Below are 121896 nucleotides of genomic sequence, written 5' to 3'. Positions count from 1 at the left end.
TGTGCCCAACTGGGAAGAAAAAAGCTAACGTCGGAGATTAACTCAATTTAAAATTGTGGGAAAAACTGACGGAGACCGTCTATAGTATATTCTCATTTTTAAAATGGGCGTTAGGCCTTTCTTTAAAACAAATTGTGTGGATTCCAGGAAGAGTAAACAAGGAAGGGTGTTGTGCGTAGCTTTCTTAAAGCTGAAAAATACATAGTCAGTAAAATGGTCATTTCCGTTTTTGAGCATCCCTTTGCCAGGGAATGGCGGAGTCGGCGGGGTCACTGGAGGGCAGACTTCGGAGCGCAAAGCTTTCCCGCCGGCTCGGTGGCACTTTCCCCCGGGTGGAGCGGGAGAGGCGGCGGCGAATGCAGAGCCCGTGACCCCCGGCGGAGCTGGGCGCGGGCCGGGGGCCAGACCTACAGCGGGCGGCCGGGAGGGGCGGTGGGGCCACAAGGGCGCCCGGGGACGCCGCGGGCCTCGCGGGGCGGGGCGGGGCGGCGGCGGCGGGTCGCGGGCGGATGACGCGCGGGGCCGGCTGAGGAGCCGCCACTTCCTGGAGCCGCCGGCCGGGGCCGCTCGCTGCACTCAGCGCTGGAGCCGGGAGCCCGCGGCCGCCGCCATGTCCCACCAGACCGGCATCCAAGGTAACGGCGCCCGGCGCGGCCCGCGGGGAAGGGGCTCCCGGGAGGCCCCAGGCGAGCCGGGCGGGCTGCGGGCGGGCAGGGCCAGAGTCGGGCCGGGAGTGCAGGGAGTCGCTCCCGCGGGGCTTGAGGGCCTCGGCGTCTCTCCGGGCTCCGGTTTGCCGGGAGCTCCCGAGCTGGGCCTGGCCGCCGCCACGTTGCAGACGGACCCGAAGTTCGGAGGAGCGAAGGAAATTGGTTTCCGAGGCGGCCTGGGTGAAGGGGGCGTGCCCTCCAGGGCCCCCGACGTTAGGCCAACTTTCCCCTTTTTTATCGGGTGGGGAAGAGCTCTAACAGTGGAGGCCACTGGGGCTCCCTGCGCTGTAGAGAGCCGGGCGAGTTTTCCTTTTCACCGTTCAAGGAAGTATTACAGGACTCTGATTATAAAACGAACATGCCAGAATCTTATTCACATCAGTAGGGGTGCTTCCCAAACTCTTACACATTTTCTCCCCAAATGGGAATGGGAATTAATGTTCTGAGAAATCCTTAATGTGGGGTGTGTTTTGGTCTTGTTTCTAGGTACTCTCCAGGAGAACTGAAAAGTCTGATCTGTGTGGTTAAATGTAGTCATCCTGTGCAGACAGTTGAAAGGGCAATTTTATCCGACCTCCATTATTTCCTGGCTTAAAAATGGACAGCCTGGAAGCGCTCACCTCATCAGAGTCAAATAATATATCCCGGGGTTACTTGTGATCACTTCATGAATTCCAATATAAACCCAAGCTCCTCCTGTGAATAGACAACGAATCTTTTCCCCAAATGAACACTTAATTGTGTGTTCTGTTCTTAAGGGTCTTTTACAGCACCCCGCCCCACTCCTGCACAGGCACACAAGCAAAATATTCTCAAATCTAAAGCATTGTTTTATTTGCCCGCATTAATTTTGACATATAAGTATGTAATTATTGACTTTCATGCTTGAGCCTTAGAGCAAGCACTACTTATTAGTGTTTCTTGCTGTTAGTAGACAACACAAGAACGAAATGGAAGCTTTAATAAGAAGACAAGGGTCAGGTTATTAAATTTATATTTGCTCAATGAGTTTACTTTAGCTTTTTGAGAAATGCAGCTTAGAAAAAGATAACCAGAAGTATAAGATTGAATACATTTTATTGGCTTTTTTTTTTTAATCAGTTTGGGATAACTGATAGTTACTGTTGTTTTTAGTGGGAAAATACAGAAAATGAATTGATGAAGGAGGTGTCTTTTTCATAATCTTGAAACTAAACTAGAAGAGAATGAAAGCAAGTTTTCAACACTTTTCAAACAAGCAATAAAGGTGTTTTTCAGAATTGTATTTGCCCATCATTGGGTTTGAGTAACTTCAGGGTATTCACTCCAGTGTTGTTTTTGCTACAGAATTATCTAGCTAAAACAGATTAGAATGAATGTTAACATACTTTTCAAATATATTAATATTTCTTAACTGTATACAATGTCTGCTATCTTAGGCCTTTAAAAGTTTTATAATACTGATAATAAGAGGATGATAAATACTTCAGATTTTTTGTTTGTATTGTAATTCATTTTTTCCCATATAGGTAGCAAAAGAAAGTATTCATACATAAGTATAAAAAAATAGGTTTGCTTTTCTTTATCTTTTTCCACAGCAAGTGAAGATGTTAAAGATATCTTTGCCAGAGCCAGAAATGGAAAGTACAGACTTCTGAAAATATCTATTGAAAATGGTTAGTTAAACATTTTAAAATATTGTTTGTCCCTGGATTATTGGGTATTATATTTTTAAACTAAGTAATGTTAGTGTTTTGAACTTTTTGTTAATGTGCAGTATGCAGCTTACCTTAAGTAAGGTAACTTGGATTCCTCACATTTTGTGCAGGGCCTTATGGTCCCTGTTTTCCTTCTGAACTAGCTATCAGGGAAACAGAAAGATGTTTTTTAACGTGACGTCTTCCTCTTTTACTTCTTCTGTCTCAGTTTCTGCGCCACAGTCTGTTTCTAATGTCAGTGCTTCCATTTCTGGAATGGAAATAAGTTAACAGGTGATTATCCAAAAAAATAGTTACTTGTGAATTATTCAGTAAAGTTTGTTTTAAAGTAGAAACAAAAGATTTCAAACTCTCTCATTTTCTTCACCTGATTGCAGCCTATACCACAGGAATGATTATTACCCTTTCTTGTTTTGGGGAAATTCTGAGAATGTAACAAATTATCAATTGATTCTTTAAAAATAAGCAGGGAAACTGGTTGGATGGGAGAATCTTTTAAACAAGGCAGATTTACATTTGAGTAATTACTGTTAAAACTACCTGATCACAAATGAATGTGTTAACATATTCAATTGGCTTAATTCTTTTACCTTGAAATATTTTGCTTTGGAAAAATAACTTGTTCTTTCATAAACTGGAAGTAAATCTAATTTGTTTTCCATTTTCTGCTTATATATTAAAAATACCAGAATAGTTTATAAAATATGCTTTTGTTCTATATATATTATAAATTCAACAAGAATAAATGTATACTGTAAACCAGCATGTTTTAGAAATAATGAGTTAAAATTTTAAATGCCATCACTTACTGAGTGACTACTTAAGTAACTAAAATGGAAAAGTTAATCTAACTAGCATCTTTACAGAAATAAAATGGTATTATTTCCTAAGTCATTATTTTCTGGTTTTATTTTTTGTTTTGAGAAAATTTTTTAACAAAGGAAATCCCAACGAATAAAATAGTGTCATAAATACCTATGTTTCCCCTTACATTAGTAACTGCTAGCATTTTATCATATTTTCTTCAAGCATTTTTGAAAATGTGATATTGTTCTGATATAAGAGTATCCCCTTTAAACAATTTTACTTTCTGACCTTTCCCCTGAAGCATCTACAATTAGGAGTTTTTATATTTGTGCAATCTCTTTTTTACGTGTATCCCTAAAGAGCAGATAATGCTGTCTGGGTTTTTAAGTTCACATAAACTGCATGATGCTATCTTATTCTGTATCTTTCCTTTTCTTGTAAATGTTATTTTTGTAATGAGTTTTGGTAGAGAGGTCATTAATGCTTTCAAAATACGAACAGAATGTTATCAAATGACTATGCCACATATTTTTTGTCCATTCTCTTACTGATGAACATTGGGGTTATTTCCAGTTTTCTCTGTTGCTGTATAGTGCTGAAGTGAACACCTTTGTACATATGTGCAAGAGATTCTCTATGCAGAGAACATTCAAAATTTTACTGTATTCTGCCAAATAGTGCTTCAAAGTGGCTGAACCAATTTATGCTTCCAGGCAGATTTTTAATCTGTAGCATCAGCCAAACAGGAGTTAAACCTTATTTAATATTTCTTACTCTACAATTCAATGTTAATTTCAGAAATTATTCTGAGTGGTAACACAGTTATTTAAATGTATTTTATTGATAATTTACAACATAGGCATTTTGGAAAATAGAAATATAATCACCCATTATTTGACTATTCAGCTCAACTATTATGATCATTTTATATATTTTTGTGCTGTGTATCTATAAAAAATTTTAATCATGCTATCCATAAAATCTTCCTGTTTTTAGTAATACTTTATATCATAATTATTTTCTGTGCCACTTTTTTCCTTTTATGTTTTTGATGTGCATAATATTATCGTAATTGGGAAATGACTTTAGGTCAATTTATTTTTCTAGTCTTCATGGAACTACCACTTGGTCTTTCAAATCATTTACCTATCTTTTTAAAAATTATTTTTTATAGAGCAACTTGTGATTGGATCATGTAGTCAGCCTTCAGATTCCTGGGATAAGGATTATGATTCCTTTGTTTTACCTCTGTTGGAGGACAAACAGCCTTGCTATATATTATTCAGGTTAGATTCTCAGAATGCCCAGGGTTATGAATGGATATTCATTGCATGGTCTCCAGATCATTCTCATGTAAGTAATTTTTTAGTAGTTTAACATTGAATGCTAGAAATACTTTTTTAAAAAATAGTTCTAGGCTGATTAAAGTTTAAAAGGCAGCAGTCATTTCCCATAGAAGGGAATGATCATAGGGAAAAAAAAATCTTTGGATTAATAATGTGAAATCAAACAAGCACTTATATTCAGAAGCTTTGTCCTTGAAATCAAAATTATTATCAATTTAAAAATTTTAAATCTGTGGCAATTATAAATGATTCCATGGACCTCTGAAGAGTGAAGCTAACTGGCTTTAAGAGTAATAATTTTAATAATTCTGAGAACTAATTGAACGTTATATTAAATTATGTTAATCTTCACCATATATTAATCACTACCATTCAGGTGGTAGGCATGCAAATATGTATTTCTCTTAGCAAAGTTAGTAGTGGACAGACTAAATAGAGCAAAAGACAAAACTGATACATGAATATGCCAAATTTGTTAAAGATTCTCATAATTTCTTGCAAAAAAAAAAAGTAATAATTTTTAAAGTTATTTAGATAATCATTCTGAAAAGATTATCCCATCTTCTTTGACTCCATACATCCTGTCTGAATACTGGACTTGACTGTGCAAGATTATGAAGTTATTTCTGTTGGTAGTTATCTTTAGTTGCATTCCATGGATACTAGTAGAATATTAATAATAGTATGTTTCTTATAATCCTGTGTCCCTCACAGAATGGTATATTACATAGGCAAGCCATGAGTATTTGATTCTCAACTACTTAATTAGTAATATCTGATCTAGCTTTGAGTAAAATGTTATCAAGGTTACTTCACTTCAATTTTTTCCTCCTATTTTAAAGTAGTTATTAATCATTAGACTCATTTTATACTTTGAAGAATTTTAAAAAATTTATATATTCTCAACTTTAAAAAAAAAATGTGACTTACATTGTAAATTGAAATTTACCTTAATAGCTATTACTACTTTAGATGTTCATGTTAGGATGGTTATTTGTACACACATACTTTAAGATATTATAGTCAGTGGGCTTCTGCTTTATCACAGTTTATTTCATTTTTAATGTGCTTAAAGATTTTAATACATTAGAATGTGCTTTGTTTTGTAATAATATGTTTTCATCTGTAAACTTCTAAGTAAACTTTCACAACTGAATAGGTTCGTCAAAAAATGTTGTATGCAGCAACAAGAGCAACTCTGAAAAAGGAGTTTGGAGGTGGGCACATTAAAGATGAAGTATTTGGAACAGTAAAGGTATAAAACTTATATTTTTATGTGGATTCTATATGTTCTAATTAAAATGATTAAAGAACTTCTAGGTAGTAGGTAACTGATATGAATTCAGATGGATGAATCTGTAAACATAATAAGAGAGAAAATATTGTTATATTTCATATGATATACAAGTTAACTCTAGTGGATCTGTAACTTTGAATTCAGTCAATTGTGTCTATTGGACATTGAGAATAAATGGTATTAAAATATACATATTCTTTAAAAATTTAAATGGTAAATACATGTATTTATACATATACACACAACATAAGAACATTTAAATGTATTTTTCAATATATTTCAACTTTTTTATTTGTTTAGAGCTTTTCTGACTCAGAAAGTAATATAATCTAGTGGATAGAACACAAGACTAGATGAGAATATGTTGCTTGTTCACCATTAATTGTGAGAAGGGCTTGTTTCAATTGTGTGAGTTGCAGTCTTCCAAACCACAAAATTTGGATAAGTAGACCTCTGTGGAGTATTTTTTCTTTTAATGTAAAAACTATCATAATTTAATTATATAAATCATTATAAAATAGAATCAGAATCTGAATAGGCTGATTACTGAATAATTATAAGGTAGTTTTCCACAGGTTTGTTGTAATTATCCTGTAGACTTGAGGGTTGACCAGCTTCATTATTTTGGTGGCATCAACACCACCAAACTCAGACTGAAGATCTAGTAATTATAAAACTTCAAGAAATGAAGTTAAAAAGTTTTGAAACTTTTAAAATAAAGGAGTAAAAGAAAAGTGAAAAGAGACAGTAAAATTCTTTATGCTATTTATTTTCATTTAAAATCTTTTTTGTTAAATTAATGATTTTGTTTTTCCTAAAGTAACTTTACTCTGGTTTTATTTCTAGAGAATAACTGATGATAGTCCATTTCTGTACTTACAGGAGGATGTATCACTACATGGATATAAAAAATATTTGCTGTCACAGTCTTCCCCTGCCCCACTAACTGCAGCTGAGGAAGAATTACGACAGATTAAAATTAATGAGGTAAATTATAACTTTGAAACCCTTGCAAGATTTTAAGTGTTTGAAAATATCATATTTTTAATTAGTACATATGTAGGTAACTAGAAAATACAAAAGTTAGGTAGCTTAGGTTTATTCTGTTTAGTTTAGAGATAAGACTGTGCTTAATGTGTTTTCAGAAAAAAAGTTAAAAATGAATATTAAACTTCATATCAATTTGATAAATAACTTTCTCCTGATATATACATGTCAGAATAGTAAATCCATCTGTTAGAAGTACAACTTATTAACTTTGTGCTTTGAATACTATATAACTGGGAAAAGTGTGTATTACCCCTTTAGTACAGAGACTCTTACAACTAATAAGGTTGCCTGAAACATGTTATTTTTGTTTTGTTATGTTACTCAAAGAATAGTTATGACTAAATAGAATAAAATATAAATGCTGTAGGATGTTTAAGTATTATAGAAAGTCTACAAATTTGGAGATATATATGAAAGATTGTTATTTGAGTACTTATTGAGCATATTGGAGTCAATAAATTTCAGCCATATTATAGTTATCATATTTTTAATGTGTTTTCTGCAGCCATTCTAATTATATGCTGGAACAGCTACTGCGTTTCTACTGGCATTTTACAGAAAAGAACAAGTAGCCGAAACCACTATTTACTAGCCTGAGTAACAGGCTAATAGGAATCAGTCTGGAACATGGTTGACTATCATTTAATATTAAACTGGTAGCAAGGATCTATCATTATATTATTTTAACTCAAGTTATTTGAGTAGGACTTTTTATGTGATTTTTTTTTTTTTACAAGTTTGATAGTTTGTTTTATTCCTTGCAATCAGAACCCAGAGGATCGTATTGGGGTATGCATTTGCATATGTTCTATGATGTTTTCATTATCCAATATCATTTATGCTGTAGAATCTCCATTCATTTTTTTTAAAAGTAAAATTTCTATTGGACTTTCTGTTGCAACACTGCAAATGAGACCCTATACTAGCTATCATTTATCAAGTATAAAAATCTTAAACATGTGCATTGAAAGCTTTCTTAAAATATCCTTCTCCTTTTCCAATACATGCACACTTATGTTCTTAGTAAAGAAAGCTCTAAGTCTGGAACTTCTGCAGTAGTATAACTTGTTGAGCTGTGTTGTGTCTTTGTATAGTGTTTGTACTACTTCTCAATTCAATGCATGGTGTTCGTTTTGCATTTTATGTCCAACAGAACAAAGTAAAGTTCTGTACATATTGTATGTACATTACTATTTATAAATTCTATCAAGTAAAATTTTGTGATTAAAGGTATAATCTGATGACACTTTAAAGAGCTTATGTAGCTCACTGAAATTGTGCTGAACCAAACATAAAAGCAAAAAAAAACCCCCAAACCCCACTAACTGCACATTTATTCAAATGTTCACTCCCAACATTTTCATAAAGATGTCTCATGCACTTTGCATGTCGACAAAAATGTTAGCAGGACCATAAACAAATGTATAAAATAATTTGCTTTTAAAGTTCATAATGTTTTTTAAGTATTAATTATAATTTGGGCAAGGATTGAATGGTGCTCACTATTTTATAGAGGTTGGGTCTTCTTATTTTTGCCATATGACATAGCTAAATTTTAAAACTTTACCAGTAAATTAAATCTGTCATACTTAGGTACAAACTGATGTGGGTGTGGACACTAAGCATCAGACACTACAAGGAGTAGCATTTCCTATTTCTCGAGAAGCTTTTCAGGCTTTGGAAAAATTGAATAACAGACAGCTCAACTATGTGCAATTGGTAAGAGATATATAATGATTATTATGAAATGGCTGCTCTTTGGTAGTTTACAGCTTGTATAAGGTTTATTTTTAATGGATTTTAAATTTTTTAATTTGCTTCCTGATTTTTTATTCATTTTTTAAATTACAAAAGCAATATATGTTCATTGTTAAAAAGTCAATCCAGAACTATATAAGTTCCCTGTTAGTTTTTTTTATAAGATTTTAACTTAATTTCTGTGTATTCGTTTGAATGAATATATTTTGTTTCTTATTGACAGGAAATAGATATAAAAAATGAAATTATAATTTTGGCCAACACAACAAATACAGAACTAAAAGATTTGCCAAAGAGGATTCCCAAGGATTCAGCACGTTACCATTTCTTTCTGTATAAACATTCCCATGAAGGAGACTATTTAGAGTCCATAGGTATATTATACATTATTACATATTATTATACATATTATACATTATTTTTAACACTTTACATTTAGTTTGCTTATTGATATTTCAACCTTATAGTCTTACTTATTTCTTGCCCAGAAGGGTTAACTCTAGTTTTATGAGGTTTATGTACTTGCTTTAACTAGTATGCTGCTAACTGTACTTGTTATTATTTTAACTTACAGTTTTTATTTATTCAATGCCTGGATACACATGCAGTATAAGAGAACGGATGCTGTATTCTAGCTGCAAGAGCCCTCTGCTAGAAATTGTAGAAAGACAACTACAAATGGATGTAATTAGAAAGGTAGACCTACTTCTTTTAAAATCCTCAGTTTTGGCTAGATTTTTCTTATCATTTCTACGTAGCTATGTATGATATATTGTGATTTATAAATGAAAATGTTTATTTTCTTTTTCTCATCCTAAATCTTTATGCTCTCCTCTAAGTGCCTAGGGGAGACCTAGGATGATCCCCTTCTCTCTATAGATCTCTGCTCTCTCATAAGCCAAATGTGGCCATTTAACTTTAAATATAAATTTAAATAAAATTTAAAATTCAGTTTCTTAATTGCACTAGCCACATCTCAAGTGCTTATTAGCCATATGTGGCTAGTGGCTATTGTATTGGATACTGAAGAATTTATAGAACATTTCCATCAGTGCAGAAAGTTCTATTGGACAGTACTGCTAGAGCTACATACTTGGGATTGCTTCTAGACTCCTTACTAATAAGGAGCTACAGTCTCCACTTATTACTGTGAATCATGGGATGGTGTGGAATCTTTCCAATTCCTGGGGAAGGAGAGAACAAGCATAAACATTTGACTTTGGGGAACTAAGCTACCAGTTTTCTTAAATTTATATTCTTAAATATAGACAAGGCGTGGGGGAAAGACAGTTAATTCTTGAGCCCTAACTCTTAAAATACAGGTCCTTACAAATTACCAATATTTTAGGTACTTGACTTTTCAAGCTTTTTAAGATTTTAAGAATCACTTTAGAATGGGTAGCACCGGCCGGGCGCTGTGGCTCACGCCTATAATCCTAGCTCTTGGGAGGCCGAGGCGGGCGGATTGCTCAAGGTCAGGAGTTCAAAACCAGCCTGAGCAAGAGCGAGACCCCGTCTCTACTATAAATAGAAAGAAATTAATTGGCCAACTGATATATATTTAAAAAAAAAATAGCTGGGCATGGTGGCGCATGCCTGTAGTCCCAGCTACCCGGGAGGCTGAGGCAGAAGGATCACTCGAGCCCAGGAGTTTGAGGTTGCTGTGAGCTAGGCTGACGCCACGGCACTCACTCTAGCCTGGGCAACAAAGCGAGACTCTGTCTCAAAAAAAAAAAAAAAAAAAAAGAATGGGTAGCACCTTTTACAGCAAGGATCAGCTGACTTTTTCTATAAAGGACTCGATAGTAAATACCCTTAGGCCTTGATAGGCCACATAAGGTCTCTGTTACATATTCTTTTTGTTTTTAACAACCTGTAAGACTGTAAAACAATCTTAGCTTGGGCAAGATTTGGCATGTAGGCCATAGTTTGCTGACTTCTGTTCTAGAGTGATTCTGAGTGGCCTAAGTGATGAAGGGGCCATGAGTAATGTGTCTTGAATATATAATGTGCCAACTTGAGAATACAGTGTTGGCTTCTGCTTTTAAACATTGTTGAAATTGGAGCAGTAAGGGGGAACCAAATAGAGGTGATTATAGCTGATTACATAGTCAAGCAACTCATTTCACCCTTCCCCCAAAAGAAGAAAATGAAACTATTTACATGGTCCTTGATTCTGTCTTGCCGGAATAGATGTTATGTACTTATTTGTGAGCATCATACCTGAAAACTGGATTGTTGATTGTATTAGATTTTAAATGTGCTTTTTTTTTCTTATATTGTATTATTATACTACTAATTTCATCTTTTACAGATTGAGATAGACAATGGGGATGAATTGACTGCAGACTTCCTTTATGAAGAAGTACATCCCAAGCAACATGCGCATAAGCAGAGTTTTGCAAAACCAAAAGGTCCTGCAGGAAAAAGAGGAATTCGGAGACTAATTAGGGGTCCAGCTGAAACTGAAGCCACTACTGATTAAAATCTATACATTAAACTTTGCAATACTAGTTTTTTAAAAGTCTGGCTTTTAGTACAGGAGAACTGAAATCATTCCACATTGATATATAGTAGGGAAAAAAATTGTACTTTTTGAAAAATAGCACTTTTCACCTCTGTGTGTTTTTAAAATAATGTTATATAAGACTCATTATTTCTATTTTTGAGTTAAAGTTAGAAAAGGATTCAACATAATGTTTAATTTTGTCACACTGTTTTCATAGAATGTTGATTCCACACTTTCACATAATTATTAAAATTTTATACAGTTGGGCCAGTTCCAGAAAGTCTGATGTCTCAAAGTAGGATATACTTTTTATTACATTTTAGTGAAATATCTGAATTCTTCTTTAAGAGAGACAGAAAGACCTTAAGATATTCATTCTACTTAATGAATATGTTAAGAACCAGGTTAGATTATTTTTTAAGCTGAAAATTCAGTGTGCCTAGGAAAAGGTGGGAAGTTGGCTTACTTTGAGGAGCTTTGCTAACTCTGTCAGACTGTGGGATCATGTCTGCAACCTTTAGAAACAGTACTTCATTGCAGCAGTCTTTTCTATTTGACATTTGGTTTTTTTAATGGCATTGAAATTTCACAAGATCGGCTTATTCTGAAACTTCAAGGGTACTAGATATTTTCTATACTGCAGGATTTCTGATGACATTGAAAGTCTTTGAACAGCCTTAGTAAATTCTCTCTAGTGCTTTAAAAAAATTGCATTTCCAAAGTAAGTCATTTCATTATAAGAACTATGGGGCCAAATATTTATGTTCAGATTGAAATTAAGTGAATATCATTCAAAAGGGAACAAAACTAAAGTAAAAAAATGTGGAAAAATTTTAAACATCAAGATTGACTTTTGCCCCCAAAACCATATATTTATAGGCAAATTGTATTCTTTATCACTTCTGAGCAAATATTCAGATTTAAAATTGTTTTAAAGTCCTAGTACTTGGCCTAACACAAACACCTTAAGAATCTCGTTTCAATTAATATTTTATTTCTAAGCACATTTAACTTTTTTCTAAAGCTTTGCATTTTCAGTTACAACCTAGAGAGATTTTGAGCCTCATATTTCTTTAATACTTGAAATAGAGAGAGCTAGAACACTTTGTTAAACCTGCTGCAAGAGCCATAACTTTGAGGCATTTCCTAAATGAACTGTGGGGATCCAGGATTTATTTCTTGATCTAAACCTTGTGCTGCATTAAAAAAATCAGAAATGCACATTTTGCATAGTATAAAGCACTCATTTCTAAACCTTGTTATCTAAGGTAATGTATGCACCTTTCAGAAATTCAATGTGTGTTCAAGTAAGTAAAGTGTATAAGAATAATTATGAGTTGACAGAATTTTTAAAATAGAATTTAGAGTATTTGTGTGGGGTTTTGTTTACAAATAATCAGACTGTAATATTTAAACATGCAAAGTAATCAACAACAATGTTGCACTTATTTACTAAAGATATACTTTAAGTTTTCCATGGGTGCACACATAGACATGCGTACACACAAATTATTACATTGAAAATCCTGGAGCTATGTTGCAGACCATAGCTGAAGCTGTTAGTTTCAGTCAGAAGAATGCTACCTGTCATGACGATATATAAAATAATTTAGTAGTGAATGTTTTTTTCTATCATCCATGTGCAATTATACTCTAAATTCTACTACACTACATGAAAGTAAATGGACATTCCAGAATATAGATGTGATTAAGTAGTCTTAAACTAATTATTAATAAACCAATGATTGCTGAAAATCAGTGATGCATTTGTTATGGAGTATAACTTATCGTTTACACTATGTTTTAGGTGGCATTATCATAACTAGATGGTGAATAACATATTCCCAGTAAATTTATATAGCAGTGAAGAATTCCATGCCTTCTGTGGACATTTTATAAGTGCATTTTATATCACAATAAAATTTTTTCTCGTTAAGTTGTGTATGTTCTAAGTTGATTTTCTATAATTTTTTAATGTTTGAGTTATTTTGCATAATTTAATACCTGGTGATAGTTTATTGTTTATTCATTTGTTAATTAGCCTGCCTGGGTCCAAAGAGGATTTTAAGTAGCTTAAAATTTAGGCAAGAATAGTTATGACTATAGGGTGCTCAGTTTAGATTAGAACTTTGCCACTGTTAACAGCAGTAATGAAAATGCTATTAGTTATGCAGTTCCTCTTGTGATAGAAGCATCCCAGTATAATAAGGTGACAATTTACTTGACACTAAACTCTTAAAATGTTCAGTGGACTTCTGTGTGCAATTCAGTATCATAGATCCTTTTTATTGGGGGTACATTACACAATGAGTGTCTTTGGTAGCAGTTTTACAAAAGGTACAGAAATATTAATAGCTTTAACAGGGCTGATTTTAAAACTTTTAAATATATAAACTGTCTAAGGCATTTCTATCCAGAACTAAAACAATGTCTTGAGGTGTGCATTTTAAGTTAGTGTATATACTTTCACATTTTCTTTGGATAAACCATCAGAGTCCACGATGGATCAGTTATCGTCAGGCAAAGAGACGAAACAGTGTATTAAACATCTGATTTGTTATCTTAAATTTACTGTATTATTGCCTTCAAAAGAGTTAAGGTACAGTCTTATCTAAGAAGGAAGCTAGGCCTAATTTTGGTAAATTTGATATCAATTCTATTTGACGAAATGGAAACATCTATCATATTGTAAAATTTTTAAAGTCAATGAAGTGGTTTACATTTAAAAGAAATTTTAATATGGTTTGCTCACAGTCCATATAAGCTATATATATACTATTTTACACATGTATTTCAAGAAATAGGTAAATTATTACATTTTAAAATAATTATCAGTATTATAAACCATACTGTGTCTCAAATTATGTGGGTTCCTGCTTAGATTTGGGCTAAATCATTTTATTTTCCTTTTCCCTCCTCAACTAGCAAATGTTTCTTTCTGCTTAAATATTTAATTTATAAACAATACACAATAGAGGATGATCCTCTTCTGCTACAGCTCACTCTACATTCTCTTATTCTGGGTGTGTTAAGGACACAGATTATTGAATGAATGAATAGGTATTATCGAATGAATGAACAGACATTAGGTATTCCTTCTATGCATAGCAGTTTTTCTATCACTTTTATGTTTAAGTAAATTCCTTCTCACTAAAAGCTGTAATGCATCTTCATATAAATCAATTAAGAATTTTAAACTTAAATAGTTAAAAATCATTAAAAATTTGCCACTACTATCCAATGGTCTCTCTATGGTAAAACAAACTACAAAAGACTAGGGGCTGATGAAAAGAGAAATCCAGTGAAAATCAGTATATACACTACAATCTGGTGTACATGCTCTATAATTTCTATATACCCCTCAGGTGTGGGTAGAACCTGTAAATATGAGAAATCATCATGGGAGTAGTCTATATTCATTCTCTATTGCTGCATAATAAATTACCATAAACTTGGCTTAATGCAACCCCATTTATTATCATCTCATGGTTCTATAAGTCAGAAGTCCAGGCAAGCTCAGATAGATTCTCATACCAAGAGTCTGGCAAAGTTGGAATCTAGGTATTAGCCCAGGCTGTGGTATTACCTGAAGCTTGGAGTACTTGTCTAAGTTCATTCAGATTGCTGGCAGAATTCAGTTCCTTGTGGTTGTACGAATGAGGTCCAATTTTTTTTCCTGCTTGCTGACAGCTGGAGGGTGGTTCTCATCTCCCAGAGGCCATCTGTAGGTTTTAGCCAATGTGGCCCTATTACATCATGGTACTTCTTCAAGGCCCAGAGGAGAATCTCTGACTTCTTGTAAAGGGTTCACCTGATTAAGTCAGACCCATTCAACACAATCTCCCTTTTGATACTCAAAAGTAGTTGATTAGGAACCTTAATTACAGCTACAAAATTCCTTCAAATTTGCCATGTAGCATAAGATAATAACAGACATCATTATGGCAGCATCATTAGGGGATATTTGGTTTGTGGTGAATGACTGCTTAAAATAACACTGAACATAAGCCTATAAACATACTGTTGTAATAGGACTTTATAATTGTCTCTATAAACTTTAAATTTCATATCAATTTATCATTTACAAAGTGCTTTTATATATTCTGCATCATTTGATTTTTATGACTACCTGTTGGGTACAGCAGATGCTAGTCCAATGATGTAAGTGAAAAAAACCAAGGCTCACAGCTGCTAAGAGTTTGACCAAAGCTTTACAGCAAATTAGTAGTGGAGTTAGGCTTCAGACCAAGGTCTTTTCATGCTATAGCCTGTTTTCTTTTTGCTAATCCTATAGTTTTCAAACAGTGTTTGATGATGTTTAAAGGTGATGTTTCAGGGATTATTTCAAGAATTGAGGGTGATACTAAGTGGGTAGTGCTAATTGTTGATGTGGTGGCTCTACTTTTATTTGTTCTTTACGTTGTAAGTTCAACCCATGCTTCAATAACCACTGCACTGCACCAGGCTCCTTTGTTAAAGGTAAAGAAGAATGTTTAAAAAAATTAGTTTAAAAATGGTTTAGATAGCTGAGTATAAAAAGTCAAAAGTCTATTCCAATAAAGTTCTAAGAAGCTGTCACCTCTTGCAGCAGCTGTTGAACCTTTTAAAAAGAAAGATAGAAAAAAACAAAACCACATTACACAGTTGGTTTGAAATATACACTTAGGAAAAAATGATAAACCCCTCCCCTTTCACTTTTTAAATAAGTGTAAAAAATTAATACCTGCTTAATATCTGGTCTCTTATTTTTCTTTTCATGCAGACATTGACTAGAAACAGAGTATACAGCTTCAACTGAAGTAGAATCAGCATCATTCATTTTTGTATCAATATAATCTTCAATTGTCTTTTCTTCATCTTCAATTTCTTCTTTAATATCTAGCTTTAAAATGAGGGTTAAAACTTTATTAAAAGCTTCAAAAAAGTGAAAGAAATTAGAATATAAATTTATTTAAATTAAGCTACTTTGGAATTACATGTATTCTCATTTTTACTATCTTCTTTTATAATCTTATTAAGAACTGAAGGCGTACAGGACAAACCCTAAAAAAATAAATACAGTCATGCACTGCAAAGTGATATTTTTGGTCAATGACAAGCTACATATATGATGATGGTGGTCCTGTAAGATTATAATACCATCTTTTTATAGTACCTTTTCATGTTTAGATATATTTATATACATAAATACCACTGTATTAAAATTGCCTACAGTATGCAATACAGTAACATGGTAGAAGTCTATAGCCTAGGAGCAATAGGTTATAGCATATAGCCTAGGTGTATAGCATGCTATACCATCTCCATTTGTGTAAATACACTCTAGGATGTTAGCACAATGATGAAATTGCCTAATGATGAATTTCTCAGAATGCATTCTGTCATTAAGCAACTTGACTACATATATACATATGTATATATACATACACTCTCCCATATGTATGTGTGTGTATATACATTTGTATGTGCATGTGTATAAAGATATATATTTTTATTTATAACTCCTAGATATTTCTACCCATTTGCCTTCTAATTTTTATATTTATGTTATGAGCTAATTGCTCTTATGTTCCCATTGCAGCTTTTACTAGGCCTACAGCACAGGGTGGGCTGCTTCCTGATGTGTTTCTAATAGTGCAATTCCAGCTTCTGGACTCAGACACCTGCTCCCTGCACCTGACAAACTTCTCTATGGGTAATCAGATTGTTGAATGAAAGAGAAAAAGGGAGGGAGAAAAGGGGGAGAGGGCCATGATGAAAACATAATGAGTAAGGAGAGAGGTGTAGGACTAGAATGGTATAGTTGGTTGAATGGTAGCCCCCTAAAACATATGTCTATGTCTTAATTCCTGGAACCTGTTAAAATGACCTTATCTGAAAAAAGGGGCCTTTGTAAATGTAATTAAGTATCTTGAGATGAGATTATCCTGGATTATCTAGGTAGGCCCTAAATCCAATGGCAACTGTCTGTATAAGAGACAAAAAGAGAAAGAAATCAGACACCAAAGAGAATGTCACCATGGAGGCAGAGATTGGATTGATGAGGTTGTAAGTCAAGGAATGCCACCAGAAGCTAAAAGAGGCAAAGAAGGATTAACCCTAGAGCCTCCAGAGGAAGCATGGCCTTGCTAACATCTTGATTTCAGACTTCCGGCAATCAGAATTATGAAAGAATGACTTTCTGTTGTTTTCAGCCACCCACTTTGTGGTAAATTTTTATGGCAGGCCTAGGAAACTAATAAAGATGGAAAAGACTATGAGACGTAGAATGTAAATTCTCTAAAAACCCTTTCACAAGATGAATTTTGAAAGTGGTTAGCAATGGCAGAATCCATTAATAGTGATATAAAAGTTCTTTAAAGGATCACTCCCTTTTAACTGGACTTATATTAAAATCTTATTACTTTATAGTCATACTACAGTCAATCCTTAATGGGTGAAAAAGTATAACCTTCCCTGAAGTTTTATGACTTTTGCTATTACATGCGAAAGTGCAAAACTTGTAAGTGAAATAGGTCCTGTGTTTTTCTGCATTTCATCCTTACTCAAAGTTTTGAGGCTTTTATACATTCTGAAGAGAAACAGTTTTAGGCAAAAGGATGAAAAATGTAGGCCTTTAGACAGGAGTATAAGCTGTAAATTACTGAAACACTGGGTTCCATCTTTAGCCCTCCAATGCCTTTTTTCCTTGTCCTCCTGTATTTCAATCTATACGCTTTCTCTGTAGTAATTCAATCCACACCCAAAGCTTTATCTATACTTGTATTCCTCCTGACCTCCAACTACCAATGGGATTGAGAATTTTATTTCTCTGATTAAGATTTTACTTTTAATGTACCACTGCAAAAATCTAATTATTATATTAAATATTATATTAAATAACTTTTTACAATATTATCTTCTATTAATATACTCTAATGTGAAATATTATATTACATGTCATATTATATTATTGAATTTCCAGTATACCATGAAAAGCTTTAAAAGTTTTATACAGTTTTATAACTAATATCTGTAACAATATTATAACAAATAGATATTATACTTATGACTTTTCTCAATAAAGTATGGCACCAGGCCACTGAACAAATAAGTTATACTTTTTGACTTTCTAATCCCCATTCTAGGGATACAATCTGGTACATGTACATTGTCTAAACCCTGGTTTGTCCCATTAGAACACATAACATGGTTTTCCTTCCTGAAAACGCTATCAGTAACTACCCTGAAAGTAGCAAAATAAAAATAAACCAAAGAGACCTTGGAAATCATTTAGTTCTATTCTCACTTTACCTACAAAGAAACCAGAACAAAGAATACATAAATGACTTTTCTAGGCTTCACAAATACTTCATGGCAGAGCTGAGATCAGAAATATTTAATGCATTTTCCACATGCTACCACGTAATTGCCAATGGAAAGACTGCCAGTAGAAAATGTCATTTCTAGATGCCAAATTTAGACTATACATGCAAAGAGAAAAGGATTAGAAAAAATTAATCTTTCAATTACCAATAACTGAGGTTCACGGTGTTCATCTACAGCTGGAAGTCCAGTTATTATTTCTAGTAAAACCTATGAAGACAAAAAAATCCATTAATATAATACCCAAGACAACATATAGGAACTAGAAGGAATATGGATCTTGATTATAAAATCTGATTAATCATTTTCATTCAAAGCCTATGTCTTTTTAGGTATTAAAATGGAAAGAACGTGAGCTATGGGCATTTCTCACCACCGCTCTTCTGTGGACACCTTAGGGTCTCACCATGCCCATAAACAGTTCTTTTTTTATTGGCAACTTACTAAACAATCAGCTTTACATAACATGTGTTCTAGGAATTCCCAATCCTTTTCTTGCCCTGCAGAGGATTCTTTACAAGAATAATTTTCTATGGCTCTCAGGAGAATATTATTTTCTAAACGTCAGGCATATTCTATCACCCTGTGTCTTAACTTTACTGTGCTATGAAATTAAATTTACACAGATGAAACACATCTGAAAAAATAAGATGAAGACATCTCCCACTCCCCAATTTCTCCAACCACTCATACTTACCACTTATTCTATCTTAGTTTTTAATTTCAAAATGTTAGGGGGGTATGAAAGTTTTTGTTACATGGATACACTCTATAATGCTAAAGTCAGGACTTTCAGTGTGCCTGCTACCAGGACAGTGTTCATTGTACACTATAGGTAATTTTATGTCCCACCCTCCCTTCTTCTTAGTTTCCGGTGTCCTTTATGTCTTTTTGTACCCACGTGCACCCATTTTATAGCTCCTACTTATTAGTGAGAACATGTGGTATTCGTTTTTCTATTCCTGAGATACTTCAATAGGATATTGATCTCTAGTTCCATCCAAGTTGCTGTGAATGACATTATATCATTCCTTTTATGGCTGAGTAGAATTCCATGGGGTGTGTGTGTGTGTGTTTGTGTATACATACACACACATATATATACATATATATGTGTACATATCTATATCACATATATATATCACAATATATCACATTTCTTTATCCACTCATGTATTGATAAGCATTTAAGTTGATTCCATATTTTTGCAATTGTGGATTATACTGCGATAAACATTTTAGTGCAGGTGTCTTTTTGATAAAATGAGTTCTTTTCCTTTGGGTGGATATCCAGTATTGGGATTGTTGGATAGAATGGTGGGTCTACTTTTAGCTTTTTGACACCATATTTTTTAAAATGGTGTTGAAAAAATTGGATAGCCACATGCAGAAGAATGAAACAGGACCCATATCTCTTGCCATACAGAAAACTTAATTCAAGATTGATGAAACACTTAAACATAAGGCATGAAACCATAAACATTCCAGAGGAAAAGGTAGGAAAAACTCTTCTAGACATAGGCCTAGCCCCACCAAAAAGTGGACAAAAGACATGAACAGATTTTTTTCAAAAGAAGGTAGACAAATGGTCAATAGACATGTGAAAAAATGTTCAATATCACTAATCATCAGGGAAATATAAATGAAAGCCACAATGAGATACTACCTTACCCCTGTCAGAATGGCCATTATAAAAAAGTCAAAAAACAACATAGCTGCATGGATGTTGCATGGATGCAGAGAAAAAGGTACACTTATACACTTATTCTATCTTAAAAGTTATTAGGAATAGATGGGTACATTAGAAAATGCCAAAAAATATGATACTAATCATGTGTGACATGATTCCTTTAATGCATTAAGTGTCATGCTAATTCATACAGGATAGATGGCAAGAAAATCATTTCTTGCAGTCATTTCAAACATCAACTAAAAAGTTTTACACATTGGGAGAAATTTTTATAAACTTTCTAGTGTAGCTAGAGGTTAATGTGAGCAATTTATAGTTACACTAGAGAGCTAATCGTGACAGGTATATTAAAATAATATTCTACTTCAATTTCACAATTACAGCAGAATGATTATTTTTACTATTATAAACATGGAACTTACCACACCAAAGCTATAAATGTCAGATTTAGGTGTGATTTCTCCTCGCAAAGCTTCAGGTGCCATATACGCTGTTGTTCCCACAATTCTGCTCGTCATAACCGTATGGGCAAACTTCTCAGAAGCCCGCGCAAGCCCAAAGTCAGATATTTTGGCGGTAAAGGCTTCATCTAGTAAGATATTTGCACTGAAAAAAATTAAAGTTTGGAGGAAAAAAATGTTTCTTTTTCCCAAGGAAGTCAAATGTTTCCTCAAATAGATTTATGTATGTATGTATATATGCATACATATATGTACACATGTGTTTCCAGAGTATACCATTTTATAGTATGTATCATAAAAGCCTGAAATTTGTGGAAATAAATGTAGAATTCAGATTACAGCTAAAAAGAATTGCTGTCTTCTTTTCCTCTTTGTTTTTTAAGGAAAAATTTTAGAAGAATCAAAATAAAATAAAACTATCCATGTCAGTAAGAGGTATTTTCATTATTCCACAAATAATTTACTACAGGATAATTTTCCACGAAGTCTTCCAAAGCACCTTTCCTAATTTTTTTCGTAACATTTCTCATTTAACTCAAATTTTTAACCAAAGTATCTTAATTCTGCATATCTTTAAACGATTCCAGGAAAAGTGTGATGACCTTGAAAACAAGGAAAGTGAAAGAAAGACATTTCAGGCAAATGTAGTAACATGTACAAAGTGATGAAAACATAAAAGCACATGGTATATATGATCAATTTCAAGGAACCAGTGTCCATGGAACATGGGGAGTATTTTAACTTTATCCTATGAGCAAAAGGATACTAGCTAAACTTTCCATAGTAGGGAACTGATGTTATCAGACTTGACTTTAGGACCATAACCTGGTAGTGTTATATTGAATAAATGAGAACAGGTACAGATTGGTTTTAGGTTAAGTAGAAAGGCTTATAATAAAGCAAATGAGAAATAACGAGAATCTAAACAAAGGCACAGTCCTGCAGATAAATGGAAAATGAAAATTTTGAGGCACACTCAACAGAACTTTGTAATTACTATGATATAGGGAATGAGAAAGTCCTTGGCTTGGGAGAGAGAATGAATAGTGACTTCATTTGATCAGAAATGAAATACAGGAAGATGACTTTGGGATGGAAGAGATGATGAGTTTGATTTCTGATAGGTTGACTTAGAGGCTCCTGTGGGACATCTAGGTGAAGTGTTTTTGGTATGGATTACTGAAAATACAGGATTGGAAGCTGATGACACAGATTTGAGAGTCACCCACATATAGACAGCAGTTAAAATCAACATAATACCACTCATCAAGAACATGTAGAAGAGACAATGAAGTAAGAACACAAGAGAATACCAATACATAAGGGAAGGCAGATGGTGTCTCTTCTTACCTAACGTCAGTCCCTCTGCGTGGGCTGTTTACTACATTCTCAGGAACCTTACTCTATAAATTACCTCACTCTCTTTTCTACTGTAGCTTTTCCCTCTTATCTGGATCTTTCCCATAGACATATAAACATGCTTTAGTTTCTGCTATCTTAAAAAAATGTTTACCAAATGAGACATCTATGACACATCTATTTCCAGCCATCAACCTTCATTAGTAAAATGTCTTAAAAGACTTACCTACACTCACATTGAAGCTCTCTATCTCCCACTTTCTCCTCAACTGCCACCTGATTTCTGACCCAATTACTACGTGGAAATGGGTCTCCATAAAGTCACTAATGACCTGTGTGATGCTAATCCAATGGTTAAAGCACTTGACTCTTTTGACTACTCCCTCTTGGGAAATGCTTTTCTTGTTTTCAAGGTCATCACACTTCCCTGGTTTTCATCCTCTCTTTCTGTGTGTATATACTTTTTTAGATTCCTCTAAAAGATCATTCTCTTTTACATTAAGTCTTATGGTCCCTCAGGTCTTAATCTTAGGACCTTTTCTTAATCTATAGCTATCCTGAAGTGAATACAACCCTATGATAACTCTTCCATTATCATCTTATGCAAGTAATGCACACATCTATATTTCAGCTCAGTCTTTGTTCAGCTCCAAATCTATATTATCACACAGTCTAACATCTCCACTTCTATATCTTAAAAGAACCTCAAGCACAACATATACAAAAGAGAACTCATATTTTCTAACCACCCTTCTAACCCCAGCCCAACCTGGTCCTCTTTCAGTCCTTTCTATATAAGTGAATCATGCCACAATCATTCCAGAATGCAATTCTGGATGCCATAATTCCAAGAGTCATTCCTGATACTTTCTCCTCCACAGCCAAGATATCAGCAAGTGTTGCCATCTTATACTCTCACTTCTCTTCATATGAACTGCCACCACCAAGACTTCTATGATACCCTACTAACTGCTTTATCTTACAAAATGTTCTCTACACTGCAGTCAAAGTGATCTTTGCAAAACTTAATCTGATGCCACATCCCTACTTAAAATTTTCAAGTGTATCTCATTACATTTATGACAAAATCTAAGTTCCTTACCTTGGTCTATTAGGTCCTAAGGCACCTATCTCCCTGCCTATCTTTATAGTTTTATCTCCCATCCACTACTCCTTACTTTCGATATGTCAGTCATACTGCATTTATTTCATTTTTCATTCATGTTCTCATATTTCCTCTCACAACTAGTCTTACAGAATGCAGTTCCTTCTGCCTAGAATGTTCTTTACCCCATCTTCTATAGTTACTCTCAAATTATGCCTACTAATTTCTTACTCATTCTTTGGATCTCAGCTTAAATATCATATTCTTGGGAACCTGTCTTTATACTAATCTTATATACTATACTATACTATACTATACTATACACTAACATTCTATTATTATTTTGTGATTATTTGATTGATGTCAAACTATATACACTACTTTTACTAACTATATTATATACATTACCTAGCATATAATACGTAAATGTTTAACTAGATAAATACATACAAAGGAAGAGAATCAAAAAGTATTCAGGGAGGACAAAGGTGATTCAGAAAAGAGGGTGATCCAGAAACTAAGAAAAAACCTAATTTCCACAAGGAAAAAGTGGCAAGAAGAACAGAATAACATGATATTTAAAAAAAAAAAGTTCAAGTGGGGTGAGTACTGAAAATAGGTCATTGGGTTTGGAATAAAGGAGATTATAGATGTTTTTAGTGAGAAGAACTTTCATGGAATGATGAGGGGAAAAGTCCAGATGCTGTACATTAAGACACACATGTGAATAGTGAATAGAAGAGTGAGAGCAAATTATTCTTTAAAGATGGCTTTTCAAACCCTTTTTAACAGTAGCATTTACCTTTTAATATCTCTGTGTATATGATGGTTTTCATGTAGAAAACTGATGCCATTAGCTGCACCCTGAGCAATCTTGCATCTCATGTGCCAAGAAAGAGGTGGAGTACCATCCTTATGAAGAAACAAATTGATTTAAAAAAAGGATGACAAAAATCTGTAGAAAATATCTAACACAGAATATTTTTCTAGGCAACAACTGGAGATGATATTATAGCACTAAGAATTTAGGACTACAATTATTTAACTTGTTAAAAAATAATATCCAAATAAGATCAAATAGAGGTTAGCATTTCTTATTTGAAGATAAAAATATATAAAAGCAACTTCATAGTCTAACCTTGACTGATAATTTTACATTTTAGATTATTACCTAAGAGAACAGCAATCCCAGTTGTTTACATATTAACTGTATACTTCATAAAGCAGGAAAAATATTAAGTTTAATATGGTTTAAATGATTCTGTCACAAAGAGAATATTAGTATTCCAACATAGAAATACAAAGCCAAACAATTTGATGAACAAATATCTTACCAGGCAAGACAGTCTGTCTAGCAGTGAACCATTGGGCATGTAAACATATACTAAGCAGAGGTCATCTCCATCACTTGAGAAACCAAGTAGTTCTACTAGGTTTTCATGTTGACACCTGTGACAAATAATTTTCCATTATTTTAATAAATACTTATACATTCATCTTTAGGTTAGAAGTTATTCAATTTAGAGTTTTAACAGAAAAAAAGAGCAAGAAAATGTTATATATCATTTATTATATATGTTTATTGTTAACTGTTTATAATTTTCTATAGTTTTTTTTCAGCCCATATTGATCAACATTAGAAGCAAAACTTTCTATTTTATGGTAAAAGACAAATAATTCAGATCATTGGAACTTGTGGTAGTTTGGTTAAGGACTAGGCTAATGCTTACTTTTGTTTAGCACAATTTTCAGTGATAGCACAAATAAGATTTCAAGAAGTCTGTTGAAACTTTTATAACACTTTCAAGAATTCTCTAACATACTAAAAGTACTGATTTATAGACATGATCTTTCATTACATCCAATTTAGACATTTCTGATCTTTAATCACATCTAATTATTTATAACCTAATTTGAATTTCTTTATATACTTGAAAGGAATAAAATTAAAGAGACCTGCATTATAACAAAACTGCAGGCATCTGTGGTACAGCAGAAAGAAAACAGAGCTCAGAGTTCAAAGTCCTAAGTTTAAAGTCCAGCTCTGCCTCCTCCTGGATATATGACCTATGACAAGTTAACAACCTCAATTAGCCAGGTGCTGTGGAAGCTACTTGGGAGGCTGAGGCAAGAGGATCCCAGGAGTTGGAGGTTGCAGTAAGCAATGATGAAGCCACTGCACTCTACCTGAGGAGACAGAGTGAGACTGTGTCTCAAAAAAACAGAAAAATCTCACTGAGCCTCAGCTTCTATCAGTGGTCCCCAGTCTTTTTTGGCACCAGGGACCAGTTTCATGGAAGATAATTTTCCATGCATAGGGAGGCAGAGCTCAGGCAGTAATGGGAGCCATGGGAAGTTTCCCTAGATGGGAAGTTTCGCTCACTTGCCAGCTGTTCACCTCCTGCTGTGAGCCCTGCACTTCCTAAGTTTCACGAAGATAATTTTTTTACAGTGCCAAGTCTAGAAAATAATGCCTATTATGTAATATGGATGCTGTGAGAATTAAATGAGCACATATATGTACGAGAGCTTAGAAACATACCTTATAGATATAAGTGTTCCATTCAAGTGTTTATTCATTTTGTTCATTCAAAATGATCTATAATTCTAGCATCTTGTTATATTAAATCAGACTTCCTCTACTCTCAGATATTTTAAGAAGTGTAAATTAAAGCAATAAGTGTTCCATTTTCCACCAAATTGGCATATTTTAAACATGAATAACTCACATTTGCTGGCTTTATATGATATACAAGGCATTGTGGAAAGTGATTTAAATCCTTTTTAAAATTTAACCCTCACAATAACTTATTGAAGTAAGTACTATTATCATCATCCCATTTTATAGATGAGAAAACTAATAAATAGAATGGTCAAGGTCATTCTGCTAGTAAGATCCAGAGATTGGCACTTATTAAAAAATAGTAATAATATTCAGTGGTGGTGAGAAAACAGTGAAATTTGAAATTGTAATACATGGCTGGTGGGAATATAAATTACTATAACTTATCTATAACGTCATTTGGATATATATTAGGAAAGTCTTTAAAAAGTTCATGCATTCCTACTTAGTAATTCTTCTTCTAGGACTTTATCCTGATGAAATAAGTAGAAATGCATTTAAAAATTCATGTACAAAGAGCTTTAAAGAAGCTTTAATTTGTAATATTGAAAATTCAGGATAAACCTAGTAGGGTTATACTTAAATAAAATATGATCCTCACATATGCTAGCGTGTTGTACAATAATTTAAAATGCTTTTAAATTAATCTTTATGACATGGCAAAAATGCTATGTAAACATGAAGCAAGTATATCAAATGTTAGTAATGGTTATTTCCAAGTGGTATATTTGAGAGATAGTTTAATTATTTTAAAAACATTTTCCTGTATTTTCCACATTACCTACTTTGAACAAATTACTTTTAGGATTGGAGAGTGGGGGTAATGGTGGGAAAAACAAATCCTGAAAAAAAAAGAGATTTGATCTTTTTTCAGTGTGTATTACTTTTATTGTGCATGAATCAAATTTCAGTCTATTCTTTCCTGCTTACAGTTAAGTAATTGGAACTGGTGATTTTACAGTACTGGGTCTAATGCTATAATTTGGTAAATCCCACCAGGATTCCGACCAAAAGCTTAGGCTCTGGAATCAGACATCTGGATTTAAATAATTTCTCTAATATTTACTGGCTATGTGACTTTGGCCACGTTATTTAATGTTTCTAAATCTCAGTTAAGAAAAAGAAGGGAATTTGTAACAGTTGTGAATGTTAAAAGAGATAATTAAAAGACATAAAAGAGGGTTAAAACAAGTACACAGCACAGTGTCTGGTATATTGTACACACTCAAATATCAATCACTATAATTACTGAAATAACTTATCTATAACTTATTTGTTCCTCCTACTCTTCCTGATGATGACAAACATTTTTCAGCATACTGGGTCAATGCCTTCGAAGCATCTTTGCATGGAACACTTCCCTATTGCTTTATGGATGCTAACTTACAATGAAACGCCTATTATCCTATAAATAGTTTTTTTTTAAGGTATCCTTATAATTGATATCCCCTGAATCCTGGGAGCAGAAAGCATGATAATGGAAGATAGTTGAAATTCCGTATAACCTTCTGTGATTTAAAATACTGACTTAAATTAAATTGCTGTTTAATCTACAGATACATGAGTATATGTAGTCATAGAATTACAGAGCCAAAAGTACTTTCAATTCCTCTAATCTAAACCCTTTATTTTAGTTTCATATATTTGCAAATATCACTAGCTAATGGCATACTCTAGAATGAAGAAGGTTCCTTACTTTTCATCCTTTTCTTTTTCATTATATGACACTGCCAAATTAACACTTACTTTGCCATTACTTTTATTTCTTGATCAAACTGTTGTTTTAGTTCTTCAATACTAATGTCAACCATCTGAAAAAATAAAGTAGCATATACTATGTAATACAATACAATAACTCCAAAGATCCTAAAGCTGGAAGGGAGCTCAAGAGATCAGTCGCCTGATCTCCCTTTCTTTAAACTAATAAGATTTTATTTTTCCCATTTCATAGAATAACTGAGGTCTAGAAATAGTAATGATTTGCTCAAGGTCCATGGCTAGTTAGTGAAATAAAAAAAATATATAAATTTCACTGAGTTGTTATAAGAAGAAAATGAAATAATAAGACTTTACTGCATACAAACTTTGAAAAAAAATCTGGAAAACAGAAAACACAAGTAAATTTGAAATCAAAAAGGAAAACAAAACCTGCAAAAGCATATGTAACATATATTGCAGTGACTCTCATTATATACACATGTATTTTATTTATTTTTTTGTTATTTTTCTATGGATATTTTTAGGATATAACAGCAGATTCAGAATATAATAAATAAATAATTAAATGGTGAAAACTTCAATAGAAATGGGAACAAAAGACACAGACAAGAAATTTTTCAATCTCCTTTTTCTAAATGTACAGTTTATAAACTTAATTATTTAATGGAAAAAGTAATGCAAACAAAGTTGTTTCATAAAATTTTTTTTAGTATCTTACCATTTTAATACTGATTATGCATGAAGCACTCTGTAAAGCAGGGCTTTTCAACTTTATTTTGTGAATTTCCCACAATTACATGAATGGTTATGTGTATGTGTACATACCTACATTTTTCTAGGGATAGGGCCCATAGTTTTCAATGGATTTTTAAATGTCAAGAACTACCAGCTTAAAAAGGTGTTTATTTAAAGACAATACTTACTGAAATAATAAATTTCCTCAAGATTAACTTAAAACCTATTACAAAGCACTAGGAAGCAACTCTTCCTTTCATTCTTTTTATTTCTGAAAATATAACTTACTGTTGCAAGTTTCTTCACTGCCACAGTTGTATTGTCCATTTGGCCTTTATATACAACTCCAAATCCTCCCTCTCCCATTTTATTACCACCGACAGATATGGGTCGTTCATCAAAGTTATTTGTGACATTCTTCAATTCATAAAATGAAAAGTTGTGAAAACCTATAATAAGGTTAATAAAATAAGAAAAAAATTGCTTAAAAAAGAAATGTCTTTTAATAATTTCAGTATTTTCTCATTTGAAGATTTCATATATATGTAAACGTTTACAATTTTAGATTAGGCAAGGTGGGAGAGCGCAAAACCATGTTGAAAATACAAATTGTAACCTAGATCTTGAGAATTCTGTTTGTTGATCCTACCCTCCAAACACTGTAGTCACTCACCCAAAATTCTAGTAGCATTTTATTTTTTTAAAAAGTGATTCTTTCAAGTTATATAAATATTTACTTATTTTTTTTCACAGCTTCTGTGGTTGTTTGCAAGTCCTATTACCTCTAATCACTGATAATATGCTAATTAATACAATAAAAATGGTACTTAATAAATCAGAAGAGGAAAAACCCACAAAAGAGCTACTGTCGGTATGCCTCTGACTGCTGCACAAACAAATGAAAGAGAGTTTTACTTTAAAGCAGTGATAGTCTTAATGATAAATCCACTAGTGGAAAGCACTGAAAACGTTACTTACGTATATCACTAACTTCTAAACTTTTATTTTCTGGACTTGAGGAGTCAGGGGGTGTAAAGTTTTGTTCAGGATTCTGCACCGATCTCACAGATGTCCTATCTTTGCCACAGAAAGGCATCTGCGTCTGCTGAACTGTTACAGCTTCTTGACAAGGCAACTTGTTAACGGTTTTGGGGATAGCATCTGTCAAATGAAGTAAGATACAAGTTGTTCTTCCACAAGAAAAAGTGTTTGTGAAAAAGTTAAACTACAAACTTGGTTCATTTAACATCATTCCAGTTTCTACAGGGTGGCCCATATTTTCACAGCATACACAAGAATCTACCTAGACAGAATCTGTAAGTTGTGATAAAGATGAATAGGGAGGGTAAGGCAGCGTTTTCAAAAAGTGGTCCATGAGCCACCTGCACCAGAGGCACTGAAGCACTTTTTTAAGAACACAGACCTTGAACCCAATTCCAGAATTCTGATTGAGCAGGTCTGCAATAGAGCTCAGGAATCAGCATGTATGAAAAGAAGCCAAATGATTCTTATTCACAATAAAGGTTGAGAACCACTGGTGTAAATGGCATCAATGGTAAGCAACTAGACACTAACACACTAGAATACAATCTATGGGAATCATGATCATAGAGTCCCATCAGGATAGAAATTGAAGGTAAAAAAAAAGCAAGAGCTCAAAAGAATAATTACTTTCTTACAGCCTAAGCTATATTCCTACAGTCTGTATCCTTCTAAACTTCCTAGTGACACAAAATGACCTAACTTTAATCGCAGGATAAGACTCATTCATGAGGATTTCATCACCTTAACAGCAGAGTCCACAATTGTCCTGTCTGGGGGGCTTGTTATAGCCAGGACTCAAGCATTACAGAAATGGTCCATGTAACCTAAAACATTTGTACCCCCTTAATATTTTGAAATTAAAAAAAAAGAGTTGGGGAGAGCTGAAAGAACGAAAGGGACTCTCAAGTATAATGTTTGTCTACTATGAGAAAAATGTAAGCATGAGAAGAAATGTTTCTATTTCTGCCATTTGTCTTTCCACTCTAATTGTTGACACCCTGGTCACAGTTTACCTGGGAGCAAAAGACTTGCAGGAGCAAAAAATTCATTTTGGACCAAAAGATCCACAAGATCACCAACTGTGCAATTTGTGGTACCCCAGTCAAAGAGTAATTCACAAGTGGGACTTTTTCCAGTTTGCAGTAATGCTTCAAATCTCCTTAAAAGCAAGTAACAAAGAAATAAAATTAGTCTATTGTCTTAGATTGTTTTGTGCTGCTATAACAGAATATCATAGACTGAGTAATTTACAAATTATAGAAGTTTATTTGGCTCACAGTTCTAGAAGCTGGGTAAGTCCAAGATTGAGGGGCTGCATCTGGTGAGGACCTTCTTGCTGTACCATTCCATGGTAGATGGATGGAAGGGCAAAAGAACATGCACACATGAAAGCGAGAGAGGAAGCGAGAGGGTGGGGGAAGGGAGGGAGAAAGAGACAGAGATGGAGAGAGAGATAAAGGGGGCTGAACTCCTCTTTTTATCAGTAACCCACTCCTGAGATAACTAACCTACTCTGGCCATATAGGGGACACATTCAAACCATAGCATCTATAAATTGAGTTCATGTGAAAATAGGAATTGATCCCCTTGCCCCATCTCACCCACAGCACCTCCTATAGTATTAAGGGAAATGAAGAGCAAGTGAACATGCAATAATTACAAAGAGACAGGAAAGACAGACAGAAGGAAAAAAAGATGCCAAAGATGATAATAAAAGTTAACATTTACTGGGTATTTATTGAGTACTTAGTGTGCTTCAGGATACACACATATGAACTTGTTCAAAGAGACTATAATTATCATACTATTCTACTAATGAGAAAGCCAGGCTTAGAGAGTTAATCAGTACCTAGCCACACAGCCAATAAAATGAATTCAAGTAGAGGTCTAAATTCAGATCTCACTTGACCTAAGGGTATGCTCTCAACCTACTTAGCTATATTACTTCCTATATGACTTCTTAACTCTGTTAGTTATATAAGTTTAATAAATCAGCCTGCTTAATTAAATAAATAGAATATATATAACATTAGGGAATTATTCCTGAATCTTAACTATATTTCAATTAAATTGAAGGAAAAACACAGATTCATTTTCATTCCATTGCTTTAAAATTGAAAATTAGTTTTCAAAAGTACATTTAAAAACTTAACCAATATAGTTTTTCTGCTTTTCCTCTAAAGTCTTTATTTTGAAAAACTTCAACCTTACAGAAAAGTTGAAAGAATGATGCACAACCATTTATCCTTCGATTAGATTCACTAATGGAACAACGGATAAAATTTTGCCACATTTGTACTCTCTATCAATCTGTGCCTCTGGGGCGGCAGAAATGTTTTAGAGTGTAGGCCAGATGTCTTGGAGAATGTCTCATAGTCTAGATTTATCAAACTACTTTCTTACGATTAAATTCAGATTAAAATTTTAGAACACTACTTAGGTGATAATGTGTTCTTCCTACTATATCATATCCAGAGGTACATAATGGCTTTTTGTACCATTACTGGTGATGTTGAAGTTTGATCACTTGGTTAAGATTTCTTCATTATAAAAGTTCCATCCCCCTTCATAATTCATAAGTAATTTGTGGATATTTTGAAATCTTATGCATGTCCTGTTTACCAACATATTCACCTTATGCTTTTAGGCTCACCAATGAGCCTTGCATGAATCAATTATTCACTGGTGGTTGCAAATTGGTAACTTTCTAATTCTATCATTCTTTTAATAATTATTTGCTGGCATTATTCTGTAAAGAAGAGCTTTTTCTTCCTGTTGCCATTGCCCCAGCTATCCTCCATAAGTTTTTAACAGTAATATCAACAAACTATCTTTAAAAATTGGCTTACAAGGTTTCAACTGAAGTTCTTTCAAGTAATTTAAAATGTTCACCCTTCATATGAGGAAACACTTCCTGGAAGGACTACTATGGGAGCCAAGGCTTTAGGTTCTTTACCAGGTCAATGCTGAAAACCACAAGTAAATTTCTTTTCCTTTTTTCACCCAAACCAAATTTTGACTTAGGTTTTTGGTTTTTTTTAAATCAGGTTTTAACTGCAATGACTGATGAAACTAAAATTGGCATTTATATTTTAGATTAAATCAAGCAGAGATGAGTAAAGAGGAAAAATGGAAATTATCTGAAAATAGCATTGAAGAATCTTGGCTAAGATCTAAGAATTCTATTCATAGATGTGTGTACAATTATAAGCAATAACTTTAAAAAGTTGATTTGAAAAATTCCAAAAAGACATTGTTAGAGTACATTAGAGATTCACACACTTCAAAGTTTAGGCTCTAGAATTTTACTGGAGAGTCTTACAATATTCTCATGTTCCTTCAATCTGGAAATGAGAAGTATGAAGCAGAATGAACTGTACTTGATTTGCCAAACAGAACCAGAACAAAGGTGAGAATCTTGATTCTAACCCCCAAATTTATTTGCAACATCACAATATTAGCCCTGGTGACATACTGGGGAATGAAGCAAAAATTGCAAAAAGAAAAAAAAAGATTACTTATTACTACTATCTTCTCCACAGTGAGAGGTTCATTTTCTAAACTACAATATTAGACAATTTTATTTATACATATTGATCACTCTGGATTATGATATAAGAATTTAAAAAGAAAAATTTTTATTTGTTACCTTATATGAAACTGATTGTATCTATCATCACCAGATGGTTTTTTAATAGATGCAGCTAACCTCTTCCACCCTTCTTGAGGATCAATAAAATCTGACAGCTTCCTAATTAGTCCAACATTGAGGCAGCGTACATATGTTGATGATGTTATGGGTTTGTTCATCTTCTATTCCTAAAATATGGAAAATTCTCATTAAAATTTTACAGTAGTTTTAGATATGACATCTGTAAGCTTATGCATCACACTTTGCTATATCATATGAAATGTTGGCAATTGATTAATAAAGGAGTGTTCCAAAGTAAAGTCATTGATATCCTGAGAAGATGTTAAAATTATTAATTTATTTTTCTAATTGTCTTTTGAGTTTACTTCTTTTCCTACCTCTAAATATCAATAAAAACTGGAGGACTTTTTTCTGACACTCATATTTTCCAAGTGAAATTTACAAAAAGAAGCAAAATGTTTATCTTATCAGAAAAATTCCTGTGAGCATATTCAGAAAACAAATCTATTAGTAAATTTTTCTTTTAATTTAAACTATTTTTTTCAATAAGTATTAGTACTTATTTACTATTAACAACTTATATAATACTTTTTTGGTAGAAGTAAAAAAATGTACGAAATAATTTGTATAGCATTAAAAGCGAGCCACCTACTTTTCACTTAGCATGCTCTTCTTTGACCGCTGCACATTTTGAGTCCATGAGATCTGCCTGATCACAATTCATTTCCTACTAGGCCAAAATCCATGGTTCACCACTTTACTCTCTAAACAGAATCATTATTTCCTCAACCCCCTTTTTCTTCTGCCATGACAGCCTGGAGAGCTGTAGTCGAGGATAAATCTCATAATCTATTTGTACATCAGAGCTTCAGAATACAGCAGTAGAACACCAAATTAACTCAATAGACTGATGTACATACAAATTTACGGTAACATTTTTCCACTGGGACTTCCACTGCTGTTACTCTTTTTGTTTGTCTTCTCTCATTGTCCTTAGTGACTATTTCATACCTTTACATTTCTCTACATGGTTTTTATTTGTTCTCCATGTCCCTTATTCTCAACAAGTGGTGATCTCTTCTTCTAATTAATCAAGAAAAATAGACTCAGATATTCTTATGTCAATTATTTCTGATTCCTTTAAGTTTTTATTTTAAAAATACAATTAATTTTTGGAGTAAATAATACATTCATAGAGAACAAAATGCTAAGACTATAGAAGAGTAAAAAGCAAAAAGTGTCTCTGTATCCTAGGTTTCTATGATAGTATTCATTTCTTCTTTTTGGCCTTCCTTGCCTACCACATCTAAGTAGGTTTACCTGCCCTATACCTAATTATCTTTCATCATTGTACAATGTATTTCTAATAATAAGTTTGTTTACTATTTATCTTCCTCATTAGATATTAAGCTAAGTCCAGGGACCAGGCTCATTTTATTCACTAATACTTAACTAGCGGCTTGTACATCATAGATATTATTAGGTGTTTATTTTATGAATAAATAAATTATTGTCCAGTACCTTAGTAGGTGATTTATGTATTTCATTTAATCTCGGTGTCTAAAGAAGTTTTATCATCTCTCTTATTACCTTCACAAAGGTAATAAGTAAAAGATCTAGGACTTGAACTCAAGTCTGACTCCTAGATTCACCCACATGACCTGATGCATTGTTGATGTTACTATCTTTTCTATAAAGACCATTCTTTTCCTTTCATTCATTCATATATTCAGCAAACATATGTGAGGCTTTGTCTTAAGTGATGAGAGCACACAGAAGAGTAAATGTTTGCACCCAAGCTGTTAAGTCTTGCAAGGAATACAAACAATTACAATGAGTGGTAAATTGTTGCAAAATAGGTATGTTCAGGGTGCTATGGGGCCCAAAGAAAGAGTGTCATGAAGAGGCAATCTGAAGTAGGAATATCAATACAGATTTGGTTGGAGTGAGAGGTTGAAAGTATGAATGAAAGGGAATGAAGATAAACTCAAAAGAAAATTCCACATAGAAGGAATAGTATGGGAAAAGGTGAGAACACATGGGTTAATCTCAGGCAAGGAGTTGGCAATAGCTAGACCATAGGATGCATGTAATTAAGTGAGAATAGATGAGGTTCTTAATGTAGCAGGGCCAAATCATCCTGTGCCTCATATGCTAAGACAAGAGTTTAAACTTATACTAAAAGTTACAGGGAAGCCACTTCAAGACTTTAAGAAGGGGTGTTATATGACCTTATTTGGTTAATACATATTCCTCTGGATAAAAAAAAAAAATTATAGGAATGTACACTTAGGCAAGGAGACCAGTCTGAAAATGTCTGCGATAATCTAGGTGAGCAGAAATGAGAGACTGGAAAAAGTAAAGGGTCAAGAATTGAGAATAAAAAGATTAAAAGATTTTGGAGGCCAAATGAAAATAATTCCATAAAAAATCAGAAATTAAAGAAAAGGGAGAAAGAGGGAACAAGGAAAATGATTCCTAGGTTTTGTTTTGGTTTTGGCTCATGTTAAATAGGAAATATCTACTTCTCGTACCATCTAGGGGAGTTGTCACCAAGTGTGTGTGTGTGTGTGTGTGTGTGTGTGTATGTGTGTGTGTGTGTGTGTGTGTTTATGGTCTGGAGCTTAGGAGAGAGGTTTCAGTAAAGAATGATCACAAGAATATGTAAGTATTCTAATATACAAATTGAGAGCATATAACACATATATGGTTGAATGGTAAAAATGAGGGTGCCTATTAGGAATGGTTAGAATGGAAAAGAATAAAGTGAAAGAAGAATTTTTAAAAGTATTGAGGGCAAGAAGGTAAAAAGATAACCAGGACACTAGCATATCAGAGATTTCTAGAATGGGGAACAGGTTGGTATAAAAGACCCAGGAGGTCAAATAACTACTGACAGGTATGTTAGATTTGAAAACCAGAAGGACACTATTGACTCAAGAAGAGTTGTAGTGGAAGAGGGAGTAAATGGCAAAAATAGATTTTCCAAGAAGTCTGACTATGAAGGGAAGTGGGTTGGAGTGGGGGAAGAGGGAGAGAAGAGTAGAAAGGGGGAGAGGGAGGGAGGGGGAGAGAGAGAGAGAGAGAGAGAGAGAGAGAGAGAGAGAGAGAGAGAGAGAGAGAGAGAGAGAGAGAGAGAGGTGTTCTGAAACTTAGTTTCAGGACCCTTTACCCTGTTAAAACTTATTGTGGACCCCAAAGGGCTCTTGTTTATGTTGATTATATCTAACAATATTTACCATATTAGAAATTGACACTGAGAATTTTTTAAATTACTTATTCTTAACTCATTTAAAATAACAATAAATGTATTACATGTTAGCATGCATTATATATTTTAATAAAAATAACTATATTTTCCCCCAAATCAGAAGAGTGACATTTTTTTACAGTTTTGAAAATCTCTTTAAAGTTTAACTTAATAGAAGACAGCTGAATTCTCATATCTGCTTCTGTATTCATTCTGCTGCAGTATGTTGTTTCGGTTGATGTAAATGAAAAAAAATCTAGCTTCACACAGACATAAGCTGCCATGTAGAATCTGAAGCTGTATTAATGAACTTGCACATTAAAATCTAATGCATTCTGAATGATTCACTTACCCATACATGATTTTGACTGTATAAACTTCCTGAAAGAATCTTGGAGACACCAACTACACTTAGAGAACTGCTACTGTAAAGGTTTAAGACGTAACTGATTGGCAATACAAATGGGATAGTGAAGAGTATAGATGAAGAAATCAGCCTTAGATAGAAGGAAACTTCTGAATCTAGAAAGAAGGAAGCAGAAGTTTGAATACAGATATATTTGAAGAGAGAGGGAGAATTCCCACACAATGTTATTTTCTCTGTGAAACAGGAAGTGAGGTAGGTCATCTAGGGCTAGTTAAATAATTGCCCAAGAACCTTAAGGGCCATCTAGTAAATGCCTGCTGCTCCTCTAAGCCCAACTCAAAAGGTACTATTGGCTTTTCCTGATAGTCATCTCTTTTGGTCCAAAAATGTCACCCAGTCTTTCTTCTATTATTATATTTTTTTGTTTATGTGCCTGCCTTCTCTGTTAGACAGCATGCTCTCCTAGGCAGGGACCCAACCAAATTCACTTTAGCAGTTACTGAAAACATTAGTGCTGAATGAAAGACTGATTTTTCTTTTAAATTAAGAAATTGTATTTACCTAGGAGCAATTGCTCCCTTTTCAAGTTATCCTTTCTTATTTGTTAAGATTCTTTTCTACTGAGTAAAAAGTACAACATAATTGTCAAAGCTAGAAAAGACAGAACTGCTTGGTAATCCTAAAAACTACAGATAAAATACATGCAATTAAGAATAAAAACAGATTATCTTAAAGCCAGGGATAAATTTTGGTAGCTCTTCTGCACCCAGATTTCTTCCAGAAGTAATGATGTAGGGATGTCAGGAAGAGGAAGGACTTTTGACAACTCATCCATACATATGGGCCCAAAAGTTCAAAATCTCAGAAATTAAAATTTTAATTTAAACATAAATTCATAACCCACTCCCACCACACACTTGTAAGAACATAAGCCAAAATGTTAACAGTGGTTATTCCTTGATGATGGTTTTTATGGTGGTTTTGTTTTCATTTTGTTTTTCAATAACAAAAATAGACCATGTAGAAAAACTTAAAAAGTGTCATCATTTTCAAATTGTTCAAGATTTTACTTTAGTACACTTAGGATTAATAGAAGTGGAACAGGATATATTGCTTACAAATAAATAAATACCTTCATGATGTTTTCTCACACCATTAAATCTCACAGTAAAGGAAAACCATTCATATTTTCAAATAAGACAAGTATAAAAGGTGGAGTGGCAATTGAGAAGTATACTAAAATCAGTGCTTGTGGAACTTAATGCCTTCCCACACATGTGCACATTCTCAAAGTACTATGCCTGACACAGGAGTGCATAACATTCTTGTTAAATGAATCAATAAAGTTTTAAGACTGTGCTTTCTTAGCATTCTGATCAGTGGAAGAGATTGTACAGAGATGGAGGGAAGACGGACTTTGAGGTTCCATGGGCATGGGTTTTAATCATAGCCAACTGTGACCAGGACCAGTAAATCAATTTCTCTGTACCTTGGCTTCTTCATCTGAAGAACAGAGATAGTAATACCTAAGCATTGATATGACAATTAAATTCCACAAACACAAAGTGCCTAACCTTATCACAAATAGGTGGTCAAAAAAGTAGCAATTATTATTTTCTGGCAGAAGTTATTCTTGTATCATGTATTTTCTTTTTAAAAAAAGAAATGTGCAGAGTGTATTTAAGTTCAATTTTCAGAATTGTGGTGAGGGGCTAAAATTGTGGAGAGTGTATAAATAACAGATCTGAGAATACAGCTAAATTTTTAGGTGATGGCAGTCTTATTTTATCAATCACAGTACCTTTCACATATTTAAAATATTTCTAAAACATATTATTCACTTCCATGTGTTCCTAGAAAAACATGCTATATAACCATTAACCTTTATTTTTGGATACTTTAATATCATTATGAACGAAGGCTGGTGATGCCTTCCAGATCTATTAAAGTATACAGAGCTGCCTTTCTCAAATTGGGATATGTGCTGGTGTGCCATAAATTAAACATAAAATATTTTTTTCAAATACTGATTTAACTTAATGGTAAGTAATTTTAAGTGCTTTGAATATATTTTAGAAAAATATAATATTATTCATTCATCAAATATCTACTGTCTAGTTTGTGCTAGATATTATTCCAGGCCTCTGGAGAGCATTAAGAAAAATAGAAAAGGAAAGAAGACCTGAATTCATGGAGTATATGAAGACAGACAATAAGCAAATAAATAAACTCTGTAGTATGTTAGATGGTGCCAAATGGAATAGAACCCTCCCCCCCCCAAAAAAAAAAAACAAAAACAGAGAAGGGGTTATAATTTTAAATAGGGTAGTCAGAGTAAGCCTCAATAAGAAGGTGCCATTTGATTAAATGTTTGCAACAATGAGAAAGCCAGTCACTGAGATATCTGTGGGAGTAGCTTCTGGGCAAAAGAAATAGTCAACTCAAAAGTTGGAAGTGGGCCCATTGAGAACCAGCAAGGAGACGGTGGGACTGCAGAAGGGGGGGGGGGCAGGCAAGTAGTAGATGAGGTCCCAGACGTAAATGGGCCATGTCTCCCAGAGCCTTATAGCCTTTGTATTGACTTTGTTGACTCCCTGAGTGAAGTTTTCACAAGAGAGGAGACAAGCTCTATTATTCATGTCTTAAAAGGCTACTGGGGCTGTGAGAATAAAGGACGTTGGAGTAACGACGTACAAGCAGGAAAAGAGCAGTTAGGAGAGTGTCCCAATAATCCAGGTGGGAAGGGCTGAAGGCTTGGACTAGGGCGGCAGAGCACCGGCACAAGTCCTGGGAATGCTGGATAGATTCTGAGGTAGAGCCAATAGAATCCTATGTGCTGATGTGGAGAGGCAGAAGATGGCACCAAGGTTTTTGGTTTGAACAAGTTTCCTGACATTTACTGAGATGAAGACTGTGTGTGGAAGGAGCGAGTTTGGCCAGGTAAGAAGCAAACTTTAAATGAATGCTTCGCAAGAAAACACAACAGAAGAAATCTGAACTTTCTGACAGACCTCTTCAAGGACTGCTCCCAGAAAGGGAAAAGGGAGATTTTAATATCCTCTTCTTACAGGCGCCTCGGATTTTGAGGCGCTAATAGTTCCCATTCGAAATAGCTGGAGGTGCTTTCCCAGGGTCTGCTTTCATCCTTTCTCTCTTCTCTCACTTCCAAGCTGTCAGGGACACCCCCCCACATCTGTTAATGTACTTATCTGACCCTGAGACCCCCTCCCCACTTTCTAATTCCGGGGAAACCTGGAAGCCGCAGAAACACGCTAATTAGAATTGAGTGGAGGCTCTGGAGGCTGTCCATGAGACAAGCATCTCTGCCAGGTGCCGGCCTTACTTCCTGGTTCTCAGGAAAAGAGATTTCATTTCGTAAACGGGCTCACGGGACACACAGCCTCGGGAGGTGAGAAACCTGAGGCGAGGTCCGACTACGCCCCACAATGGCTGGGTGACGCCCCTCCGCGCCTCAGGTTCAGCCTTAGGTTCACCCTCAGGTCTGACCGGACCCACCCAAGTCCTTCTCCTGGAGCAAGCTCTGCGCACGCAACCCACTTCCTCTTTAACTTTTTCTCACTGATGAAAAGCAGATTTCCGTTCCGCAACGGTCTCCTACAACCCGGGAGCAGAGGCACCGAGGCCTGGACACGGACCTCGGAAAACCTTCCAGGAAGGAGACGCGCACGCCGGCACGCCGGGAATCCCTTACCTGCCCTGGCGCGGGGCGCGAGGCGCGGGGTGCGGGCGGGGCGCCGCCCGGCGGAACGAGTCGGCAAACAACGAACGCACTCGGAAGACCGGGACGGGGCGGGGCCAACCCGGCAGACACCACCCCGTCCTTTCTCGTCACGGCCCCCATTTATCTTGGCACCTCCCAGTGGCTCCACGAAGTGAGCAACTCCTGGTCTTGCGTAGGGCGCTTCTTTGCGTGGGAGCCTGCTCCTTTAAATACGCCACTGTCGGGGGATAAAAAAATATAAGGCTTCCGGGCATGCGCACAACGTTGAGGACTTCCTTCGTCTGCACTGAGGTAGACCGGGTCGAGCTGCTAGCGCGCTGTGAGGATTGTGTATGAGGCGTTGACAAGGTCGGCATTGAGGTTCCCAGCCGTTTTCCCCGAAAGACGGGCGAAGCGGGCTAGTGTCGTGCCTTGGGGCGGGAGGGGTTGGGGAAGGGAGAGGAAACAAGTGGAGCTGCTGGCCGTGTCAGGATACCTTCGGAAGTGCTGGAAGGCATCGCCGCCTTCGTTCTGTGGAGTGGCAGCTTCTGCATAAGTGGGTTCCACAGAGCTTGAGGGATTGGTGACGGAAGAGAATCAAAGAAAAGGAGCTACTTTTCTCCATTTCTAACACCTTCCTCATTCGTAATTCCTCATCCATGGGCCAGCCAGTCTACCCTCTACCTGCCACTCTTCGTCAGCAAACTGTTGCAAGGGAAACTGCACCTTCATGCCTAACGCCCTGTGGGCTCCTTGGATGCCCTCCAGTTCAGTTCCACCCTTCCTACAATGTTTAGCTGGAATTTTCACTATTACTTTCTCCCCTATTCTCTCTCACTATTACTTTTTCCATAGCATAGAATGTCTTCGTAACTTCCTCTTTTTTTCTGGGGAAGGAAAAGATAATTATTCTTTCAAGGCAAGTCCCTATAGCTGTGCTCATGATCACATCCTTTTTCAACTCCTCCAACTCTCACTCCAGCAGATACATCCTGCTTAGGTTCATCAGTGGCATCTTACTAAAGCACCTTTTTGGATTATGTCACACTTTTACTCAAACACCTCCAGTGGCCATTCATTGACCACTCAATAGATTCTAAGTTATTAACAGGGCATTCAGTGTCTTCCATAGCCTGGCATCAATCCAGCTGTATTTTCCAGAACTGTACTCATCTCCCCCCCCCCCCCCGTTCTGTATCTAGGCTGCTTATTTTTCTCTCACACGTTGTGTATTTTATTTGTACATTAGTTATGATGTCTCTAACTCATTTCTATTTCTTGAACCATTTCAAGGACTTAGATGACCACTTCTTGCTTTATGCCTCTCCTGATTATCATGGGCAAAAGTGATGCCTTCTTTCTTCCACTTCACTCCTACAGCACTTATTCTGCACCAGTTTCATTTATTCAACAGTCAGTATTGATTGCAGACCTACTATGTGCTTGATGCTGTTCTAAATGTGGGATTACCACCAATGAGTAAGGCAGACAAGGTTTCTGCACACATAGAGCAAACTTTCTAGTTGGAAGAGATAGACAATAAATGATAAAGAAAAACATACACTAGAAATGCAATGCAGAAAATTAAATAGGGTTTTGTGAAAGAGGTTGCAGGTTCCTATAGATTATTGGTCAGGAAAAACCTCTGAAGATATGGATCCCAAAAGATGAAGAAATATGATTGGGGAAGGAACAATGTAAGCAGCAGGAACAGTTAGCATAAAAGTATAGAAGAAGGCAAGTATAGCTGGAGTATAGTGAATAATAAAATGTGTAAGAGAAAGTCAGGGTCCAGAATCTTAGGTGTTTTTGGAAACCAAGGTAAGTAATTTGGATATTATTATAAATGTGATTAGAGAGTTCAAACCGGGTTGTGATATGGTTTAATTTACCTTTAGAAACACCATTCTAGCCTCTATGTGGAGTTTGGACTATAGTGGGCTAGTAATAGAAGCAGGAATTAGAGACCTTCACAATATCTAAAAATTTTTGGAATGGAAGTTTTAAAGTGGAATTGTTGAAGGACTGTGGGAGTGATCAGAGAATCAGATGCTTAAAGTTGATATAGTTTTTGGAGATGACAAAGTCAAAGTGATGACCATGAGAGGTGATGACCATGAGAGTGGATTACAAAGAAGTGGAGATGGGAGGTTGAGGTTGAGATTGAGGAACTGAGGAAGCAAGATGTGACATGGATGATCCATATGGATGATCACAAAAGTCATGCTGGTTAAGAAGATAGTGAGCCAGAGGTTATGAGGGATCGAAGAGTCCTCAGAGGATCCAAGACAGGATAGCAGCAGATGGTAAAGCCTGATGGCATGATCTTCAAAGGAATTGGGATTTTTGGAGGTAAAGGAAGAAATGTCTTGGAAGGAGCAGTGACAAGTGTAGAAAATATTTACTGCCTCCAGGTCCTAAGGCAGATTGGGTGTGAAACTAAAAATAACCTTCACTTGAGAAGACTAAAGAAACAGCAACCTAGGGAAATAGCCAGGTTTCAATTAAGGCAAGAAATTGAGGGAACTGTGAAGGAAATTAAAGAATTAAAGAAAATGAATATATCCTTGTATATTGTCTAGGAAATTTGGATGTAGAGAATTTTCTGTAATTTCTACATGATACAATGGAAAGGATTGAGAAAGGGGATGGTTTGCTAAATTGGTTCAGATTAGTAGGATACATTGCAAAAATGGGTTGAAGGTCCAGATAATGATAAATTACCTGGAGAGTGTGTGTAACATGAAGAACTGAGTAGTATGAAGCCCCTGGGCTATTTGTTTTTCCTGCAGCTCCATGTGGTATGGTAGCTATGGGTTGTGTGAAAGTGTAGTGAAGGCTTTCTCGAGTACTATACTCTTGGACACTGCTTCAAGAAAGCTCTGTAAGAGTTTCTTCTCTCTGATGCCAATGATACAGTTGGAATTTTCCTCTGGGTCAATCTCAAAAATTTCTTTTTATCCCAAAGTGGGCTTTAGAGATGGCTTAAAGTCCAGAGCTAACTTAAGCATACCTTGAAATGTAATCAAATTGAAAGTTGGTATTTAGAACTTCATTCACCTATCAATTTAGACCATTTCTTTCTGTCTTCTTGTCCCCTATTCTGTCTCTAACCTCTAATATATAAAAATCTAGCCACAAGTTCTCTGAAATGAACTGGAAATTTTAGGGTCCAGGAATGGGATTTGGACAAGTCATTGTAAATAATCCTACGTTTTCTTTCATCTCTTTATGGGCCTACAAACGGTTTTTTTAAGGTAAACTTAAAATTGACCCATTTTAATCCTGAATACTAATGGAAGCCTGGAAAGAGTGGAGATTCAAGTTACAAATCACTAATTATACCAGAAATAGTTTGCCTATTAATTCATCTTGTATAGGAGAATCAAAGTACACATGATACATTATCATAAGTTATTAATGCCATTTAAAAAGACTCAGACTTAAAAAGGAGACAGAATTAAATAAATCCTGCAAACTTATTTCTATCTTGTTATCCACAATTTCTTGTTTTGGTGACTGCCTCTTTGTTTCTTTTATAGGCATTACTATTTAAGAATGGAAGAGGATACAGATTATGGAATCAGGTTTAATTCTCTGTGTTTTATTAATGATCATGTTGGATTTCATGGCACTGTGAAAAGCTCACCAAGTGACTTTATTGTTATTGAAATTGATGAACAGGGACAGTTAGTTAATAAGGCCATTGATGAGCCTGTTTGTGAGATTAGTGAAATACAACCTGAGCCAAATAGTTTTCCCAAAAAATCAAAACTAGATGTTCAAAATCTGTCCTCTGAAGAAAGAAGTAGCCAAGAAGTTAATACTTTGGCTAGGGGCTCTGATAGCAACCAAAACCATAAGTCTGGTTCAGAAAAGGAAGATACTATCAATAACAGGACTTCCAAATGTGAAGAAAAAGCTGATGTACTAAGCTGCTTTTTAGATGAAAAAACTAATGAGTTACTGAATCATTTTGCCTGTGATATAAAAGAGAAGTGGCTTTCTAAAACTGAGCTAATTGGACCATCTCCTGAATTCTCAATAGGCAGAATCCTTGACAAAAACCAGAGGGCTAGTTTACATAGTGCTATTAGGCAGAAATTTCCTTTTTTAATGACCGTAGGAAAAAACAGTGAAATTGTTGTAAAACCAAATCTTGATTATAAAGAACTTTGTCACTTAGTATCTGAAGAAGAAGCATTTGAATTTTTTAAATATTTGGATGCAAAGAAAGAAAATTCCAAATTTACCTTTAAACCTGATGCAAACAAAGACCACAGAAAAGCTATCCACCATTTTATCAACAAGAAGTTTGGAAACCTTGTGGAAACCAAATCTTTTCCTGAGCTGAATTACAATGCTAATAATCTAAATGTGGTGATAACAGTAAGATTTCGGGAAAAATCACAAAAGCATGGGAAAAGGTCTCTTCTTGAATGCCTGGAAAGAAAAGATATATATACAGGTAATTTAATAAATCATCATCATTTTCTTGGATAAGCTTAGTTAAATTTAAAATTGTGTGAGAGCTGAATAATTTCAAATGAATTGAATAGACTTGGCTAGAGAAATATTATAAATAATAATGTGCTTTACATGTAAGGAGAGGGATTCCTGATAAGTGATTTCATCAGCTCCAGGAATTCTTATTCATTCTGTTATTTAGTGGAAAATAACACCTTTCAAATTGCACTAAATGTAAAAATTAGCCTTATTGATGAAAGTATGGTTAACACAGGCATTTACAGTTAACATAATCACAAATGTGTAAAGTTGGAGCAGTTATGTTTAGTAAATTTTTATTGAAGGCAAATCTTCATTTTATGTTTTGAAAGTCATCTTAAATTACAATTAAGTATTTGGAGATAAGAATATATTTGCTGTATTTGGGAGAGTGAAGAGAATACTTTGTGTACACAAAGTAGGGAACCTGAAAACTTGGTTCTGTCAGTCCTCTAGAGAAGATATGCTCAGACTTTAACATGCATTATAATCAGCAAAAGGTCTTATTAAAACAGGTTACTGAGCCCCATTCCTAGTTTCTGATTCAGAAGGTTTGGTGTGGGGCTTTCACAAATGCCCAGGTGATGCTTTTCTGCTGGTCTGGGGCCAACATTTTGAGAATCACTGTTTTAGGGTATATATATATTTAATTCCCAGGATGAACTTTCACTGTACAAGTGCAGCTGATCAGGTTTAATTGGCGTACGTCCTACTTGAAGGATGGGAAGTGTTTGGATCCTCAGATGATGATCATGTTTTATAAATTTATTTAGCAAAGCATTTTAAGATAAAACCAGCAACCCAAATTTGCACAGATATGTATGGCACAGAAACAGGATTATACTATAAAGGGACCACAGGTATAAATAAAAAGAGTTTAGACCTTGGAGCTATGTGGGTTTGATTTCACATTATGACTTTAGTTCACAAAAAGATTTATGAAAATTAAAAAAAAATTTTTTTATTTTAGCGAATTATGAGGGTACAAGTGTTAAGGTTATATATATTGCCCATGCCGGACCTCCACCCTCAAGATTTATGAAATTTTTAATGTCATTAAGATTTGATTCTACAAATGTAAAAATAGGAAGAATAATACCATGAGCAAGTTACTTTACAATTCCATAACTTTGGGTTGTACTTGAAAAAAAGGGTAATAGAAAAGCCTAACTCATAATTATATTCTAAGGAATAAATGAAATAATGAAATTGTTTAGTGTGTAATACTTACTTAAACATCTTTTTTCCTCCTGGTAATTTCTGTCTGGTTGTATATATATCTACACACATACACACATGTATAAAGTATAGGACTTGACACATTAGGCATGTAATAATGTTAACACATAAATCTATTTTCAAGGAAACAATACTAGCTTTACATGTGGTAAAAGGAATTACTGATGAGTGATTTCAGCAGCTCCAGGAATTCTTGATTTTTAAACATTTTTTATTTTTAATTATTGGTATCTAATAGTTATATATATTTATAGAATACATGTGATGTTTTGATATAGGCATACAAGGTATATTAATCAAATCAGGGTAATTGGGGTATCTATTACCACAAGCATTTATCATTTTTTTGTGTTAGAAACATTCCAGTTCTAGGAATTCTTATTTATACTACTTGAAATTCTAACAGTATTAATCTGGGTTAATAAGTCAAAAAATTGTTGAAACATTATATATTAGTTTAAATTAGTTTTTCTAAGGTTGTGAATATTTGGAAGGATATGTTAAAAGGAGGATTTGATGGCTCACCAGAGGCAGTATGAAGATACTGGGATAACTTCAAGTTTGAGAACAATAAAAAAGACAAAGATAAATTTTGCCTAGCTTAGATTTTGTGTAGGCAACCTTTTATAGGAATCAAAATAATTCACATGAAAACATTTAACCTTTTGCACTCAGATGTCAAGTGTGGATAATGAGAAAAAAGCAAGCGAGTGCAAAGGGTTAATAAGTAGACTTACATAAAAAATAGAACACTTTAGGAAAAAAAAACTTATTCCAGAATTTTTCTTCTTCCCAAACAGAAACTCCATACCCATAGAACAATCCCTCCTTCCTCCCAGATCCTAGCAACCACTATTTTGCATTCTGTCTATGAATTTGACAATTCTAGGTTCCTCATATAAGTGGAATCATACAGTATTGTCCTTTTATGATAGTCTTATTTCACTTAGCATAATGTTTTCAAGATTTATCCATATCATAGTATGTGTTAGAATTTCCTTCCTTTTTAAGATGAAATAATATCCCATTGTAAGGTATATAACACATTTTGTTTTTCCATTCATCTGCCAATGGACAGGATATAATGGTCAATAAAGCAAGCATGATCCTTGCTTTGAAAGCATTCAGCCTTGAAACCTAACAAGAATTTGAGGGAGAACTGCATGTGTGATGTGATTTCTGAGACTAGGTCATAAAAAGTATTATACTTTTTGTCCATTGATCTTGGATTGCTCACTCTGGGGAGAGCTAGCTGCTTTACTATGAGGATGCTCAAGCAGCCCATTGGAAAAGAACTGAAACTTCTCACCAACAGCCAACACCAACTTTGCAGGCATGTGACTGAGCCCCTTTGCAACTGGAGGCAGTTCATTTCAGGCTTTTAAATAACTGCAGTCCCACCAAGACACATCCAACTGCAACCTCTTGAGAGAGCCTGAGCCAGAACCACCAAACAGGTGCTCCTGATCCTGGATTCCTCCTCCCTGTGCTACATATGGCCCAGAATGTACTTCTAGGCAGAAAACCAGGGCACTTTAGGATTCACCTCATTTGTTTTTCTTTTGGATCACAATTCTGTGGTACCTGTTCTCCAGTCTCTAAAAGCAGCTGTTTAATATGTTTTGTCCAGTTTTATATTTATTTATAGTGGGAGGTCATCTGGTATCAATTACTCCAACATAGCTCAAAGTAGAAGTCTCCAAAATTGAATTTTAAAATTTAGTGCAATTAACTTTCTTTTTTTTTTTTTTATTTCGGCATATTATGGGGGTACAGATTTTAAGGTTTCAATAAATGCCCATTTTCCCGCCTCCCCCCAAAAGTCTGAGTCTCCATCATGACCATCCCCCAGATGGTGCACATCTTACTCATTATGTATGTATATACCCGCCCCCCTCCCCCCTCCCACCAGCCCAATACCCTATTACTGTAGTACCTATGTGTCCACTTAGGTGCTACTCAGTTAATACCAGTTTGCTGGAGAATATATCTGGTGCTTCTTCTTCCATTCTTGGGATACTTCACTTAGTAGTATGGGTTCCAGCTCTAACCAGGAAAATATAAGATGTGCTATATCACCATTGTTTCTTAGAGCTGAATAGTACTCCATGGTATACATATACCACATTTTATTAATCCATTCTTGGATTGATGGGCACTTGGGCTGTTTCCACAGCCTTGCAATTATGAATTGTGCTGCTATAAACATTCGAGTGCAGGCATCTTTTTTGTAGAGTGTCACTGGATCATTTGGGTAGATGCCCAGCAATGGGATTGCTGGATTAAATGGTAGATTCACTTGTATCGCTTTAAGGTATCTCCATATTGCTTTCCACAGAGGTTGAACTAGTTTGCAGTCCCACCAGCAGTGTAGGAGTGTTCCTCTCTCCGCAACCACTCCAGCATTTATTGTTTGGGGATTTTTTGATAAAGGCCATTCTCGCTGGGGTTAAGTGATATCTCATTGTGGTTTTGATTTGCATTTCCCTGATGATTAGAGATGTTGAGCATTTTTTCATATGTTTGTTGGCCATTCTCCTGTCGTCTTTAGAAAAGTTTCTGTTCAAGTCCTTTGCCCACATTTAATGGGGTTATTTGATTTTTTCTTCCTGATTTTCATGAGTTCTAAGTATATTCTAGTTATCAGTCCCTTATCGGATGCATAGGATGCAAAAATTTTCTCCCATTCTGTAGGTTGTCTGTTTACTTTCATGACTACTTCTTTGGCTGTGCAGAAGCTTTGTAGTTTGATCATGTCCCATTTATTTATTTTTGTTGCTGCTGTGATTGCCTTTGGGGACTTCTTCATAAACTCTTTGCCCAGGCCGATGTCTAGGAGAGTGTTTCCAACTTTTTCCTCTAGAGTTCTAATAGTTTCATACCGTAGGTTTAAGTCTGTTATCCAGCGTGAGTTGGTTTTTGTGAGAGGTGAAAGGTGTGGGTCCTGTTTTAGCCTTCTACAGGTGGCTATCCAGTTTTCCCAGCACCATTTATTGAAGAGGGATTCTTTTCCCCAGCGTATGTTTTTGTCTGCTTTATCAAAGATTAGATGGCTATATGAGGATGGTTTTATATCAGGATTCTCACATCTGTTCCACTGGTCAATATTCCTATTTTTGTGCCAATACCATATTATTTTAATTACTACAGCTTTGTAGTATAGTTTGATATCAGGCATATTAATGCCTCCCATTTTGTTTTTGTTGCCTAGAATTGCTCTTGATATTCGGGGTCTTCTTTGGTTCCATACGAAGCGTAAAATTATTTTTTCTATATCTGTGAAGAATGCTGATGGGATTTTAATAGGTATTGCATTGAATCTGTAGATCAGTTTGGGTAGTATAGACATTTTGATGATATTGAGTCTGCCGATCCACGAGCATGGTATGGATTTCCATCTGTTTACATCCTCTGCTATTTCCTTCCTCAGTGTTTCATAGTTCTCCCTGTAGAGGTCTTTTACGTCCTTGGTTAAGTATATTCCTAGGTACTTTAATTTCTTTGTTGCTATTGTGAAGGGAATTGAGTCTTTGATTTGGTTCTCAATTAGATTGTTGTTGGCGTATATGAATGCCTCTGATTTCTGTGTATTGATTTTGTATCCTGAGACTTTACTAAATTCATTGATCAGTTCCAGGAGTTTCTTGGTTGAATCCTTGGGGTTTTCTAGATACAATATCATATCATCAGCAAACAGTGAAAGTTTGATCTCTTCTGCCCCTATTTGGATACCTTTGATTCCTTTTTCCTGTCTGATTACTGTAGCCAAGACTTCCAGCACTATGTTGAACAGAAGTGGAGATAGTGGGCAGCCATGTCTGGTTCCAGTTCTAAGTGGGAATGATTTCAATTTTTCCCCATTCAGTATGATGTTGGCTATGGGTCTGTCATATATGGCTTGTATCATTTTTAGGTATGTCCCTTCTATGCCTATTTTCTTAAGTGTTCGTATCATGAAAGGGTGTTGAATTTTGTCAAAAGCTTTTTCTGCATCTATCGAAAGAATCATATGGTCTTTGTTTTTGCTTCTGTTTATGTGGTGAATTGCATTTATAGATTTATGTATGTTGAACCATCCCTGCATCCCTGGGATGAAGCCCACTTGGTCGTGGTGGATTATTTTTTTGATAAGTGTCTGGATTCGATTAGCTAAGATTTTGTTGAAAATTTTTGCATCTATATTCCTTAGGGATATTGGTCTGTAGTTTTCTTTTTTTGTTGCATCCTTTCCTGGTTTTGGTATCAGAGTAATATTCGCTTCATAAAAGGTGTCGGGGAGGTTTACGTTCTTCTCGATGTTGTGGAATAGTTTCTGCAATAGTTTCTTCTTTGTAAGTATGGTAAAATTCGGGTGTGAAGCCATCTGGACCGGGACTCTTCTTTTTAGGGAGATTTTTAATTGCTGTTTCTATTTTAGCTGTTGAGATTGGTCTGTTCGGGGAATCTATTTCTTCCTGGTTGAGCCTAGGGAGGCTGTGTGTTTCTAGAAATTTGTCCATTTCCTCCACATTTTCCAGTTTGTGTGCATAAAGATTTTTGTAGTATTCATAAATTGTATCTTGTATCTCTTTGGGATCAGTTGTGATATCTCCTCTTTTATTCCTGATGGAGCTTATTAGAGATTTCTCTTTTCTGCTTTTCCTCAGCTTAGCCAATGGTGTGTCAATTTTGTTTATTTTTTCAAAGAACCAACTTTTTGTTTTATTAATCTCCTGAATAGCTTCCCTGTTTTCAATTTCATTTAGTTCTGATTTTATCTTGTTTATTTCACTTCTTCTGCTGGGTTTAGGGTTGGTCTGTTCTTCTTTTTCCAGCTCTTTGAGTCGTTTCATTAGATTGTCTATTTGTGATCTTCTTGTCTTTTGGTTATAGGCATTTATGGAGATAAACTTTCCTCTCAGAACTGCTTTAGCTGTGTCCCAGAGGAGTTGATAGCATGTCTTTCCATTGTCGTTTTCTTCATAGAATTTTTTTATTTCCGTCTTGATTTCTTCATTTACCAAGTAATCATTTAGTAGGAGGTTGTTTAATTTCCACGTTTTTGTGTAGAAATGTGAGTTTCTGTTAGGGTTGATTTCTAGTTTTATTCCACTGTGATCTGAGAAGGTACATCGTATGATTTCTATTTTTTTTAATTTCTTGAGATTTTCTTTGTGTCCTAGGATATGGTCAATCTTAGAGAATGTCCCGTGAGCTGATGAGAAGAACGTATATTCAGTGGATTTTGGGTAGAATGTTCTGTAAATGTCAGTCAGACCCAATTGTTCTAGAGTTTTGTTTAAGTCCATTATTTCTTTATTAATTTTCTGTTTGGAGGATCTGTCTCATGCCGTCAGTGGGGTGTTGAAATCTCCGGTGATTATTGAGTTGCTATTAATCCACTTGCTTACCTCCAGTAAGGTTTGCTTTATGAATCTGGGTGCACCTAAGTTGGGTGCATATATATTTAAAATTGTTATCTCTTCTTGTTGAACTGTGCCCTTCACCATTATATAATGACCCTCTTTGTCTTTCACTACTTTTGTTGGTTTAAAAACTAAATCGTCTGAAATTAGAACTGCCACGCCAGCCTTCTTTTGGCTTCTATTTGCTTGGAATATTGATCTCCACCCTTTTGTTTTTAGTCTATATGCATCCTTGCAGGTTAGATGTGTTTCCTGAAGACAGCATATACTTGGCCTGTATTTTCTTATCCATTCAGCCAGCCTATGTCTCTTGAGTGGAGAGTTTAAGCCATTCACATTTATTGAGAGAACTGATAGGTAAGGTAGATTACTCTTCATTCTTTTGGGTTGGATGTTGTTGCTATGATTTCTGTCTGGAGCCATTGTAATATCTGGCCTTTAATATCTTTGGGTTTTGGTTGTTTTTATATTCGTGGGTTGTTATTATGATGTTCCGTGCGTAACGCTGTTTTAAGTACTTCTTGTAGGGCTGGTCTTGTCTTGGTGAATTCTCTGAGCCTTTGCTTGTCTGAGAATGTTTTTATTTCTCCTTCATATACGAAGCTTAGTTTTGCAGGGAATAATATTCTAGGCTGGGCATTGTTTTGTTTCAAAAGAGTGAGAATGGGGCCCCAGTCTCTCCTTGCTTGTAAAGTCTCATTAGAGAAGTCTGATGTTATTCGAATTGGCTTTCCCTTGTATGTTACTTGCTTCTTTTATCTTACAGCTCTTAGAAGGGCCTCTTTAGTTGATACTTTGGTCAGTCTGATGACTGCATGTCGTGACATCTTCCTGTTTGCATTGAATCTCCCAGGGGTCCTCTGAGCTTCTTGAACTTGTATATCAAGATTTTGAGCAAGGCCTGGGAAATTTTCCTCTATTATATCTTCAAACAGCTTGTCCAACCCTTGAGTGTTGTCTTCTTCCCCTTCTGGTAACCCTATGACCCTCACATTAGGTTTCTTCACATAATCCCACAGCTCTTGTAGGCTTTGCTCTTTTCTCTTGTTTCTCTGCTCTATTTCTGTGACTGATTTGTTTAATTGGAGGGTGTTATCTTCAAGCTCTGAGATTCTTTCTTTTGTTTGATCTACCCTGTTCTTGAGACTTTCCACTGTATTTTGTAGTTCCTTGAATTGATTCTTCATTTCCAGGAGTTCGGTTACACTTTTCTTCATTGTGTCTATTTCTTTTCCCATATCCTGGAGGCCTTTTGTGGTTTCTTTGTGTTGGTTATTGAGTTGTTGTTGCAGCTGGGTGAGTGTTCTTATGGTCCACATACGAAATTCCTCTTCTGTCATATTGGTTGCCTGATTTTGGTTGGTGTCCATTTCTAGGGGGCTGGTGCTCCTCTTTGGGGGTGTGTTTTCCGTTTGGTTCTTCATATTTCCTGAGTTCTTTCACTGATTTCTTCCCATGTCGATCAGTTGTTGTTTCTTTCCTTAAGTTATTGTTTGGGTATTCACACACCTTGTTTAGTTTCTGAAGGTGGTGTCTGTGGGTGAAATTGGACCACTCCCTGTATATTGAGTCAGTGGGTGCCGTGGAAAGGCTGTGCAAGATGCCGTCCCTGTCAGTAGGTGGCGTTTGCTTGGAGGAACAGGCTATGCTGCTGATTTTGTGTCGTGTTATCAGCTCTTGTTCTGGGCGGAGCTGGGTTGGGTAAGCCTGCCCTCAGGCTGTCAGCAGGGGTCAAAGTTCTGTTTACTGCTTCCAGGGAAAGCTGTCAGGGCAGGGCTGGAATGGTCCCGCTCAGCCAGAAAGTCTGTGTGTGGGGGTGGGCTGTCTGAGACCCGCAGTCTGGAGCGGGCCTCGCTTCTTTCCACCCTCCCCAACTCCGCAGCTACTCCTGGGCCTCTGCCAGCAGGCCAGACCACAAGCCGCCAGGCCTCCCCGGACTGTGATGCCAGCAGGGAGGTTCCCTGCATAGGAACGCCACCTGGGTTGGGCGCACGGCCTCCTCCTGGGAGGAGGGTTGCCCTCTAGGACGCCGATCCACCCCTGGAGGCACACACACCTCAGTAGGCTGTTCATGTATAACCCTTCTGTGCCCCGGGCAATGCTAGCCCTAGGTGCAGGGGATCTGGTCTGCAGGTCCGAGGACGTCTGGGTCCCAGAGTTCAAACTGTATCCCCACCAGGGAGAGGATTTCCAGTCCCAATTCACCCACAGGGAGTCCAACCTGGGTCTGTGTCTCTCAGCCTCTGAGTCGGCACCGTTCTCCTTGGAACATCGTGCCAGCAGCACCTGGGAGGGCGGGCAGGTAGGGAGCTCACAGTCTGAGTTCCCCTGAGTCAGCTGTAGGGTCCCAAAAGGGAAGGTCCCATTCCCTGGAGGTGCCTCTGGCTGGTGGCTGTATTGTCTCTCTGGGCAGCCGCGGGTAGGGTCGGCGGAGGGGAGGAGGAGGCAATATGGCGCCTGCCTCGCGGCTCGGGTCTGTGCACATGGAGGTGCCCGGAAGAAGTTGGGAACCTGGTGCCACATCTGCTACAGTCTCACCGCTGGCTGGCGGCGGCCAACTCTGGGCTGATGTCCGCAGGTCTCTCCACCTGCTGGGGAGCCCACCAGCAGTCCCAAATGCAGGGGAGGGGAAACAGCAAATCCACCTACCCTTGCCGCTGGTCTCCGGGCTGCTCCGGTGGTCTCAGCCTCTAGTTCTCCTCCGCAGCCTCCTCCCGTGGAGTCTCCCAGGGTCTCAGGTACCCCTCCTTCTGGCCCTCGTCCGCTGTATTCTCGTCTTCTTGCTTTTTTCCTCTAATTTCTGCTAGAATCTGTCTTTTCTGCAGAGATACTCTGTCTGACGGTGTTATTCGTCCGCCATATTGCTCCACCCCCAACTTTCTTTTTAATACTTCAATTTTTCTAAGTAATTAAGAAAATGTTATAAAGTTAAATGTTATAAATAAAATGTTATATAAGTTAAATTTATAAATTTAGTGACCTTAAGTTTCCAGATTGCTTACTGACTTAGTCATTGTAAAAAGTCAAATTTAAATCAATTAAACATTTTTAATTAGAACTACATATCTCATTCTCTTAAATATTCAAGCTAATAAACTTTTATGTAGATACAGATTAACACAATAATATTATGGACTTGATTCTCTTAAATATTTCTATACTAAATTCTAAATCTTCATGGATAAAAAAGAAAACTTATGTACTACTATCATCACCAAACTGACATGTCAGACCATTTGTAGATTCCTTCTTACGTTCCTGAGCTTCCCTAATGACATGTGCAAGATTGTCAGAGAGAACTGCTGCTGCCGTTGGATCTTCGAGATGAATTAAAGTATGGCAAATAATAAATGGAGGGAACACATATTTTAGACAGAGGGACTCAAGTGTGCAAAAGTGCAAAACTATAGTCCATCCAGGGATTGCAAGAAGTTCTCTGTGTCAGGGTTATAGGGTATATGAATGGAAGTGGCATGTGTGGATACTGGAAAGGTAGATTTGGGCCAGCTGTGAATGCCAAATTAAGGAATTGAATTTTTTTTTTTTCCTGTAAGCCTTCAATTAGCCAAACAGCATTTAAAAAATAATGGCCGAAATCTATGATGCTGATTTTGTATTTTGACTAAAAATACTGTTTATTTAAATTAATGATTTGTTATACTAATCTGTTAGCCTGCTAAGAATATAATTGATATGTGGTGGCTTCTTTTTTTGTAATCTAAGATTATTTTTGTTTCAGCTTTTACCCTACGAAAGGAAAATCTGGAAATGCTTGAAGCAATTAGTTTTTTAGCTATCAAACTTGGTGTGATTCCTTCAGATTTTAGTTATGCAGGCCTTAAAGACAAGAAAGCCGTCACCTATCAAGCAATGGTTGTTAGAAAGGTGACTCCAGAGAGGTAATAACATACTGCTTTTTAAGATAGAACTTTACTTTCATATTTATTGAATAAATAAATATATAATCAAAAACTCAGAATAATACTGGGAGCATATTAACCCCACTGTAAATGTTGATTAATTTATTACAAAATTAGTAGAACATTGGCATTAATAATTACCTTCTAAATAGAGTTATGTCTTAAATTTACATTGAAAATAGAGGAAATTTTAGAATAGAAACTTTGAGAAGTGGCAACTTTAAATTGTCTAAATGGTCTCTAAACATCCTGTACCATTAATATACTCAAATATGCATTTATGTTTGGGAAAGTATCTTATAATAATTTTTTTCTTATTATAACTGATACCCTTATTATCTTAGATCTTTACATGTAAAATAAATCCTTGTTAAATAGAATGTAAACTACTTAAATTTAGCCTCTCTCAGCTAATCAAATTTTTAAAATATTTTTCTAATTGTAAAAGAAATATATATTTATTGTAGAAAATTTGGAAAATAGGATAAAGCATAAAAAAGAAATTAAAAGTTACTAATAATTCCAATACTCAGAAATAACTGTAACATTTTGATCTATTTCTTTCCAGATTTTTTCCAGACTATATCACACAGACATTTATTATGAACATGAAAATCATACTTGCATATACAGTTTATATTTTACTTTTTAAAATAAAATATTGTTATGTGAAAATTTATGTCATGAAATATTTCAAAATCCTATTCATCATTTAGACTAATTTGTTTAATATTCCCCTATTTTTGAAAAGTAGAATTCTTTCCAGTTTTTTACTATAAATAATACCATGATTAATTTTCTTGTACTTAAATCTGCACCTATGGATACTTTTACCTTAAGATAAACTTCAAAAAGTTGAATCATTTAGTCAAAATTTAGCCTAATTTGATGAACTACTGATATATTAATCCTTAGTCCTCAGATATTTAAGTATCCATTATTTGCAAGTAGACTCTTCTAGGTGCTTCTAACCTCTTATATGGGAGACCAAAGTGTGTATTATTTTGTCTTTGTGGTCAAGGAGGACAGTAAGGGAAGAACTTTAGATGTTAGAAAGTGTTTAAGATAAAAGCTAGTATTTAATTCCCAAAGACAATAAATGTATTAGTTCCTAGTAAGAGAGATTACTTTGATTTGACTTATGGGTATGGGATTTTAATTACCCTTCAAGTAATAGTAGAATTTACCAGAAGAAAAAATCTGGAGATACATTTGAGGGGCCAGTAAATAGTCTGCCTAATATATAGTTCCTATAAGGACCATAGAAAATAGAGATATAAAGGAAAATTTCTGTCAGTTCTTACTGGATCTTGAAAGTCATGCCAGAAAATTGGAATCTATTCTTTAGAGGTTGGGGAAGAATTGAAAGTTTGAATAAGGAAATGTCAGAGAAGAATTTCAGAAAATCCTCTGGGGCTGGTGGTTTTTCTTGGTAATGTTGCGAGGAAGGTAAACTGAGAAGGGGCAGAGTCTGGGGACAGGAAGATCAGGAGGACTGCTAGGAGATTCTGTCACTTGAGCTAAGTAGTCAGAAGGCCTGTGTAGATAGAGTGATAGCATTAGTAATACACGTTCAAGTTCTTAAAATAACTCTGTTAATATAATCATATAATAATGGGTATTTAGTGTGCATTTGTTGAAATAACATTAACTTTAGAATATTCCAAAAAAAAATTGTATTAGTCTTTGGATATAAGAGGTTGCTTGGCAGTTGTCATTTAAAATCTTATATTAAAGTAATTTTTAAATGTAAGATTTAACTGATTATGTGTGATTTATCACTTACAGGTTGAAAAATATTGAAAAAGAAATTGAAAAGAAAAGAATGAACGTGTTTAATATTCGATCTGTAGATAATTCCCTTAGACTCGGTCAGCTCAAAGGAAATCACTTTGATATTGTCATCAGAAATTTAAAAAACCAAATAAATGATTCTGCAAACTTGAGGGAGAGAATCTTGGAGGCAATAGAAAATGTTAAGGTAAGAAAAGCCAATTTTAAAATAGAGTATTACAGGAAAATCATGGTCCATCTTTGTATATTAAGGCAAGAAGGGAAATTTTTTCTTTTGTACCTTTTTATATGCATTTTTTAAAGTGATAATTATTTTTTAAAGTGACAATTAGGGCCATTTGGCTTATTTTTTATTTTCTTCTTAGTACATCTTTGTATTAAAACAAAATATGTAAATGTAACTTTAAATATATAACGTATGGAGTTTCCCAGAGAAGAGGGAACAATCTATCTGCATAAGAAAGAAGGTTTTTTTTTTTTTTAGGATCTGCCATATAGAGTAGTATCTTAGGGAAATGTATTTTTTAGAAATTTTGTTTAGTAATTCTTCTCAGAAATCTTTCATAAATAGTTACATTACTTTTCAGAATTGTACACAATCATTTTACTTCTTAATCTAATTTTGAATTTTTTAATGTATACAAATTATCAATCATGTATACTTAATTATATTTTATAGCAAAAAAATTATTTAATATAGGTTTTTAAATGATGTCTGCCAGACATTTAAATACACACATGCAACCATATCCTTCAGTCTGATCATCTAGACTTAGGGTCAGCAAACTTTTTTCTGTAAAGGGCCAGATAAGAAATATTTTTGGCTTTGGAAGTCATATGGTCTCTGTTGCAACTTACCCGCTGCCATTGTGTGGAAGCAGCATAGACAGTACGTAAATGAATGGATTGTCTGTATGCCAACAAAATTTATTTACAAAAACAGGTGTTGGACCACATTTGACTTATGGGCTATATAGTAGTTTGCCAACCCCTGATCTTGACCAGTACTTCTTAACCTGGGGAGCTTTTAAAAATTTCAGTAGTCAATCTCTACTCCCAAACCAATTAAAAAGAACATTTGGAGATGCAGCTTAGGCATTAGTACCTTTAAAACAAACAAACAAAAAGCCTCCATAAGTGATTCTACTTTACAGCCAACATTGAGAAACACTGATCCAAGTTTCTGACCACAAAGACCTTTTAACACAATTTTATACTTTTCCAGAGGGGAAAAAAAGAAAAATTGTCTGTAATTTGCCTTACAGTGAGGAAAGTATCTTCCAACTAAAGATTTTTTAAAACCAACACTTTCACCTATGTATAGAAGTTCTTTTTTTTTTTTTTTTTTTTTTTTTTGAGACAGAGTCTCACTTTGTTGCCCAGGCTAGAGTGAGTGCCGTGGCATCAGCCTAGCTCACAGCAACCTCAAACTCCTGGGCTGGAGTGATCCTTCTGCCTCAGCCTCCCAGGTAGCTGGGACTACAGGCATGCGCCACCATGCCCGGCTAATTTTTTCTATATATATTAGTTGGCCAATTAATTTCTTTCTATTTATAGTAGAGACGGGGTCTCGCTCTTGCTCAGGCTGGTTTTGAACTCCTGACCTTGAGCAATCCGCCCGCCTCGGCCTCCCAAGAGCTAGGATTACAGGCGTGAGCCACAGCGCCCGGCCTAGAAGTTCTTTGAATATATACTTTTATATGATTATCTTTTTTTCTTGACCTACCTAAAATTCTACTTTATTTGCCCTAAAAAACTGTTTCTAAAATGATCTCTTAAAAAAGGGAGGGGTTTCTTTGAAATCTGATAGCATTTATTACCTTTTATTTGCATATTACAAAATTCCCATTAGAAATAATCTTACCTTTAGCCAACTTCTATTTAGTTCTTATGATGAGGAAGAGGAATTGAGATACTCTGAAAATAAGGAGTTTTTGAAGTTTTATTGTATGAGGTTATATTTCTGATTGTTATAAACCTTTTGTTATATTGAAGTAATGTGAAGGTGTAATTAAAACTCTTTTGGCTGTTCTGGGATTTTATCTGATGTTATTTTTCCAAATTTGAAATAATTAAAAAATATTTAACTATGAGATTTAATTTCGGGAGTACTTATTTTATCTGCAATTGATTTTTTGAATGATGTGAGGTAAGGATGCAGTTCCTTTTGGACCATGCTGATAATAAATTGTGTTAGTGTCTTTTATAGAATAGTTCTTGAGTTGGTATGCAAAAATAAATGTGTATTCCCCTTGTAAAGTGAGTGTGGAGGGCTCTCTTTTAACTCTGAGGAAACCATTTGGGCCTTGTGTTTTCTTTGTGAGAACATGTTTAACCACTGACCAATTTCTTTAATGGTTGTAGTAGTAAATGATAATTTTCTATTTATTCTAAGTAATGTAGCAGTATTAAAACATGGCCTCAAGATTCACCTCCATCAAGAGGTAAATTCTGTATCCCTCCCCTGGAATCTAGGTGCTGTAATAGCTGGACCAGTAGAGTGCTACTGAAGTGATGCCATTGTCTCAGCCCAGGCTTAAAAAGCTGAGATGAACTTAAAAATGAATTGTTATAAAGCAGCCAGTACTTGTGGGGTTTGAAAATAAATCTATTTTTTTGTTCCTAACATCTCTAGACAGCAGAAAATCTCAAAATAAGAAAGAATTCTAGGGTACAGATCAGATCCAGGTGCTAGGTGATCATTCAACTCAGTCCAGTTGTCCTAGAACATTCTTGGTTTTATCACTGAAAGTCCACATTCCAGGAAACCTCATAGTAATGCAAATGGAAAGCTGACATATTTTTTAGTTTTCCTCACTGGTTTTATGTTCTAACTTTTAGTTATATGTTCTTTTCTATTCTTTAACTGCATTGCATTTCTCAGACCTTTTGGTCCCTATGTGTATATTGCTGATTACAAGATTCTTTTATTAAAACAAATATGAAGGGAAAGATTTGATTTTATATTTTGACATGTAATAGTATTTATATACTTTTAATTTGTTGATTATTTTATATACATAGAATAAAGGCTTTGTGAATTACTATGGACCACAGAGATTTGGGAAAGGAACAAAAGTTCACACAGATCAAATTGGACTGGCTTTGCTGAAGAGTGAAATGGTATGGATTTAAAAAAATATAATCTTATCTGTTCTGTTTTGTCAGGTATGTTTATTTCATAAGCCAATCTCTTCTTTTCTTAACTGTAACATATAAATGCATGTGTATATACACATACATATATATTATATCATTGAACATAAAACATTATATCATAAAACATTAAAGTTGCCAACTTCTTATTAAGATTTTTGCAATTATTTTTAAAACCAAAGAATTCAGGGAATTGAGAACACAAATGAAATTAATGGCTTGCTATTCCTCCATGTTTGCTACCTCCCTTTTCGTTGTGTGTGTTGGTCGAATCTGAGTATTTGTCTTACTTTACACTGTTATTCTTAGTTCAATAATAGAAGTAAAGAATGTCAGAGTATGGATTGCTCTGTCAAGGGTCAACAACAATAAAATTTATACCATATGCTTACTTTGATAGTACTGGTTTTTTTTGTTTTAAATAAGGTCTCATGCTGTTACCCAACTGGAGTACAGTAGTGCTGTCATAGCTCACTGCAACCTCAAACTCCTGGGCTCAAGCCATCTTCCTGACTCAGCCTCCCAAGTAGCCGGGACTATAAGTGCACACCACAGCATTTGGCTAATTGAGGTTGTTAACTTGCCATAGGTCATATATTCAGGAGGTGGCAGAGCTGGACTTTAAACTTAGGACTTTGAACTCTGAGCCCTGTTTTCTTTCTGCTGGACCACAGATGTCTAGTTTTGTTACAATACAGGTCTCATTAGTTTTATTACTTTCAAGTATATAAACAAGTTTTTTTTTGAGACAGTCTACCTCTGTCACCGCAAGTAGAGTGTAGTGTGATCACCATAGTTCACTACAATCTCGAACTTCTGAGCGCAAACAATCCTCCTGCCTCAGCCTCCCAAGTAGCTGGGACTACAGGTGCGTACCACCATGCCTGGTTAAGTTTTCTATGTTTTGTAGAGAACAGGTTTCACTGTGTTGCTCAAGTTGATGTTGAACTCCTGAGCTCAAACGATCCTCCTGCCTTTGCCTCTCAAAGTGCTAATGTTGTCTTTCTGAGCCATTTTCTTTATTTTTAATGTGGGAGTGAGGCATGTTACATCTTCAGAGCTACTTCTTTTCCTCTCTCCTGATTTTAGATAAGTTGGATAGTTCAACTCTTTCCCATATTTTCTTTTTCTTGGAAGTTTGCTTTTTGAGGTTCAGTAGTTTCTACTTTAGAGTCCTCGGATGATGTTCTTGATCTTTTCATTTTACAGACGCTCATGTTGCTTGTGTCCACATTTAACCCCGTGTGTGGCCTGGACATTGTGTTCCTTTTAATTTCCTTCCATAACAATGCTATCATTAGTTTCATTTTATTTCAAGTACATCTATGTAAACATTAAGTAATTTAAAATACATTTATTTAAACATTAAATAAATACCAGCTATTCTTTGGGCCAGAATGGGCTTATTTTTCCCTGTCTTGAGAAATGTGCTAAAGTTTTCATATTGCTTCTTCTGGTGGATTGTTAAGAACCTGAAATGATTGCAAAAAAAAAAGTTCTAGGTATAATACTTGCTAATTTTTTTTCTTTTTAGGATTTGGGCCTACCTTAATAGCTTTTGCTGCTTTTTCTTTTGTTTCAGATTCCACAAAGGCAAATGCCTTTGGATCTCCAGTAGACTTACAATGTGGTGTACTTATAGAAAGAACATTGCCACAATTCCTGCATACTCTTTCAACCCAACGATGATTTAACACTTTTGAGAAGTAACTCCTTTGACATATTAGACAGTATTAAAAATAAAGATTTAATAACTATAGCCTAGCTTTTCATAATTCCTACACCTTACTCAGAATGTCAACAAATTTTAACTTTAATATATTTTTTTAAAGTGACAAAAATAGAACTATGGAAATGATCATGGGGGTCCACTTTTTCCAGTCCATAATATTTTAAAACTGCACATAAAATTACTTTGTACTGAAGGTTTATTTCTACATTTAACATTGACTGTTTAATTTTTGAAAGCCTAAAGAGAAAATTATAGTATCAAATATCATTTATTAAATGCCTATTCTTTTATGATACCAAATAATTTGTGTTTTCTTTAAAAAAGTAATTTGACATTTTCATTAACATATTTGCTTGCTTGCTTTTTCAAGGTGAAGGCCATAAAATTATTTCTTACACCAGAAGACTTGGACGATCCTGTAAATAGAGCAAAGAAGTATTTTCTTCAAACTGGTATTTAAGTTTATTTATCCCATACATAGCCTTGCAGATGCACAACATACATGTTGGGTATTCACTGCAACATGAATGTGATGAGAAATATATTGTAATATATTATTTATTGAACCACTTTATTACATGACCTAGGCCAGACATCCTCAAACTATGGCCCGCGGGCCACATGCAGCCTGCCGGGTGTTTTTGCCACTGCTGCCTGTCCTGCTTAGCAGCCGACTCGTCCTGGGCCCACAGTGCTCATGTGTGGAATGTGCGCCACACTCTCCAATGGCCCTTCAACGGTCTGAGGGACAGTGAACTGGCCCCCTGTTTAAAAAGTTTGAGGACACCTAGGCACTTGATTTTTGCCCGGATTTGAGATTCTTGACTATTCTAACTCTTGTTTGGGGCTAAGGGTGAAGGGAAAAATAATCTCTTATTGGTCAAGTTTTGGTCAAGTTTGGTCAAGTTTTTCTTGACCAAAATTCTCTGAGGAGATAGAAGTTCCAAATTCTAAACTTGTGCTGATGGCAGTATAATCTATTACAACTGGAGGAGATTCAAACATAAACTAAATTAAAGTTTATTTATGATAGTCCAAACTTTATACAATGTTTTTGATCTAGTTGCCATTTAACCCTGTCAATTTTTAAAACTCTACATCAATATGATGGTATACATGTAGAATGCTTGATGGGAACCGGTAATGAAAAGTGGTTATGAGTGCAGAGTCAGACTGCGTGGGCCTAACTCTCGACTTTAATACTTCCCAACTCTACAGTCTGTGCAAGTGATTTAAAACCATTATTTTAGTTTCCTTAGCTGTAACTTGAAGCTAATAATGAAGATAATAATGTTATGAGATTTAAATAAGATAGTAGATTTAATACTCTTAAAATAGTCCTTGGCACATACTACATACTGAATAAATATAACTTGTATTTAAATAATAACGATAGCAACCATACCACTTCAGGTTCATTCTAATAGCTGATCAACATGCATGTGTATACTAAATTTCACTTACACCACTTACACGTTGAAATAAAGGATATCAGTTTCCAAATATCTATTCATTATTTTTAATTATGTTCATATTCATGTATATAATTATTCACAGGAGAGTAATATTTTTGTACCACACCACGATGTGTACAAAGTGTAGGAATTTCTAACTGTTATGAGTAATTTAAATAATACTAAAGAAAATTCGAAGTGACTTTTTGTTTGTATCTATTGTCCTGATGATTCTTAAACTTTAGTGTGCATAAGAAACACCTAGTACATTTATTATAGTGCTGATTTTAGGACCCTACCTGAATAAGTGTCTTTGTGGTAGAGTCCAGTAATCAACATTTTACAATGTATCTCATTTGCAAGGCCTAATAGTATCCTTGAGGGATCCAGAGCTCACCCTTTTTTGGTGAAAAAATTCTGTGTGTATGTCCATAATAGCTCTTTAAAAATCTCCAGTCTCTACTAGCTCAGAGGTTTATTAATCCTTGGGATTTTGTTTGTTTGTTTTGACAGTCCTCTGAAACACTTTAAGTTTATCTCTATTCTGGAGTAAGGAACTCTGGTAAGCCATTACTAAGGTTGAACTTTTTTTTTCTAAAGCAGAGAAAGCAGAAGGAGGGCCATATAATGAATGACTTTTCTTTGTTGTTTTTTGAGTGTAGCTAGTTTAACTGATAGTTCTGAACATTATTTTCATATTCTTGTTCATTGCCTCTCATTCAGAGAGCATAGCAAAGGCATTTATAACTGGCCTTTAAATAAAAGAGGCTGACTATCTGATTTATTCTTTATTTCAGAGGATGCTAAAGGTACCCTTTCATTAATGCCTGAGTTCAAAGTTCGAGAGAGAGCATTGTTGGAATCATTGCATCGCTTTGGCATGACGGAGGAGGGTTGTGTCCAAGCATGGTTCTCTTTTCCTCATTCCATGCGCATATTCTACGTTCATGCGTATAGCAGCAAAATTTGGAATGAGGCAGTGTCTTACAGACTTGCAACCTATGGATCAAGAGTAGTGGAGGGTGATTTGGTCTGTTTGGAGGAAGATATTGATAAGGAGCATCTCCCAAATAGTAAAGTAAGTATCATTTCATCAGTTTTCCAAGAATAGTAACCGTACCAGGAACATTAGTTTTCAGAAGCCATAATATTAGAAACACTTTAAAAATAAACATACATTTAATTTTTTTCTTACTTATATTTATTCAGCTCCTACCTCTACTCTGTTGTCAGATGAGGCTTTCTACGTGTCAGTAAATGGAAAAATAAAAATAGTCAGTGGTATGAGGTGAAAGGTACAAAGGTAGTAAAGATTCTTTTTAAGAACACATTTTTTGGGGGAAGCTGAAGTGGGAGGCTTGCTTGAGACCAAGAGTTCAAGACCAGCCTGGGCAATATAGTCAGAGCTTATCTCTACAAAAAAAATTTTTTAGCAGGGTGTGGTGGTGTGTGTCTGTAGTCCTAGCTACTTGGGAGGCTGAAGCAAGAGGATTGCTTGAGCCCAGGTGTTGGAGGCTGCAGGGTGTTGGAGGCTGCAGTGACTTGTGATTATGTCATTGTACTTCAGCTTGGGTGACAGAGCAAGCATGTCTCTTAAAAAAACAAACAAAAATATATTTTAAAAATTACACATATAGTGTACAAAACAAACCCCTTAAAATAAAATTTGAAACATTACAGATGCAGCTGTCATCACTGCCACCCACCTAATGTGTTTCTTTCCAATCTTCCAGAGAATTAGCCTCTGTTGTTGGGCATGTGTATTTCTAGACCTTCTCTACACTTTCACATAAATGTCCACAGAAAATAGATTTTTATTCTATTAAAATAAAATAAAAGACAGGATTTAGAGGCTCAAAACTTAAAATATGAAAAGGAAAAATAATAAGATTTTTATACTAATGGGACATGTAATGTTATACATGTGTCTTTTACGTAAATGTGATTTTATGTAAATGTGATTTCATAACTTGCTTTTTTCCTTTTAACAATGTCTTAGAGACATTTAGAATAATGAAATTTTAATGTAATTTGTATTATAAAAGCTGATCCTTTGATTTCCCCCTTGAGTATTTTTACCTATGTAGGTTTCATGTAATGAAATTAGATTCTGTAAATCATGCAATGAAATTCATCTTATAATATTGTAATGTAAAAAGAACAAATTATTATTCTCGAATATTAAGTCAGTCTCACAAATAAAGTTTAAAAATTAGTAAAGGAATTTTGAGTAATGCTTTTTTAAATATGTAACATCATATAATCAATGAATTTTGCAGGAAAAAGGATTTTAAAGACCCTCTCTTCTAACTCCCATTTTATAGAAATGAAAATTGAGATGCAGATTGGAGAGGAGACAGATTCAGAGTTGCATAGGTAGCAGAACTAGAAAGAGACCCAGTTGCCTGACTCCTAGCTCCAAATGCTCTCCAGTGGAGAAATTATGGGGTATAGAAAAGGTGTCAGCATTGAAAGCTAGAGCATGGTACAGTTTTTCAAAAATAAAAAATGGACTTAACTCTACATAAAAGAAGCTCTGTCTAAATTAATGGCCTAATTCTAGGTGTATGAATGAAGATTTTTTGGTTTCAAGTAGTAGAAACCCACCTCAACCATAGTAATTTAAGAAAAAATTGATAGGACTTTATTAGTCCTCATAACTGAAAGTCCATGATTGATTCAGACACAGCTGTATTTAGGGGCTTAAGTTTCTTAAATAATCTGTCTCATTTTTTTCACCTTTCAGCTCTGCTTTTCTGTGTTAGATTCATTCCCAGTCTGCTTATACCTTTTGTGACAAGGTGGTTATTAGTGACTCTGGTCTTATTTCTTACAACTCTAGACTTATTTCTCTGCAAGAAAGAGAGTTTTCTTCCCTAAAGGTGTCAATAAAAAATGTAAAATCGAGCATCAGTGTCTAGAAATGGCCTGGCTTGGGTCACATGTACAGAACTGACCCAGTAAGCATGGCCAGAGTATGTGATTGGCTAAGCCTACATACCCAGGCTCCCTTCCTGGAACCATCCCACCTAACCTGTATCTGAGTACTGGGGGTGGCCCGCTGGAAAATTAGGGTGCTACTAACAGAAAAGAGGGAATAAAGGTTGTGCAAGTCAGAACAACAGATGGCTGCTTTACTGTTTCATTACATGGGTAGTTTATGAATATTTACATGAGTAAGTGATTATAGGAGGCAGCGTGTATTACTAAGAATGGTCATTTAATTGCAAAACAGGCTTTCAAACTCTGTGCAGAGAAATTTAGCATCATTTAGGTTTTATTTTACCTTATGTGGGGGAAAAAAGATATATCAGTGATCTTTTGATAAATAATGGAAAATCGTAGGGTTTTTAAAATACCTTCCAGAAAACATGCCCATTTAAATATTACTTGGGTGGCATATTATTTAGTAAGTCAGATGTTTCTAATTCAGAATTTTGGAAATTAAAGATTACTTTAACAATCTACAGCAACAATTTCTGAAATGCATACATTTTATAAGATTTCTTTGTTCAAAATAACATATACAAGGACAGTTTTATGATCAGAATTGTATCTGCTTTTCTTTTTGGAGCTGTAGAAGAGAGAACATTTATTAGTTTAGCACTGAGAAAAGAAAAGATAGGACTTAGAAGCTCAAAATATAAAAGATGAAAAGAGATAAGATAAAGGTTCCTAATAAATGTTATATGGGGTATGTAATGTGCATCTACAGTTAAAAATTATAGGAAACTAATCTGATTCTCTCTTTTGATAGGATTACTAGACTAACAGGTGTATCTTTATTTCAAGTTGCTTATAATTTTCTTAGAATTTTTCTGTGAGCCAGATGGAAAAACGGAGAAATGTAAGTTAGACAATTAAGAAGTTAGGGGAAAGCTGGGCTCAGTGGCTCATGCCTGTAATCCTAGCACTCTGGGAGGCTGAGGCAGTAGAAAAGTGGGACCCCTTCTCTACTAAGAATAGAAAAATTAGCTAGGTGTCATCCTGGTGCAGGCCTGTAGTCCCAGCTACTTGGGAGGCTGAGGCAGGAGGATTGCTTCAGACCAGGAGTTTGAGGTTGCTGTGAGCTAGGCTAACACCAGCCATGGCACTCTAGCCTGGGCAACAGAGTGAGACTCTGTCTCAAAAACAAACAAAAAAAGAAGTTAGGGGATCAGCCATATAGCAAAAGCATGTTTGTTAATTAATATTTGCTTGATATCAACCTGGAGGGAGTTCTCTAAAGACAAAGCACGGTGTTCTGTATTTGATTGTTTGTTCAGTATTTTCATAAATTACTTAAATCACAGCATTACAGGTATACTTGTTAATCTTTGAAAGACAAAAAGCTAGAAATGATGCAAGAGAAATCATAGTCCCATGTAGTTTGTCCTTTGTATTTTGGTCAGCTCACATCTGGAGCTTTATAGCTCCGGATTTCTGAGTGCAGTAGTCAAAAGAGTTTATTTACCAATAAACAAACAAATTCAGATTTAAAACAAAAAAGGAGAGACATTATTGATAAAACTAGGGAGAATTGAGGCAAAAGCAAGCAGATTTAGAGGGGATCTAGACGCTACATTGTATGGTGATTGCTTCTAGGAATATGGAATACTGTTACCTTTATGGAAAGATGATAGCTGCCTTTCTACTTGAGCTTTTATGTACAAAAGGAAACAGAATTGTTAATTCTGTGATATCAGCATTTCTCAAACTTAAGTGTATCACATACCTCTTTTTTTGCTCCTACTTGTGACACTTATTACTATTCTGTAAAACAAATGTGGAAAAGCATCACTTCTACAAAGAGGATTATGATATTTGTTGGGACAGAAGTTGGTGAGGGTGGAGCGGGGTTGGTATTAATATTACTGAAGCAGAGTTTTGATTCAGCATAATAAAATCTTTGTGATTTAGAAAAAGATTATTAGTTACTAAGGTGAAAGTGTTGCCTCACCTTTTTCCACTTTGGTTTTCAGTGGTTAAAACAGAAAGAATCATCCTAATTTTTATGTAGTCTACTCCTTCAAAAACAAATTATGAAAAAATCTTATTTGAATGTACATATATTCAACATAGTAATCAAATTATACATATCAGAACTATGGAACATTTGGGAATCATACATATTTTCATTATGTTTTTTAAAAATAGGTTCATCTAGTAACCAAAGAAGAGGAATCAGCTTGGACATATGCAATATATCAGGTAAATTTACTTAAAAATTACTGTCACTTAGATTTAAGTACAGACATTGTTCCCAAAAGGCAAAATGTTTCTCAGGCTACCTCCTCTTTTTAAATATCTTTTAAATTAAGGTATAATTTATGTTAAATTCATTCTTCTCAGTTTATAGTTGTACAAGTTTTGATAAAGGTATTGCTATATGACCATCACAAAAATCAATATAAAAAACAATTTGATCTCTTCCACAAATTTCCCTGTGTTCTTTTGTAGTTCACCCTTACTCCCATTCCCAGGCCTTGGCAATCCCTGATCTATTTACTGTCACTATGGTTTGGCCTTTCAAAGAATGTCATGTAAATGGAATCATATAGTATATGGCCTTTTGTGTCTGGCATCTTTTACTTAGCATAATGAATTTGAGATTCATTCATATTGTGTATATTTGAGTTTTTTACCGTGTTCTTTTTTCTGACTACCTTTTGGTACTCTTCAAGAAAATGGTATAGAAGTCACTAGCAAAGGAGGAAAACCCCACAAAATGCAGTTTACTCACAAGCAGCTGAGAAAATAAACATCATATATTTGCAGCTTTTTGTTTGCTTTCTTATTTTTAAACAAGTAAGAAAAAATGGAAATTCCCATCCAAAATACTGGTTATGTGATTGAGCAGTAAAGGTTACTCTTTGTGTTACAGAAAGTATAAGAGATTAAGTCTTTATTGGCTAATTAATGTACCCAAACTTCTTGAACAGTGGTTTGTCTAAGAGTATTTTACTTGCATCCATTACCTTCATTATTGTGAGTCCTTGATTTTAGTTAGCTGTTTTCTTTGCCTGGCAACATTAATCATATTATAATATTCAAAGCATGTTTTAGTCTGACTGTAATGTTTATATCCTGAGACTGTTTTTTACAAATCCAGATCACAGTCATAAAAATAAATTTAAAATATCTTTGTATTGTATCTTTCTGAAGGCTGTTCCATGTATTTTTCCCCTTTCTTTTTGACAGGTGGTTCTTCCAGTACTTGGATACAATATTCAGTACCCAAAGAACAAAGTAGGGCAGTGGTATCATGAAAAACTTAGCAGAGATGGACTACAAACGTGTAGGTTTAAAGTACCTGCTCTGAAACTGAATGTACCAGGATGCTATAGACAGATTTTGAAACATCCCTATAATCTCTCGTACCAACTAAAGGAAGATCATGACATTGATGTCAAAATGGAAGGTTCCCACATAGATGAAGCAACTTTGTCTCTTTTGATCTCTTTTGATCTTGACAGTTCATGTTATGCTACAGTTTGTCTAAGGGAAATAATGAAGCATGATGTTTAAAACTGATACCCTTGATATATATATATATGTCACTCTTTGAAGGAAGGGAAGCTAAAATTTCTTGAGAATCTACCATGTGCTAGGAACTTCATAATTGTTACCTCCTTTAACTTTCACAGCATCCTGAGAAGTTGGAATTTGATGCTGTAATGTTCCAGAGGACATATAGCTAGAGAGTGTCAGGGTCTGAATTTACGATCTGACTGCAAAGTCTATGTTCTTTCTATTATACAATGTTTTAGTGACCTTTATTCTGTGTCACAAAAGTTAGTCTTTTTAAACCAGTAGGAACATAACACTGCAAGATAACATTTAGGGAAAAAACCTTGTATGGTGATGTTCATATTCTCTAGCTCCTTGATTAGAACAGAGGCAAAACTAAGTTTCAATGAAAGCATATGTTTGGAGAAAAAGGTAAATGAAGCATTTTGCTAATTATTATTGTTATCCTTTCCTATTTTTGAAATTATTGATTAGGACAATATATAAGGGAAATACCATCCTTCTATTTATGCTGGCTACCCCAGGGTAGTTATTATCTTTTTATGAGATACATAATCTTTGATGAAGATTGATATGCAGTTTTTTATATAACTTCTATATCTTGACATGCATTGACCATCTTGTCTTTTCATTATTTTTAATCTGTTATCTAAAATACAGATTTTAGAGTCAGACAGATCTGTGTTCAGACTCCAGCTTTGACACTCATTAGTGACTTTGGGTACATTATTAATTGTGAGTCACTTATAGAATCAAGACAATGCTAACTTCATAAGTGACAAATAGGATTATCTCCACCTTTTATATTGCTAGAGGAATAAAACATTTTGCCCATTTGAAAATGTTAATGTTTGTTGGTTTAACTATCTCACATTATAAATCATCCTTAACCATTTTATATTTGTTAAATTTTGGTGTGTGAGGGGGTAGAAATAACTGTTATGCTTTGGGAATATCTGAGCATTTTTTTAATTGTTGGTAATACTATATAGGGATGAAATTTGAAAAGCAGTATAGAGCATTGTTTATCAGTGATACGGCACTTTATATACTTAAGTCAAATTGGGGAAATATTAGCATACGTAAATAAAATTCAAAAGAAGGAAAAGAAGCTATACGCAATGCAAAATTTGCCTGTTGCAGCCTTTTTATATGTAATTAAAGAAATTAAAAATAGTTTCAAATCTCATCATTAAATAACTAATGTAAATAAAATGAGATGTACCAACCTAATGGCAAAATATATAGTTATTAAAAATAGTCATGAACTTTTTAGTTAATTGAGAAATGTCCCCCCAAAATAGAGCACATGTATTACAAATGCAGTAATACACTGAAACAGCTTTTACAAATGAGAGACATGTTACTATAGTTAAAAGCACAGATATTGGACATAAACTCACCTACTTTGAACCCTGGCTCTGCCACTTATAGCAGTGCAGCCTTGGGCAAGTTATTTAAGCTCATGTACTTCAGTTTCAACGTCTATAAAATAGTGATGTTAATATTATCTACCTAATGGGATAATTGTGAGGATTTTCTGAGTTAATAGATATAAAGCAGCTTTAAAAAGTGCCTGGCACATAGCTATTGTTAAATAAATGTCTGCAAATGCAAATTTGGAAGAGAAAAAAAATGAAAATGCCATTCTATTAAGATGATGGGGTTTTGGATTTTTTAATACTAAAAATGTCCTTGTTTTGTCGTTACATATCTTAGCAATAAGTAATTCTCAACATGCAAAAATTGGATATTGTATTATTAGTTTTTTAAAAAATTAGCTTCATGGTTGTAATGTTTATTGGGAATGACATGATACTCTATTGGATAGTAAAAAAAGTTTGGAAAAACTTCTTTAATTTTCTTTTACATGATACCTTATATCCTGTAAATATAATTATAAAATGAATTATATAAATTATTAAATCCTAGTTTTCTCTTAAATGTTGAGTAGTAATTAGAAAATGTAAAACTATTTAAATGTGCTGTCATTGATATTATTTTCTTTGCCTGCAGATGGCACTATAATTTTAGACATCTTTATTTATTTATTTGGCTTATTACTTTGGCTAAAGGATCACTGATTTATTTCAAGTTACCATAAAATATATTCAGATATTATTTATGTGGAATATTATTTTATATGCCTATAATATTTTCCATGTTAATTTTTTTCAGTTTAAGGACTTTATTAATATACTTTGGACCAACTGATGGCCAATCACCTAGCTTTTTGCAGTTTTTCTGAAGCGTTTGAGGCCTTCCTAAGCATGATCTTTGGATTAGTTTTAATTACCAAGGCTGCATTTGAAACTGAGCAATAGTGCCTGAGGATCAAGAAGGTGAAACAAATTGAGGTCTTCTGCATTTTTTTTGAGTTATAAAAAAGTGAAAGTCACATGTAACTTTTGACTTAACTAACATTTATTGATTATCTGATATGCCAGTATCTCTCACCTTAACCCATAAACCCACTCTATGTGGCAGTAGTATTTTCCTTTATTTTGCAGATTAGAAACATATCTGTGTGGTTTATTGACCTATTCAAGGTCAAACAAGATAGTGTATGGTTGAACTTGATTATTCTTCCTAGTTCAGTACTGTTTTCCTCTACCAATGTTTGCTTTCTGAAAACAATTTTTTTAAATAATAACTTTCATTTCCACCAACTTGATATTACTTGCCATTGATTTAATATGCATATTGGGCATGTCTTGAGAGAAACAACTTTCCTTTTGAGATTCTGAGACCAAAAGAGAAATAAAAGACATCCTTCAGCAAATTCTCAAATTATTTTGGGGTATTTCCCAAAATCTTTTCAGATTTGTATCACAATAATATGCAAAATCACTGCAGGTCCTAGTAGGTTATTTTAAATGGTACTTGGTACAGTGTTAAATATCACTGAAAAAGCATAGTAAGAAAGTTGCTCCTTTTTCATTTCTCTTTCAGTCCTCTTATCAGTCAATCTGTTTAAGAAAGGAGAAAGCTGATTGACACTACTTCACATATGTCACTAACACTTGCTGATTTACCTTTTTAACAGACTATGCAGGCCTCAGGCTTACAAATATCAGCAGGCGACAATCTATAACTATAATTTATTTCTAGTTTGTTTTGTTTGATTGAATTTGTTTCAAAAACAAATTGCTTTGTTTGATTGCTTTGTTTGATTGAATTTATTTTACCTTTTATAGCAAACAATTCTGGTTCCCCATTTATGTGATGTTATTAGGTTTCCTTTAAAACTAAATTTAACTTTAAAAAGAATCAATTTAAAGGTATTATATAAATAATAGTATAGATACAGCAGTAATTATGACAGCCAAACATGAATGATTAAAACTTTAAGGAATACTGGTACAGTTGAAAATATCTCAACTCAAAGATGGGCTCTACCACTGATTTTAGTAACCCACTGATTTCCTCTGTTGTGGTATTCTCAGATTTGAAGAATTTGAAGTTAGTGTTTATTTTTCAGTCCAGGATAGTATTATATCAAATAAAATTATGAAACGTATACAAATTCAAGATATTATTATGAACAGAGGTACTGGTGATCACATGCCATATCTTAAAATTTTATTGATAGTGACTTGATTTTAGAAAATCTTATGAAACACTAAGAACACCAGTGCCTATAAATTCTCAGTAAATTTCAGCCAGTGTAATTATAGTTAATATTACTTTACTCTCTGATGAAATTTTTGCAATGAAATGGTTAATGTCTTTCTATTGAGATCTTATCTGACTCTGTCTTTGCATAAAGTAATTATAATTCAAACTTATAGAGTTTTTTTGTTTTGTTTTTTATTTTTTTATAAATGGAAATAACTATTTCTAAATCTGAGGATTCAGCAGTTTGTTCAAATTAGGATCTTTAAGAAATATCTAGGTCAGTATTTCTCCACATTTTCCACCTAGGAATAACCTTTGAGAAACCAAAAACAACATGAAGCTCTGGATAACTTAATGCAAAGTTTTCTTACATTGATGTAAGAGTAGAAAAAGAGGTTGGAGGCATATGTGGAGAAGTAGAAAAATAGGAATTTTTTTTCCTGAAATGTTAGAACTTTTAAAAAAATATATTTGTGTGTTAATTTTGCAGTTAAAAATATTGAAGACTATCTAAGGTTCAGAGAGGGTAAGGTATGGGAATTAATGGATTATCATTGCATTTGTTCATAATTGTTCTGGTGGCTCTTGCCTACATATTGCCAGAGAAGAAATTCTACCTTTTAATAGCACTGGTCTGTGCAGCTAATAAAACTAGTTTAAAGTTTAGTGCTTGAGTTATGGATTTTGCTTTCAAATTTCAGAAAGCTTCTGTTTTAGAGATAGCTTGATGTTTTATGGTACTGTTTTAATTTGTTTTTCTAAGCCCTGTGCTTTATATATTTTTTTGTTAGGCCACAAAGCAATGTTAAATATGTGACATATTAAGCAACAAATATTTGAATGACCCTAAGTTAAAGGCACTCTACAAGATATTATGGCAAAGACAAAAATAAGATAAAATAGCATCTCTGTCACTGAGGGAGTAGACAATGTTATACTCTTTAGGTTTTCATTTGAAGTGGCACCAACAAAAAGAATATGCAGACTAAATGGCAAGAAGAAAAACAAGCAGCCTCTTTCCATTTCACTTATGGCTCACTCTATGACCAATATGTTACTTGACCTCCCAGCACCCCATTCTAAATCCTTAAATGATACTTATATTAGCATTTCTAAGCATTTTGAGATCTCCTCTTAAAATATGCTTTGAACTATTCAGTCTAAATGCTGCTTTCTAAAAAGCTACTAGTTTAAAGAATGGGAAATGGTGTTAATGGAGTTAATCTTATGTAATTTCAGTGTGGGTTGTCAAGAATACCTCTAAGTAAAGAAAATGACTCTAATCTTCTTAAGCAATTCATTTTCTCAGCAACTTGGAGGCAGGAGTTAATTTACTCTGCCTGTGTACATAGGCCCTCTCTCACTAAAGAAAAATTTTTATGTATGGGAAAAAGTCAGGATAGCCACGAAATTATTTCAATTTAGACATTAAATTTAAATTATTTAAATTTAGACAAATATTACAAGATATAAGATATATTAAATTGTCTTTTTTTATTATAAGTTTTCTTTATAAAATCCCAACTTAACTACCAATGCAGAAATAAAAGCCCTGTTACAAGGAGGAAATTTAGCTATGGGGTCAAACCAAGAGCTATTTGGTTGTTTAAAAAGGGTAGAGATCAAAGAGCTGATCACTGCTTAACTGAGGGTGTTCAGGCAGCAGGATGGGGTGCAGAGTGAAGGGGGGTAGGAACTCAATTCTTCATGCTTTTATGCCAAGCCACTGTTTCCGATAAGCCTTACTGATATTTCCTTAGACTGGTTAAGTCATGATTCTGAATTTTGTACTACAATAGTGTTTTAATCTTAGTTGATCATTGTTTCCACCTTCTCTACTAGCCAGTGTTCTTTTCTAAAAAAAAGGGGAAATGAAGATTCTTTCTGTAAGTAACCTTTACAATTTCTTTAGTTTATAATAAAATTGATTTTTTTGCATATGATTTTCAAAGAAACTAATTTCAATTGCATTTTTCTATGAAATATCTTAAAGGAATCTAATAAATGTTTACGCTGTGCAAATACAAATGCAATTTTGGAGCCAATAGCAAATCTGAGAAGCAGTTATTCTAAGTTCAAAGGGCATTCTCCCAATGCATTGAAAGCATTTTATGACTATGTTTTTATGTTTATATCTTTATATCTCATTTTGATTATTGTGATAATTTTCTAACTGGGTGGCCTTCGATTTTTCACTCTAGCTAGTCGATTGTGTATACTAGTGTCCATTATTCTCCAAAAGTAGAAATCTGACTCTGTCACATTTTTAGGTGATAGAACATTTCAGTAGCTTCTCAATATCTGTGGAATAAAAGTCCTAACCCCTCAACATAGCACATAGAGACTTGCACAGTATGACCCCAAATTATCTTTCATGTAGCATATGATGCTACTCCACAGAACATATCCTTTGTTCTAGCTCTGTTTGCTCTTTTCTAAATACAGGTTGAATATTCCTTATCTAAAGTGCTTGAGACCAAAAGTCTTTCAGATTTCAGATATTTTTGGATTCTGGAATATTTGCATAAGCATAATGAGATATGTTAGGATGGGACCCAAGTCTAAAAACAAAATATTCATTTATGTTTCATATACACCTTGTATAGATAGCTTGAAGGCAATTTTATTTTTCCCTTGAGATCACTGAATAGACTGTGTGTTCTCTACCTGCATTCTGACTGAGACCCATCACATGAGGTCAGGTGTAGAATTTTCCACTGACGGTGTCATGTCCGTGCTAACAAAGGTTTTGATTTGGGAATATTTTGGATTTTGGACTTCAGATTCTCAGATTAGGGATGCTCAACATGTATGGGAAATCTTCACATCATGTACTTCAATCTCCTATTTTCATTGGCTGGACTATCTCCTCTGCTTACATTAAATATCTTCTGTAAAATCTACGTTCTTGTAGCCTATTGTATGTATCACTATTTTTTCATTGCTCACATTTTATTATACTTATTTGATTAAACATCTGGATCATCTACTATGAGCTCTTCAAGAGCATTCATCTTTACACCTTGGACACCATCAGTACCTGACATGTAATAGGTTTAAAAATGCTGAGTGAATATAACAGGCATACCTTAGCAAATTTATTTGGTAAATATAATCTCATGAAAGTTCTGAAATACTCTTTTCTGCTCAAAAAAAGTTTAGAGTATTAAAATTGGGAATTATTATAATGCTCTTTGACTTTCTATAAGTTGCCAAAATAATTTTAATAGTTTCATCTTTGCCTTTTGTTTAAATATTAAAAGCATTGTAGAATTCCATTTAAAACTTAGAACAAGCTGTCACACCTTTCCTATGTTCTTTTCTTTCTTGATCCTCATTTTACAAATAAAGATCTAGGGCTTGAAGAGGTTAAATAGCTTACTCCAGGTTATAAAGAGAGTGTTTAACCTAACTCTTTTTGGTTTCAAGACCATGGTAACCACTCTATTGATTCTTAATGGAAAGTGCTTTCATTTTCTACTTCGCTTAACTAGTGATTATTTAATTTCTGTCTAGCTCTGAATTTACCTGCATATTTCTAATACTTTATGACATTAAGGCAAATTGGGGGAAGACTCAGTTTAAGTGCTATAATGATAGTAGCTATCAATCATTGAGCACTGTGTGCTAAGCAGTTTATATCTTATCAACAAATACTTACATTTGTCATGATTACTGTTATTATTTTCATTTTATAGATGAGGACACAAATAGCAATTAAGAAACCTGAGAGAGATAAAACATGGAGAATTATCTGGAACTAATAAGACATTACAATGCAGATTTAAGAAGTCCAATGAATGTCGAGCAATATAAATTAAAAAGCCACACTGAGATACATCATAGTGAATATGCAAAACATCAATAATAAAAAGAAAAACTTTAAGGCAGCCAGAGAAAGATTATTCTCCAAGGAAAGACCAGAGTGATAGCTAAGTAGCTCACTCTCCAGGGCAACAATGGAATATATTAAAATAACAGAACATTTACAACTAACCACCGAGTCTCTAACTAGAGAATATTAAACCAAACAAACAAAGAAAAACTACTACAGGCAGAACATAAAGGGTCCTAGATGAAAATCCAAGGTTGAAGGATGAATGATGGGCAGGAAAAATGGTAAGTATATGGTTAAATATAAGCAAACATTGACTTTGCAAAATGATAATGCTTATAATGTCTTCTGGGTTAGAAAGGATATGAAATTGAAATATAGGGGCTGGGTGGGACTAAATGAAATGAGTGATCTAAGGTTCTATTATCTGTAGAAGGTAAATATATTGATTAGATATGTGTGTTATTATATCTGTAATCACTGAAAGGATAAAACAGGTATAACATCCAAATTAGTAGAAGAAAATAATAGAATAATAAAAAACAAATCCAGTGGAAGATGAGATGAAAGTAACAAAAGAAAAAGTTATAAGACAAAGGAGCACAAAGGAAATGTATAGATTTAAATCTAGATATATCAGTAATAACATTATTTATTAATGGATTAAATCATCCAGTTAAAAAGTTGTCAGACTGTGTTTTTAAACATTTTAGTTGTATGTTGTTAACAACAGACATATCTCAAACATAAGACAGCATAAAGGTTGAAAGTAAAAGAAAGAAGTACATAATACAAATACTAATAAAAATGCTGGTATGGCATATGAAATTCTGAAAAAACATTAAGACAGGAGACATTACTAGAATTATTAAAGGCATGTTATAATGATTAAAGTTTCCATTTACCAGGAAAATATAACAACTTTCTGTTTTGTTGTTCTTGTTGAGGTTTTCCATTAAAAAACAGAAAATCTAGACAAATCCTAAGAGTTGTGACACAAACTTTATGTTTTAATGTATCTACCTCATAACATGGCTTCAAAATATACAAAGTAGAAATTGAAAGAACTATAGGAGGTAGATATTTTTGAAAACATGGATTGCTTAATAACTATAGGAAAGAAGACAAAAGTCACTAGGATTCCACAAGATTGCAACAAGAGATCTAATAAATTCACCTAATAGACAAATGTAGAATAGTGTACTCAACTGCAAAACCTAGATTCTTTTAAAGCATCCATGGAACATTTACAGAAATTGACTATACACTGGATGGTAAACATATGCAATAAATTTTCAAATGACTGAACCATATGGAGCACATTCTTTTGCCACAGTACAATTTTACTAGGAATGAACAACAGAACGATAACTAGAAAATCTCTATCATTGGAAATTAAGAGATACACTTCTAAATAAGTCCTGGGTCAAATAAATAAAATATAGAAAATATTTTGAACTATTTTTATTCAAAATATTTTTATTAAAAATTATATTATTTTGAAAATATTTTGAATGATATTAAGCAATACTACACATTAAAACTTGTGGGATGCACTTGGAGCAGCATGTAGAGGGAGATTATACTCAATTATTTATGGTAGAAAATAACTAAGGCTGTATATTAAGTAGCTACACATCCATCTAAAGAAGTTAGGGAAAGAACATCAAACTAACATCAAATAGGACATCAAAAGAATGAAGGAAAGAATAACTTAAAACAAAACTTAATGATATTAAACCAAAATAGAATAGAGAGTATCTACTAATCCAGAAGTTGTTTTGTTGAAAATACTAATAGAGCTGGCATGCCTTTGGTTAGACTGATGAAAATAATGCAGTCACAAATAACTAACATCATAATTGGAAAGGGAATTCACTACAGGTGCTGTAGAAATTTTAAAAATGACAATATTTTCATCAGTTTAATGCCAATATTATTGAAACTTTAGATAAAATGGAAAATTATAATCAATATAATTTAACGGTATTATGTCACCTGAATACTATACTGCATAAGCCTGTGGCCATTAAATTAATTGAACCAAGAACCTAAAATTTTTTCATATAGGAAAGTTCAGGCCTGAATAGCTTTGATAGCTGGTTCTACAAGACATTTGAAAAATAATAATTCAAGTCTATACAAACTCTTTCAGAGGTTAGAAAAGTGGGGAACAGTCCCCAACTTATTTTATGAGGCCACAGATCTAAAAAGATAGAACGTAGCCTTCATCCAAAAAAAAAAAATTCCTCCTTGAACCCCTCCCTAATCACAAATCCCTGCTCCTGAAATTACTGTTATTTCAAATTTTATAGTAATTTTTTTCATTTTCTTTATAGCTTTACCACATGTATTCATTCCCAAATAATATGATATAATATAGTCTTATTTTGAATTTTATGTAAATGAAATTGTACATGTCTGTATTTGTGTCTTGCTTCTTTCACTCAATATTGTTTCTGAGATAATCTGTACTATTTGTTAACATTTTGTTTAGGATTTTTGCATCTTTATTTCAGTGTGAGTTTGGAGTATAAGTTTCCATCCTCAAACTGTCTTGTGGCCTGGATTTTGTTACTTGCGTATATATATTTAAAAATACTCTTCAAACATTCCATAAATTTTAGGGACTTTTGTGTTGTTATATATCATAATGTTTTTTTAAAAAAATAAGCAAGAATAAATATTATAAAACATACTTTGGTTTGGGAAAACTGCTAAATCTATTAGTAATCCCTTCAGCTCTGTTGTAACAAATAATTTATTTTAAAAACTACCTTGTTTTTGCTGTATTTGGGGGTTTAGGAGAATACCCCTCCCACACTAACATACATATTGAACTTGCATTTTAAATATACTACAGGAGTAGTCTATGAGAAAACCCATGAACAGAGCAAAGGAAACAGTCCACAGAATGAAGAGACAACCTATAGAAAATATTTGCCCAACATATATCTGATAAGGGGTTAATATCCAAAATATATACAAAACTGAAACAACTCAATAACAACAACAACAACAAAAACTCAATTTCAAAATGGACGAAGGACCTGAATAGACATTTCTCAAAGGAAGACATTAAAAGGCTAATAGGTATATGAAAATATGCTCAACATCACTAATCTTTAGGGAAAAGCAAATCAAAACCACAATGAGATATCCCTTCACACCTATTAGAATGACCATCATAAAAAAAGACAAAACACAGTAAGTGTTGGTAAGTATGTGGAGAAAAGTATGTGGAAAAAAACCTTTGTACACTGTTGGTGGGAATGTAAATTGGTACAGCCATCATGGAAAATAGTATGAAGGTGCCTCAAAAAATTAAAAATAGAGTTGCCATATTATCTAGCAACCCTACTACTGGATATATACCCAAAGGGAATTAAAGCAGTATGTTGAAGAGATATTTTCACTCCCATGTTCATTGCACCATTATTCACAATAGCCAAAAAGTGGAAACAACCCAAATGTCCATCAATAGATAATGGATAAAGAAAATGTGCTATTTATACGTGATGGAACACTATTCAGCCTTAGTAAAAGAAAGAAATCCTGTCATTTACTACAACATGGAAAAACCTGGAGAACATTATGTTAAATGAAATAATCAAGGCACAGAAAGACAAATACCACATGATCTCACTTATATGTGGAATCTAAAAAAGTTGAACTCATAAAAGTAGAGAGTAGCATGGTGGTTACCAGGGCAGGGGAATTAGGAATTGGTTCAAAGGACACAAAATTTCAGTTAAATAGGAGGAATAAGTTCAAGAGATCTATAGTAAAACGTAGTGACTATAGTTAATAACAATGTATTGTATGCTTGAAAACTGCTAAGAGAGTATCTACTTAGCAATTAAGTATCTACTTAGTATCTACTTAAGTGTTCTCACCACAAAAAAGTATGGAGGTAATGCATATGTTAATTAGCTTGATTTAGCCATTTCACAATGTGTACATATTTTAAAACATCATGTATACCATAAATATATACAATATTTACTTGTTAATTTAAAAAATAAGAGAGAAAAACCTGTGAAACATATTTTGTAAATGGAATAGCATTTTTTAAACACTTAATTTCTTAACATTCTATTTTATTATACTGTGTTGTCTTCAAGGGAGCATTATTAATATAATTCTTAATAGAATGATTTTTATCTGATTTCTCTGAATAAAGTTATTCTATTTAATTTAATTCATCAATTAATGCTTCTGGGAAGTGACTAATTTTGTCACCATTATCTTGCATGTTTGCTATTTAGCAAGAATTTCCTACTACAAACCAAAAGTATACACTAGAGAGAGTAAACAGCTTCAGCTGAAACACTTCTTATTCTTCTGAAGAAAACACCAAAGAGACCTTTCCAGAAGCCATATTTTCTACCTCAGTCTTCAGATACAAATCAGTAGTGTTTAGGAACTTTGTCATCACTCTTGCCACAGCACCCATGTAATAATTAGGATAGTATACTGATTCTCAATTAGTGGTCAAGGGATCCCTGGTTCTCCCCCAAACCCTTTCAGGGAGTCTGTGAAATTAATCTATTTTCCTAATAAGTTGTTAATTGCCTCCCCCCTCTTCATTTTAGCAGCTGTTAATGAAAGTTGTATATAAAATTACCTTATTTCTGCATCTTCTCAATTGTTTCTTCCTTGTATTTGCCCCTTTCCTTTCCTACTTGGTGAGATTTGATTTTCTGTTCAAGAATCTTTCTGTAGTCTTTGTCCAGTTTAAGGCTGGTGACAACCACCTGGCTGGGGGGAATGCCCACATGGACAGTTGTACCATTAGCCTTTTCCTGCTGCACCCATTAAATGTTGATGACCTATTTCTTCCTGTAAACTTGGACTACTTTGTCAATTTGCTGATGTTTCTAGTGTCCCTGAACAACCTGAACTTCATCATCCTTCCGGATGGGCACAGATGGAACATTGTACTTCTGTCTCTGCTCTTTGGAAAGAGGGGAAGACATAATCTTCCTGTGAATGTGGGAAGGTGCATTGAAATGCCTTTTGTGTTTCTTGCTTTGGTCAGAAATCACAAAGGGATTGAACTTCATTTTGGCCACTGCCACTTCAGCAAAGGCCACAAAAGTCTAATTGCTTTTTTAATTTTAATTCTTTCATGAGTTTCCCAAAGGCTACATGTTGTATGCTGCCACACCAGATTCAGTGCAGAAGCAGATATAGAAATCCAGCTGTATTTTATTAGCACTAATATATATAGGGCTAACAAAATATATTAAGGCTAATATATATAATAAAATATTATTTATATATCTCCCAGATATTAAAAAGAGTTACAAAAATATAAAATAAAGCAATTCTCCTCACTAAATTTTTTTATTGACAAAATTTATATTTGCTAAATATATAATGTATTTTGACATGTAATAGGTTTATTGCTATTTTAAATGGATAAATCATTATTTTAAAACACTTCAGTTCAGTTTCAATGTCTAATGATGTGAATATTGACAGACATAACCCCACAACAAAAGCTCTTTGAGGTCTTAAATAGTTTTTAAGAGTGTAAAGGGGTCCTGAGATGGAAAGTTTGAGAACTATTGATACAGAATAAAGTGCATTTCTTAATGTGTAGTATATATTAAGTATTAATATGTGTAGGGAATTGAGACACAAAAATGAAAACATTTGGTCATTATACCACTAGGATCTAGAATCAAACTTGGCTCCTTTAGAAACTTGAACTATAACTTCTTCCATTTGCCTGCATTCTCTAAAACCACTCCCCAATTTCTTCCCAATGACACTAAAAGTATTCATCTATATGGCTTGTATAGATAGCTGCTATAATTACTCATTTTATGTTGTTAAGGACTTAAGGGCCTCAATTCAACTGAAAACATTACCTGAGAGATAACACATTATTTCAGAGTTTCCCAACCAGTGTGCTGGAATACACTGGTATGCAGCAAGATAATGATCCCCTCAACCTTCCAAGCAACCAGAACCTCTAGAACAGTCAACGGTGTCATGAGCAGCCTCACATAGGATTCCTTATAGTCACACCTTGGTAGAGTTTCATGGTATGTATTGAAATCACCAAAGGTGGAAAGTATGATGAGTGACATCTGTCACTAGTTGCTTTTCCTGAATGTGTTGAGCACTGGCAAAGATTTGCTCAACCACCTGGATATCTACTTCAGCAAGAAATTGCAGGATGTGCCACTGTACCAAGAACCTATGTACCTACAGAAAAAGCTTATATTCCAGGTGCCCATAAGTGTGGCTAATAAAGGGTTAGAGTGGGTATAGCTTCAGATGGAGACTCCAGATCTCTGTCTTTGCTTCTGTGAGATTGTTCTGAGTGACTTATTTGGCTTTGGGTATTCAAGTGAGGTGCAAGATGATTGCTCTAACAATGTATGGTTTGTAAATTAGAGCTTCATGATTATTTTTACTTACCTGATTTTAAAAATTTGCTAAATACAAGAATGATTTCCATTATCATGATAAAGTTTTAACATGGAATTTTTCAAGAACACTAGGAAGAATTGTCAGCTTCTTCAAACATAATTTCAACTCCTGTAACTTTGAATGACTATAAAAAAGATTTAAAAATTTCCCACAAAATTCTATGTGCATTTAAATATTTTAATATTTGCTAAACATTTACTATTTGCTAGACACTGTCACAAACACTTTACCTATTATTCCTTTAATCATCAGCTTATCCAGGAAGTGTGTATAGGTATTACACACAAAAAACCCACTATTAAAGTATTATGGCCAGAAAAGCAAGCTCAATTTTCTCATTAAAATTTTGACAATACTTTATTTTGAAACATTAAATAAATTAAATATTTAATATCTTTCCTAGTAGTTGTATTTTGTTTTTCTTCTCATAATTATTTAATGAAAGTTTCATTTTTTTCACTAATGCACCTAATCCTCTCCAGTCTACTTTAGTGTGACACAAACATCATTTTCTACATGTGAGGAAAAAAGTTGGGGAGAAATACATTATATGGAGCCAGATAAAACAAGGGAAGAGGATGAAGGCAAGCCTCCTCATTATCCTTCTTCATTCTGCATTTTCAAGGTATATTAAAAACAAATAATTTTATAAAATACTATGACTATACATATTTATTTCCTTGTGTGTTTCTGCTTTACTTTTTCTTTTTGGTCCATGCCCCCATGCTGTCAGTCTTCAATGGACAACTGACTTGATCAGTTCCATAGCCACAAAAAGCTGAATGTGGTTGGCTTCATAAAATATTTCTGTGACCTTTGTTCTGATGATTTCTTACTGTTCCCAAAAGAAAACTCACTAGAAGCCATCCTTCAGCTTCAATGCCTACTCTAATTTCACAGTGCAATATATCCTTGCACTTATAACCCTTTCACAGCTCATGTAACTCTACCAGGCATTCTTCTTCATGCCTTAGTGCTCTAGGCATGAAGGCTACCCTACAGATTTCTCTGATGGTTTCTGGAGTTTTAGAATTGTTATTTTAGCACAAAATCCCTTTCCAGATGTCAAATCAAGTATTTTGATAGCTGAATTGCTCTAGTAATTGCAGTTGAATAGAATTTCTCTTTGTAGGAGCTATTGGGGAACATTCCACGTGTTCTTTGATGAGACAAATCAGCAAACATCATGTTCAGTTCTTGACTACTGTGTTTATAATTGTGGTTCATATTATCCAGGTGAGTAGATAAAACACTATGTCTTATAAGACATAAGTTAGAACTTAGGTCTCTGCCGAAACACCTTTAGGTGACTTCTGACATGAACCTGGTTGTGCAAGGGGGCATTTCCCCCCTTCTCTTGGAAATCGTACAAAAGCAGTAAGGAAAATGATGATTTTAAAAAGCTTGCAAACAACATAATAAGCAAATTTACGTACATGTATGAGCTACCAAGAGCAGCTGAGACCTAAACAGAGTTGCATGGTAGGAAGTAAAAAAAGTGGCAAAATGTTCAACAATGCAGATCTCAAAAGCAGCGGAAAAAATGCTTTTTCTAAAGGGAAAACGTTACACTGCTTGTTTTCAAGGGTGTAAGAGGTTAAGTAAACAAGAATGCCAGCAGAAACACTGGTGAACCTGGTTTGGGGCTAAACAAACCATCATGAACAATGATATGCTGTATTTGTAGGAAGCAGAAGAGAGAATCTTTGAGTTATAGAGCTTGAAAGATTATCTTGGCCTCTACCTCCTAACCAAGAATTTCTTGCAAATAGCTAGTCCAGGAAATTCATCTCATTCAATAATGAGTAATAAAGGATACTGGCTTAGCCTCATTACAAAGATATGATAAGATGAACATGTGGAAGACAACAGCAAAATTTATCTACAGACTACCAAAAGGTGGCCATAAAGAAGACAAAAATTGTGAGAAACACTTTTAAATTTTTTTGTAATGCAATAATTTCTTTGAAGGAGCAATATAAAAAAGAAATGGATTAAGAAAGAACATAGGAAAAATATGACAAGACAAAAGGAGGAGGAGGCAAAACCTGAGATAGCAGATCTTAGGGTAAATGCTAAAAACAAAAGAAAAATCTTCAGAGAAATGAAGATAAATTAAAACCTGGACAAGTAACAATACACAACGAAGAAAATACAATAAATGACAACAAAGATTACCACTAGAACAAAATTGAACTCTCCTGAATATTTGAAGATTTATAAACTCATATGCACACACACACACACACACACACACACACACACACACACACACACACAAGGCAAGAAAAACAATAAAATGACCTAGTGGTTTAGGATAGAAAGAATATGAAAGATTTTCACATGCTTATACTAATAAGAATATTTATCTGGGAAAAAATAAAAATTATACTTTTATATGGAATTAACAATGAGTCTTGGATGTAAGGAAGGCTTGATGGACTGAGTACTTGGGTGAAATGAACTTCTTTTTTTTTTTTTGAGACAGAGTCTCACTTTGTTGCCAGGCTAGAGTGAGTGCCGTGGCATCAGCGTAGCTCACAGCAACCTCAAACTCCTGGGCTCAAGTGATTCTCCTGCCTCAGCCTCCCGAGTAGCTGGGACTACAGGCATGCACCACTATGCCCAGCTAATTTTTTCTATGTATATTAGTTGGCCAATTAATTTCTTTTTTATTTATAGTAGAGACGAGGTCTTGCTCTTGCTCAGGCTGGTTTCGAACTCCTGACCTTGAGCAATCCGCCCGCCTGGGCCTCCCAGAGTGCTAGGATTACAGGCGTGAGCCACCACGCCCGGCCTTCTTTTTTTTTTGTTTTTTCCATAGATATTCTCACTCTGTTGCCCAGGCTGGAGTGCAGTTGCACAATCATAGCTCATTGCAGCTTCAAACTCCTGGCCTCAAGTGATCCTCCCACCTCAGCCTCCTGAATAGCTGAGACTACAGGCACATGCCGCTGTTCTGGGCTGAAATGGGTTTTCTATAATTAAGAAGACAGCCATAGTAACTCCCCCATTCTAAAGGTAGGTGAAATCAATCTAACAAAAGCTGTGTCCCAGGCTCAGCTCAACTCAAACCCTAGAAAGAGTCAGAATAAAGAGCCAAATAAGAAAAGGGCTTGTTTCGTTTGGCAAATAAATAACACAAAACAACACTGGTATTTTATATATAATGTTGGGAAAGGAATTTTTAAAAATAAGACATTCAATGAAGCAAGAAAGTGTGATCCATAATGAAGAGGAAATTTAATGGTGAAATATTGAACAGCTTTCCCAAAAAGATTAGAAACAAGGTGATAATGTTTGCTCCCTCCACTTCTGTGGTACTAGAGGTCCCTGCCAGTGAGATAAAGCAAGGAAAAGAAATTACATATAAATGCATAATGTTGGAAAGGAAGAAATTACATTTTTTATCTCTGGAAGACAACATGATGAAATACATAGAAAATACAAATGATTCTACAAACAAAACAAATAGCTAGAACTAATAAATGATTTTAGGCAGTTCACAGACTACAAGGTCAATGTACAAAAGTTTATTTCTACATGCTAGCAATGAATAAACAATGAAAAATTAAAAATATTATTTACAAGAGCACAAAAATATGAAATAATTTAAGAATATATTTAACAAGTAATTACACATTCTCTACACTGTTAACAAACATTTCTGATAGAAAATTAAAAAGACTTAAAAAATGGGAGTTATGTGATGTTCATTGACCAGAGGATTCAATAAGATGTCAATTCACCCCAAATTGGTATATAGATTCAATTAAATACCAACCCCATCACAGCCAGGTGTTTGTGTGCAAAATGATACAAATGATTTGGGAAACTATCAGTTTCTCATAAATTTAACATGCACTTACTGTATGACTCAGTATTTCCATTCCTAGATACTTACCAAAGGTTAATGAAAATGCATGTCCACACACACACACACACACACACACACACACACACACACACAAACCTTATACAAAACATATTCAGAATAACTTTATAATAATCAACAACTGGAAACAAGCCAATGTCCATAAAAGGAAGATGGATAAAAAAATGGTGATATATTCATACAATGGAATAAAGAAATTTAAAACTCCTGATATATTCAACAGCATGTATGAATATAAAAAACATTGTATTGCATGAGAGAAGCCAGAAACAAAACAGAACATGTGTGGATATGAAGTTCAAAGCAGGCGAAATAAACTATGGTAATACAAATCAGAACAGTGGTTGCCTCAGTGTGGATGTGCATATGGGGGAGGGGTTTGGGGAAAGGGGTGGGCAGAGGGAAGGGGGTTGATTGGATCCAAGGGCCAGAGGGAACTTTTTATTGTAAAAGGAAATATTCTAAACCTTGTTTAGGACGGGCTAAATGGATTTATAAATTTGTCAGACTTGTTATACTGTGTACACTTAAGGTCTATGCACTTTTGTAAATAAGATAAAATGTGTGTGGCAGCCATGGAGATCTTTCACTCCGATACCGCTTCAACAGCAAACCTGCCAAGAGGTGTGCAGTTAGCTACAGCCTCAAGCTGCCGTGCCTTCAGAATGGGCCACAGCATTGGTGGCAAGGACAAGTTCTCTCCTGCAACTCAAGCCAGATACTTAATATGGCAGGGAATTAAAGCCTGGCCCTTTCTCACCGAGGTGAGACTTCTCTAATGCACAGTCTTTGTTCTGGAGCTCCATGTAGGAGCTCGAAAGAAAAGATTTGTAAATTAAAGTACAGCAAAAATAAAAACTTCTGGATGGAAAAGTCAAAATGTAAACAAAAAACTAAGAAAGAATATTTACAAATCATATTACAGGCAAAAAAGATATAATTTTCCTAATATATATAATGAAGTGATCCTAGAAATCAATGAGAAGGAGATCAACAACCCAATAAAAAAGTGGGCATAAAATATGAGCAGTGTTAAGGATGTTAATGGACGGTTTTACAGAAAAGGACATATGAGTGGTTTAAAAGCTTAAGAAAAGATGTTCAATATCACTTACACTAAGAAAAAAGTTAAATAAAACTCTGCTAGGTACCCTTTTCATCCATTAGATTGACACAAATCCACAAGCTTGATTATACTCTGCTGGTGGGCCTGTGGGGGTCAGGCACCCATTTTTTTTGTCTGTGAGATGATATATCACTACAACTATGGAAAACAAAATCTATAACATTTCAAATGTATTTACTCTCTGAACTAGATATTCCACTTCTGGAAATTTATCTTACAGAAATATTTGCATGATGACAAATGATGTATAAATGTTATAATCGAAAAAATGTTAGAAATAGCAAAAAATTAGGGAAAGCCCCTATGGAGGAGTTAAATTATTGTGCATAAATAGATGTATGTGAATGTACTGTTGATAGAAAAAATCTTAAGGAAGGACCAATGGAAAGTAGGGCTGAAGGGCAGAAGGAAGGAAAGAAGAAGGAAGAAAAGAAGGGAGGGAAGGGGTGGAGGGAGAGAGAAGGAAGGAAGGGAAGGAGGAAAGAAAGAAAAGAGAAAGCAGACAAATGAAAAGGAGAAAGAAAGAGGTTGAGAGCAAATGAGCAAGGACTCTTACATTATTTACAGACTTGATAAATGTATCAAGAATTGATCTGAAAGTATTATCAGTAAAACTGTAGATGCTAGTTTATACAAACATGAACACACAAAGTATGCTCACAAATGGAGGAATATATTTATACTCCGTGCCTAAAAATATAAGATACTCTGATGGTAATATCTTAAACTGTATAAAATATTCTAGTAATTACTTGTAAACCAGGTAAAAGTCAAGTTTTCTTTGGTTTTAATTCCCAAAAATGTATTCAATGAATCTGTAATGTTTGAATAGTTTAAATTTTGAATTTTTAAATATTACCTCTTCTTTTAATTCCTGAGTATAAATTTTGAATTTCTACTTGTATTAGGCTTTACATATAATAAGAAGTTTCCAAGTGAAAAAAAGACACAAACTAAAGCTCTCATGTAAACTACAAAGGATACAACTAAAAAGTTTATCACATAAGGATATCCACAATGGATTTTTTTTCTCAAAGTCCAATCTGATTTAAGAATTTCTTAGAAATCTTATAGAATTGGCTGAGATTATTGAATGTACATTCGAGACATAGGAATGAAAATCAACACAGAAAAACTAGCAGTATATCCAAAATAACATTCGAATCACCTGGGATACTTTTGAGATAATTTCTAATGTACCATGTAAGGAGAATATTTCTAACTATACAAGGTACTATAAAATAGTACTTTTTGTTTCTTGTAGGCTGATGGTTTAAATAAATAATAAATAAATAAGTTATTACCCAATCCTTCTCATGTCAAAGGAATTCAGTGAGACAAAAGTAATTCAGGAGAGGAAATACTCATTTTGGCAGCATGAAGAGACATTCCAAATATAGGTGACTTTAAAGGCAACTGATCCACTTAAGGATAAAGAGAGAGGAAATTTCTCCTGAAAACAAATATTTGAACATACAAATTGTTCTGTAGTTAATTTAATTTTATAAGCCTATGTGGATAAGCCAAAAATACTAATTTATTTAGTTTATTTCTAAAGCTATCTCTTTAGAAAATTATTTTCTTTAATGACCAAAATTTATGTTCTCTCTGAGAAACTTTATAACATCTGGTTTAAATAGTAAAGCATTATAATTTCCAAAGTAATTCAAATCCATTCTCTCACACTCATCTCAGTTGTAACTATATACATTTATTTCTATAATTATATTATTAATGCCTTTCTCATTCTACCCTGAGATCCCATGAGAGAAAGAACATTGTTGGTTGGTTGGTTTTTATTATTTTATCCTCAGCATCTAGCACCGTGCATGGCACATGGTAGGTACCCAATAATTCATAGGAATGAACAAATGAAGAATGGAAGATGTAATGTTGATGTTACTCCTTGCGAAGGAGTACAATTGAATTTATTCCTTGTAGACAGATGTCTCTCTGGTGGCAGAGAGATGCTGTGATCGTTGATGGATAGACTTGTTCATTCAACACATATTTATTTACATGGCAGACGCTAAGCTAAGCATGGGATAAACAGTGATAAAGGGAATAGACATGGTTTCTGCCCTCAGAGTTCATAGTCTGGTAGGTAAGAACTGATCAATTCTCTCTTTCTAATATTTTATGTACCCCTAATTACACATTTGTACTGTATAGAGGGCTGTATAGAGGGCTCTGATAGACTATTTTCTTATTTGATTCTCACAGCATGGATGTTGTGTCCAACTTACAAATAAAGAAACATAAAAATGTTATACTTTGCATTACATTTCATTTATGAAATATTTGTGAGTGCCCTCTATGTGTCAGGAATTATTCTGGGAGGTGGATACGCAGAAATGAATCAAACAGAGAAGGACTCTTCTAGTAGGGGTGGGCACATATAAACAAGTAAACACAAAAAGATAAATTTTAGTAGTGGTAAGTATTACAGAAGAAATAAATAGAGTGATGCATTTAAAGAGTGGCTATAGAGAGGGAATTCAGGGAAGGACTCTTCTGAGTTGGTGACCTTGAAACTGAGAAGTGAAGCGTTGTACAGAACCAGGCATTTGAAGAGTCATGGGAAAGTCTTCAGAGGGAGCATCAGGTCCAAGGATGAACAGGAAGAGCTTGATATATTCAGGGAAGGAAAAGAAGGTTGATGTTACCGGGGCATTGGATTGCATGGTATGAGATAACATTCAGAAAGGCAGATTATGTGGGGCTTCAAGAAGCCACCGATGCTATCCTGAATGCGACTAGAACTGAATGGAGAAATCCCTCAACATACTTAGCATGGGTACACACAGATGAGGATTGTTTGGCATTAAGTATAAGATAAACTAACTGTGCTTACACTTAATTTCAAGAACAACATAGACTCAGTAGAGAAATTGCAAGTGATTATCTTACAGTCACTTAGGGAGTTTCTTTAGGCCAATGAATCACCTTAGGAACACTGAAGTTGGTCTTTTAAAAGTGTGTGTATAAGGGAGTGGAAGGTGGTAATGACCAGGAGACATTGAAGGTATCCTTCCTTAGGGAAATTTTTGAGAAGCCCCCTTGTCAGGGGGAAAATGACGTAATCAGAACTTTTGGATTTGAGGGGTTTCAAAGCAAAACAGTCCCAGATCTTTAGGGATGGAAAAAAGACACTGATTCTGTGTCTTCAGTCTTTAACGTGGTAAAGAATGAAAACAAACCTATGTGACCCAGGGAACCAACTGTGGGACAACTTCAATAGGGTTTATCCCCCGTTGAGTGAGTTCATACTTCCTTCTTGATCTGCGTGGCCTAAGTAGGGGTGTACATGTCACCAGTGGACATGCACTATCTGATAGACCATAGGACCAACTTTCAACAGCAATACCATGTAGCAGTGCAGAATGCAGAATGAACCTCTTTTCTGCTGGGAGAATTCATAGAAAGGTGGAGCCCAAAGGGAGATTTTGATATTATTTCTAAAATGGCAGGTACGGGCTTAAGCAATTAATCGGGAAAATAAAAAAGAAGTGACCTTATGTGTACCCCAAGTTTGTAAAACAGTTTGAAAGTGCTGCCTATGCCATTGGTCTTAGGCATATTGGCTTGTCTGTGGAATGAAAACTATATTTGTGACACACAAATTTACATGAATGGAGATTCAGCAGCTCATTTGGGGTTGCAAAATCAAGCTGGCACAAGAGTCTCTGCGCTTATCTAGTAGTAGTATTTTTTTTTGTCCATTATTTTTTTTAAAAAATTGTTTTATTTATTTGGCATATGGTTTTTATTGAATTTTGGTTTCTGGTTAGTATATTTATTTCAGTCATTTGCACCAATGCTCAAATAGTGACTAATGAGTTGTTTTAATATAATTGCTTACATTCTATATGTTGAATGAATAAACATTTGCAGCCGTTATTTCTTTCTGGGCCACTGCCTTTCGTTGTCTAGGGCTGCTTCACTTGAGAACCCTCCATAAAGACTCTCTATTTTAGTCATTTAATTTTTTCTACCCAGACCCTATTCTCCTTCCCTAACGGCGCCTTGTTTTGCTCTTTCCATATTAACTCTCCTTTGTTGTGTGTAGTCTTGACATGATGAAAATCAGGTGGTCGTTACTTCTGAGTGGTGGGCATAACCCTCCCTATCTCTAGCACTAATCTACCATGGGATCATGAGCTCCTTTGTGATGTTTTTTCTTGTCTTATTATTCAGGATTCCACATATTTTCCCCTCAACTAGGTATTTTTTAATTCCCTGGAATCAAGGACTGAGGCAGTATAACCAAGTATTTTAGAATCATGGATTCTGTAGCTGGATCGCGTGGGTGAATGTCTGCTCTATACCTATTTCCCCCTGGGCTTAGAAACTCAACTTCTCCAAGTAGTTTCTTCTGCTTAAAAATATTTTAAAATAAATACCTGCTTTTATTTTTCAATAATAACAAGCATCATTTTACATAGTATAAGTAGCCCAATTTATTAGATTTAGGCTTGATGATATTTTATTAAATATATGTTCTAACCACACTTTATAAATAAAGATCTTTTTGCTCAAAGAAGCCAAGAGCTTACATGAGATGATCTTGTAAGAGGTGGAGTCAAAGCATGAACCTAGAGCCGTTCGCCCATACCACAGTACTTTGCATACTGCAGATACTAAATTCAGTTATTGATGTTTTGTCCCTTGCTTGAAATCTTTTCCTACTTGGGGTTTCTTATGTGTAGACAGGTGCTAATTTCTTTGGCTTTCTCCTTAGTTTATTTCCCTGCAAATTCCCCTCTTCCTACCTCAGAAAGTTTAAGAATGGGAGATGTGAATTATGTATCTATCAGCTACCATTTCCCTATGTCTAATGAAACTCTGAAACTAATTTGAAATTTCCTGCTTGACTTGTGAAGTGTAAGTCTCTGTTCATTCATTTTGTACTTTCCAACCTCATCTTCTCTTGATCATCTCTCTGTGACTGTGTAGCTGAGTCACTCTTTCCTGTTCACCGCTCCATTGCTTACTTTCTTTCTTCCCCTCAAGCCATTACATCTGTCCTTCTTCACAAAATATGTTTCTTGTTGGTTGAATCTGTTTTTAATTCAAGTCTTCAATCATCCTTCATTGCCTGGAGTACTTACAGCTTGTCCAAAGCTCATTTGTAATTTTACCCCTTTACTTTAGATTTCTTCTCTTTTATTTTAGAAATCTTTTATGTTGACTTTCTTGTAGTATTATCTCTTTATGTTACTTATTCAAACTTGACTATTTTTCTATGTTAAATATTGCAGAATGAGTTGATGTTTATTAATAACCACATATATATTCATTAATTAGACTTTATAATTTAACTACATGTGGATAGAAAAATCATTGTTCTGCCTTTTTAATCAATCTAAATTTAGAAACTAGTACTTTTTTATGTTTTAATAATGATGAAATTGCAAGAGTAAGTAAAATTGAGTAAGAAAGAAATTTCTATGGAAACTCTGGTACATGTCAATCCTACATCAAGACAAACAGATTTTGGTGTAAACGAGTAGTTCAGTGTCTGTAAAAGATTTGAGCATCTCTGTGTGCTGATGTAAGAAGCTCATACAATACTGCTTATTCTTGCATCCTGATTGCTTTTTTCTCATAGTAGTGGCTATTATGACCCAAAGTGATTCAACCTCTTGGGTTGAAGGATTTTCCTTTCAGATCTAGAGCCTAAAGAGCAAAACTCGGTATTCTCACATTTGAAACCAAATGTCTCTCTAATGCACATAAACTAGCCCAAAAAAGTCTAACATGCCTAGAATTTGGGTCCCTATATCAAGAAATGCCTTATTCTTTATACTCTTACTCCTTCTTCCCAGCCAAGGGTATCTGAAATTTCATGACAGTTCTTACTGTGAGACAAATTCTAGCCCTAGGCTAAACATACAGATAGCCCCAGGCTTACTGAATCTTTAGCTCAATCACAAACCCCATTTTTACTATTGATTACTCATGCCTATTACCCAAAGCCTTCTACTTGGAATCTGAGCCCTTGCTGCTAGGTTTGTTGGCTTGAGTTTCTGACCTTACGTTGCCCACAATCTCTCATCTTTGGTCTCTATCTTTTAGCATGGCTTCAATTCCTCCCAGATAACTGATCTACCTGATTTCTAATCAGAGTCCAAGGTACTTGCCAGATCTATCCTGCCTTTGTTAATGTCTTGACTTGGATCTTTGTTTGCTTATGTCTTCTTTAGTTACAGCCTTAACATTTACTCTCTCATAGTCAAATTCCTCATTCTGCCCTCTAGCCTCCATCTTTTTTGTTTCAATCTAAATTCTGGTGAAATACCCTGGTCAGTCATTATATAACTTGAACATTATGTGTAAGGGAGGGAATATTGTCTTTCTTAATGCATAGCCTTTGTAATTTAATCAACTATAACACTGAGTTCAAGAGAATGATGCATGTCTATACCTTTACACACTTGTTAAATACATTAATACATTAAATTATCTACAGTTATGAAAGGGTAACATAACTATTACAATTTTCATTCAATCAGTGAATCTGAATAGTTTAAATAGTAATATATTATTACATTAGGCTTTCAGCAGATCTCGATGAAGCTGATTTATTTTTAGTTATAAGTTATAAAGGGCAAGCTATAATAATTTGTGGTAGAATAATGAAACAATTGTTTCTCTTTAAATATAAAAATGCAGGCCGGGCGCGGTGGCTCAAGCCTGTAATCCTAGCACTCTGGGAGGCCGAGGCGGGCAGATTGCTCGAGGTCAGGAGTTCGAAACCAGCCTGAGCAAGAGTGAGACCCCGTCTCTACTATAAATAGAAAGAAATTAATTGGCCAACTAATATATATATATAAAATTAGCCGGGCGTGGTGGCGCATGCCTGTAGTCCCAGCTACTCGGGAGGCTGAGGCAGAAGGATTGCTTGAGCCCAGGAGTTTGAGGTTGCTGTGAGCTAGGCTGACGCCACGGCACTCACTCTAGCCTGTGCAACAAAGCGAGACTCTGTCTCAAAAAAAAAAAAAAAAAAAAATGCAATACTGTGGCAGTGACCTGTCTTATTTACATGAATATGAATAAATCAGCAGAGGAAAAAGAAAGTTTAATAAATATTCATTAAATAAATAAATGGTTCAACTAACCATACTATTTGTTTCTCATAACATGTTTTGGGACCTAATTATTTAATTTATTCATATATATCTTGTTTTTTTTCTCAAAGATTATGATGGAGATAAATTATTGGCCAGTTGATAACAAAGTGACTTTAAAACTCATATCTGATTGGAATGTCATGTGCAAAGTTTAACTTCCCTGAGCAGGTCAAAGGAAATTTTTTCAATAAATACATTTGCTGTTTTTTCTGTAGCTGGCAGTAGTAACTTCAATATCAGATATAAATATCACTTTATTGTCATTGCCATTATAAAGCTTATAGATAGTGTGCAAAAATGTTTATATCTATATTGAAACTTTTAATAGGACATTTTATACATGCTAGAAAAGGAACTTAGGATTTGGCACTCATGTCCAAGGAAATTAGCTGGTACAATACCATGGATCAGATGTGGCAATGTCCAGTTGCCAGTAACAGAAATCCAAAATAACAATGATTTAAATGAGGGAATAGTTTATTTACATCTTGAGTAAAATTCCAAAATGGGAAGTACAATGCCAGCAGGGGAGATCTGTTCCATAAAGTCCTTGGGAACCAGATTCATCCTCTCATTGTTCTGAATGCAATGCATAGATTTCCATTCCCAAAGTCTTCTCATGGTCCAAGTTTGCTGTTCTACCTATATTCTACTAGGCAGGAAGGGAAAATGAACCAAGAAAGGAGCAAAAAGTGTGGACCAGCTATTTTTAAAGAAAGATTTTGCTTAAAAATTGTTGCTATGTCACATAAAGATACAATGGAGGCTAGAAAAGGGCGTTCTTACTCTGGGCATCCATGAATCTAACTAAAAACTCAAAAGTTTTTTAATTATGGAAGAAGAGAAGGACTATTGGGGGCATGAGGAGCCTGTACCATCATATGTGAGTTACTTTAGGTTAAAGTAACTCTGAAAATAAAATTTGAAATACTTTAATTAGTCATTGGAGAATATTTCAAGGTAGTCATTGAATTTTTTTATGTAAAAAATCACAATGTGTTTACATCTTATATCATGTATCTTGTCAACTTAACAAATTAAAAATACTTCAAATAAGACACACAAAAATAAGAAAATAGTAAAAATAAAGCATTAACCATATGTTCTAATTGTTTATTTACCAAACCAGGTCAGATATAAAGAACACAAATTATTCAAAATTATCTGAAATTAAAATAAAGCTCCTCAGTAAAATAGGATTTCAGTAATTTTATATTCCTATATTGTTGCTTTGAATGTAAAGAAAAGAGCAGGGCACTTAGTTGAAACAAATGAGATGAACTAGAAATCCTGACAAGCAGAATTTAACAGAGACGGGGCTGGTTGGGCTAGTATCAAAGAGAATTAAGAAGGCATACATGTGTTGCAGAACAAAAACTTTGTGATAAATACTGAATGTAACAATGTTAGTTTTAGAATTTCTTTAGTATTTTCCTATTGTGAATGAATAAATTTTAAAAATGTGGAGGAATTGTCTAGGAAATAATTTCATGTAAGTTTAAAGAAAACATTAATTCAAAAATGTTCCAACTTCTGTGATCTCTTAATTTATTATTTGTATCACTTGTTTTCCACAAGTTTCTCTTATTTTTGCACCTGTATCTGCAAGATATGAAAAATATACTACTCTTTCTGTCCCCCAGAAACACTGCATTCAATTTATACTTTGTGAAAAGAAGCTTTAGTGTCTTAGTGCTTTTACACTTGAAAAAAATTGAATTCTCTAAGGTTACTTTTGAACAGATGTTATTTGTTAAAGAGTTATATTTCCTCATTAATCTTAGCATTTTTCTCATCTGTCCTGCTCTGAAACTGTAACCAAAATAAAACTTTAGGGGCAGTTTGAGGCATCTACTGCCCACTCCCTTCCTTTCTTTACTTCTGAAAGCAGCTGTGTGTGTTTCAGAATAAGGGGGGATGATAATATAATACAAAGAGGTCTTTTTCAGTCTCTTCCTCAACCATAGCCAGGAATTTAAAATAATGTCGACATATATCTTGTAGCACACAAGTAATATCTGTTGGCCATTAACATTCTGTGCAATAAAATTAGGCTTCCCCCCAAACTATCCTTTTCTTTTTCTAGTTAGAAGTTTAAATGAGTTGGAAGTTATTCATCCTTCTTCTTCTTTCCTTTAGCTTACCAGGGTAATGGAAAGCAGAGATCCAAGAGCCATGGGGATGCTGACAATGCCAGGAGAATGCATTCCCTTAATATTTTAGTGGGAGGAAGTCTCCAAAAATATTAATAAAATGGGAGAATTTTTAGAAGAGTCAAAAGCAGGGGTGGATTCAGGGTTTGTGAGGCCTGCAATTTATTTAACATGGGAGAAGGGAGGTTCTTCTTTAAGAATAAGAATGCAAAATATCTTTACAAGCTTAAAAAAATGACCATGTAATTTTCTGGGGTCTGGGAGGTGGCCTGTGCAAATGAGGGCTCTGAAACTTTTAGCATCACAGAAAGTCTCCCTTTGGTCCACAGTGTTCAGAGGTATTTCGTGGGGAGGAGGGTGCTGGGGTGCCTTTAATTTGTGCTATACTTCATTTGGTCCCCCCTCCCCCTTTCAACGTACTAGACTCTTGGGCTAGGCATTGGATTTGTTACATGACAGTTGGGCAATGCAGTCCAGCTTCTGGCTATTCCTGTAGAGCCTGTTTTAGCCCATGTGCAGGAACCCACCTAAAGGCTGCCCTTTTGTTTTCTCTCTAACAAGAGAGAGGTCTTTTCTTGAAAGGGGAATGATTAATTAAAAACTTTCCCCTTGTGCAGAACCATGTTAGATGGTGGCTATTCATCCTATACATATTGATTACCCAGTATAAACAAAATATTTCAGGTAGAAATACAAATGCCATGAAATCTAATGACAATAACCTGATAACTTCTGTGAACTCCTCATGAGCTAAATTAGGAAATAGAAAGTTGGGTGTTTGTGTATGTGAATAGAAATGAAAATTTCATCAGTTTAGCAGGCAAGTATTATTACTTCAAAAATAATTTCTTGACACTTGATTTTTATAGCTTATTAATGTACAGAACATAATGATAAAGTAATGAGATTCATTTTTAGCTAAGCACACTCATAATTATATTTTGAAATATATCTGTTTCCCCTTTAAAATGGAGTCATTTTTTTTTATTTCGGCATATTATGGGGGTACAGATTTTAAGGTTTCAATAAATGCCCATTCCCCCCCTCCCCCCAAAAGTCTGAGTCTCCATCATGACCATCCCCCAGATGGTGCACACCTCACTCATTATGTATGTATATACCTGCCCCCTCCCCCCTCCCACCAGCCCAATACCCTATTACTGTAGTACCTATGTGTCCACTTAGGTGCTACTCAGTTAATACCAGTTTGCTGGAGAATATATCTGGTGCTTCTTCTTCCATTCTTGGGATACTTCACTTAGTAGTATGGGTTCCAGCTCTAACCAGGAAAATATAAGATGTGCTATATCACCGTTGTTTCTTAGAGCTGAATAGTACTCCATGGTATACATATACCACATTTTATTAATCCATTCTTGGATTGATGGGCACTTGGGCTGTTTCCACAGCCTTGCAATTATGAATTGTGCTGCTATGAACATTCGAGTTCAGGTGTCTTTTTTGTAGAGTGTCATTGGATCATTTGGGTAGATGCACAGCAATGGGATTGCTGGATCAAATGGTAGATTCACTTGTATCGCTTTAAGGTATCTCCATATTGCTTTCCATAGAGGTTGAACTAGTTTGCAGTCCCACCAGCAGTGTAGGAGTGTTCCTCTCTCTCCGCAACCACGCCAGCATTTATTGTTTGGAGATTTTTTGATAAAGGCCATTCTCGCTGGGGTTAAGTGATATCTCATTGTGGTTTTGATTTGCATTTCCCTAATGATTAGAGATGTTGAGCATTTTTTCATATGTTTGTTGGCCATGATTCTGTCGTCTTTAGAAAAATTTCTGTTCAAGTCCTTTGCCCACTTTTTAATGGGGTTATTTGATTTTTTCTTTCTGATTTTCATGAGTTCTAAGTATATTCTAGTTATCAGTCCCTTATCGGATGCATAGGATGCAAAAATTTTCTCCCATTCTGTAGGTTGTCTGTTTACTTTCATGACTATTTCTTTGGCTGTGCAGAAACTTTGTAGTTTGATCATGTCCCATTTATTTATTTTTGTTGCTGCTGTAATTGCCTTTGGGGACTTCTTCATAAACTCTTTGCCAAGGCCGATGTCTAGGAGAGTGTTTCCAACTTTTTCCTCTAGAGTTCTAATAGTTTCATACCTTAAGTTTAAGTCTGTTATCCAGCGTGAGTTGGTTTTTGTGAGAGGTAAAAGGTGTGGGTCTTGTTTTAGCCTTCTATAGGTGGCTATCCAGTTTTCCCAGCACCATTTATTGAAGAGGGATTCTTTTCCCCAGCGTATGTTTTTGTCTGCTTTATCAAAGATTAGATGGCTATATGAGGATGGTTTTATATCAGGATTCTCACATCTGTTCCACTGGTCAATGTTCCTATTTTTGTGCCAATACCATATTGTTTTAATTACTACAGCTTTGTAAAATGAGTCATTTTTAAAAGTGATATCCTTGTTCATTTATTCTAATATTATTGAAATACTTGCTTTGGAATTTCCTGAAGAATCTCTTTTATACATACATACATACACACATTCATATACATATAAATATGTATATGTATATATGTATGTTTTGTCCCTTGCATGGCCTATATGAATACACATACATATATCTATACACATATTCATGTAGGAAGTTTTATACCATGCATGACCTATATGTATAAAATTACAAAATCCACTATTGTGTTTGTATTTATGAATGTGTGAGAAGAAAATGGTAAAATAAATAAAGGAAAAAAACATATAAGTGGATATTGGATGTTCTCAATACTGTAAGGATGTCATTTCTCTCAGTGTCAATCTATAATTAAATGTAATTCCAAGATTTGTTTTTGGACCATTTTACTTTAGAATTTGAAAATATAAAAAGGGATTGTATAGTGCATTTTTAGAAAACAATCATGAGATATAACTAGGAAATTTTTCAAAAACCAAGGATTTATCCTATCTTAAACATATATTTTAATACACAATAAAACCAGCAGTTAGCATGCATTACATTAACATATATTAGGTAATTAAGTTAGTAGTATACTCGTATCAGTCTGGTACAATGGAAAATAAGCCAAAATATCTATAATAATTAGTATATGGATATAGCGGCATGTAAACTCATAGGGCAAGGTAACATTATAATAGCATTTACTGGGTACTTGCTATGTACCAGGTGCTGCTGTAATCACTTGGCATATTATTTAAGCCTCACAATAACCTTATGAGGGTATGTTAGTCCTATTTTATAGATGTGGAAACTAAGACATATAGAGATTAAATAAGTTGCAAAAGACCATAAAGGTGGTAGGTGAAACAGGCAGGTTTTCAATGTAGGCAGTCTTGCTCTCAAGTCAAGCCCTTAACCACCATGTATTATTTTTAACAATGCCCCTTGCCAATTTAATGCTGATTATTTTGTAACATTACTAGTATAATAGGCACAATTAAAAAATGGGTTTTTATCTTTAAAATTGCATTCTTTAATTACTGAGATTGAACTTTTAAAATAATATATATTTCATAGTTCTTTTTGATGAATTGTTTGTTCCCACTGATATGTTTAAACTTTTCTTACTGATTTGTAAGAATTTTTCATATAGTAAGGATATTAATTCTTTACTTATTATATATATGGCTTCAGCCAAACTGGACTTCGTTTATTTCCCCCAAATGGCATACTCTATCTTACCCCCGGTTTATCTATCATTACTCTTCTCTCTCTTCCTAAAACACTTTTTCCTCTTAACTTCTACTCTTTTAGATCTCAGTTTAAACATCTCTCATTAAAGCACTGCCTGAACCCCCTGGACTTAGAGCCCACTCTTCTAGACAAATAAAACATCCTGGCCGGGCGCGGTGGCTCACGCCTGTAATCCTAGCTCTCTGGGAGGCCGAGGCGGGTGGATTGCTAGAGGTCAGGAGTTCAAAACCAGCCTGAGCAAGAGCGAGACCCCGTCTCTACTATAAATAGAAAGAAACTAATTGGCCAACTAATATATATGGAAAAAATTAGCCGGGCATGGTGGCTCATGCCTGTAGTCCCAGCTACTTGGGAGGCTGAGACAGAAGGATCCCTTGAGCCCAGGAGATTGAGGTTGCTGTGAGCTAGGCTGACGCCATGGCACTCACTCTAGCCTAGGCAACAAAGCGAAACTCTGTCTCAAAAAAAAAAAAAAAAAAAAAAAAAAAAAAAAATCCTGTATTTCCCCTCTCACAAACATTAGTCAGACCTATATTTATTAGTCCAACATCTATCCATCCTACTAGAAGATAAGTTATCTGAGTATAACCATCTTGTCAATTCCGTATATCTCTAGGACTAAGGCAGCACTTGACACTCAATAATAGGGAACAATATAGACAGCCATTTGGCAAAGTGCATCAAAAGCCCAGCCTTTAATTCAGCAATTTCAGTTTCACAAACACTTTAAAAAGAAGTAATTGGACAAGTATACAAAGATTTATCTATGAAGTGGCTTATTGCATCATAGTGATAATAGTAAAAGAAAATATGAACCACACAAATTTCTACATGAAGAAATTGATTAAATAAGTTGTGATAAAACCAACAGTGCAATTCTATGCAGTCATTAAAATTAACTTTATATATGTAAAAAATTCATAACATATTTTCAAATGAAAAAATCAGTCACAACAATAACTGCTTATACTTAAATAATATTTACATTTTATTACAAAAGAGTACATGTGACTTAATAATACATTTATAACCATATACCTACATCAAAAAATGTCTGGAAAGAGGTATATTAAATTATTCCAAGCAAATAATTTTTGACTAGGATAATGGATAATTTTCTTTTTTGCTCATTTACTTCCTAAAGTATGTATAATCAACATGGTTTGTATAATACCAGATGGATTTAAATTTTTAAAGGAGCTGGAAATTCTCTGGGGCTAAGTTTGATGAGCAGGTGGATAATGCTACATTGGTGTAATTATATTGATACAATGGTAAGGTTGACTTTCTTGGTGAGTTATAAAGAGATTCTGAAGACATGTCCAAGAGTGGAGTTCCAAAAATATATTGAACAAGAGCTGTGTAGTTGTAATGAGTATATTCCTCCCTAGAGGACTACTTCAAAAGACAGCGTTTTCTTCAGTAAATAAATTTTGCTATGTTTGTTCAAAAAGATTCATTTTTTGGCCGGGCGCTGTGGCTCACGCCTGTAATCCTAGCTCTTGGGAGGCCGAGGCGGGCGGATTGCTCGAGGTCAGGAGTTCGAAACCAGCCTGAGCAAGAGCGAGACCCCGTCTCTACTATAAATAGAAAGAAATTAATTGGCCAACTGCTATATATATAAAAAAATTAGCTGGGCATGGTGGCGCATGCCTGTAGTCCCAGCTACCCGGGAGGCTGAGGCAGAAGGATCACTCGAGCCCAGGAGTTTGAGGTTGCTGTGAGCTAGGCTGACGCCACGGCACTCACTCTAGCCTGGGCAACAAAGCGAGACTCTGTCTCAAAAAAAAAAAAAAAAAAGATTCATTTTTTAGCTGGGCATGGTAGCTCATGTCCGTAATTCCAGCAATTTGGGAGGCCGAGGTGAGAAGATCGCTTGAGTTCAGGAGTTTGACACCAGCCTGGGCACTGCATCTCACCTGGAAAGACCGCATCTCTACAAAAAATATTTTTTAAAACTTAGTCAGGTGTGGTGGCGTACTACTGTGGTCTCAGATACGCAGGAGGCTGAGCTCAAGTTTCACTTGAGCCCATGAGTTGGTGGTTATAATGAGCTATGATCACAGCACTGCACTCCACCTTGTCTCTTAAAAAAATTCATTTTTTAAGTAATGCCTTTATATATGTAGCAATAGGTGTATTATATTATACAGATACACTAAAATTTGTCTGAGGTGCAAAGGACATGAGGTAGGATAAATGATGGCTCCCGAATATTCCACGTTCTAATCCCTGGAACCTGTAAATATTACCTAACATGGAAAAATAATCTTTGCAGATGTGATTAAATCAAGGCTCCTGAAATGGGAAGATCAACCTGGATTCTCTAGGTAAACCCTAGCTAGATACAATCACAAGTATCATTATAAGAGAGAGGCAGAGAGAGGTTTGACAGAGCAGACAAGAAGGCAGCGTAACCATGGAGGCAAAGATTGTAGTGCTGGGGCCGCAAGTCCAAGAACGCAGACAGCAACTAGAAGCTGGAAAAGGAAGGAGCCTCCAAAGGGAGTGTGGCCTGGCACCAAAATCCTAATGTCAGACTTCTGGCCTCCAGAACTGTAAAAGAATAAATTTTGGTTGTATTAAACCACAAAGTTTATGGTAGTTTGTTAAAGCAGCCACAAGAAACTAATAGTGTACAAGTTAGATATTCATGATCATTGGAATCTGGTTTATTTTTGTACTTTTGAGTATTTCGGTGAAACAAACAAAGCTAATGCATGTTTTTTTAAAAACTATACTAACTAGTATACTACTAGTTCATTAGTATATACTTTTTGTTTTTTTGCTCTAGTGGTTAATACTTTATTATTTATTTATTTTTCATTTCAGCATATTATGGGGGTACAAATGTTTAGGTTACACATATTGCCTTTGCCCTGCCTGAGTCAGAGCTTCATCCCCCAGATGGTGTTTTGGACCCCCAAAAGTGTCCATCCCCCAGATGGTCCACACTGTATCCATTAGGTGTGAATATACCCATCCCCTTCTCCCCCTTACCCTTGCTTGACACCTGATAAATGTTACTACTATATATGCACATAAGTATTGATCAATTAATACCAATTTAATGATGAGTACATGTGATGCTTGTTTTTCCATTCTTGTGATATTTCACTTAGTAGAATGGGCTCCAGGATAGTACAAGAGGTGCTAGATCACCATTGTTTTTTGTGGCTGAGTAGTACTCCATGGTATACATATACCACATTTTCTTAATCCACTCATGTCTTTTTGGGCACTTGGGTTGTTTCCACATCTTTGCCATTGTGGATTGTGTTGCTATAAACATTCTAGTGCAGATGTTTTTTTTTTTTTTTACAGAATGTCTTTTTTTCCTTTGGGTAGATGCCCAGTAATAGGATTGCCAGATCAAATGGTGGTTCTACTTTTAGCTCTTTGAGGTATCTCCATATTACTTTCCATAGAAGTTGTACTAGTTACAGTCCCACTAACAGTGTATAAGTGTTCCTATCTCTCTGCAACATAAATCGCATACCATGAAGTCCACCCATTTAAAATGTACAATTCAGAGGTTTTATTTGCAAAATTGTACAACCACCATCACTATCTAATTCCAGAACATTTTCATCATTGTCCCCTAAATACCTGTACTGATTAGTTATTATTCTCCATTCTCACCTTGATCCAGCCCTTGGCAACTAATCTACTTTCTGTCTCTATGGATTTGCCTTTTCTTTGCATTTTATATAAATAGAATCTTACAACATGTGCCCTTTTGTGTCTGCCTTCTTTCACTTAGTATAATGTTTTCAAGATTCATCCATGTTGTAGCATGTTTCAGTACTTTTTTTCTTTTTATGGATATATAATATTCCATTATATGAATATACCATATTTTGTTTATCCAGTAATGATGGACATCTGGATTGTTTCTAATATTTGATTATTATGAATAATGCTGCTATAAACATTTGTCTACAAGTTTTTGTGTGGACATATGCTTTCAACTCCCTTGAGTATATACCTAGAAGTGGAATTGCTTAGTCGTATAGTAGCTATATTTAACTTTCTGTGGAAACACCAAACTGTTTTTCCAAGTGGCTGCACCATTTTATATTCCCACCATCAATGTATGAGATTTGATTTCTCCACATGCTCCTTAACACTTACTATTATCTCTCTTTTTGGTGATAGCCATCCTAGTGAGTGTGCATGGCATTTCGTGACTTTGATTTGCATTTCACTCATGATTAACTCAATTTTTTGTGCACTTATTGGCCATTTGTACATCTTCTTTGGTCAAATGTTTATTAAAATCATTTGCCCATTTTGTAAGGTGATTTGTCTTTTTATTGATGAGTTATAAGAGTTCTTTATGCTCTAGGTACAAATCTCTTATCAGATATATGATTTACAAATATTTTCTCTCATTCTATGGATTCTCTTTTTCCCTTTTTGATAGTGTCCTTTGAGGCACAAAAGTATACAATTTTGATAAAGTTTAATTTATCTATTTTTTCTTTTGCTGCTTATGCTTTTGATATCATAGCTAAGAATTCAAGGCCTAGTCCAGGGTCACAAAGATTTACACTTAGGTTTTCTTTTAAGAATTTTGTAGTGTTTACATTCACTTCTTTGAGTTACTCTTTAAATATGGTGTGGAGCAGGGGCCTAACTTTATTCTTTTACATGTGGATGTCCAGCTGTTGCAGTATCATTTTTTGAAAAGTTTATTCTTTCCTCATTGAGTTTTCTTGGGACCCTTGCCAAAAATCAGTCAATGGTTTATTTCTGGACTCTCATTTCTATTCCATTGATATGTATGTCTATCCTAATACCAATATCACATTGTTTTGATTACAGTAGATCTGCAGTAAATTTTAAGATCAAGAAGTGAGAATTCTCTAACTTTATTCTTTTCTCAGATTGTTTTGGATATCCTGAGTCCCTTGCATTTCTGTATAAATTTTAGAATCAGCTTGTCTATTTCTTCAAAAGAATCAGTTGATATTTTACTAAGGATTGTGTGGAATCTGTAGATCAATTTGGGAGTATTGCATCTTAACAACATAAAGTTTTTCAATCCATAAACAAAGCATGCCTGCCACTTATTTAGGTCTTTAATTTATCTCAATGGAGTTTTCAGTATACAAGTCTTGTACTTTTAAAAAATTTTATGTCTAAGTATTTCATTATTTTTTATACTGTTGTATTTTTATACTACCATAATTGAAGTTTTTTAGAGTATACATTTTGAATTATTTAGTGGCATTTTAATAGTTTTTATTGATTTAGTCAGCCTCATACCTAATATTTCAACTATCATTATTCTTCAGAAAAAGATTTCACCACAACTTGAAACAAGACAATTTTATGTGAAAAGCCAATTAGTCTATTTTGACATTACTCTCTTGCTACTTATATACCAAGTTCCTACTCTAACTGAATGTTTTCTAAACTTCATAATCTTCCTTTTGACCTTTATGATTCTTGTCATATATACATGCCCCTTAATATATTTTTAAAAATCTAATCACTTTTAAACTTAAATAATTTTATCTAAAAAGAATTGTTATATCATAGATTTAAGAAGCTAATATAGTAATATCTTCTATGCATTACAATAAATATATACTATTAAAGTTAAAAATGTCATTCATGTTCCACCTAAAATTATTTTTAGATAATCATAAGTTTACTACCCTTTGGGAAGCTCTGCTATAATGAGCTTAATTAACTGGATAAATGGAAATTGTCCTAAAATTGATTTCATAGTGACCAGATTATCCGTTAGTGATGTGAAGCACAGAATTACACTCACTATCAGAGTGAGTGTAAAAGACAAGACATATAAAAGACAAGAATCCTTTTTCTATATAAAAGACAAGAATCCTTCCTCCAGTTCTGGATTGTGTCTTCTAGAAAATATCTAAGGGATATGTATCAGTTAGTGATACTCTTATGAAAAAAATCCGCTCTCATTCAACGCTACATGGATTATATCATGCTGCTATCTGATAAATATGAATAATTTCCTTTTAGAGGGTAGGGACTGTGTCTATTTAACTTGCCTCATACAGCATGCAGCATAACATTATGTTCATTTGGGCACTTAATAAATGCAAGTGGATGATATAATGCATTTGTTAATCACCAATCATCCTGAAAAATAATGATGTACCCACAGCTGATGGGTCCACCCCAGAGTTTTTTTTATTGAGGGTTGAACATTATTGAGAGGCCTCCACTTAAAAGGAAACACAGTAGAAAATTGTTCAGCTTTTCAACAAAAAGAGGGAGCTTTTGTCCTTGATAATTAAATTTCTTTCAAAGCTAAGAATTACCTGAATGTTTATTTTATTTGGAGAATAACAATATTTATTTAAATAACAATTTAAAGAATTTCATCTAGAAAAGAAAGCAGTTCTTGTCTGCATTTTCAAACACTCTTTCAATAAAAATCAGGCCACAAGATCCTTAGCAAGAAAAATTAGTTGAGAGTTAAGTGGTAGGGAAACAGAGACCCTTGGCTTATCTCTTGACACTACAATTTTGAAATATTTAGAGAAATACCAAAACTAGCCTCATTCTATTTTCCTTTCCATCTCCAAGACTCTCCTGCCTCAAATTCTGGGTTCAGCTTCTGTGGGGCTAGGGACAATCTCCAAGAGCGGAAAGGGCCTTTCTTAAAAGTTATTGCCCTCGTCTAGTAATGCAAGAGCTAAAAAAGTAATTGTATTCCAACTAGGAAGTGCTAGAGAGACACAAATCACCTAATTTTATTTTAAAGATAAAATTTCCTAGATGTAGCACTTTGGAAAAAAAAAATCAGCATGGCCCAAGATGATGTGTAGGAGTGTATTGTTTAATAAGCGCACAGGAGTATTTAAGGATACAACAGGAAGGACTGTGAAAAGAAAAAAAAAAACAGTATTTAAGGAGCCTTACCATCTAAAATAGGCTGTGAATTAAATTATAGACGGGCACCACACTGCTATAGGCCTGAAAGATATACCCAAAATAAATTTTAGTGTGGTTACTTAATTTACTTTTGAATTCTTTTAAAGAAACAGTGAAGAGCCTTTTAACTAGGAGCAAAGAGTTAACTGTACTGTTATAAACTACGGTCTTTCCTGCCTATGAAATGTATGTTCCTATATTTCTTTTGATTGCACTGTAACCTTGGCTGAAGAGTCACTAGCTTGATTTAAAAAATGATAGGGCATCTATCTGACTGGTAATCTAAATAGAAATTCCTGTCCAAAGGTGACAGGAAACTCTTTGATCAAGTGTCCAGACTAAAGGTAATGTAATTATTTGTCTTCCTGTTGAAAATGCCCTTCATAATTCAAGATGTTTAGACACTTAAATGGAGTGTTTAAGATTAACAAAATAGATTGTATTCCAAAATCCTTAAATTAAACATCTATAAGGCCATAAGTTTGATTTTTTTGTTGTTGTTTTAAAGACAGAGAAGTTTGATTGTAGTATCAAAATGTAAAATCGGGAAGAAGATGAATGATTTGCAAGAGTAATACTAAAATTGGATCTATATTTCCTTTCCTAGTTTTTTTTTTTTTCTAGAATAGCAAGCACATAAAACAAGACAAATAAAGCAGAGAGTTTTGTATTTTAAGTAACAGAAAGTTGAGGTGGATGGCTAAAATCTCCCACATATAAGACCTCTTGGTAATGGGAGAACTCATGCCCTTTGCCAGTACACATATACTTTTGTTTTGATAAGTCAAAGTTATTGGAATAATTTCCCTTCCTCACTTTGTTTCTCCTTAGTATTGGACACAAATCTAGCCCTCCTTTATTTTAGCTCATTCTCCTTCTCTGCCTCTTTTTCCTTCTCCCTTCCTCCTAATGCCCTGGGATTATATCCCTCATTTCAGTGATAGCTTTAGACTATCACCTTAGACTAAACTAAGATAAGCATTCTTTCATTTTTATATGCCATGAAAATATATCTATATAAATCAATTTTTAACTTTTTATGTCCTGCAACCATAAAGCTCTAAGTATGAGTCTAAATTAAATTATTATAATTATTATGAATATATTATACAAATGATAAAACATGAACATATTACACATTTTGACAAATGAGTGGTAAATATAAAAATAAACTTTTATTGGTAATGTGGAAATTAAATAGATGGATGTAGAACAATTTCCTCTAATTAGTTTGTACCCATAGATGAGAATTAGTTAACGTATGTCTGGAGGCAGGATACCATGGTAAGATTCAGGATGGGTGAGTGTTCAGGAAAAACTCTGTTCTCACACCAACACAACAATAACCAACATAGAAGACTTCTGTGAGTAAATGTGTGTGTGGTTTACCCCACCAACAAGCAGCGGACACCAGCTGGGTATCCCCCAATTAAATTCTGACACTATCTATTATACCTGGAGATAGCACCAGAACACACAGTGGAAGGTTCAGTCACGAAGACTTCTCATCCCCTTCAGACATAAGTCCGCCTTCCAGGACTTCTGACTGACCGGCTTCAAGTTGACATTCCCACAACCTTCTCTTTAGGTTTGATTAATATGCTGGAACAGCTCACAGAACTCAGGAAAACACATTTGCTGGTTTATTTGAAAGGATATTACAAAGAATACAAATGAAGAGTTGCATAGGGTGATATATGGAGAAGGAGCTTGGAGCTCCCATTCCTTCCCTAGTGCATGCTGCCCTCCAGGAACCTCCATGTGTTCAGCTCTCTGGAAGCTCTCCAAACCTTGTCCTCTTGGGTTTTTATGGTAGCTTCAATACATAGGCATGATTGATTAAACCACTGGCCATTGGTTATCAGCTTGACATTCAGCCCCTCTCCCCTCCCCTGAGGTTGGGGGGTCGGGCTGAAAGTCTCAACCCTCTAATCCTGCCTTGGTCCTTCCTGTGACCAACACTATCCTGAAGCTATTAAACAACATTAGTACAAAAAAGACAGCACTTTGGAGATTCTAAGGATTTTAGGAATTGTATGCCAGGAAATAAAGATAAGACTAAATATATTTTTTGCAATATCACAGTGAGAATGATGTCTTTCCCTGTAAGGGCAAAATGACTATCATGAAAGGGAATATGGGAAAGAATAACCTACCTCTGTATCAAAGACACATTCTCAGAGTCTTGGGACATTTTAGGGTCCTTTAAAAATTGATTAATTGAAAAATATCCTTGTTTTTGTGCCAAATTGGGTATATATCCAGGGGTAAGCATGAGCCAGTTTGAAGACTGCTAACACAGACAGTCATGGGCACTTCTTTGTGGACAGTAGCCTAGCCCAAACCTCATGTTCTCATTGGAGACAAAGTACCTTCTTTGATATAAAAGTCCCTGGGCTAAACTGAGCTCACTTTCTGTGAAACGATAATTCCAAGGTATCTAGAAACAACTGAGAGGCCCCAAGAGTATTCTAGAGAACATAGATTTTCCTCCAGGTATATCAGAGGTTTTGGAATTGTGTATCGACCAAATTATTCTAAAGACAATGATCATTTGCTTTAGTGATGTTAATCACTTCAGAGTTTTTTAATACTCGATCTGAGAAATTTAGCTCCAAAGTAAAACTATCTGTATAAATTATCTTATTTTCTGACAATTTCTCAGAGTGGATCTCCTTTGCATCCTCCTTGTCCTGATATTTATTATTGTCATTTTCCTTTTTTTTTAATTTGAAAAGTTCAGAAGAGGAAGAAATTAATAATGAGCCACACCCTGTGATCCAGAATTAATAGTTATTAACATTTGGCTTTTTTGCTTTTGTCTTTTCTCTATGTGTATTTTTTAAAAGATTGCATAAATATTATTTTATAGTAGTTTCCTGTGGCTGCTTTACAAAATTACCACCAATTGGGTGACTTAAAACAACAGAAATGTATTCTTTCACAGTTTTGGAGGCCCTTAGTCTGCAGTCAGTCTCACTGTGCAGAAAGGTGTTGGCAGGGCTGTGCTGCCTCCAGGTTCTAGGGAAGAGTCTGTTCTCTGCCTCTTCCAGTTTCTCCTGGCCACTGCCATTCCTTGGCTTGTGGCTGTATCACTCTAGTCTTCAAGGTCAGCATCTTCAAATCATTCTCTGTTCTATCTTCACTTTGCCTTCTCCTCTATGTGTCTATGGAAAATCTCCCTCTACTTCTCTATTCTAAGTACACTTGCAATTATCTTTAGGATCTTTAGGATCCATTGAGATAATTCAGGATAATCTCTTCATCTTAGAGTCCTTAAATTAATCACATCTGCAAAGTCTTTGCCATATACAGTAATATTTTTAGATCCTGGGATTAGAAACTGGTATCCTTGAGAGTGGGCGCATTTTCAGCTTACCATACATGTGAATATATAGCCTATTTAAATTAAAATTTAGAATATTACAGATAAAAGTAAAATCCCGTTTGACCTCTGGTCCCAATTTTGGACCTCTCCACATTTTCCAGAGGTCATCACCACGTTTAGTTGCTATCTTTCTAGTACTTTTAAAAGCCTTTAACCATCTATTTCTCTCTCTCTCTCTCTCTGTTTGTGTATATAAACACATGTACATACACACACACATATACATATGTGTGTGTATGTGTGTGTGTGTGTGTGTGTGTGTGTGTGTGTGCGTGCGTGTACCTCCAGAGCAAAGAGCAGGTTTGTTTATTGTCCAGTACAATAGATATATCTCTATAGCGCAAGGTCAGGTAGGTTTACTGCCTGTTATGAGAAGATTGAGTTCCCTAAACTCAGAATTCCACTCCTGTAATGCAACCCATTATGCACATAGATGTCACTGACTCTCAGTGTATGACCTTACTGGAATTGGGACTCAGAGATACAGCACAAATACTGATCCTCAGTCTGCAGCTGTTATTGCCGTGACAAATAAACTGTGCTTTATCTCTGATTCAGGAGACTCATGTCTTCTACAGGCACCCAGTAAACTGTGGCAGGCTAATTTGTTGGCCTCTGAGCAGGGCAAATTCTCTAACATTTCGCAGTTTTTGACCATGTATCTACCAGACTTTTATTTCCAAATTTGAAACTAGTATATCTAATGACTACAGAAAAATGTTATGTGAGCCCTCAAAGTTAGATTTTAAAACAAATTTGGAGAGGGCACTGATTTGTAAAAATAAATCATATACTAGCAACATTTTTCCACAGGCAACTCTATACTCTTTAACATAAATACACACACACACATGCGCACACACACATAATGAAAAGTTCATATAGAAACTTTACAGAGACAACTCAGAAAAATAAGGAGAGAAATAAGTTATTCATAATATCATTTGAAATAACAACTACTGTTAAAATGTTTTAAACTTAAATCCAGCTTTGGAATTTCTGCATCTGATCCATCTTGCAACATTTTCTTGACAGTAAAAAACGCTGGCCTTTGTTGGGGAGAGTGGTAGTTGCATTTTATATCAAGATTGCAAATGCAAAGACATACCTCAAATGTGCTAGGTTTTCTTTAACAATGCATAGTATATCTGTAGTCTGTTATTTTTATCTTTTCTTGGCCTGGGATATATTTTTATTATGTACCTTATAAAAGGACAAAAGTCTACTAACAGATTTTTTTTTTAACCTGGTCACATTTGCATTGTTCTAAAATTCTGGGAATTCATGAATAATACATGTTCACTCTATTAATATCATTATTGATTTTCTTGGTTCTTAATCCTAATTTTTTTCAAACTCTGTCACCATATCCAAAAACCTCACAGATGTTCTATTTTTCCCATTCCCTTGATCAACTCCATTCTTTCTTTGAAACATCTTTAAAGTCATTATACATTGCCAAGATAGGAAGAGATGTATTTCTACTTATTGGGAGAAAATCACTATTTTTGGTAAATCATTAGTTTGTTAATGCAATCCTGAACCATTAATCTGAAATTCTGCAGTTAAGGAGTCTGAAGTAAAAAGAAAATAAAACCAATAACTTTTCATATTGAAGTTGTTGAATAAAATATGTCACAAAAATAAAATTATATTATTTAAACAATGTATTCATATTCTTAAAGTCTCTAAGCAATCTGCACACAAATACATATATATATTTTCATTAATTAAATACATACTTATACTTTATATCCTTTCAAAAATAGTTCAGATGATCCCTCATAGTAATACACCATCAGTGTATTATCCCCCTTATAGCATGTTTTCAGAAAGATGAGGTGTCACAGATAACATGAGTCAATATGAACTCCTTTTTTTAATAAAAAGAGTTCATGGAAAGGAGAGGATTTTAAATGTTCTCACCACAAAGAAATGATAAATATTGGAGGTGATGAATATACTAGTGGCCTGATTTGATCATTCTACAATGTATACATGTGTTGAAACATCATATTGTACCCTATAAATATATATAATTATTGTTTGTCAGTTAAAAATAAAATTAAAAAAACCAATTAATCACAGAGGATGAGGCCCACTATGGTCTGAATGTTTTTGTCCCCCCTCAAATTTATATGTTGAAACCTAACCCCTAAGTAATGGTATTAAAAGGTGGGACAGCTAGGCTGACGCCACAGCACTCACTCTAGCCTGGGCAACAAAGCGAGACTCTGTCTTGAAGAAAAAAAAAAAGGTGGGACATTTAGGGAGCTCTTAAGTCTTGAGGGATCCACTCTCATGAATGGGATTAGTGCCTTTATAATAGAAGCCTGGGGGAGTTTGTTTTGCCCCTTCCGCCATGTGAGGACACACAGAAGGTGCCATCTATGAGGATGGGCCCTCACCAGAGATCAAATCTGCTGGTGCCTTGACCTTGGACTATGAACATCTTTTTTTTTTTCAACTGTAAATAAAAACAGTTTTACTTTTTGTTTTATAATATGTGTACTTTCATTTCTTTTTTTTTCTCTTTTTTTATTTTTATTTTTTTTATTTTGGCATATTATGGGGGTAAAGATTTTAAGGTTTCAATAAATGCCCTTTTCCCCCCATCACCCCCACAAGTCTGATTTTCCAGCATGACCATCCCTCAGATGGTGCACATGTCACTCATTATGCATGTATATACCCGCCCCCCTCTCCCTTTCCCTTCCCCAATACCCTATTACTGTAGTACCTATGTGTCCACTTAGGTGCTACTCAGTTAATACCAGTTTGCTGGTGACTATATGTGGTGCTTGTTTTTCCATTCTTGGGATACTTCACTTAGTAGTATGGGTTCCAGCTCTATGAACCTCTTGATCTTCATAGCTTCCAGAACTGGGAGCAATAATTTTCCGTTGTTTAAAATTTTTTTTAAAAAAAGGAGTTCATGACCTTTCAAGGTAGGTGATTTTATCACTGAAATAAGGAATGTGAAGCAGATTTTGTTTCAAAACTAAATTTTCACCTATTTTTACATTTGAATGGAATAACATTTTTCTAACAATAGATTTTTTAAAAAAGAAGCCATCATATACCATGATTAGCAATATTTAAATTAATGTAAACAATGTGTTCCCAAAAAAGGGAGTCATTTGGAAGAGGTAGAGTTATCTTTAAATCTTTTTCAGCAACATCAACAATGGTTGGGAGAAATTTATTGTAGGTTTTCCTAGGACTGTATGGCCTTGAGTTAGCCAGTCATTTTACTTTCTGGTTGCCAAATAAATTATCATTTGGATTAAAAATCAGTGATAAGATCTTTGGAAGCTTTAAAATAAAATGTGTGATTATACCTTGTCAGTTAATGTTGCTGTATAGGTCAACTTGTAACCATCAGTTTTTTCCTAACAGCTAAATGTCAACATTAACCATGGACCACTATGATGACTATTTAGAGATTTAGTCACTGTTACTAATTCTACCTTTCTACTTTGTGACTTTTTGACCCTTTCTTTAATGTTACCCTCTTTTTTGTGATAGCTTTTCAAGGAGTTGTTGGATCTGTTCCCCTTCCTCCTTGTTTCCCATGGCTATGCCAAAAGGTTGCGGTTATATCACTACCCTTTCATTTCTTTGCTGCCTGCTTGGCATATGGATGAAATATTTCTGCTCTTGGACTGTCTGGAGATTGAACCTTGTTCTCTTCACGCAAGCCAAACCCAGCTTCGATGATGGCAGCTTGGCCAGATGCCAAGGTCTTGCTTTTAGTTATTCTTGCCTGGTTATTTAGTATAAAGAATGTATCACATGTGGTTTATTAGGAAAAAGTTATCCACTGTATAGAGTTAAAGCTGTGATAAATTTTAAAAAGTGGCAGTGAAGAATCTGCTCACTGATTAAAACTAGAAAAAAAAATCACCATGACTGGTAAGTAAGAGGCAGATAATGGAAATGATGGGGTTAGTGATAAGACTCACTAAATGACAAAGGGGGTCTTTTCATTTTTACAGCATTTAGAAAAAGCCAATGTGATTCATACAACAACCCTATGAACTAGATATTTTTATAAAAACCTATCTATAATTGGTGGGCCTAAGACTTGTCCTAGGAAATATACCTACTGAGTTGTAGAGAGGGTCTCAAACTCTGGCACTTGACATTTTCTATGGCAGCCCACCTATCAGATGAGTAAACAAAAAAGATGTAAGTGGAGAAAAAGGGAGGGGAAGATATTCAGGTTTCACCTAATCTCAAAATGTCTTCTTTTTATTTTTTTGCTGGAAATATTATCTTTCACAAATTACTGCTAAAATGTATTTATTTTATTAGGGGATGGAAGGTGGTTTCAGGCTTTTCTATCCATCTACATTAGAATGGATTAATTTATTGCAGTTTTTACTTCGATTGAACCATTTTAGAAGAACTAGAGTTTGCTGGAGATTAAGAACTGAGAAAGTCAATTTTAATGGGAAACAGGAATTTGCCTTGAAGGGGATTGTGGTGCTATGACCGGGAAGATGGGGTGAGAAGAGAGTGTGAGAATTAAAAGGGTATGAAAAGGAACCCTAGACAAATTTAGACCACTCTCTACTGTGATAAGGACCAGACAAGAGACCTGGGATGGAAGTAAGTCAAGGCTAGGGTTAGCAAAATAATACTTTGATTCAATTTTCCTTCCTGCCTCATTCATCTTCTTCTGGTTCTGCTAGATTTTCAGAAAGTCATTGTCAAAAGCTAGGGTTACATATATGGTGGAACATTTCTGTTCATGTCAGTTAAGAGAAAAATCTGTTGCGGTTAAGATTGACAGGGGTGAACTGAGGTGGTTGGGGAGGTCTAGGCAGTAGCAACCTCTAGTGCTTTGTTCTATCATTAATGGGAAACAGACATCCAAACACCTCTTGTAAATGCTTGAATTTACCTCAATCAGATATGTTAGGTATTATGATTGTATCCTTTATTCTGTCTTTATACAATGAGTATGCAGACCCTTTCAAAAAGGGCACCAGCATTTTCACAACATGCTGCACTCTGTGAAAACAGCTTCATCCTATGAAGACTCATCTAAATTGATATTAGTGAGCTCCTTCTTAGGATCGGGTTACATGCCAATGCACATATTTGCTTTTCACAGACCCGTTGTTCTTCACAGTGACCCAAACAAAGGGCAGCTGGGCATTTTATGTAGGAAAGGATAATTATTTTATGAGAATGGTCTCATGTTTGGTGAAGAAATTTTACCTAAAATTGAAATACAATGGAATTACAGATTCTGTTTAATTTAATAACTTCATGTCCTTTAAAACATCAAAGTTTATTTAAAACCCTGAGCTGTACCTTTCCAAGTAGAATAACCTTTCCACACAAGCTCCTCCTCATTCATTGAGGTTTTTCCTACTTAGAAAATTCCCATTCCTTAATGATTTATATTCACTCAATGAAAGATTATATGAGAATTTGAGATAAAATCAAACTATAGAATAAAGAACATACATTTTTTCTTAGACAATGCTTAAAATCTATTTTTAAAAAGATTTATAAATTTAAAATAAACATTCTAAATTTTGGTATATGGCTTTCTTTTATCTTTTGGTGGATTAGATTATTAATAAGTAGGCCATAATTTATGATGAGTCAACAACTGCCGCCAATATGGGATTGTAATCTGTAGGCAAATAGTTGGAATGATTTGTTTGGATGAATTCAACATATATTTTACCATTTTGCAAATGTGCCCAGCTTGATTGTAAATACTGCTTTCAGAGAATTTACCAAAATCATACATTTTAAGTTTATAGTTTAAGTTTATAGATGATTATTTGCATATGACATTTGCTCCTTAATTGGAGCACATATTTAGACTTAATACTAGCAGTTTATGTTGAGGTGAATAGCACTTCTGTTTTTCTGATCCAAGACAAGTGTTTGACAAATGCAAAAACTACTTCTCAACCTTTTTTTTTTTTTTAAACCAAAGGGCAAGTTAATTTAAATACTTTCTGGTATTTAGAAAAGTCATAATTTTCTAGCATCTCCGTCAGGACTCTCTTGGCCCATATTCTGTAGTCTCCCTTTAATTGTTGACTTGTATATTCATGTGTAATTTAATCCAGTTCAAAGTGACTACCAGGGAAAGGCTTCAGGCTATTACGTAGAGATTACAATTATGTTCTTATTTCCCTTGTAGAAAGGGCCAATTGTGAAGTGCTTCTAGGAAGAATCTATCCCAGGCTCTGTGTTGTGCATGAGGTTGAATTGCTGGTGATTAGCTGGTTTGCGTTTAAAGGGTTCCATAGAAAGTAATATATATCTTATTAACCTTGTCACTTAACTTCTGAACTCTGAAAATTCTGATTTGTCTCGAAAGCAAAAAAAGGTGCTCCTTAAATTTTCAAAAGATGAGCAAGACAGAGGTTAAACTTGTTGCTATTTTCTCTTCTGAATACTGATATTTATTTTTAAGGATTTAAGGATAGTAACACATGATGCATCTAAAATTATTTTAAATGTTTCAATCTATGCAAGGCAGAGTTGGCAGCAATTCTAATTAATTCAGATCCAGACAAATTCATTAAATCAGAATTTCTGATACCATACTAGCACATGTTAAATTTTATTTCTAGACTATTTAAATTTGGGGTAATAAATTCACAGTTAAGAAGAAGGCAAAATTTAACCAACTTAAATAATAAAATGTTTTTAAAGTTTTAACATAGCAATTATGAATATGCAAATTATTTTGCTGAATAAAAATATTGCATATGTTAAGAAGTTTAACAGAGCATCTATTTAGAAATATATTCAAACAATTTTGCTTCATGTATAGAAGCAGTAGATTTGCATTCCTTTAAATTTTTCTGAAAGTCTCTTTCCTTTTTGAAGCTGTACTCATATAGTCTGCATATCCTTTGGGCCCATGAAGAAAATATATGAAATAATCAGAGAAGGAGGATTCCAAAGAGGCAGAAACATAATGATTAGAAAGCTAGAAGAGATTATTGTCAAAGTTCTCAAAGAAGTAAAGTTTCAAGAAGCAGTTCATGTTAAGTGTTAAATGCATCAGAAAGGTCCAGTAAAACAAAGACTAAAAAGCTCACATTGCATTTGTCAATTTGGGGTTCACTGGTGACTTTTCTGAAAGCAGTTTGAGTAGAATGGTATAGTTGGAAATCAGATCGCTGAGGCTGAAAGACAAAATGGGAAGTGAAAACTTAGAGACAAAAGATCAGTTCATTTTCCAAGTCCTGATGATACAGGGAGGAAGGAGGGTGGCCAAGGAAATTACATGGCTAAGGGGGAGTTCTGGGGAATGAGGGCAATTGAACGCATTTATACATAGAGGGGAAGCCATGGTCAGGGGAGAAGTTAAAAAGGAGAAGAGACGTAATCAATAAATACTTCCTTTATTCTATTAGTACAAATTTAGTTACACCAAGAAAGCAACTTGTTCTTTGATCTGATTAAAGTTCAAAATCAACAAAGTAAAAAGAATTTCTAATAGTTACAAAATTGTATTTGTTTCTAAAGTTTATGATGTATACTTTCCCCCAAACTATTTGAAAACCCACTCACATCGTTCTTTCTCATCAAATTTCATCCAGTTGGGAAGTGTTTCCTATTTCCTATTCTTTGGGAGAGTTACTATATCTTAAATGTTTCATAGGATTCACCAATAGCCATCTGCAATTAGATTTTTCTTTGTGAGAAGATTTTTATTATTATTCAATTCATTTATGACATAGAAAATGTATTTAACAAACATAGGACTATTTGAAGTTTTTATCTTCTCAGTGTTGGTAAGTTGTGTTTTTCTAGAAATGTATCTATTTATCTAAAATTTCAAATTAATTGGAATAAAATATTTCAATAATTTTTATTATCTTTAAATACTGTCAGGAACTATAAAATCATTCCTAATATTGGTAATTTGTATTTTCTCTCCGTTTCTTCTTGATCAATCTTTTAGAGATTTATCAATTTTATTAATCTTTTGTAAGAATAAACTTTTGGCTTTGTTGATTTATTCTATTATAAGTTTGTTTATATTAAACAGTTCATTGATTTCCATTCTTTATAATTTCTTTTCTTCTACTTTCTTTGGATTTAATTTGCTATTCATTTCTTAATTTCCTGGGTTGGATACTTAGATAATCTATTTTCAACCTTTATTTTTTTCTAATATATGCATTTAAAGACACAAATTTTCTTTCAAGCAGAGCTATACTTATATCCTACAAGTTCTACATGTTATATTTTCATTATGATTCAGCTTAAAATACTTTTCAATTTATATATTTCTCCTTTGACACATCAGTTATTTAGAAGTATGTTTCTAAGTTTCAAAATGTTTGAGGCTTTTTAAATGATATTTTTGGTATTGATTTCCAGCTTAATCCTACTATGGTAACAGAACATCCTTCTGTGATTTCAGTATTTTTCAATTTGTTGAGATTTGCTTTATTAGCTTATTGTCAATTTTGGTAAATGTTTTATGTACGCTTAATATATATTCTGAAGTTTGGGGTATAGTGTTCTACATATGTCAATTAGGTCACTTTTAATGATTATGTTATTTAAATTGTTGATGTCCTCGTGTGTATGTGTGTGTGTGTCCTTGTTCTGTCAATTATTGAAAGAAGTGTGTTAAAATCTTCCTCTCTGATTATATATTTGTCTGTTTCTCCTTTTGTTTTTATTAAATGTTGCTTTATATATTCTGAAGTTACAATATTGTGGGCATATAAATTTGAATTTCACATTTTCCTGGTGCATTGACACATCTACCATAATGAACTGTCTCTCTTTAATCTCTAGTATTTCTACCTTAAAGTTTACTCTGTGTGATATAGTTGTATAGGTGTAGCTATGCTTGCTTTCTTAATCTTTGTGTGATGTCTCTTTATCTACTTGATGTGTCACATGTAAGCATATAGTTGTTATTTAATCCATTCCAACAATCTTTAAATTTTGACTGAAGTATTTTTTATGTTAAGATAATTTTAATATATTCAGCTTAAATCTATTATTTATTTTCTTCTGTATTGTCCTCCCTTTTCTCTGTTTTCCTCCTTTCCTTAGAGTTAATCAAGTAATTTTTATCATTCCATATTTTAAATCTTAGTAATTAAGAAGCAAAAGGATGATAAATTGTACTCACTTTCTACATGGTGATTTTGTACTTTCATGGAGTCATGTTTTCCTGTCTTAATATTTTTAAAAGATATTATAAAAATAAGGCCGTCTGATTTGCTCACAGTTTCTGAGAAGTTCTTTTGGACAGTTTGTCATAGCATTTTTAGTTTCTTCGAGTGAAATTAGTAAAGGTTGTTATTTGGATACATGTCAAAAGAATCATTTTGAAAGAGGTAGAGAGTCATAACAGAAGTACAATGTGCAGACTTAACTTTTGATCCATCTGGTAGATGAGAGGTGATTATTATTAAGTTTGATTGTTGCCAATGAATCATTAAGGTCCTGGTTCCTTTTATAGGAAAGTCTGCCTCAAATAAATAAAATGGAAGAAAAATGAAGTTAAATAGTTACTATATTTTTCCAAAATAAATATTCATGTAATAATATGCATATAACTACCTCAACATGTACAGGGTCACTTATTCCTTTAAATACTTCAGAGGTGGATACATAACTGTTGTGTATCTTGATTCTTATTTTCTTTATTAAGTCACTATAAAGACAATGCAACAAATACAGAAGTTTTATTTTGTTCCAATGCTTTTTCCTA

The 121896-nt window shown here is 34.6% G+C and overlaps 3 protein-coding genes and 1 pseudogene across 6 annotated transcripts; 2 read left to right on the top strand and 2 right to left on the bottom strand.

Moving 5' to 3' along the window:
* The first annotated feature begins 496 nt into the window (after positions 1-496).
* On the top strand, positions 497-13107 carry TWF1 (twinfilin actin binding protein 1). The gene is made up of 9 exons (XM_012747614.2): positions 497-635; positions 2285-2362; positions 4386-4564; positions 5717-5812; positions 6737-6841; positions 8498-8623; positions 8886-9036; positions 9237-9358; positions 10977-13107. Exons 1-9 carry the CDS (start codon positions 611-613, stop codon positions 11145-11147), a joined length of 1053 nt encoding a protein of 350 aa, XP_012603068.1. The 5' UTR covers positions 497-610; the 3' UTR covers positions 11148-13107.
* Positions 13108-14623: 1516 nt separating this feature from the next.
* IRAK4 (interleukin 1 receptor associated kinase 4) lies at positions 14624-40401 on the bottom strand. Its single transcript, XM_012747515.3, has 12 exons — positions 40254-40401; positions 32922-33091; positions 30286-30431; positions 29207-29389; positions 28517-28677; positions 27521-27585; positions 24486-24600; positions 23954-24063; positions 20649-20832; positions 18684-18746; positions 15895-16053; positions 14624-15771 (listed from the first exon to the last, which is right to left on the bottom strand). Exons 2-12 carry the CDS (start codon positions 33080-33082, stop codon positions 15736-15738), a joined length of 1383 nt encoding a protein of 460 aa, XP_012602969.2. The 5' UTR covers positions 33083-33091; positions 40254-40401; the 3' UTR covers positions 14624-15735.
* Positions 40402-40462: 61 nt separating this feature from the next.
* Positions 40463-74262, top strand: PUS7L (pseudouridine synthase 7 like). 4 transcript variants are annotated; one of them, XM_076007193.1, is made up of 9 exons: positions 40463-40574; positions 43805-44730; positions 55152-55311; positions 57121-57313; positions 60151-60249; positions 62385-62466; positions 64266-64546; positions 68605-68658; positions 69649-74262. In XM_076007193.1, the coding sequence occupies exons 2-9, from the start codon at positions 43821-43823 to the stop codon at positions 69973-69975; spliced, it is 2106 nt and encodes a 701-aa protein (XP_075863308.1). In that variant the 5' UTR covers positions 40463-40574; positions 43805-43820; the 3' UTR covers positions 69976-74262. The 4 variants fall into 4 exon arrangements, with proteins under 4 accessions (XP_075863308.1, XP_075863309.1, XP_012601947.2 ...); XM_076007194.1 differs by having other exon boundaries at positions 40463-40631; positions 43805-43849; XM_012746493.3 differs by having other exon boundaries at positions 40463-40631.
* Positions 74263-82059: 7797 nt separating this feature from the next.
* Positions 82060-82497, bottom strand: LOC105861923 (large ribosomal subunit protein uL24 pseudogene; annotated as a pseudogene).
* Positions 82498-121896: the final 39399 nt, after the last annotated feature.

Source organism: Microcebus murinus, chromosome 10 (genome assembly GCF_040939455.1).
Source record: "Microcebus murinus isolate Inina chromosome 10, M.murinus_Inina_mat1.0, whole genome shotgun sequence".
Lineage (NCBI taxonomy): Eukaryota > Metazoa > Chordata > Mammalia > Primates > Cheirogaleidae > Microcebus > Microcebus murinus.
Note: the sequence above shows the minus strand (reverse complement) of the source record. Positions and strands in the feature narration are given on the sequence as shown.

What these genes read in the sequence shown, in the direction of transcription:
- PUS7L (XM_076007193.1), top strand. Translation starts at nt 43,821, where the DNA reads ATGGAAGAGGATACAGATTATGGAATCAGGTTTAATTCTCTGTGTTTT. An exon ending in AGAAAGGTGACTCCAGAGAG is followed by an intron (nt 55,312 to 57,120) that starts GTAATAACATAC and finishes TATCACTTACAG; the next exon opens with GTTGAAAAATATTGAAAAAG. An exon ending in CTTTGCTGAAGAGTGAAATG is followed by an intron (nt 60,250 to 62,384) that starts GTATGGATTTAA and finishes TGCTTTTTCAAG; the next exon opens with GTGAAGGCCATAAAATTATT.
- IRAK4 (XM_012747515.3), bottom strand. Translation starts at nt 33,082, where the DNA reads ATGAACAAACCCATAACATCATCAACATATGTACGCTGCCTCAATGTT. An exon ending in TGCAAGTCTTTTGCTCCCAG is followed by an intron (nt 29,390 to 30,285) that starts GTAAACTGTGAC and finishes TTCATTTGACAG; the next exon opens with ATGCTATCCCCAAAACCGTT. An exon ending in GAAATAAAAGTAATGGCAAA is followed by an intron (nt 24,601 to 27,520) that starts GTAAGTGTTAAT and finishes TATTTGTCACAG; the next exon opens with GTGTCAACATGAAAACCTAG.
- TWF1 (XM_012747614.2), top strand. Translation starts at nt 611, where the DNA reads ATGTCCCACCAGACCGGCATCCAAG. An exon ending in GGTCTCCAGATCATTCTCAT is followed by an intron (nt 4,565 to 5,716) that starts GTAAGTAATTTT and finishes ACAACTGAATAG; the next exon opens with GTTCGTCAAAAAATGTTGTA. An exon ending in GACAGATTAAAATTAATGAG is followed by an intron (nt 6,842 to 8,497) that starts GTAAATTATAAC and finishes TGTCATACTTAG; the next exon opens with GTACAAACTGATGTGGGTGT.